Source organism: Amblyomma americanum, chromosome 1 (assembly GCF_052857255.1).
Source record: "Amblyomma americanum isolate KBUSLIRL-KWMA chromosome 1, ASM5285725v1, whole genome shotgun sequence".
In the NCBI taxonomy this organism is placed as follows: Eukaryota; Metazoa; Arthropoda; class Arachnida; order Ixodida; family Ixodidae; genus Amblyomma; species Amblyomma americanum.
The window spans coordinates 155,602,906-155,716,962 of NC_135497.1; the positions used below are offsets into that span (position 1 = coordinate 155,602,906).

Sequence of the window (114,057 nt, forward strand, 5' to 3'; positions counted from 1 at the left end):
TATTTTGGTGGCTAATTCAAAATCGGACACCAACCTAGGAAAAATTTTGAGCATTCAGAGAGGCTGAGCTGCTTAAATGAAATTTCCAGAAACCTCCTCTTCGGTGCATTGTGTATACTGTACATCAGTTCTCACAAACAATAAAATTTATATTTGGAGGACTGACATTTTAGGCACGCCCCTTGGATATTTAGCATCTAGACATTATAATGCATCTACTACACACATGTAGGCATACAACCTTTGTCCATACTGTTCAGAGTCTGAGTCCGTTAAAAAAAAAAACGTTTAACAGTGAAATCATTTGTGCAGCACCCCTTCGAAATAGTCTCCCTTGCAGTCTATACACAGCTTCCAATACTTCTTGAGGTCTTGGAAACAGTTGGAAAACGCTTCTTTTGGCAGGGTTGTCAGCTCCTTTGTCATGGCATCTTGAATGGTGTCCACGCTCCCCATCCAGCGACCATTTAGGGCTCTCTTCACACGAGGAAACAGGAAAAAATCCCATGGGGAGAGGTCAGGCGAGTATGACGGATGGGGAATTATAGTAATGCTGTGCTTGGCGAGAAATTTTGTCACGCTGAGAGCAGTGTGCGACCTTGCGTTATCGTAGAGAAGACTCCATTGTCCAGATGCCCATAAGTCAGGGCACTTGCGTCGCAGTGCATCACGCATGTGTTGGCGCACACGGATATAAAAATCCTGATATACCGTCTGCCCTTGTGGGACGAATTCGTGGTGTCTGACACCTCTGGCATCGAAAAAAACTATCAGCATAGTCTTTATTTTGGTCTTCTGTCGCCGCACCTTTCTCGAAGCTGGAGAGCTTGTGGACCGCCATTCAGTGCTCCGCCTCTTTGTTTGAGGATTGTATTGAAAACACCATGTTTCATCTTCAGCAATGGTGCTGCCAACGAATGCAGCATCCTTCTCTGCCTCGGAGGAAATCAGCACTCACTAATGCCCGCGTGTCCTTCTGGTCCTGTGTGAGGGAGTGCTGCACAAGTCTGGCATTCAGCTTTTGTTTCCCCAAGTTCTCACGCAAAATTCAGTGGCATATGTTGTCTTACCAATGTTGAGAGTATCTGGTAGCATGCAGACTGTAATGGTGCGGTCTTGCTGTACAATTTCTCTGATCCAAGCCATGTTTTCATTCCGTAAGGTTGAAGGGCGCCCCTGCCTTGTGTCATCTTCCACCGACGTTCTCCCCGAAACGAACATCTTGTGATACTGGAAAACTCGCGCCTGCAATCATGTGTCGTTGCCGTAAGCAACGAGCGCTTAATAGCGCTCCTAGCGGCGGCCAGCTGCACCAGCAAGATTTTCCTCTTCTCCCAATGCGGCCGCTTGGTCGTCGGGGTGCGGAATAGATTTATCGGTACGACCCTGTATGACTGGATGATGACCCTGGAAGGCACGGCACCGTTCAACGGCAGTCAGCTCTCTATCTCGTTTTGGAGAGGTCGCTACGAGCAAAACTGGCCGGGGAATTTCTATGCAGCCGTTGCCCTGCGTTTGCACCCTGTTGTAGCGGTCGGTCCGTCGGTGTTCAGCAATCGGTTTGACATGGATTCTGTACAGGATAGTAAAAGTGCGGCATGCGAAATGCACGTGAGCATAGAGATGCCAAAACGGGTCTGTGAGGCCCAACTGCTAGAACGATAAAAGCGCACATGAAAAAAGCTTGCCACGTTTACAGTCCCTATCCCCAGCATAAAAAAGTAAAGCGCCTCCCTAACAGTAAATATTTGCATTTAATTTCATACATTTGTGGCGTAGGTCGTGGGAGGGAGGGAGGGGGGGGTGAGAGGTGGCGGTAAGCGAACAAATTTCAATGCGAGAGCATTAGTTGGCTCATCGTACGAAAGCTCCGCCTTCATCAGAAACCCATGGCCGAAACAAGGCATGCAAATGACGTCATCACCCCTCCTGGAGTAATAGACTGCCGTCGTCCCCAGCGCGACGTACAGCTAGAAGTAATTTGACAGGGAACACGGGAGCGCGTGGCCTCCACGCTTCGCAAGCGCTGCCGCCGACAGCCGATGAGAATGGGCGGCACCAGAGGTATGTGCGGATTATAGAGGGACCTTAGTGTGGGAAGAGCAGCCAGCCATGCATACTGGGCATGCACCTTTGCTGCTGATTCTCACCGCATGGGCCAAAAGTTTGTCATTCGAAGTGTTCTTTTGGTAGGCATAGGGCAGTTTTGTATGCCATCTTAATTATTGCTTTTGCTTTTTCCTTCTCCAATTTAGTTAGGTCATAGTAGGGCAGGCTGTATGTTATATGTATGTTATGAAGAAGGATGCCCTCCTTCTGTTTGTTACTCGTGCTGTATATGGGCGATTTGCTGTGTCGTTGTTTTGAGGAGGATGACGGCATGTTGACTTATTTGATTAGACTGGAGCCACATCCGTTGAATCTGTAAAGTCATTTTCTCGGGTATGATGCCTCCATCTATTTTCACTTCTATGTGTAGATTAGGGTCTGTGGGCACCGCTCAGTTTCCTTTTACTTTCCATATTCTCAGAGTTCAGATTTGTTGGATGAGCACTGGGGTTTTTAAGCTTGTTGACGTGCATATGCTTCTATTGTAGTGGCTGCGGTTTGGAGGTGTTCCTTTTCGGCCAGGGAACACTTGGCTGACCACATCTTGATATCATCTGCCTAAAAAGCATGTCTTATATACCTTGGATGTTTTGGGGAGCAAGTGAGATTACCACTCCCTGAGGGGTTGCCTTGTTCGGGGGGTGGAAGGTTATGATTTCCAGCCCTTCAAGCTTTATCTGCTGTCCTTTGGCTTAGGATGCTTTGAAGAACTAGCCAAAGCTCAACACATCTCGCAGAAAAACTGGCTGCTCCAAACACCCACAGCCAGGAATGTGCTCGAGAGACTCGGTTTCAATTCACTCAACTACAAGCCCATAAACAACCAATATAAGAGTTATCCTGCGCCATCAGAAGCTGCTATCAGGTGACCACGAACCCCAAAAAACCTGGCCCTGAACATCCACTCCAGCAGCACCCTGGAAGACCAGGAGGCGCTAGTCGCGGTCGCCAAAGGGTCAGTGGCAGCCACTGGAGTCTTGGACTGAGGACCCCACCCACAATCCGCTCTGGTCTCCTTTTTACGAATAAATGTTTATTCTCTCTCTCTACAAAGGCAGCACCAAGGAAGCAGTAGCAGTGGTGACCGACTGCAGAGGAACAAAAACCTCCAGCGTGTCGACATAGGCGCGGAGTTTTCAATCTGACTGGAAGGGGCTGGGGCCCAGTTAGCACCCTCTCTCTCTTTCATTCGCCCTACCCCCCTCCTGCGGGCATGCTCCTTGCCAAAGAGAGATTTATTTAATTTACTCTCAGGATAGAGTACATTACAGAGGGGAATGGCAAGTCACAGCAATATAGCAGATAGCAATATAGAAAATAAAAAAAGGTAAGGGGGCCAAGTACTGATCCTTGAGGAACCCCAGAACCAACTGGTACAGTAGAGGAATCAGCGTCATTAATGCTGACAAATTCAACATGAGAAGAAGGAAATCTACGGATCCAGTTAAGAACTGCAGGGTCAATGTTCAGCACACTTGGTTTATGTAATTGCAGCGAGTTATTAACTTTATCGAATGCTTTAGCAAAGTCAAGAAATATGCAGTTAGATGAAAAACCGGAGTCCAAATCGAAGTGCAGGTCGTAAGTGAAAGAGTCGCTAGAGAAAAACTTTCTGAAGCCATGCTCTGTGAGAAGAAACTGTTAACCTCCAAAAAATTAACAAGATGTGTAAATATATGTACCATTAATTTGCATGCTATTGATTTCATAGATATGGGTCAATGGTCAGATGGATTCTGTTTATCTCCGGCTTTATGTACTGGTATGACCACAGCAGTCTTCCAGTCTTCAGTAATGCACCATGATACGATTGTGAGAATATGCATTTCATGATAGAACTATACTCTTTAGCATTCATATAAATTTGCCATTTATACAATCAATTCCGCTAGATGATGTTAGTTTCAAATCGATAATTGGTATGATGCCTTGCGAGTCGAACATGGTGGGATCCGTCACGAAATGATCACACAGTTTTTTTTTTTTTTATTCGAGAAGTGTGCCATGAGGCATAAGTTGAAAAAGGAAAGGGGGGAAGGAATGCACGGGATTGAAAGTTAAAAGAAGGAGTGAAGAACCGTTGCGCTGAGGTAGTCGCAGAGGTTGTTAATGAAACGGTTGTCCATTGTCCACTTCACGAAGTCACTTTCGCGGTTCCACCGCAGGCCCACCTCCCTGAGGAGCCGTTTTCTGATAGCAGCCGTCGCTGGGCACGTCCACAACAAGTGCCGCACATCACATATGTCCGGTGCAGCGCCACAGTGAGGGCACCTGTCAGGTAGTGGCAGATCTTTGGCACGCCACCGATGACGGACAGATGGTGTCAGAGCCGCCCCTGCCCGAATCCGGCGCACGGATACCTCCTCCTGCCGAGTAAGACTACGGGGGAGAGGGTGCGAACACGGAGGAATTAGAGCGCGTGTTCGCTGGCGCAGAACTTCGGAATCGGAAACGTGGGACAGGAACGGATCTGGAGGAAGAGGGGAAGGTGGCGGGTCGTCTAATGTATGAAGATGAGTCATAGCATCCGCTTGAATGTTATGTGGATCCTGGGCATGGCCGCGAATCCAGTGTATGCGCACAGGACATGGATACTTTGCGCAGAGCACATGAATAGATTGTGAAATCTGGAACGTTCGTCGAACAGCCTTCAGCTGTTTAAGGGCGGCGCGGGAGTCGGTGTAAATGTGAACTGTATTGAATGTTGGAACGAGCGGAAGGGAAGCAATGGCATTGTAAATGGCTTGAAGTTCCAATGCCAGGGGAGTGCACGTATCCGCAGTATACGTCGCGCGAGAGTTGAGATGCGGATGAGATGGACTATACACAGCAGTAACTCCCCTCTCTGCAGAATGAGATGCATCCGTGTATAATATGCACCCTTCAGGCAGATACGCTGCTGATACCGACGGGGAAACAGTGGGGCGATTGTCAGTGAGCTGGCAATAGGACCACGGTGGAAGTGTCTTTAAACGATGAAGTTTGAGAGACTGTTTTCGAGCTCTATTTGCCACCCGTTGGTCGATGATCTCAGTGAGTGTATTAAGTTGGGCGAACTCCTGTAGCACAGGTATGGGTGTTAAACGAGGCAGATATGTTATGACGCGCATAGCCTCACGATTGATAGCTTCAAGGGAGTCCCACTGTCTGTTGGAGACCGGGGCGTTTGGTAGCATTGGATGAAGACAAACTACGTAACGGAAGCACCATCGCACCATTTAGTACAGTAGCAGAGGTGGTCGGGGGCAAGTTCGCCGGTAGGTGCAATAACTACACTTAATTGGTGTTTCAAGGTTTTATGTTTCAGAAGCGTTTTCAGAATGTTCAGGAGGGTTACTTAAAGAAGGTGGATTTAGTAGACTTCAGTGCTCGTTAATATGCTGAAGCAGCTGTCTTGTATGCTGTCCAATGGACGGGTTTTAATGAATACTCGGCAGTTCGAAAAAGTCCTTCTATTTAAAATTGTTTTAGATATCCGTTATACCATGGACCTTTTCTAGTGGAGTACAGTTGAATTCCGCTACAACGAAATCGACGGGACGCGCGAGAAATTTCGTTGTCGAACCAAAAATGAAAGGCAGTAACTCCAGCAAAACAGTTTTATTGCCAGAAATCTGTGAGCTTAGCCTGCTTGCGTTTCACTGCCAGCAACGGCGTCACGCGACTCTCGCACTCTGTTAACAGCGACATCGCAACGTCGTCATCGTGTGTGCCAAGGAATTTTCTAATAACGTCGAAGGCACCCAGTACCTGCGATGAGGCTGCCGGGGCAGGTAAATCTTGAGCGGAGTCGTCTTCATGATCGGACGACTCTTCCGGCTCGCGAACACTTTTGATGTCTTCATCGCTTCGTTCCTCGTGGACAATCGTCAGCGTCGAGGAAATCGTCCAGCGCTATGTCTGCAGGGACGTTTTCAGCTTCCTGGAGCGGTTTCCAAGTAACGTCAATCCCCGGAGTCGATGGCGATGGTACACTTTCCGCGGCTGCAGTCGTGCTGGTCGCCTTGCTGTCGACAAACCCGGCGTGCTTGAAGCAGTTGCGGATCACGCTGCACCGTGTTGCTCTCCATGTCGCAGCTATCATTTCTAAAGCCATGAAAAGATCGACTTTCGTCTCTCTACCAGTGTCGGTGTTCAGGAGAAGCCGCTGGATCAACCTCTCCCGGTAGGAAGACTTCACGCCTTAGTTAAGCCCTAGCAAACAAACATAATTTAGGGACTTCTGCTGTACAATTTCACCGCTCAGGGGCATGTTTGATGCTTGCGTATCGACGAACCAAGCATAGACAGCCTTGTCGAGCTCTTCATACGTTGGTTGCGTCACTTTCTTGTGCTGCGCTGAAGTGCCCGATGAAAGTGCCTGCGGCAATAATTGCCTTCTTCCCGCTTTCCGCTTCGGCGATAATTCTATCCTTTCCTTCTAGCGAAATAGACTTTCGCTTCTTCGTTGGCGGCGACATGGCAGAGGCGATCGACGAGATCAGACTGCAGCGACAGATCGACGATCAACACACACCGACCATAGCCTCCTTTTTTTTTTATGTTGAATTCCAATGGCAGATCGAGAGCGCTCCGCCGGATCACAAACGGAGCGCGTAGTGCAGGCAAGGTAGATGTACACTGGTAGCGAAGGCAAGGCGAAGGCTCCATAGACGCCCATTGGTCCAAAAAATGGCGGCTTGTGGGCACTCCAGCGCCCCCTGAATTTTGGGGGGCAAACTACGCAAACGTGACGTAGAATGACGTCACGCATACGTATGCTTTTGGCGCGAATTATAAAGCGGTCTTTCTGTAGAATCCGCGTTTTCGAGCCCGTACCTCTCGAAGGTTGCTGCCTTTCAGCGCGCCCCAACCTTTGCCAGTCAAATGTGCTCGAGTTCCTGCTAGTTATGGCCTTGTTAATGTGCAATTGGGAACGCAATGAAAGTGACTGGTAAAGGAGGGGCAGCATAGAAAGGCAGCAACACTTCCAGACACTGGCGAAGCTTCTTTCTTGAAGCATGCATGATTCGTAGTGCAAATACTGGTGCTAGTACTTTTGAGAGCTTTTGAGTACAGCAAGGTATGATGCACAAAGCACTGGCTCAAGTGCACAGTTCGCAATAGAGTGTACGGCAAGTATGGTTTTCATAGTTTCATATTCATTGTTTATTGCAGCAACCAAACAAATACAGTCACAAAGCACACCCTTGGCACACAAACAAAAAATACATGTCACAGGCAGCACAAGCAGTATTGTTTAAGTTGGCTAATCTCAATAGTCAGTGCAGATAGGAAAAAGCCCTGACGTGCCACGAACGTTGTCAGTTAGGAAATTGAAAAGTATAGAAAACAATGCTACGACAGCTTCCATTGAAGCAAACATAACATGACATAAGTAGGCGCATCAACACAGACCATAGAGCACACTAGGATTATTCTTCACATTTAATTTCTTCAGCTGAAAGAATATAGCAGGTGCGTTTACATCTGCAAGGCAATGTTAAAGCCAGCTTTAGCACCCTCAAACGTGCTCAACGTAGGAGCAAATACCATACATTGAGCCGGCGTACCATCTCCAGAGTACTTCTAGTCGTTAGCCGGATCAATTTGAAGTAATTTTACGTCAACAAAAGAACACATGAAGTACAGCGTACAGTGAAGTGCAAGGACATTCGCGGGGCAGTAAAGCATGTAATCAGTGTACTGTACGCTACAATATAGCCAGATAAAAGTCCAGCGCTGTTCTGTTCGTTGCGCTGACAAAGATCCTACTAAAAACTCTGAGATGCAACTAGCCTGCTAAAAGGTGGCCTGGTAGCCAGTGGTGCCGAGTGGTAGTTATGATGACAATGGTTGATTTCATTATACCTGCCAGCACGGAACTGTAGGGGGGGCGAGCAGGTGGAAAAATTAATCCCAGCGCCACGGAAACTAGGTTAATCCATTGACTAGAAAGTCTCCTTTCAGAGGCATTCGCTTTATCGGTATGGCGTTTTATCCGACAATATTGCACAAGTACTGTCGCGATCACAGTATTGCGGGACGTCGGAAAGCGTGGCAGAACTGCGTTCCGCGCCATCTAACGGCGGACCCTCGCTCCTTCTCCCCCTTTCAGGCATGTCTGTAGCCTCACTCCTACCATACGCGCGGCGCATGAGGATCGGAACAAGCGCCAGGTGCCGCTTCGATATCCAGGTCTGCGCAAACGACTGCGATGGGTGAACATTTTCAGGGGAGTGCTTGGTATGCCAAAATTATTCTCGACAAGAAGTTGGTCATCCTGACATTCAGCCTTGAGGCCTGTTCGTTCAGCGCGCATACACTGGAAACTGATATTCTCGCCTGAACAAAAAAAAAACAGAAAACATAATTGCACGCTCCCTCTCCTTTATCAAGAGTCGCTGCACCGCGATAGCGACACCATAAATGCTTCATTCATCAGCGGCTGAGGCAGATGCTGGCTAGGTTCCGAAGCGGCACCTGGCGCTAGCGGCGATCTACGTACTGCGCGCGTGCTAGGAGTGACGATACAGAGATGCCTGAAAGGGGGTGAAGGAGCGAGGGTGCGCCGTTAGATGGCGCGGAACGCAGTTCTGTCACGCTTTCCGACGTCCCGCAATATTGTGATCGCGACAGTACATAGGTGACACTTGAACAGGCTGTACATGGCATAAAAGTACCCTAAAAGAGTGACATAGTGGAATGAACGATGAAAGATGCTACATTGTTAAACCATTGCCCCTGTGAGCAACCACGTCACATCCTAGCAAATCAAAATACACAAGTAAAAAATAAAAGAAAACCAGGCTGTGAACCAGAAAAAAACCCTTTGCAACCGTTAAACCAGACTAAGCTGATTTGTTGCACAGGCTGCATAATAGCCTGCAACTTCACAAAATATTCAGCCAACAGCTCGGGAATTGCATCCTTTTCATTTGCTTAGCCTCAGTGCTTGCTTCGTGGCTTTCCGTTTAGTAGTTTGACTGTGCAGTTCAAGATTTTTTTCTGCGTGCAAGCCAATGCAGCCTCACCCTGACGAACAGGGCAAACAAACCATCATAAACGTCACCACCACACACAGTCAGCGATTTTTCTACCTTGGCATGAAGCAACATGCACAGATCATGCCCTACTTGTTCTTTTCCCACAATATTGGAACTAGATGCGACAAAAACCTGCTCGCAAGCATTGATGAAAGCTACAAACGAGGGTGTAGGAACTGACAGGCTCCCAAAGTCACCTTCTCCAGGATTTTTGACACTTAAGTACAAGAGAACTTGGCTCTGATCGGCAAAGGCGGCATTTTCTAGCCTCACCTCGCACGTATGTGGCCCTGTAACACACCTGTGATCATTCATAAACTTGTAGGCAAGCCATCCAGCAAAATAGACAATGTTGTTCTCTAGTATTGGAGACTGATAATCATATGGCAAAACTTCTACTGCAACTGGCAAAGATGTGGCAGCTGTACAGAGAGAAGGAGCAGACTTAGATAAACAAACTGAGAGAGTGGCTAGAAGGCTAGACATGTCTTCAGCACAGTTGCTGCTTTCCGACAGTTTGAAAAGGTTGCTAACTAAAAGATGCCTAAATGCTGCTTGAAACTGCCGGCAAGACGAGTTGCTGTTCGATCCAGATTTCGACCTAACAATAGCAAAGGTGTTTTCAAGTGCATCCTGGTTCAGGTGCCTGGTAAGTAGGTATGTCAAACCATAGCGAGAGGCCAGGTGGTTCCATAACAGCAGCACAGCCCTCATAGTTTGGCAGAAGCCACGAATGCAAAGAGGCTGCCGCGCACAGCCTAGAACTTCAATGTTTTCAAAAACTGCAATACACTCGTCCAAAAACTCTTCATGCACAGATCCTGCACAAATTGCAGATGCATACGGAGACTTTCCCCGCTTCTGTGAAGTATTTAGACTGTCAAAGAGTCTATCGATCCTCTCAACAAATCTGGCTGTGTGGATAGCCTCTGATGGCAACTGTTGGAATGTTACCAATGTGCACAATGCAGCAGCGCAATGATTGCTGAATACCTGTGCTGCGAGTTTCACAGACATCTTCGAAACAAAAGTTAAATTAAAGTGCCAGGCACTCAACTTTGGGATGGACCGAATTTGCATTTCTCGATCCTTCTCATAAGCCTGTCGAATGTACGAGCTTTTAATTGTGTCACTGCCTACCCTGAAGTCATACTTGAAGAGCATATTGCGCAAGCACTTGAGCAAATGCGGTGGATCAAAAATAAAGAAAAGCGGTTCACCATTCACACTTAAGTACAGCTTTTCAGGGGTCACAAGTTTCGAAAACAGAGAAACATTTTGGTTCCCCTGATCACAAACCACAGCCACAGGCTGCAATCCAGCTCCAACCAACATTTTGTGGCATTTGAAGAGGAGGTCATACAGAACAGTTGCAGGCGCTGCCTTATCTGCAAAGAAGTAGCCAAGAGGCTGCTTCCACGGCGTACATATTCCTTTGGCCATGAACACAAGCGCCTTGTTTGCAAGATTTGGACCTTGTGCTGCACTGTACTCTTCAAGGCCTTCAAATCTGTCCGACACTGGATTGTACGACAGCTCCTTTGAAACATGCATTTCATCAAAAATTATGGTGCAAGCCCTGTCTTGCCGTGGAAAAGACGCTGCCCGTTTCTCGATCAAATCAAAAACTTCAGGATAAAATCCAACCCTCAATGGTACGCGTGCAAGCCACAGCTGCAGTGACCTAACAGATGGAAGTTTTGTTTTGGCTGCACCATCGACGGCCAAACCTGCTGACATTGTGCATCTTTAACTGAGCTTCAACAAAAGCAGCAACAGCTGGTGTTAAATGCTCACGCAGACTATCTACCAATTCGGCAGTGGTCTTCATGCGACGGCGCTGAAGCAGCAGTCCTTGCAGCCTCTTGTTGCGGTTACGCAGCTGCCTGAGCTTGGCTCGAAGTTTCTGCAGTGGCCGCCTTTCATTGATGGGGCTGGTGAAAGATCCTGCAACGTACAGAGTCGACGGAAGAGCAATAAGTTGCTACGTCGGGTTTAGTCATAGCTGCATGTAGTCCCGTAGCACCAAAAAGTGCGCAATATTGCGAAAGCGTTGTAAAATTGCTAACCTTCATAAGAAAGAGGCGAACTGCTGAACAGATCAGCCTGGTGACAGATCAGCACTCGCTGACAGTGTTGCGGCCACCCCTGCCGTGCCAGGTTCCAGAGATGAAGCGCTTGCTTCAGTGCTTGGTCCTGCATATGTGTGGTCAGCTGCGCCCACAGAATATAAAGAACAAAATATAGTGACAGCACAGTTCTGACAGGGAAGCCAGCAACCCAACAATGCACAAATAATAACTAAGCGCCACAGGCGGAATTAACACTTACACTGAACCATTATGAAGCCACTGGCGTGGGAACAAGCTTGGTTCAGCATAGAACCAGTAGGGCTGGCACCATCTGCATCTGCACAGCGCACAGACAAGGAATTGTAGCATATTTCTGAGCCATACCTCCTCAGGCTGTTCGAGCAGATACGAAATAACAATCACCTTCTTGGAAGAGTAGCAGCGACTGGGACGACCGACTCTGGACGTACCCCTTGGAAACAGGTTCACCGGAGACAGCAGCTATCATAGGAAGCAGTCCAATGAGCTTTCAGTCGTCACCATTTTCAAAAGATTTATGCCAGTTATGCATACAACCCTGCTCACCTGGTTCTCCAGCCCGGCGCACTGATGCCGAAGTTTCGCTCAGAGATTGTGAACAGTCCATGTCGCTGCTGCATTCGCTTGAGGTGTCTGAAATGGCAACATTATTGCGGAGAGAAAAGAGAATTCAGTACCTTTATAGTAAATAATTTCCAAAGAACTATAGCTTCCACAGCATGCGGTTCACATTGTCATCACTCTAGAAAGAAAAATGCTTATCCAATGAAATAAAATTCTGTTTACCACCCTTAATCGTTAGGCACATTAGTTTGATGTCATCAGCAGCTGTGGAGCACCAGTAAATCATTTGCAATTTTCATATGCTATGTTTTACTTTGAAGAGTGCGAAATTCGCCTATCACACAAACAACGATAGCTCGCAAATCAAGTAATGTGCCCCATATTGTTTACAGATTTATGCAGGTCAGCCTATGGCCTACGCAATGAGATGCAACAAGAATGAATTTGTAAGCAATTATCGCAAAAAATAAAAACCTGTACAAACATTGGCTTTCGCTAGCATGAATATTGAGGTAAAAGGCAACAACACAAATAATTATTAGTGCATTTCTATAATCGTTCAGTGCATGCTTTGATACATAACACATGAGCACACAATATCTCGGGAAGCTTTTCACCAAGCGTACCTTGCCCAAGTCGGCATAAGATTGCATCCTGATAAGACTGAAGATGAAAAAAGAAGCTCTGCATACAAGAAAGCAAAGTTCTGGAGTACTAAAATTCATCAAACATTTAGGAAGGCTCACCCTTTTTTCCCCCTCACTTCTTTTGAGCTATCAAAGGAAGGACGAGAATGCCCTCTGGACACGACAGGGACCGTTCATGAGACAAGGTTTCACGGTGAATATGAAAGATTCAACTCCCACTTGCTGCAAAGCATGTAGAGTCGCCTGGTTTCTGTTGCTGAAGTGGCTAGCGGCATCAAACAGCCTGAACCGGAAGACTGACAGACTCACGTTAGGATCCTTTGGAGCCCTTTGCCATACCAGACTACCGAATATCCCACTTCCATTATCCTTTTTTTTACCGGAAATATCAGGCAAGAGTATTCACACCGTCAGTGTACTTTTTCCGCACCCACCTTAAAAGTTTGATAACAAAAATTACCGGCAATGCTTGCTCGAGTAGGCAAAGCATCGTGTCGCAGCCTTCCTGACGGCAGATATACAGATGGTTCGAAGTGCCTCGAGCAAATCCTGAGTTCTCGTAGCTGCGACGGCGCCTTCTTCTCCAGGCTGACGTTGCGGCAGAACTGCGCCCACGCTCGGCACCTGCTGGACGTGATGCAACATGCACGTTAGATACAACTGCGCCAAAAGGAATACGCATACTCGAAACGCCAATGCGTCATTATTCCTGTCACTGCTAACTGCAGTAAATTATACTTGCATTACATCTGAAATATGGTAGTAAATGCTCGCGCCAAGCTCTCTGCGCCCCAGAGTGCGGTAACGCTCATCCTCATGCCACGCGGCTAGCTGCTTTTCTAAGCTCAACGAGTGACGAGAGTGAAGTGCGTTTAAAATTACCCTGACAGTCATGTATATGTAGGACAGCAATACCAAGGCAGGCAATAACTCCTGCTGAGCGAATCCAGTTAAAGCCTCCTCAAAGCCGCGCACATACACGAGGCTGAGTTTCGATACTCCCAGCTGCGAGGGGATCCTCAAATTGGCTTCATGGTTTTGCAAAACTAAACAATGTCGTACTCAGAGCTGTCAGGTAGCAAACTTTGTTCTAAATGGGCCTCCCGGTCAGTAGCGTGCACGTGGTTGCTCCTGAGAGCCCGGTGTGAAGTTCACGTTGGTGATAGTCAGCTGCATGAAACTCACTATAAATTAGAAAAATGTGGGCCACTTTCGCACACCTCAGCACTGAAAGTGTGTGCCCTGCAGTGTAGTACATAGATATCCCCGAAAACATGAAGCCAAGTACGCACGAACGGGTTACAGCTATGAAACACGAGCGAACAGCCCGGCGAAACCATATCGAAGCTATCGCGCATACCTAGAGCAGACGACACACCTGTGAAAGTCCAGCGGGAATCGGTGTAGCGTGACACCAATGGTACTATCCACGCTGTCGCAGTGTACCACGGAGCATCGTTTCTTCACATGCCGCAAGCTCATCTTGAAATGAAGCGCTAAGCGCTTCAAAAGAAGAGCGCGAAGCGTGCAAAGACGGAAAAAGACTTCGCACTGGCCGCACGCCGAAGGAAACGACAAAATCGAGAAAACTGCCGCAGCGGTGCAGCGGGGTGCAAATCTTACCGAACGGTGACAAAGAAGCGACGTGCAAGGACGACGAAAACTTCGCAAAAGGAGCATTTTGAGACCGACGAGCTAAATTTATACGCTTTACCAGGCGCGCCATCGCAGACAGCTGGCGATAAGTACTTTAGTGCAGGCGGAGATAACTGGTAGGTAGTGATTTATTTAAAATAACATAAAAGGAAGGTAAAAGATTTTTGCTAGCCCCGGCATCTGCCATCACGTGCGGCGGCACCTGAGCTGGGGCAGCGGAAAGAAGGATCGCAGGCAGGTGGGAGAAATGAAATAAAAGAGGTGAGGGGACAGAAGAAAGACATGGGGGGAGGTAAATAGTACACTACATAAAATAAATATGCACTGCATAAAAACATTAAAAGTGAACACTATAAATGCAAAATAAATATACTATATACATTATTTACACAAACAGTCAAAAAGTCAGTTGTCTTCGCGGCGCGCGTGTGCTGATGACGGGAAACTCGGCAGTCATTGGTCACACGCGCGCCGCACTTTGCACACAACAGCTGGTGTGGGGCGCCCAGCTGTTAGAGCGTCCGAGGTAGCACACACGAAGCGTTCAGTCACAGCACTGTACTACCTGGCGCAGAACAGGCGGGACGTCAAGCCCGCCTGTTCGAGAAATACACACAGGCTCACCAAGGTTCGCTCGCGGGTGCGCGCACTGCCTTGCGGCCACAGGAGCGTCTCGAGCGAGTCCGGGAAGATGCCCAGCGCTCTGTAGGCCGCGAGCATATCGCGACGAGCGTCAGCGAACGCGGTGCAGCGTAGGAGTAGGTGCTCCATTGTCTCCACTGCACCGCATCCATCACACACATCACTCGTCGCGATTCCGTGTCGCACCCGTCGTACCCCGGGCCACACGCAACCAACGCGCGCGCGGAGGATCATTGCGGGAGATAACTCCTCTAATAACTCCCTCCGGCAACAGCCCCCTAGTGGAGATCAGTGTCCAGCCCCCTAGTGAAGATCAGTGGCTTTTTGTATCGTAACAAAGAAATTTTAACAAAGGAGTACTTTTTATTGTAGCTTTACAGCTTTTTTTTTTCTCGTATGAATGTTTCTATCAAGTTTCGACTGCTTAAGTAGAGTACATTTGAAGATAAGACGATGGTGATAATGAAAGTGATGAGATTTTTTTCTTTTTAACGGGCGTTGGCGTCTGCAGCGACCTGACCAAGAAGGATATCCTCCTTGGACCTGACCAATAAAATTTTAGTCAGCTCATAGAGTTACTGTTAACTAGAGGGAAAACTGGTGCCCCGCCTATGGCAGTTTGCATGGAGCATGGGCGCTCTAACAAGCATCATGGAGCGGAGAGCTACCGAATGCAGAACTACAACTTCTAGCCAAAAAATAATAAAAAACAACGTTGTTCAATAATTAAGAGTTCCATCATTCAATATCCTGTCTATAAATTGTAACAAACCGCACAAAAGCATGTAAATGCAAATTTTGCTCAAAATAAGCGATGGCTTGCTCTCATTGCAGATCACAAAAGCCAATATTTCGTGCTTAACAGGCGCTTTTTAAAAAAAAAACAAATATGCTTCTAAAAAATGTTGTCGCTTCAACATTTTCACAACCTTTCGAAAAACAAAAACCTTTTATTGGCCTCGCGTGCTGTTGCGTTTTCGCTACTATGACTTTTGCACACTAGTTTTACGCCGAAGTCGTCTGCGCACGGATACGGAATGGTATTTTTAGTAATGCCACTCTATGTTCCTAAAGAAACCCTACTGTCCCACACCAAGTAGCCATCGCCCCATGATGCTTTGCGCGCTCATGGAGGTTTAGGTGCAGCGCCGCCAGCTTTCCCTCCAGTTAACACTCTATGAGTTAGGTGGTACTTGATTGGTCCGCTCAAATTTGAATCGCTCTTGCACTATGTGAAGCCAGTTTGGGCGTTACTGCATTGCTGAGCAGCGGTGCTTGCCTTGTGACTTGCGGTCACCTGCTTTCTTTTCGCCGTGCGTCTCACACGGTCTCATTTGCATCATCACATGCATTTGCCGTACCTGGCTTGGGTACGTTGTACCGAAGAGCCCTGCTAACGTGAAGTTTGTACAATGTCGTTTCCGCGTGCTCCACGCTTTACGGATGTTGTCGGTGAGCAGTCCACTGCGACTAATTTGTTTTCGCTCATATTTCTGTTTCATGTGCTGACGGAGCCTGTTTTCTTGCAGAGGACACGCCTCCAGTGGGTTCATATAACCCACTGTTGAGAGCCCGCACTCCTGCACCGAAGTTCTCGACAAACGACCGTTTCAAGCCGGGATCTGGTAACCAAGCTCATTCATTTTTTTGCACAGTTTTACTCGCTTTCGTTTCTTCGCAAATTGAGCTGTCTTTTATGAGAGTACGGTGCTAGAACGATGAAAAGACGGGATAGGATGCTCAAGGCTTGCCTGAGAACATTTCCCCGGGTATCTGTGAGATACGTGATCGCCCAGTGCAACTGGCCGAATCCTATGAATCGGCCCCTGGCTGCTGCGTGATGTATGGAGCGTAACTTTTATAGGGAGGCTCATCGTGTGCTGGATATTTACGGACCTAGCCAAACACACTAATAGGCTACTATTGCGGATGTGTTGGTTTGATCTACGCAAGGTACAGGAAATGAGACAAACACAGCACCTGCGTTTATCTCACTTTTTGTTCCTTATGTTCTTGGTTGCTGCTTGGGAACGTTATTTTGTTGATGCTGAGTATGGTCTGTTACTAGTCTTATCTTTGTGTATTTTTAGTCGGGTAAATAACGGCATTTCGCCATTTGTACTATGATTTAAAATGCATGCCAAATTGTTAAATGTACCCGGTAAACAAGACCGTACAAGCGTCGACTGGCCGAAAGACCGGCCAGCATGTCGGCGCCTTATCATGACACAGAGAAGCGAAACAATTGCGCCCTCGCATGCGGGAGGTGCGGGGTTCGATCCCCAGTGCCGCATGGTACCCGCCGGTGATACAGTGGGTACAAGCTTTCCCTTGGTCTGGTGCTCGGCTTCTGTAAGGTGAAATAAATGGGTCCTTGACCCCCACTTTGAGTAGAAGAAAAAAACCTTGTGCCATGGCGCTCTTTTGCCACTGATGCCCTTGCGCCATAAAAAATCATCAAACCATTGCAAATAAGCACATGCGGGCAAGGTTTCCTCCAGCGAGAGTTTGGTGTGCTAGGCTCCTTTCACCAGGCATGAGCAGTATTGAAGATAAATGTATCTTTGATACTATTTTTGATACATTTTGTGTATCGCTTGCCAAAAATGAAAGTATCTGTATCGAAAACACATTTTTACTGTATTGTGTATTTTACCACTTGATATTCAAAAGGAGAAAAAAGTGCCACACATTCTAAGGCCAGTAAGGCCTCGAGCCGGCAGTGCTCACTTAGGCGGCAGCATGCTGAAAAAAGAGGGATGTAGTACAATTAGAAAGGGCTGATGCCAGTGCTGTTGGCGCCGTCAGTCTTAATTCTTCCTACGTTCATTGTATGGCAGATAGCACTTCTGCACGCTCAGTGGCAGAAGGAATGACTAGGTAGGCTCACCGCTGTGATAGGAACACCCCTTCGCCCCCAGCTATTTCAAGTTGCGGTGTCGCCAAAAGAAACGGATGCCTTTCGCCCTTATGCTCAGGTGCTTACAGAACATTTATTGCTTTGTCAGCCCCATAAAGGTCACGCACTCTTCCACACACAGATCAGCGGGGTAATCAGTGCTGACAGCATCAAACTGATCAACTGACTCATTCCTTTCCTTTGGAGGACCAAGCGCTACAGCAAGTAGTATAGTTCTCACAAGGAGTTGTATAAAGGAACTTCATTAAACTTGAGAGAACACTGGCAGTTAATGGTGGCAATTCCAGTGATGTATGGAAGTATAGAAAATACAGTATCAAGTATCTGCATCGGAATTCAATTGTGGTTCTGTATCTTGTATCAGATCAGAAATAGAATTTTTAGGGTATCTCATATTGAATTGAAGATAATTTTGAGAAGTATTGTGCCCAGCCCTGCTTTTCACCAACTTTGTGTGAATGTGAATGTTCTCGCTGGTTTCACCGCTCCATGCCGTGATACAGCATTTAAATGCTGGCCTATTAGTTGAAATATTACAATGCAAGACTACTCATGTAATTAAATTCTTAGTTAAACACACTCTTTTTGAATTGAGTGATAAATGTCTATAGTTTTTCTGCACATGACAGTTGACAATGCTGAACATAACAAAGGGATTGCAGAAATGACCTTGCAAAAGTGCAAGTTGTGCACTAGTGTGTTTCTTGATGGAACTATACTTGTTACTAATGCTGCAAACTAATCTGCATTAAAATTCTTTACTGAAAAACGGGAGCCACTCCGGTGGCTCTGTGGTTGTGGCGCTCGGCTGCTGACCTGAAGGGCGTGGGCTTGATCCCGGCCGCGGCGGTTGCATTTTGATGGAGGCGAAATGCTAGAGGCCCTGTACTATGCAATGTCAGTGCACATTAAAGAACCACAGGTGGTCGAAATTATTCTTAGCCTTCCACTACGACGTCCCTCGTAGCCTGAGTCGCTTTGGGACCTTAAGCCTCATAAACCAAACCAAAAACTGTACAATACATAGAAATCAAAGCAAAGCAAGAAATAAACTCTGAACACACACATTTACATATTTTTGTTTGCCAGAGTGTTTTCAGCTGATATGGTTTTTTTTGCATGGGTAGAACAGCCAAGATCATCTGGGGAGAACAAAAAAAAAGATGTCTGTATCTTATGAGCATCCCGAACAGTGCAAAACAGATAGGGACATAGGAAGACAACACTGGTGGTGTGTTGGCTTTTTGCTGACTTTTTTTCTCGGTGCACTATGCCTGTGTAGGACACTGTGTTCAGATAAAACCGGAATATTTCCAGATTTTTGCAGCCTGAGCACGTTCTGTAGTAGTGTTAAACCTTATTCGTACTTGAAAAGCCACCTTCCTGAAGTACCATTTCGCTGGAGGCACTTATGGAAACGGCCAGGTACTGGAAGCCCTTTCATCATCATCATCATCATTTATTGATCCCTTAAGGACCCTACACAGGGTATTACATAAGGGGGGTGGGGTGGACATAGGACAATACAAGAAAGAGGTTGAAAAAAAAGAAAAATCTAGTAAAACATATATATAAACATGCAATGAGGGCAATTAGGACAACGAATACAATCAGTAACATCAAATGAGAACCTTTCTTGCACTTCCTAAAGATTTCTCCTTTTAAGGTATTCTCCTAACTTTATTGATTTAAAAATTTCTTTTGCCACCCTTTTGCCAAAATTTCAGCATTACCTCAGGGTGACTTCAAACAGTGCACAATAGGAATGATCTGGTACAGCGTAACCATGACACAATGCCCTCTGGACACCATGCTAGTCAACGCTGCTGTGCATTTCACTTAACAGTGTGGGGGCTGAAAGGATGTTTTACACGAATCTAATCTAAGCAAAATGCTGCTAGGTCTTCATCGACACAGGAATGCAATGAAGGCAAATGTTAATGAACACTATGAAAGAGTTGCAGGCAATAAAAAAAAACTTGAATCAGTATACACTTTCTTCGCTCAGGCAAGCTTTTTTTCTTCCTTTTTTGAGCAAAGTATTTCTTGGACCCTGCAACAGTATAAGTGCTCATAAATTTTTGTTTTGTTAGAATAGCTCTAAAATAGCCCTAATTGACAGAATGGTTTGTAGAATGGGTTGATTTTCATCTTGAATAACAGCACCTATTTCTAGTCCTGCTAATCTAAAAAAAATTAAACCTGAAAACAAGTCTCGCACTTATGCTTAACCAATGCAGACTCCAATTTTTTTGTGTGTGAAGTTTTATGTGCTTTTCCTGAAAAAGCTTTCTGCTCATTTATTTATGTAGAATGGTAGCTCTTTAATTTTTAAGTTTCATGAGCTTGTAATTTGCATCTGTTCTATGCTCTGTGTATGCAAGACGATGAACCATGTTTATCAAAGTTTTGCACTGCTTTAAAGTGTCTGTATGTGCCTTACTTTGATGTCTGCTAATGGTAAAGCCCTTTCAAGTATGCATGTTTATTTGAAGTGTTAGTGCTTAATGGCTTTTAAAAAAGTTTCTTCAGTTTGTGAAAAGTTGATATTTTACTAGATTTTTTTTTTACTCCGTTCTCAACTGTGAATGTGTACAAGCTGGATAGAGGGCAGGTTACTTTGAGTGAGGGATTCCAGTTTTAATCCATTACCATAAATCAGTCCATCCTCTCTAGACCTTGTGTTTTAATATATGAACCAGTGAACCAAATACAACTGCTCTACCTCCAGTGCATGCATTTAACAGTGCCTAATCCCAGTCATCCTTCCTGCTTTTTGAATGTCATTTCTTTTTCGAGTCATTGAGGGCAGATGGAAGCTAAGAGTCAATGCTGTCAGCATCTTGAAACCAATATGAGTGGAGTGGCATAGAAAGCAGACTGAGCAAACATGCAGAATTCAGTCACTGTAGTGGCAGAAGCTGGCTTATGTGCATAAAAAAAATGCGAAGTTCGTCATGTTGTGTGTTGCACGGCAGAGCATCACGAGTATCTCGCAAAGTTTCTGCAGGCTTGTGGCTTCCAGCAGGGTAGGAATGGTGATAGGAGAGGCAAAAGCCTAGGAAGCACTACGGGCGATTTTTTAAAAGGTTACGCTGTTACTAAGTGAATGGGAAGCGAGAGACTGCACAAACTTTATATCGGACAAACTTTCATAAAGGTTGTTCTGGTACCAGTTTAACCTAACAGTTAATTTTTTGAACTGGTGCTACTCATGTCCACAGTTTGACGCAAGCATTTCTACTAGGAAAGTTTATGAAAGGAAAGTTTACGAAGTTGACAGTAGTGAATATAGCCGCCGCGGTGGCTGAGTGGTTACGGCGCTCGGCTGCCGGCCCGAAAGACGCGGGTTCGATCCCGGCCGCGGCGGTCGAATTTCGATGGAGGCGAAATTCTAGAGGCCCGTGTGCTGTGCGATGTCAGTGCACGTTAAAGAACCCCAGGTGGTCGAAATTTCCGGAGCCCTTCACTACGGCGTCTCTCATAGCCTGAGTCGCTTTGGGACGTTAAACCCCCATAAACCAGTAGTGAATATAAAAGTTGAGGAAAAAAATTTACTCCAAATTTTCATCAAAAGTGCAAAGTTTGCAGCAAATGTATGGAGTTTTCTGCATTGTGAAATAAATGCTGTCGGTGGCCATCAGAACGTTTGAAATTTCCTTTGGTCCATTAATATAAGTGGCTGCGTGCTCAATTAAGTTTGGCCAATTTCAGTTAAGCAAACATTTCCTTAGATTTCCTGATTGTTTCTGTGGTATTTAACTGTCTATACCTGTAATAAAGCTAGAATTGTTTGCGTAAGACTTGCCCTGGTACACTTTCATAGATCATAAATGCCATAACCTAAAGATGTCCCAGACAAATTTTCACGTGGTGCAGGACAAGAGTGGGGAGGTGCAAAATTACCTTTTGCCATTTCAACTCAATTCTTCATTCTTTGGCTTCTGCTTTAGAGAGTGGTGCCCTAGCCAGCAAAGCCACATCCAGTTGCTGTAGCCCACGGTAGCCCTGCTATCATCACTGTCTTGCGGCATGCAGACATAGTGCATCAGTTGTTAGCCACCTGTGATAGTTGGCGAGTACCTTTGCCCAGTACAAATGCAAGTTGGAACTGGAAAGTGAAAGAGTGGATATGTAGCACATCTCTCAGTGAAGTGGTAGTCGTACCAGACCAGCGAAGGAGCATGGGCACGTTTGAGCTCTGACTTTACTGGGATTGTTTTAAAAATTGCTGGCAGGGCTATTGCCATTTCCACAGTTCTTGCTTGCTGATCTGACCAGTGTGAAAGTGCTGTGCTCTTAAGCAAATTTTTGCGAGACTTTATATACTCAAATGCAGATATTGTTCTGGCATCTGGACAGATCTATCTTTGCTTTCAGTTCCCTGTTCATCTCCTGCTGTTGAGTCATTCAAGGTGCCTCAAACGCCATCACGTGTGAGTATTGTTAGTGTATATTGTTTGCATATTGTAAATGCAGGAGTGTGTTTTGAGCATGTCACCCTTCTTACAATGGCCCTGCAACAGTTCTCGATTTCAAAACTATACCTTGTTCAGAGCTCTCAAATGCGGTGCTTGCTTTACTGCATTTTCTGGTACCAATAAATGATGCCTGAGAATTTTTGCTGTCTTAGTGTACATGGCTAGTTCAATTATAAAATTTTACGGGCTCCTAAAGTGCCATGACTACAATTAGCTCGAAACAAAGATTGAAAAAAACCCTCTTTTACTCTATATCTTGCAACAACTTCATCAGCTTGCGATATACGGGTACAGTGTACACTTCTGCTGGGTTCCAATCCATGTTGGGATTCCAGGAAATGAGCTTGCTGACTCCCTGGCAGGAAATGCAACCAGGAGCGATGACAACAAAATGAAGATTACCTTCCAGGACTATAAAAGATAAATTAAGCGAGCACTGAAATCTAAAGGGCAGGTTGAATGGAACCATGAACAAAATAATAAAATGCACCCCATAAAGCCAAACGTAAAAGAATGGAAGGATTGCCATCATGAAAACAGATTTTATGAAGTCGTACATTCAAGACTACGAATTGGACACACGTGCTTAACACATAATTGTTTACTCATGGGAGCAGAAACACCTGAATGCGATTACTGCAGTGGCCTGCTTTCTGTCATTCATATCCTTTTAACCTGCCCATTCTATGAAACTCATCATCACACTCATTTTGCAAACCTTTAGAAATATCACGTACCATTCCATCCATCTCTTTTATTAGGTGATGAACCTATGGTATCATTTGACAAAATTATGGAATATTTAAATGGCACTGGAATTTTAAAGTTTTTATAACTTTTTTTTTCTCATACCAGATCATCTAAAGGGTACCCTGTCACAGGCAAGGAGGCACCGTAGCCATGTATGGTGGGAGGCAACTCCTCGCCCTCTTGCTGTTGGCAAGGCCCTGCATTCAGCCTCCATTTCAATGTATTTTTACCACCATCATTACACCACATTTTAAGTAATGATATTTAGATCCCGTGATTTTGTTTCAGTCATTTACACTGGATTTTTGGTCTCTTTTATTTCCTTATTGTTCATAGCGTTTCATAATTACTTCATTTTCACTGTTAAACTAGATTTAGATAAACATTGCTTTGGCGCTCTTTGGCCTTGGTCGCCCTTGCGCCAATAAACTCCCAACTAACTATCATAAGATTTGACATAGATGTTTCCTGTTGCCCCCTTTTCTCATTGCAGTTGCAAAGAGACAAGCTGCAACGCCGGCTTCGAGAAATGACAGGCCACCTTGAAGAGAGAGATGCTCAGATATCGAAGCTTAGAGCCAGCAGAGAGCATCTGATCAGCCGAATCAAATATTTGGAAAAAACCCTTCAAAGCGTCACTCACAAAGTGTCTGCTAGAAGGGAATCTATCAGGTATGTTTACAGGGCAGAGGAGTTCCCTTTGTTGGCTGGCCAGCAGAGCTAAGGTATCTGCTACCTTCACCATAAATTAATATTATATTTAATGTTACCTACTTGACACCAGATTGACCAGTTATCTGGATGTTGTAACAAAGTACTGTCAAGCTCTTCTGCATGTTGCTTTAGACCAAATTGAAGTGATTCATTAGGTAAAGTTCAGAATCGTTAAGTGTTCAGTCACTCTTTTTATACAAATTAAAAATTGATGCTGGCCAGCACTGTACAGTGGATGAAATGCGAACAAAGAGTGTGGACCCCACAAGCATTACGTAGAGTGTCATGGTGCCTCCTAAACTTGGCTTAGGGACAGTTTCCTATGAAAGGTGCTCAGGTGCCTGTGCTGCTTAGAGGTATTTTTGCGCCTTTGAAGACTTGTGCCATCTTTGCCAAAAGTAACCAAACAACAGGGTTTGCTTTTCAGCCATATAGTAGAGCCCTTACAGCACCCCAAAACATAATAAGGTTTTTAAAGGTAAGGAGAAGTGTTCTCCTTATCTTAAACAGATTTAGAGAAAGGGCGCCATAGTATTCCACTGCACGGCTAAGAAACAAACCCCCATTGCATGGTTACTTTTGGCAAAGACTGTACACTCCACAATAACAGATGTACTGAAAGCCACATGCATTATTGCATTAATTTGTTGAAGACTGTCTGTGTCCCCACTTAAATGTGTTCGCAATTTCTTCTATTCTTATTCGACGTGAGATCGACCTATATGTGGTGGCACCGTTGCTGTGCTGGTGCGGGCTGGCAGCCTGCAGTGCTCACGAAAATTGCACGGCATAGGTTTGATTCCAAGTTTGCGGAGGGTTTTCTTGTGAAGTGAACATGCTCTCTATAGTGGATGAGTGATATACTGCTTAGGCAAACGATACGGGAAAAGAAGCACGGATTGTAGGAAAATGGGACTGACACACAACCACATAACCCCTGTCTTGCGATTTGCTCGCATGGTTTTGCATGTATTTGCCTTGTACTGTGCTCACAGGCCTGACATTTTTATTGCATCACATTTTCCTAATGGCAGTTTTGTCTTATGTTCGTTTTCTATCCCGTGTGTACGCTACTACCTGTCTCTGCGGACATGATATAGTTAAGCGAATGAGTACAAACTGCGCCAACAAGACGGGACGTAAGGCACAGAAAAGGACAAAGCGCAGACCGTGGCTAGTAGTTCGGAACATCCAGCTGAGGGTTCGAAGCAAAACTTCGGTCCCTTTTGCAGCGTCTCCTTGATGTTTCTTGGAAGGTCGACATTGCCCAGTACCGTGATGGAACCCTCTGTAGGTGTTGTCCGGTATGTGGCCGGAAGCGTGAGACGCGTTCTCTGCCAGAGAAACTCTGTCGTCTGCCCTGAAAGTCGCTTGTATTCTTGAAACCGTCTTGCGGCTACCCATTCGTTAGTTCCCTGGAAGATGACCTTTAGCCAGTCTGAGTAGAGCCTCTCGCATCCAAGCTTCTGATTTCATGATCTTGCGCATCCTGCGAGCATGTTCCCAGGAAGCACCCGGGACGCCAAAGAGCCCCAGATGTTGAGGTGGGACCATCTTCCTCTTGATTTAGTAGGCCAGCACGCGTGACTGGCACGTAGACAGAGCAATCAGGTTCACAAAGAAGAGTGCTGCTTGTTCGTTGTTCTTGAGAGGTAGAAAAGAGCCCAGGGGAGAAATGTACTGAAGAAGGACGTTATGGTGGGCTAGTTGGTTCATAATGAAGCGAACGAGTACAAACTGCAGTTTGTAATCATTTTTGTACTCATTCGCTTCATTATGAACCAACTAGCCCGCCAGAACGTCCTTCTTCACGATATAGTTATACAGGTGTCAGACAGGCAAATTTAGTGTCTCTTCCAGCGAGTGCATTTCACTGCGTGAAGTGTCACTGTGGTGACATGGTGCTGTACTGTAAAGAGAATTACTATTTGGAATGTACTTCTTGCCAGCAATGTACTATGCAGGCGATTTCTCTCCACCTCCTTTACTTTTATAAGGTGAAGTTGATGCGCCTGTCTTTCAAGACAGGCGTTTTCTCAGGCAAAGACATGATGAACTGGGGGACGGTATATTAGGTGCTGTGCTCCAAGTAGATGTGCTTTTACTTGCTGCATGGACCTGGTGTCTAGAAAAGGGACAAGTTCTGGTTTGCTGTATCATTGAGTCGAGGATTAAGTGGACTACATGCAGCGCTGACAGTGAACTACCCAACAGGTGCATCAGAGACTGTGAATGCACATTGTCTCTGGCTAAACAACGCTGGCATTGCTTCAAGCTGTTCCCTCAAAGTAAGGTCATGCTGGCATTGTACAGGAATCTTTTTCGCAATGAAAAGCTGACTGATGATGTGTACAGCATGAAGAGTGTTTCAGCCGAGTAGGGAGAGTTCGCCGAGCTCACTGCTAGGAGAGTGCTTTTGCAGCCAGCGTCAGTGAAGTTAATTGTGTGGCACTGCACGAATGAGTCTAAAAGCGAGTGTGAAGGTGGCCAAAGGCCAACCATGTTTTATTTTTGTGGTGTTGATCAATGGCAAATTAAGTGCAGTGATTTTTGAAAAGCACACTAAACTTGGTCGTGTGACAGGAGTATTACATGCTTGCCAATATGTAGAAGCTTCTTCTTTATTACGTTGAATAACAAGCTGTGAGTTTGTTGCTGCAAAGGTGCTGCAAATGAGTGCGGTTCAGCTTGCGCAAGGAGATTTCGGGAATGAAGATTCCTTCAGCACTGTAATTATCGGACAGCGACTTCAGTCTTATGCAAAACATAAGTTTTGGAAGTAAATAAAACATTTCATATTATTTCACAGTTCCGGAAGAAATGGATTGTCTTAATGTTCCTGCAGCTATCAAGATATATTAATCCTCATAAAGTAAACACTGCCATGCAAGGAGGGAAGCAGAATAGTCTAGTGTGTACGATATTCAGTGCTATTATTTTCTCCACAGACTGATGTGTCACATATATTGCTCTATATTTATAAATTCTCTATATTCTTGCTTCTCAGAAACAACTCAATTACGCAGGAGAGAGCAGTAGCACTTGGCCGAATAGCAGCGTTACTAGGCTGACAATGGAATACATTTATCTAGTTCGACCACTTATTATTTACCGTCACATTTCAGTGCAGGTCATGATGTGAATATCCACATGTTTTCGCAGTTCTTTTGAGGCAGATTTTTGCTCACTGCTGCACTGTGACAGATGTGCAGTGAGCCTTGGCAGAGCGCCAAGGTGTTGTGAGCCCTTAACAGATGCGCCAGTGGTGGTGTCTTGCTCAGTGTGCTGCTGCACGTCCGGCTGCGCTACTGTATGCTTAGAAAGCCAGTAAGCGCTTGAGCATCGAAGAGGAGCGTAGCAGGTTAAACCAGAATGTTATAAAACGTCCTCTACACTGAAGTGCTGTGAAGGAAGCAGGACCTTCGACCACCAAGCGATTTGCCGAGCTTGAGATCGGAAGCAAAAATGCCTAACCGCTCACCACAGCTAAGGCATTACACACTCATAACCATCCTATGAGTTTTTTTAACCTCTTGTAAAACATGTGCACCTGATCTCCAGGGCCCTCGTCATCAACTGTCACCAAATCGTAGGCTCGCGCCCTGATACAGCAAAAACATCTTTCAAAGTGGACAATGCTAAACACCAGTGACACGAACGTGTCTGATCGCATGCTTTTCTTGATGATGGACACGCGGGTTGGCGGGCATGTGATATGAAATTTCAACTCTTCCAGAAAAATTTATAACTTCTTTTCCCGCATAATGAACCTCCCCCCAAAATTGATGGCAGCTTTCCTGAAAAGAAAATGGGTTCATTATGCGAGTATGTAAGGGAATACACAATTGCCGGGTGGCTGCATTCAGTTGTACGGACGGCAACAACCTGCTCGTTTTGCTTTGGCACAGCACCTAACGCCATCCTCGCTGTGTTTGAGATGCCGCGTGAAAGAGAACCTCGAGTGCCAAAGACTGATGGAGGATGTCATGTTCCAACATGAGATACTCGATATGGACAATTATGTCTTTTTTTTTTCAGTGCAGGAAGATAATGTGTTCACACTTCTTTCATAAGAGGTGGGGAAGTAAATAGAAGCATGCTGAAACCAAGAAACAAATAAGTCGCCAAGAATGTGTGCCGTACATGCGCATATAAACACTGCTGGCTAGCAGACGCCCACACTAAGGAGGGTTCACCGCCACACTGCACAGTGGCGACTCTGCTTGATCTCGCTAGAAAAAAATTCATGGGACCTGCGAAAAATTTCGCTGAAGCAGAAACTTCGTTGTCGTGAAATCAGGCTAGAACAGTGACATGACTGGATAGCTCATTAATAACGTGTATTTCCATAAATCTGTCAGCTTTAGTCTATTGGTGTTCATAAACTGGCATCGTGGCACGATTTTTGTCGTACTCCAAACATCTCAAACAATGGACTTATTGGCTTAATATCTTAATAAACTTGCTCGCTACACTGGCTCCTGAAATGAATTTTTTTTCCACATGCATTATAAAAACGCCCATTTTCAACCTGTGAGAGTGTGTACTGAGACTATGCTGCCAGGAGGTGTTTCCACATCGAGAGGTACGCATGCATGCACATCACATGCACATTGAAATCGATGCTTTGACACAGAGTATCTAGCGACAATGAAGCAAGTGGTGTGTAACATGGTTTGGCATGTAACTTGCAACAGTCGCTGCCTGCTACGATGTGTCGACCATCCTGGTGTCTCTAGCTGCTAGATGTGGTGTCGATAGGCCTAACATGCCTTGAATCGAAGCTGCAGCAAAAGCACTTTGGAGCTAACCACTGCTTATCATTAGAGGTCTACCGTTGTTACCTGTTACTGCTGATACAATAACTTCACACAGAAATGAACATGGTACAACTGACTTCCATCACGCCTTTGTCAGCGAAGAGAGCCAAAAAGCGGGCCAGCCAAAAGCCGCCTCGCACAAATGGATAGCCTTGCCCCATTGGAATAGCTGACCTTGCTCTGCTTTTACCCCTTGAGAATTTCAGGCATCAGACATGTTCTTCATGGAGAGGACATGGTTGCATCAGCTAATGAGCTCTGCCTATGTAAACTCACGTTTTAAGTTCGTACCACTGACCTTGTGTGACATGAAAAAAAAGTTTTTCAAGGTATGAGGCTATGCTTACGGAGAACAAAGGAAGCATCAATGCAATCAATGTCACTTACTGCAGCATGCATGCACAAGTGTGAGCTACCTGAGCACGACTAATGTGACCAGCCGTGCTCGGTTATGTTGTTGTAGCAGTATAAAGTTGACACTAGCAAAATCTGGGTTAAGGCTATTATTGCATTGCACTGGTAAGGGAAAAAAGTATGCTCATATGGACAATTTTTGGCTTTAAAAGGATTATAGACACCTAATTTTGGTGGCATGTGGTGGCACTACTATGCATGAATCGCCACACGATATTCGCCTACGACCGTTAAATAATTTATAATGAAATTTTTTCTGTCGTGCTGTTTCGGTTTCAACAGCCGAACGATGGCTGTGACGTCGGAGTGCTTTTGTGTCACGTGAGGCATGGAAAAATACCCATACAATCGCTGCTTCATCGTTTTAATTTACTGCAGTGCTGAAGCCAGCCTTCCCCAAGAGCTGGACTGGCAACGAATGTGGAAGCAGCGATTATACTGCAGTTCTTTCATGTCTCACGTGACCTGTAAGCACACATTGACATCAGTCCTCATTCGGCTGTTGGAACCGAAACAGCACGAGAAAGAAATGCGATTATAAATTATTTAGCAGTCGTAGAAGAATGCCAGGTGGTAATCCATGTATTGTAATGCCTTACGCATCATTACAAAGAAGAAAGCACGCATCCAGAAGTTAAGTGTCTATACTCTTTTTAAGCTCGTTTTTTTTTAATTTTACAGCCTAAATCTTTCCGTCATGGTTTATTTTTTTTTTAGTGCTAGATTTCCAAGCTCTATTCATAATATTATGGAATTTAAAAGGTTGAAGGCAGTCTCAATTCACCAGGCAAAAAGCAAGAAATGTGTAGAAGTGACTCTTGAAAAGTTTAAGTCTGCAGAATTGGCAGTCATACACTGAAAATCTGTGTGGGAAAAGCTAAAAGAAAGTGGGGGGAGAGTACAGTGTTCACCATTCCATCCCTTTCTGGAGGCAGCCTAGAAAAAATTCTGCAAAAGACCAGGCAGACTCTTAGCTCAGCACTTACACTATGCGGCAATCTGAGCCTATTGCACCAGTTTCCAAAATACTGCAAAATGTGTTTACCATACCACTGACCAAAATCCTACACAGGTGAGCAAGTACCTTGGATTTTAACTCTCCCTACCCCATTGGTCACTGTTTTCACCAAAAAAACACGTGTTTGTTTTAAATTTGCATTGTTTTGGATCCCTCATTTAATAAAAAAAAACTTTTCCACCTAGTTTGTTATCTGCGCAGTATAAAAGCAGATAATGAATTCTTTTTTCAAGACGCGGCTGCAGAGCACCTAGAAACCTAATGTAAAGTGAATGTCCACATTAGAAAGTTTTTTTCGTGCTTCCTAGTCATGGAAGACCTATCGAGAGTACACCAGACCACTTAAAAGGGCTGTGAAAAGGGGTCTCAACAAAGATGCGATATGCCTAGGATGCTAAAGGACGCAGTGTCACAAATATCCCCCAGCAAAAATTTTTTTGATGCGTTTCGTAGAAGCTGAGTTATCTGTAGTCAAAATATGAATTTCTGTGTCTTAATGCCTTGCCCTCTCCCCTCGTCACTTTTTGCACCCTAAAATGTTGGTCCTCTGGCCGCTGAGGAGGCGGAGCCAACACCTCCTAAACTGGTTTGGCGTTGGCAGAGCTGGCACGGCGATCCAATGATAGCAGTCCGCTGCTGACTTAAAGAGCGTTACCCGACGCGTTGCGCGCGGATTCGGGCGAAACCCCGGCAACGCTGGTCGCTGCTAGGCAAGGAAGCAGGAGTTTTTAAAATTTTGTTGTAAATTATCAGCTCGCTTTTGACGTCTTGTACGCGGCATGAATGCTCAGTGGCCTGTACCCTTTAAGAAAAAATACCTCTGCAACTCACTCACGTCCACTCCCACTTGCACTTATGCCCACTTGCACTCAGTCCACTCATTTACACTCATGTCCACTTGACCTGTAAGCACATGTTGACATCAGTGAACATGAATGTGTAATTCATGTTCACTGATTGTGAAGTCTGTAGTGCATGTTTTTGTGTGTATGGCATCGTTATAAAGTTTCTTCCTCTTTTGCTGACAACAGAAGGAATGATTCAGTCTGCAAGGTCATGTGACCTAGATGGCCCACCTGCCTCCTAGGTTGCTCTCTGGGCACCACCTGCCAGGGCTATGCTTGTGATCTTTCGCTCACAATGCCGACACCGGATTTTCTGTGTAACAGTGCGTTTAACGCTATCACGCTAATAATTACGGCCGGGGAAGAGCTCTAGTGTACACACACTCAGGCACTGAAAAGCCTGAGCACCTACAGCAGTACTCGAGATCCCATGTTAAAGGGACACTGAGGAGAAATTGAAGTTGGCTTGTATCGATAGAATAGCAGCTCCTGATCACAAAAACGCCACTCTTACTGAAAACAAAGCTCTTGTAATGTAGAAAATAGCAAGAACCAAAATACACGTATCGCCGCCACAGTCCAATCTCGCAAGTACAAGCGTGATGACTTCCTAGGACAAGAGGCGCCACCTTGGAGGAATTATCCTTACTTCATGGAAACCACAAATCTCTGAGGCTGGCTAAAAAAGGTTGCGCACCACACAGCTAGCTGTCAGAAATCACGGAGTCTGCGTTTATGTCACGTTTTACGTCACTCCGTTCTGTGACGTCATAAGAGTTGCCGTGCCGTTATTCAACAAGCATTTCACCTATTCAACAAGCATTTTACAGACACCTTTACAACCGAATCAGTGCCTTTTAATTACCGTGAACCTCAACAACCGTTAGTGCTTCATCCATCAGAACCAATCATCATTAGCGCAGCTGGTATTGCCCGAGCTATTGAGCGACTTCCACTTAATTGTAGCCCTGGTCCAGACGGTATCAATACCAAACTTCTTAAACTTACCGCGCACGTGTCGGCTGCCTTACTAACTTTAATATTTCAGCAGTCTTTAGATACAGGATGCATTCCCGATGACTGGAAAACTGCAAACGTCAGCCCAGTTTTTAAATCCGGTGATAGCACGTCACCGGAAAATTATCGCCCCATATCACTAACATCGATTTGTTGCAAGTTGCTTGAACATATCCTCTATTCAAACATAATGGCCCACCTAAACGCCAATAACTTGCTTATTGCTAACCAGCATGGCTTTAGGCAAAAAAAGTCCTGTCAAACACAGCTATCTGAGCTCTTAACGGATCTTCATGAATCTGTACACGAATTAATATATACTGATGCTATATTTATAGATTTTTCAAAAGCTTTCGATCGCGTTCCCCACATAAGACTAATGAAGAAAATTAACAACCTAGAACTGCACCGCGATATCACCCGTTGGATCGGAGAATTCCTAAGTAATCGCTCCCAAAGCGTCAAAATTAGAGTATTCATCGAGCAGTTCACGAGTCATATCGGGAGTCCCACAGGGATCTGTTTTAGGGCCCTTACTATTTTTAATTTACATTAATGACATAACATCTAACATATCATCTAACGTGCGACTGTTCGCTGACGACTGCGTAATCTATAGAAGGATAGTCACCCCCCTTGATGCAGTTATTCTACAGACCGACTTAGTGCGCCTAAATGAATGGTGCCAGCTATGGCAGATGGAAATTAATATCAAAAAAACAATGTTGATGACCTTTTCCACGTGCACTAATATACCTTCTAATGTGTACACAATTAATGAGAATACAGTTGAAAGAACAGATTGTTTTAAGTACCTAGGTGTTTATCTCAGTGCTGATTCAAGCTGGAACACCCACATATAAATCACATCACAAACAAAGCATTTAAGAAACTGGGACTCGTCAAACGTCGTCTATATCTTGCCAACCCCGAGACAAAGCTTCGCGCGTATACTACACTCATAAGGTCAGCTTTAGAATATGCATCTTTAATATGGAGTCCAAGTAGCGTTTCATTAATTAACCGCCTTGAGTCTGTGCAAAATAAAGCTGTGAGGTTCATCCTTTCTTCATACTCACCGTATGAAAGTGTGTCATTGTTGAAGCAAACTATCAGTATTCCCGACCTTATCACTCGACGCAAGTTCTCTCGTTTATCGTTTTTTCATTCCTTGTACTATGATGGCTCCCCGTTCACAGCTGATCGCATCGCCCCTGCCCATCATGTTTCATCCCGGTCTGATCATTCCCACAAAGTGCAACCCATCTTCGCACGAACACTGAAATATCAAACATCACCCTTACTATTATCTATGGCAGAGTGGAACTCGTTACCGGCTGACATAGTTTCTGAAACTGAGCTATCACATTTCCAAACAAAACTTTCATCGCACCTTGGCCTACAAAATTCACCGTGATATTTTCGGTATTGTTGAAGCATTAAGTCTTATACGCTCAACCTATGTATCTTTCAGCGACTGCAGTGATGTGTACTTGTAATTTGTATATATAGTTATTCTTTGTATTTGTTAACTACTGTGTGCCAATAATCTGTATTGTGTTGTTTTCATGCCCTCCCTCCCTATGTAATGCCCACTTGGGCCTTTAGGGTATTTAAATAAATAAATAAATAAGAGTTCCCCGAGTTTGAATCAGTGCGGCGGGAAAAACTTTTTCATCTTCGAATCCAAATTTATTTGAAATAAATGCATCTTTCGCGCCCGGACAAGCGGCAACAAAGCTATGAAGTGCCGAACTATCAGATTTTGCTAACAAAAAAAAATGATAGAGTTCTCCTCAGTGTCCTTTTAAGTTAATTAGTTCTGAAAAGCGGACAGTCGTCGTTTCAGCAGCAAGAATTGGAACTCTGCGTATAGAGCTCAAGCCGTGTAGGAGACGAGACAAGACATCCATCTCTTTAGTGATGGCAATGCAAAATTCGATTAAAGAGCCCGACACAATCTGTAGTGGCTCACTGCATCTGCGAAGTGCGTGCACCCATGTCAGTGCTGAACTAGTAAGGCAAACGGGAACAAAAGGCTGCCATTCCTGCGCCAGCAGAATTCTCTGCTTTAGTTGCCCAAAGACGCCGGCATGCTGCCTCGCCCTCGCGTGTTGCTACCCTCGGCTATCAACTACATGAAAAAAGCTAAGCATATACCGTCGTTGCAAAACACGTGCGGAAAACTTCGCTGTCGAGTTTACACACTGCTCACGTCCACTCACAACCGCTCACTCACTCATTTCCACTCGCATTCATTTCTACTCACTCACTAATTCCCACTCACTCACACTCATGGCCACTCAGACTAACATCTACTCACATGCACTCACACTCACAGAAGTGACTGTGAGTGGATGTGAGAACGCTCATGAATGAGTTTGCTGACCTGAGTGTCTGACATATGACAACAGAAAAAGAAAAATTGGTTTTTAAAGTGATGCTATTTGTACTGAAATGGCATAAAAACATGTGACTGGCCTTGTCCTGCACACTAAACCACCTAGAAAGTGTCTAAGCAGAAACAATTAGTGTATCGTTATTTTTTAAATGGACCCCGCAGGGGGGCGTCTGCAGCTTGCAGGCGTTGATGAGTGGCGACACCACAGGTTCCCGAGCATCTGCAGGGACATCCCAGCAAGGGGATGATGGTGAACAGTGCATCACCACGGACCCGAGCACCCGCGCTTCGCCGTGCGTGCCATCGCCGTGTCCGGGGAAAAGGGGATCCTGATGGTTAAGCCGATGCCGAGCGTTTGGACCTTTAAGGCCCCTCGGCGGAGGCAACACACCGCTTTGGCCCCAGCTTCCTGTAGACAGCAACTCCGGCCTGACCCGACCGGGGGAAATCAGCAGTCGCCTTTTCCTATCCTCCCCTCCATCTTTCATTTTCCTATCTCTTTCTCACAACTCTCCTACTCGCTTCTTGGTTTTTCCTTTTTTCCTGGCGGCGAGGGTTCACCTTGTGTGACCAACTACACTGAGTTGTGTCGTATTTGGTTATAGTTGAGGTGTACAGCTGGCTTGGGCAGGACTTGCTGTCAAGTTCCTGTCCCGTCCCGTTGTTGGACTCCGTGGTGGGTGGCTGGCACCATGACCGAAAAACAAAATTTTTTTATGGCTCCCCTACTTTCAAAACCTGATCGCTCTCTCAAAAGAGGGCGGAACGAGGTAGACAACTTCTTTCAAAAAGGAAAAAGTAACTTTCCCCAAATATCACGTGATCCACAGCGAAGAACAAGATAAACAGGCAAGAATAATATCCCCCTTCCTTGTGTCAAAGTGCTTGACTGAAACCTTAGGCACTGGCTATAAGCTCTCAAAAATGGCCAGCGGCGACTTATTGCTCGAACTGTGTGACAACGTCCAATGCTCTAAGCTCTCCAACCTAACGTACATAGGGGAAATCCGGTCTCAGCGACTTCTCATCGCTCACTTAACATTGTCCGACACGTTATATCCGAAAATGATTTTGTTCACATAACTGAAAAAGAAATGCTCGAAGGGCTCACCGACCAAGACGTCATAGATGTCCAGCGAATCAAAATCCGGAAGGACAATAAGGAAATACACAAAACACATGATCCTCATGTTCAGCACCTTGCCCGACACAATCGATGTGGGATATTTGAAAGTCAATGTAAGACCATACATACCCAACTCTTGCAGATGTTTCAATTGTCAAATGTTCGGCCACGGCTCACAGAGCTGCCACGGTCGCAAAATTTGCGCAAAATGTGCTTCAAATGATCGCCAGTCTGATGTATGTGACGCAGCCCCGCACTGTGCAAACTGTGAAGGAGACCATGCTGCATACTCCAGGGCGTGTCCGTCCTGGAAGAAAGAAAGAGATAATCACCATAAAGACGAAGGAAAACATTTCATTTAAAGAAGCGAGAAGGCGTTTTGCGCTTACACATTCTCCTTCACAGCAAAACAAAACTTCGCTGATGTGGTGCGCAAGGGTGTAGCACCACATAGCACTACGGCAACTGCCTAGGCCGCTTTCACAGAGCCTATGGCAGGGCCAGCGAAAGCTGCCCTGTCATTGCCAAAGCAGGGAGCGCCGGTCTATGGGTCAGCATCCCGCAGGACCTCCCCCCGTCGGGAGAGGCCTGAAACTAACACAACTGTGGCTGCGCGGTCCTCCGGCACCTCTGCCGAGGAGATCGATATAACCACTAGTCCGGCTGCTTTACAGCGGGGGAACAGCTCTCTTGAGCGAAAAAAAGACAGGCCCCTCATAACGGGCCCACCACATAAGTAAATCCCCTTTCATTTCCTCTCAAAAGCATAAACATGGCTTTTTTAATTCACTGGAATTGTAGAGGGCTTATGTGGAATTACAGTGACAAAGCAAATATTTTAGGGTCAATGTTACCCATAGTTTTGTCTTCAGGAGACCAATCTTGGTCCACAACAAGTGCATATCCTGAAACATTATAAAACTTTTAGACGCGATCGCGAGCAGGCAAATAGACTCTTGGGAGGCGTTGTGATTGTCGTTCAAAGCGGCGTCCCTGCTCAAGGAATCAAGCTCAAAACAAAACTTGAGGCGGTTGCAGTCAGCATCGTCAGCTACAAAACACTAACAATCTGTTTCGTATACATTCCTCCACATTTTACATTAACAGTCCATGATCTACAAGAACTGATAGATGAACCTCCAGAGCTATATCTGGTAGTTGGGGATTTTAACGCTCACTCCCCTTTTTGGGGAAGCGAGCGCTGCGATTCTAGGGGGCAAACAATCGAAGATTTTATTCTCACAAACAATATAGGTCTTTTAAACATGGAAAAGGCCACATACTGCTCTTCAACCTCGGGCAGTATGAGCTGTTTAGATTTGTCTTTTAGTTCTCCATCTGTTTTTAACGATTTTAAATGGGACGTTATCGACAACCCATATGGCAGCGATCACCTTCCTGTATTAATAAGTTTGACATGTGCACCAGAAATCATCCCAACTAAACCGCGATGTTGGAAGCTGCATTTAGCAGATTGGGAAATTTTTAGAGCACAAGCCAACTTAGAAGATATAGTTTTAGAAAACCTCAGAAGCGATGAGATAAACGAAATGTCCATGAATTGTATAATTACTGCCGCACAATTAGCTATTCCTCAGTCTTCAGGAGTGGTGCGGCAGAAACAGTGTGGTAAACAAAGGAGTGCAAGGAAGCAAAAGAACAACTAAATAGAGCTTGGGGCAAATTTCGCAGGTACCCTACACATGAGAACCTCGTACGTTTTAAAAAGGCAAGAGCAAAAGCTCGGTACGTCCGTCGGAGTGCTGGGAAAGCTTCATGGAAGAGTTACATTTCATCTATAAGCTGTCAAATAACATCAAAGAAAATGTGGGAACAGGTTTGGAAATTAAATGGCAACTTCTCACCGTTCACGATTCTTCTTTTGACAACACCTGGCATACAAACAAGCATAGGAGAACAGGCAGACATTTTGGGGGAACATTTCGCTGCAGTTTCTAGTTCATCTCACTCTACGCAGTCGTTCCTTAAATACAAAAGTATTGCCGAAAAACAGACTTCAAACAAGTGGAGGTGCAAACCAACAATACAAAAATTTAATCACTCCAAGAAATCAATACTGTACTGTCTGCCGGCAAAAATACTGCTCCAGGACCCGACCAGATACACTATCAAATGCTTGCCCATCTTTCCCAGCCTGCCATAGAGGCACTCTTGAATTTCTTTAACAAAATACTCACAGAAGGAAAAATACCTAAAGAGTGGAAGAAAGCCATAATAGTGCCATTGCTGAAACCTGGAAAACCACCAACTTCCCCAAGTAGCTATAGGCCGATAGCCCTCACAAGCTGTCTCGCGAAGTCTTTCGAAAGTGTCCTTAATATAAGATTAACATTTGTCCTTGAATCCCGCAAACTTCTTGATGTCCATCAATGCGGTTATAAAAAGGGATGCTCAACAACAGACCACTTAGTTCGCCTCGAAAACACAATAAGAGAAGCTTTTATACACAAACAGCACTGTCTTGCCGTTTTCTTCGATATGGAGAAAGCGTATGATGCAACCTGGAGGTTTGGAATCCTCCGCGACCTGGGCGGCCTAGGTATCCGCGATAGGATGTTAAACTGCCTCACTGACTTCCTTTCCAACCGCTCATTTCAAGTACGCCTGGGATCAACCCTGTCCAGGAGCTTCGTTCAAGAGAACGGGGTTCCTCAGGGGTGTATTTTAAGCACGACATTGTTTATTGTAAAAATGAATTCCATAAGTAAAATAATCCCAAAGTCCATCCTGTATTCAGTGTACGTTGATGACCTCCAAATAGCCTGTACATCCTCAAACGTAGTAACATGCGAAAGACAAATACAGTTGACAATGAATAAACTAGTGTCATGGGCAGATCAGAACGGTTTCCAGTTTTCCACACAGAAAACAGTAGCCATCCTTTTCTCGCTGAAACGAGGCATACAAGTCGACCCATTTATACACCTGAACGGAACACCAATACCTGTCAAAAATGAGCACAAATTTCTAGGGATAACTTTTGACAAAAAGCTCAATTTCCTGCCTCGTATAAATGCACTGAAAAAGAAAGCCTCCGGATCCCTAAATATACTCAAAGTACTGTCACGTAAACGTTGGGGTGCTGACAGGGCATGTCTTTTACAAGTTTATTGCTCAGTGGTACGCTCCACCTTAGACTACGGATGTATAGTTTACGGGTCAGCGAGACTTTCGTACCTGAAACGATTAGATCCAATACATAATTTTGGTTTGCGTCTTTCCTCTGGTGCTTACAGGACGTCGCCCATAAATAGTCTTTATGTAGAAATCAACGAACCGACCCTTACAGTTAGAAGAACCATGCTCACATGCTCATACGTTTTAAAAATCCGTTTACTGCCCAAACACCTATGTTACCCAATAGTCACAAAGTGCCCATCTAGAACATTGTTTAACAATAAACCGCTCGCTATCAGGCCACTCCTCCTGCGTTTTGAAGACGTGCCAAAACCTCGGCGTACTGGATATATTACCTGACATTGCTTGGAGACGAGATCCACTACCCATGGTACACTTTTCCTGCAATCTGTGCTCTCACTCTTACTCGCTTCCATAAAAAACAAACTCCGCAACAACATATACTACAAGAATTCCTTGCACTAAAAAAAAAATACAGTAGTTTTACGCAGTTTTATACAGATGGTTCATAAACGGACGTTTACGTAGGAAACGCAGTGGTCCGAGGGAAGTCTGAGAAAACGGTACGACTTCCACAGTGCTCATCCATCTTCACTGCAGAATGTTACGCAGTCTGTGTGGCCGTAGAAAAAATAGAAAACTGAAACCTCACCAACAGTATTATTTACACAGATTCCCTCAGTATACTTGCAGCTCTGCACTCTAGAAATGCAGTCACTCCGATTCTTGGTGACATCATACACAAGATAGTAACAGCGACAGCTCGAGGACAAAAAATTCTGCTGGGTTCCCAGTCATGTTGGAATAAGTGGCAACGAGAGGGCAGATTTCTGCGCTGCTCAAGCTCGTGGCAAGGGAAAAAAATGTACATATACCTTTTAAGGATTGCATAAACTTAGTACAGCGTAAACTAAGAGAAAAATGGCAGTCCGCATGGAACGGCGAAGTGAATAATAAACTACACTTGGTAAAACCGGTTTTAGGTGAATTTAAATCATGTGTTCACCAGGAACGTTTTAAGGAAGTGATTTTATGCCGTCTTCGGATAGGCCACACGCACCTTACACACGACTTCCTGCTAACAAAACAAGACAAACCTGTTTGCGAATGCGGAGATTATCTTACTGTTAATCACATTTTATTTTCATGTATGAAACTTGAAACACTAAGGAAGAAGTATTTTACTGAATTTTATAATGAATGCATTCCCTTTCATCCAGCACTGCTCTTAGATGATAATGCCGTTGTTTACATACCCTCCGTTTTTAGCTTTTTAAAAGAAGCAGGGGTACTTGAAAAACTGTAAATTTTGAACCACTGGTTCGCTTTATTGCATGGTAAACCTCAGCCACTTTCTTATTACTGAGAAGAAGGCTGAGGTTCTTATTTGATTGGTCGGGAGCCTCGGGGTCCTTGCCCAGCCAAGGATAGCCGCAGAGGCCACCTTACCTTCTCTGGGGCTTTTACCATTAGCTATTTCCAGATTTCCTCTTCTCTGCTTTTTACCAGGCAGTTCAATATTTTTAGGCCATCTACACCATCGACGATTTTCATATTCCTAAACATTCTACGGAAAACCATTTCTATACCTTGAGCTTGGCGCATGATGGCCTTAGCTGCCTATGTGCCATAAAACCCAACACTCCCAGGCCGGGTAACCGTGGGAGGGGTAGCATCCTCCTGTAACCCAGCGGGCGGCGGCCCTCGGCGATGAAGGCCCTAGGCAAAACGCCGGGAGTAGTTGCATGCTCCTGTAACCCAGTCAACTGGGGGCGACTGTCATTGGTGAACCTGGGAAGGGCTGTGGTGACCCTCTCCCTTTAACCGAAAGCAAGTGAGTTCATACGCCATGGCAGCTTAGGGATAGGCTGCTGTGGCTAAGTCTCAAGCGAATATGCTGCAGGGAAATCCCCGCTGACTAAAGTCATCAGGGGTAGGGGCGTCCCTGTGTAACCTGAGCCCTACCATCACTCGGGAGCGCTGCTTGGGTCTGTCCTCGGTCCCCCTCCGGGAAACCAGGGCCATCTCTGGGAAACGCTGAGGCCTGCGGCCGTCTCAGTAGGCTAAGAGACCGAGGGCGAAGCGAAAGCAGGACTGGTGCTTGCATCCTTTGAGAGCCTGTGAGTAGTACCGCTGTGAGACCATAGGGGTGTGGGATGAAGCCCACACCCGCACTTCCCGGTACGTAGGCGGTAGGTCCTGACTTAGTACACCAGGGCCGGCGTCAAAGCCAAGACGCTTAATAAAACTTGGTAGAATCGGGCACTTCGGCGTCTGGCAGGGGTGCGCAGCACGGAAGCGCACCACGGGGAGTAGCGACTCCGCGTATCTGACGCTCCTGGGTTGGACCCAGACACGACCAACGGGGTGGCAGTAGTGGGTCAGCCCGCCACGCTCGATGGGAGGGCTTTCGGGCCCGAGGATGACCAAACCTAAATTGGTACAAGAGCAGTCTCTGGTGCGGGGACCCACCAGTTGTCGAGCTTGCTCCAACTTATGGGACTTGCTTCTTGGGAAGTGGTCTGGCCCCGGCCTACTCTGTGTATGGCTGGGGGGAACTCTTTGGCAGACCGAAAACTTCTTTACCGAAGCGCGGCCTTGTGGTTGAGCATCCGCTTCGCATTCGGGAGGTGCTGGGTTCGATCCCTAGTGCCACTGGGTACTCACCGGTTTTTAATGGGTACAAGATTTCCCCCGGCCCGGTGCTCGGCTCTTCTAGGGGTGAGATACTTGGGAAAAGGGTGTCAGACCAACCCGTTGCCTTGGCGGGCCAGAGATAAGTTCCGCCGTCAAGCAACCCTAAATCCGCCTCGTGCGGTAGAAGCCCAACTTGTGGACCTTTTTTAAACGAAGCTCACAACGACGGGATTTGAAGCCGCAGGCTCCTTTTCCAAGCCATGTAACCCAACTAAGCTGAGCACCAGGCCGGGTCACAGCTTGTACCCATTTTTGGGGAAACCGGTGAATACCCGGCCGGCAGCGGGAGTCGAACCCACCACTTCCCGAAGCCGAGGCGGGTGCTCTACCACGAGGCCACGGTACAGCTATAAATTTTCTGTTTGTGCTGTGATAATGAAATTTAGAATATAGTTCACTGACAAGCTGAACCATCCTTGAAATGTTTATCAAAATTGGCTCAGCAGTTCAAAAGTTTACTCTGTAGCCTAGCATGCAGTCTTAACAGAGATCATTTATGCTCTAGTCCCGGCCTGCGCTCTTCTGGGCAGAAAAAAAGTCCGTGTTTACCTTTAAAGCAGTGAGTACCCACAACTGCTGAAAAATCAAACTCCACGCTCTGCAGAGTGCACAGCCCTAGTCTGTTGTACAACAGAACTGTGCGAGCATGTTCCTGGTGAAAAGTGAGGCTCTGGCACAATTATTTTCCAAATATGATGTGCACATTGAGCACATGCTGTCCAGCGATCTCAAACAGCTGGTCTAGAACGTCCACGTTGCTCCCAGAGTTATGTATAAGGTCCACTGCAGACATGTCAGGTAATCCAGTAAAAATGTGTTAGATGTAATGGGTGTACGGATGATATGGCTAAAAGTGCTGTGCGTAGATTTTATGAAGCTCTTCAGTTATCAAGCTCTTACAATTTAAAATCGGACGGACATGGTGCAGCAGACATCTCCCCAGGGAATGCAGCTGCACAAGTATTTCAGCCGTCTCGGGGACTGAGCACTTTCTTGGCATGCACACAATGGCTTCCAGGGTAGTCTTTCTTGTTCCTTTTTTAATAACATGTAGCCTATCCACCTTCCCCCCAGCAATATTTAGTAAGCATGACTATTAAACCTTACTTGTTCCAAATATTGATGCGATGCTCCAACTCCAGGCCATCTTTAGGCATTTAGTTTTCCTGGTGCCATGGGTTCCCAAATTGATTTGTGTTTTAGAACATCAGCATTTACTTGGTAGAAAAGATGCTCAATTTTCAGAGCAGCATGCAATTGGATTTGCAATTCTTGCATACAAATTTTGACAAAAAGGGTGCTACTGCTGACATTGTTGAAATTAAGTGGCTCCATTTCTACAAAGAAGGTTCTACAGTTGGCATAAAGTTTCTATATTGTGAAGGTGTGGAGGCTGTCTAGGCTCGCAGCCACATTAGAGGGTTGCTGAAGAAGAGGGAGCAGCGGTGGCAGCGTCCGGCTGAGTCCAAGGTCCCGAGCGTTCTACCCGGTGCATGTTGGCGACACATCGTCCTGTTTGGCATTTTGCATGGCGCCGGCCATGTGGGTTGCTGCAGGGCTCCCCCCAGATGATTCGATAAAAAAAAGATGTAGCAATGTACAAGGATTTGAGCAACATCCTCAGCATTTACTTGGTGGAAGAGATGCTCAATGTGCAGAGCAGCATGCAATTGAATTTGCAATTCTTGCTTGCAGATTGTGAAAAAAGGGTGCCATTGCACCCCAATTCTTGGCACGATCCCCCTGTGTGGGCATGTGCCATTGCATGAGGATAACAAGTTGATGGTCAGTCGGTCGAAAGAGTCATGCAGAACGGCAGGCTCAGGTGGGCAACTCTGGCTGAGGCGTTGCGGCCGAGCTTGTGGTGGTCATCGAGGTACGCATAGTGGCAGGTGAGGACTGTGGGTCGGCCCGCTATGTCGACCCAGTGCCGGCGATTCTGGTGCAGCAGCTGACAGCTGGCGCGTGATGGGCAGTGTACACGAACGCCCAGAAAGCGACATAATCTGGGCTCCTGGCCACCAGGGTCTACGAGGTAATGAGGTCTCCCGAGCACTAACACACCCGGCTCCTCATCCTAGCTCTCCTGGCTCAGAAGCTCGTCAACTGCTTTTGCGGCTCCGCGAAATTTTAATTCATTATTGCGACAGCCAACACCTCTACCCAGCCCCTGCCAAGGGGTGGAGTAAGGCAGAGGAGATAAAGATAACTCTGCGACGCCTGCAGAGAGGAACACTTCTCTGTCCTGCTGTAGGGAAACACTTTGATTCCAACATAGATGGCTGTTGTCCGCACTGTGGAGAGATCTGCGATATCTTTCACATGGCGCGGGCATCTACTCGGAATCCTCACCTTCCCCTACCCCTAACCGAGAGGCATAGGAGACTGCCCTCCTCAACTGCTCCACACTGTAGTCCCAAAGGGCTCTGGTAGAGCGGGTGCGAGACAAGGCCTTATCGTGCGGTGTTCCGGACTACTAAAATACCGACTATGTACAGGGTCTTCTGACTCCTAAACTCTTTTTGGGCATTAAAAATGTTTTTTGCCACCTGTTGTGTAGGAGAGCAGTGGCAAGGGTAAAGGCGGGAAGGGCCCACATCACAGTGCCTGGACGTGGCAAGAAACAGCATTGCGTAGCGCTTGCGCTGGAAAGCTCGGCGAATGCGCGTCACTGGTAAGATGGGGCGAAGACAGCAAAGCAACATCCATTGATGCGACGAACGGTCGATGGAGCAGCAGAACTGGCCGGCTTGCTGGGTAGTTCAGAGGTCAGGTTGGCAGCCAGGAGAGTATCTGGCGATGAGTAGCATGCCTCCATGGTGTAGATGCCACGGATGCCGAAGCGTGAGTAATGCGTGTCTGGAGAGCGAGGCTCGTGGCAACGATGGTCGCAAGGTTGCCCAGTGGGTAGCGAGCGACTCCTGTGAAAGTGCGTCGCATGAGCGTGCTCATCGGTGAGCACGCCTGCTCAGAGCCGGCATCATTCAAGGCAAGTGGGAGAAAATGCAGCTCGCCGGGTCACCACGGTGTGGAGGTCGCCTAGGAGGCGACCGCGGCCGCATTTATAAAGGCTGGTTCACATGCAAGCAACTGATAGTTTGAGCAGCACGTCGCAGCGAAAATTTCCAACTTTGAACCTCGGCGCTCATCGCAGCGACGACTCGAAATAGGTTTTACCACCGTGGCGGCTGGATTCCCCAGCATTTTCGCTTGCATGTGAAACAGGCTTAAGGCGGCTGCCAAAGAAGAGAGCGGCGGGCGGCGGCAGCGTCCGGCTGAGGACAAGGTCCCGAGCGTTCTACCCAGCGCGTGCTGGCGACACATCGTCCTCTTCAGTATTTTGCTGGCGATGGCCACGCGGGTCATTACAAAGCTTTTGTTCGTGCACATAATTTTGTAGCGAGAGCTACACTACGCTATCCATCGAGCATTTCGCCGCGAGCCTGGGTGCGCGAAACCATAGAGGTGCAGCTGGTGCACGGCGCATGACGTTCGCCGCCACCACGTGAGGAGCCGCGCCGGCACCGCACGTAAATGCACATGCGCGGCAACTGCAGAAGGGCACCAGGTGCACGGAGCATGACGTCAGAGTTCGCCGTCACGCGAGGAGCCGCGTCAGCGCCGCGCGTGAATGTGCATGCGCGACATCCAGAGAAGGGCAGCAGGTGCGCGGAGCATGACGTCAGAGCTCGGCTGCCGTCGTGGCCCCGTGTAGGGTCGTGTAGATAAACTGTGTATGGGCAGGTGTGTGTGTAAAAGCTGAGGTGATACGACTCGCTGTACCACAATCTTTTCGTATGGGATACGAAAAGGAGACTCCAGCCGCCATGATGCAGTGGTATCGGCAGGAGAAGATTGATTCTTCGGACCCAGAAGTTGTCGCCTGGCACTTCGCCGCTCTGCAGAGAAAGAATGAACAGCAGAAGGCCAAACGAGCGGCGGAGACGCCTGAGCAAACAAAAGAACGTCTTGCCAAGTGGAGACGCCAAGAGGCAGAGCGTAACGAGCTGCGCATAGCCGCTCGCATGGTTCCTTCGCAAGAAAATCAAGATGAAGCAATGGCAACATCATCATCATCAACAACAACTGAAGAAGAGGATCTGAAGGCTCGTCATATAACTGACCACGCGATTAGACCCGGGAAGAACTGCAGCTCTCGCTATGTATGTCCTTACGTAGCTGAGCTAAGCCACTGCCAATTTTTTACATTTCGTACATTTGTTTTCCACAAAAACCGCTAAATTTCATTGTGGTGTTGGCACCAGATTTGTATGTTTCTTTCCTGGTCTGCCAAAGCTGTTCTTGGTGACAGATTTTCTACCTTAGGGAGCAAATTATGGATCACACCTGATGTGCAGTATGTTTGTTGTAAACCTGCACCATAGTACTTGAGCCTGATAAGCAAAAGATTTCATTGCACTAAAAAAATAGGTGGTCTAATTTGGGGCTGTGTGGGTGCCTGACCTACACTTGGTTTTTATTTTAGCAGAGGTGCCTGAAGTAAATCTGAACATGTCCCAAAGAAGTTTGCTCTAGTCTAAGTAACATTCACACTTGTTATGTGGAGTGATGGAAAAAATTGGCTGTGGCTTAGCTCTGGTTGAATTGCGAAAGCTTCGTTTCCTTGGCACGTCATCTACGCAGTGTCTCATTCTGACGCTCTCGAAAACTCAAACCGGTATCTTCCGCAGTTGAAGAGTCACTCCGGGACGTGGCACGACTTCTAGCCACATCTTTGTTACGACTTCTCGAGTCATGCGGCGCATTCTTCAGGTGTCTCTTGAGCGCGTTGTCTCTTCCTCGCTTCGTTCTGTCGTTGCGTCTCTTTCGCGCTCTCCATAACGACTGATGATGATGATACTGGCTATCCCTTTTAATTGGGAGATCAGCGGCACTAAAAACCTACAATACACTGAGGCCAGTGTTGCCAGATGGCGCGCAGTGGCATAGCCAAAATATACAAAAATTGTAGCCCAAAAATAGCCAACCATACAGTTAGGCCAAGACAGTTAAGAGCCAGAAAAAATGCCAACGTTGTGGTTACAAAATTTCCGTCGCATCAGCCATTGAAAAGTGATAAAATTTGTTTTCCAATTTAAACTGCAAACACGATAAACCAAACCAAACAAATCGCGCGACACAGCAGAAAGTGAAGCATATCACATATGCGCCAGCTGATATCCTTCAATAACATCACTACTCGTACCTGACTGCGCTTTTAAATTTTTCCAAGAAGAATGTGCTTGTCTCAAAATTTCTGCAGCATGCATCTCACGTGGTTCTAGAGTATGGGCGCTTAGTTTCTTGCGGTTATCTGCCTAGCGTTTGACACTGGCACCGACGACCAAGTGACCGACAAGTGAAGAAAGAGCGTTGGTGCAGCGTTGGTGGGGGTGCAGCCTCGTCAGGTGGCCAGAAATGTAGGACAGTTGGCGCTTCGCACCTCATGGTCTCCCCTTTTGTGCTCAGAGCAGGGGTGCGAACGCGAGGAGCAAGTCGAGGCAAGTACTGGTGAAGGGAAGGCACCAATGTCTCCTTTCGACACCTGCGCTCGGAGCGCGATCTCGAAAGCTGGTGGAAACTGCCCCGGGTTCATGTTCACGCACATTAAGGGGCATCCCCTCCTCTCCTTCCCAGAAAAGAATACAGTGGTGGGCCAATCTTCTACTATAATAAGTTTTGTGGGCAGAGCAGGAAGGGAAAACACACTCTGTGAAGGAGGGATTTTGACTCGGACTCCTGCAGTTTTTATAGTTGTCATGTACAGCAGTAAAGAGAGCAAGCAAAACAAAAAAAATAGCTGTGGTTTAAACTTTGGTTAACCCTGATGCGAGGCGAAAGCTTCCTTTGCATGGCTACGTTCACAAACGCCACACACACTGCCGAACGGATTGTGTGTAAAGCGTCGATGAAATGGCGATGGGGCAGTTGCCACCTGCCACGTGACATCTGTCACGAGACTGCACTAACGCTGCCCTCTTGAAAACGTAGCGTGGTGAAGCTATCGCTTAAAAAAAAAAACTGCATCAACAGCTAAGCAAACTTGGAGCACTCATTGAAACACGTTTCGTTTACCAATCAGATTTTCTGGGAACGTATAGCCCAATAATAGCCACAATGTCAAACCGTCTAAAAAGCAGCCAGGAAAAATTTTTAGTCGCCCAATTTGGCTACAAATAGCCCAATCTGGTAACACTGACTGAGACGGCGTGTGTATATATATATATATATATATATATATATATATATATATATATATAAATAATCAGAGCGTTAATGAAAAAGACAGCAGTGCACAGCAATGCGTCATCCCGCCAGTAATGAAAGATGAAGTAAAGAAAGCCTTAGAAGCAATGAAAACGGGGAAAGCAGCTGGGGAGGATAAGGTAACAGCAGATCTGTTGAAGGATGGAGGGGACATCATGCTAGAAAAACTAGCCACCCTGTTTACGCAATGCCTTATGACCTCGACTGTACCAGAAGCTTGGAAGAATGCAAACATTATCTTAATTCATAAGAAGGAGATGCCAAGGACTTGAAAAATTACAGGCCGATCAGCTTACTATCCGTTGCCTACAAAGTATTTACTAAGGTAATCGCTAATAGAGTCAGCGCAACGTTAGACTTTAATCAACCAAATGATCAGGCAGGCTTTCGTAAAGGATATTCGACGATAGATCATATTCACACTATCAATCAGGTGATAGAGAAATGCGCAGAATATAACCAACCTCTATATATAGCTTTCATTGATTACGAGAAAGCATTCGACTCAGTGGAAACCTCAGCAGTCATACAGGCATTGCGTAATCAGGGGGTAGAAGAGCCTTATGTCAAAATACTGGCAGATATATATAGCAACTGCACAACTACTATAGTCCTCCATAAAGTCAGCAATAAAATTCCAATAAGGAAGGGCGTCAGACAAGGAGACACGATCTCGCCAATGTTGTTCACCGCATGTTTACAGAAGGTATTTCGAGGCCTGAATTGGGAACAGTTGGGAATAAGAATAAATGGAGAATACCTAGATAATCTGCGATTCGCTGATGACATTGCCTTGCTGAGCCACTCAGGAGGTGAACTGCAAATCATGATCAATGAGTTAGACAGGCAGCGCACAACGATGGGTCTAAAAATTAACATGCAGAAAACCAAGGTAATGTTCAACAGCCTAGCAAGGGAACAACAGTTCACAATTGGCAGCGAGAGCCTAGAAGTTGTGACGAAATACGTCTACTTAGGGCAGGTAGTGACAGCTGATCTGGATCATGAGAGGGAGATAACTAGAAGGATAAGAATGGGGTGGAGCGCATATGGCAAGTTCTCGCAGATCATGAGTGGCAGTTTACCAATTTCCCTCAAGAGAAAAGTGTACAACAGCTTCATCTTACCGGTACTCACCTACGGGGCAAAAACGTGGAGACTAACAAAGAGTTCAGCTTAAGTTAAGGACAACGCAGCGAGCTATGGAAAGAAAAATGATAGGTGTAACGTTAAGAGACCGGAAGCAGGCAGAGTGGGTGAGGGAACAAACACGGGTTAATGACATCGTAGTAGAAATCAAGTGAAAGAAATGGGCTTGGGCAGGGCATGTAATGCGAAGGCAAGATAACCGCTGGTCCTTAAGGGTAACGGAGTGGATTCCAAGAGAAAGGAAGCGTAGCAGGGGCCGGCAGAAGGTTAGGTGGGCGGATGAGATTAAGAAGTTTGCAGGCAAAGGGTGGATGCAGCTGGCAAAGGACAGGATTAATTAAAGACATGGGAGAGGCCTTTGCCCCTGCAGTGGGTGTAGTAAGGCTGATGATGATGCTGATATATATATATATATACCCACTGCAAGGTGACACCTCTCCCTGTACCCCAGCGGAGCACATCTGGTGGAGCGAGCGGCGACGTGGCGCCATCTGTTGGAACGCGGCTGCGGCGTTACTAGGTAACGGGACTCAAGGTTGTTCGTCGGCCACCGCATACAGCTGACTACATACGGCATATGGCGCGACGAGCCGAAATGGCTCGCTGGCTGGCGTAGTAACACTTACGCTTTAAAATTGTCTTTAGAAGAGTTGACTCTTGGCTGCACTACCGTATGGTGTCATGAACATGCTGTGCTGCACTTCAACTTCCATAAGGCGACTTCACTACTGTATCTATTGGTCACGAGATTGAGCAGATTCGCCACCTTGTGGCGCAGCAGCAAACCCTCCGTAGTCTGGATGCCCGCTTGCATCGTCTGCTAGCCAGTAGTGTTTATGTGCACGCGTATGGCACACATTCCTTGTGATTTTTTTTTTTTGCGGGTTCACTGCGGTTTACTTGTCTGCCTATTATGAAATAAATGTGACAGTATCATCCTATGCTGTAATGGAGACAAAAACTTTGAGAGCACTGCAGTCTGCTGCATTGGAGAAATGCGAAAGCATTAGCGTTGGTTCTTCTGCTGTGTTAACTAGGTGCTTCCTTTGCATGACTAGGCACTTCTTTCTTCTACTGTTTCATTTTCATACTCTTTCTTTCTTCTGCTTGTGCCTAATTTTCACTCTTAGGAGCCACTTACCATATACCGTTACACACCAACTGCCACTCTTCAGACTTCATGCTGCCACTTGACGATCTGTAACTGATCTTGTAAGGTCCTTTGATATGAATCCTACTTTAACGCAAATCATGTGACACGTCACGGGACTTTTTGAGGGCATCAACTTTTTTTCTAGTCATCCTATGTCACCTGACACTTTTTACATCCAGTAAGTTTGTTATATCCGGTTTTTAGTTACGGCATACTACGACATTTCGTTACACTTGGTATTACAAGTCATCCTATGTCACGTTACAGCTCGTTATATCTGGTCCTAATATTACCTGTCATTACCACATACATCGGCATCAATTCTATAACCTTTGCCACACTTAAGTCACGACTGACGTCACTCGGCTTCTGGTGCCACAGTCTTGGACAACTTCCAGCGACAGATTCTGCGGACAGCTTTTCGTCTCATGAGCCATATAATGCTTTCACACTAGTAATTGTCAATATCGAGCATGTCATGATGGATCATGACATCCTCCATCGGTTTTTGGAACTTCTGGTTCTTTGCTGCGCAGTGTTTTAAACACAATGTGATGGCTTTAGGTGTCGGGTCAGAGCAAAACGAACAGGTCACTGCTCTCCATACAAATGAATGCAGCCACCCAGTGATTGTATATTCCTGTCAATTGTGCTTAGGATCCAACGGGTACTGACACACGAGTCGGCTTGAAGACTGCTGCCAGGCAGAAAGCAGTTTGAATGGGCCATTTTTTGCTCTCTGTCAGCATGATCAAATAGTTTGAGTGCTTTTTGCTATGTTAATCTATTTTGAAAAGCACATGTAAGGTGTTTATATTCCTGATTGCTGTTAAGCTTGCAATTGAAGGCTATTGAGCATCCGTCACATTACAGCAGTGAGCAAACTTTGCTTCAGAGAACTGGGAAAATGTTTGAGGGTTCACATCATGCCTAGCACTTAAATGTAACCAAATAATATTTGCAGTTCAAGAAATAAAGGTACACCATTGTCAGCCTAGTAATGTTGGTATTTAGCTAAGTGCGAGTGTTCTCCCATGTAAGCTCATTGTTCCTGACCAGTAAAAATTAGAATACGAGCAACATATGTGCTACATCAGTCTATGGAGCGGAATATAGTAGCGCCGACTACCATACATGCTTAACTATCTTCCCACCTTCCGTGGTGGTGTTTACTTGGCGAGGTGTAATAGATCTTAATAGTTGCATGAATATATACCTGCCAACCCTTCCGAATTTTCCATAAAATGTAAGAATTTGGACCCGTGTTACGATTTTATGAATAAAATTTTACGGAAAGTAAATTTTATTTGCAAAACAACTCTTGAAATCCTGTAAAAAGTAAACCCCACTGTTGCTGGTGGTACCTTGCTCCATCACAAGAGAGGAATATGTACCATCTGTGAAATCAGCAGCAGCAGTTGGAACATTGTGCAGTAAAACATCATTAATTCGACCCAACTAGATAAACATGTATTCCTGCTCCTCAATCCCCGTTAATTCGGACTGCCGCCAGAGTCCTGCAAAACGCCTGTTTAAGACTACGGCCTCGGGAGCTCGCTTATTCGGATGCCCGAGGGCTGGCATTGGTCAGTTCGGACGGGCTCCGGAAGTGGTGCTCAGTCGTGGTATGATGTGCTCGAAAAACCGGTCGCCTAAATATTCATCCCCAGGCCTGAACTGCATGTTACATTGCTTCTGGCATCCCCCTGACATACATGCAACTGCAGGTGATGTGACGATTGGCTATCGGCTGTGCATATCAGTCAGCCATCCGAGCCACACGCCGTTTAGAGTGTTTAGTTTATTTATCGATGGCACCTTAATTGCCGCTCCTATAAGGCTCTGAAACCAGTGCACGCTTTTCTAGATTTCATCTGTGTGATACTTCCGTTCTTCCAGCGGACCGCAATTCCGTGCTCGCCCATGTGCTATTCGCCGTTTGCGCATTTCCTCACGTGTGACGCCACATGTGAAGAAACGCCAGCGCTATCGCGTCTTACACTAAAAGAAGTGTCGCACAGAGACATTTTCCTTTAAAAAAAATATCCCTCTCCCCTTCCATCTTGGTTGCAAAGGTTTTGCGAGTTTGAAAGCCTTCAGGTTGGCAGGTGTAATGAATACGAAGACAATGCATCTCTTTCAGAACAGAGAATTAACACGGAAGGTTTTATTTTTGGTACCTGTTTTGCAGATATTCCGGAAATTACAATGCTAAAGGAATCTTAATTCCCTCAGAATACCTTGTACATGTGCATGTCTAACCGCACTCGAGTGCAGTGATTTGCAGTGTCTTTGCAGTGACTATAATTCATAGCTTGCACTTCAATGTAATTAAAAATGAATTGCAGAAGCTCCTACATTTTGGTGAACGTGTAATACTCCGGTCACACGGTCAAATTATCATTTTTAATGATTGACACTCTCGTTTAGTCATTCGCACAGCTTCATACGATTAACTTCACTGACATTGGCTGCCTCTGTGCGAGTTTGGCAAACTCGCTCTACTTGGACAAAACTTTCTTCACACTGTACACATGAACAGTCGGCTTTCCTGTGCAGTGAAAATTTTTGTACAATGCCGGCATTATCTTACTTTGGTCCATGGGAATAGTTCGGAGTAGTGCCGGCGTCATCTAGCCAGACCAGAGATGTGCGCTCGCCAATTGTGCACACTTGCTGGGCAACTACACTGTCAACGCTGCATTTAGTCTGCTTAATTCTCAACCCAAAGACACTAGTGAACCAGACCGTGTCTTCTTTCTTGAGGAATGTCAGCCCAGCAAGTATGTGCGCCTCTGTGTGGGCTTAGAAAATGCAAGTATAGCACCTAATGTATCGCCCCGCTGTTTGTCGTGTCTCTACTCAATGAAGCGCCCGTCGTGGAAGGCAGGCACAGCGGCTTCACCTTATAAAAATAGAGGAGGTGTGAATGTGCATGCATGGTACAATAGAACTGCACAGTTACGTTCCCGGGTGCTGCAATTTCCCGGCTGCTGAATTTGTGAGCCTGTCCCATCTAAGCTCTCGTAAAATCCTTGCAATGCAGACTCTGCTGTTGCGTCACAACTTTGGCAGCTTTCCCTCATGCTATGTTGTGAACGTCACTTCGCGATAGTGGTTTACCGTATGCTGGCATTTTCGCAGTCTACACTTAAGGCACGTGGAATGGCAACGGGGCGAAAATAGAACTTTAGGCTCCATTGGCACTTGGTTGCCACTGCGGTCGGCTTCCAGCGTGTTGCACCCACGTTGACGTTGAGCATACTTACAGCGGCACGAATCTTGTTGCAGCTCCATTGCTGTGCGGCATGGCGTGAACGACTGAAGGCGTGAAAATTAAACTATGCCGCAGCAAAATTCTATGTGGACAGAGCTGCCCGAGGTGCAGTTGCGTGGGTTGGCTCTGAGGCTTTTGTTTTTGTCATCCGCGTTTTCCCTATCATCGGAAGCTTTAAAGGGCAATTCCTAGATGTTGATAAATGTGGATTGAGTAGGATTAAAGTGGCCGCCGTGAAAATAATGGAGAAACGTACACGCGTGCCCAAACTTCTTCATTCCATGCGCCCGCCTTCTTCGCATGCTTCTTCCCTTCTACCAACAGCTGCTCAAGCAGACGGAGAGCCATTGCAGGGCGATTAGTACCTTCTTTGCATGCGAACGATCGTGAGAGCCGCAAAGCCTTAGCTTAAGAGAACCATGATCTCTTTACTAGAAATAAAACAGAAAAAACTGCAGGTAACGATCTACATTTTTTTTTTTCACTCTGTCTTCTCGGATGGTACATTCTTTTTGCGATCCCATGAAAAATGTAGTAGCGGAGTTTTACTGTATGCTGCTGGAAAAAGTACATTCCGAATTGCAGTTTTCTTCCCGGTGTAGCACCGTGAAACCATAGTGACTTTATGGGGCGAAATGCAGCCGCCACAAATGACTTCATTTGCCTGTCTGACACCCATTGACTGTAACCATTTCTGCAATGACAGGCAGCGGCGTGCACACGGGTGAAAAGGCAAAGAAAAAACAAAACTGCTGTTATGAAAGTGTGACAATAAATATATCAGGCCTGTGAACGCGTATACGTTTCAGTGGGTACCACCAGCTGCCAATCCACAGTAGCAGAGCGACGGTGCCGCCACCTGAAGGTAAATCTCGCCGTGAATAAGAGTAGAGGTGCAGCTATTCTCATTCCAAGGTGAACTGCGCAAGATTTTCTTGTGGACAACCTTATGGTGTCAAACTGTGCCAGGATGTTTTTACAAGGTTTTTGAGTCCTGAACGATTGCATTGGAGCTTACTTCCATTCATTATGTAAAAAATAGTTGTGTACTTCAGTCCTGATTGATTGATTGACTGACTGACTGACTGACTTGCTGCAGCATGCTCCTTTCTTCATATGTTCAGCGGGGTGAAATTATGAGGACATCGTCCTCGTGCAGCAGTTTTTGATTTTGTATGTAGTTCTTGTGTACCCTGACCAGCCTTTAAAGGGGCACTGCAACGTTTTGCTCACTGCCAATTCTGGTTAAATGGATTCCTCATGGGTTCCAGGCAGCAGTGCAAAAATAATTATTGAGATCGGAGCCTGCAAATAAAAGTTATTCCACTTAAAAATTTCAGCATTAAAAGGTCAGACAAAAACTCATTTCACTCGCATAATGCTGAGATTGGGCGCTCAGCATTGGGTGCTACAAAGCAGAACAGAGCTATTGTTGCTTTGTCAGAGCAGCCCACATTCATGCATTTCACACTGCAGACAAAACAGGGGCGACTAACTCAACAAATGAAGTGCTGCGATGTTTCTTTTGCGGTAAGATTGGAAGGCTACAACAAGGAAAGCTGCAACCCTCTAACTCCCCCTTCAACCGCACCTCCTGTTCAGCTTTTCTGTTCAGTTTTGGCGAATTGTCCACTGGGTTGTCTTTTTTTTTGTGTCTGCTTGGGTTTGAACAGTGTTGAACAACTGCACTCGCCTCCACAATAGTTTGAAGCAAAATTGAAAGTGTCACTCCTGGCATTAATTTGTTAGTTTTCGTTTGCTTTCACTGTTCATTTTTAGTTTTTTGTCCCATGCAAAAGCTTGCAGCACTCGGAGACATAATATTTTGGATCCATTTCCAGAGTATGAAGGAACCAAATTCAAACTGGATGCCAAACCAATCAGAGGCAGCTCCCAATCTGGCTGCTACCTCATTTTTGCTGCCAAAAATCGCGGCTGTGTTTTGGCACCATCGGCTTAAAATAAGCATTTGTGAGGAAGATTCAGATTTAAATATTAAAATTTTGGCAATCTGTTTGGGCATTCAGGTATCACAATGTCCCATACTATGCATACGAATAAAGACCACATGTTTGATTAACGTTGCAGGGCCCTTTTAACAAAAGTGCTGCTTTCTTACTGTTTACTACATAGAACTCGTGATGTTTTGCCAGTACTTGTGTATTGCATCAATGCCAGTTTTTTATTCTGTTAAAATCAGTGGCTGATCACCTTGGACCAGAACAGTTGCATTAATGGGGTCATAATTTTAGGCTGAGAAGGTTTGGCCAAGACAACTCTGAGCATAATGTTCAGTTCTAACAGTTTGGTTATCACTACTCTTGTTGCCCAGTGCTCGTAATTGCTGTAAACAGAATGTTTTACACACATGGGACCAGAAATTACTCTTACCCAATGTCTTGCATTTACAAATGAGGGGCCCATCTTGGCAAATCTGCTGGTATAATGGAACTGCAATGCTCTTGGCTGCAGTCAACAAGCGTGCAATATTCTCCAATTTTGACTTTTTTTTCCCTCTCCTAGTGTGAAGAAACTGCAGTGCCGTGAGGCTTCCTCTGGTGCATATGAAAACCTTGCTGCACATGAAGCTACTGAGATGTTGGCAGAAGTCAAGCTTTCCAAAGGCACAGCAGAGCTCAAGGAGGAAATAGAAAAGTTTATTAATGACTTCAGAGATGATGATGCCAACAACTTCTCCATTGGTTTGTGGCTAATTTATTTTTTTTTGTCATTACTTGTGAAACTTTTATACACTGTGGTGCTGACCTTATGTTAAGAGTTCTCAAAAGGCAGCATGCCTAACAATGCAAAGGGGGGATTCTTGCTTCAGCTGAATGGGCAATTAAAGTAGCACTACAGATAGAGATGCTGTGGGCTGAGCTGCAGCTAAGCAGACCTCAAATTAGACAAGGATTTAGAAATGCTGCTAGCGATTCAGCAGTAAAGCAACAATGCCACTGCAATGGAAGTACAGCCTTTGTCAAAAGTATAGACCACAAGGGGTCTGCTTCTATGCCATTTAGTGGGACTCTTGTAGCAGCCGTGCTGGTCCTAAATTTTGGAGTTAAGATGAGAGGTCCTAATTCAAGAGATTTAGAATGCTTGTGATTCATAAGCCACACAGCATGCCCCAGCTGCAAAACCCTTTGGGCTCTAAACTTCTGACAATGGGAGTACATAAACTCTTCTTGAAGCTTAATTGGATTTGCATCTTATATCATGGGGTTGTGAATTTCATCCGTAGATTTTCCATAAGGTAATTTTACCCAAGCTGTTTGGCAGTGTCATTGTTCTTATTTACTGCCATTGAGACATTTGCACTTTGGTTTACCTCTTAGCTTTGATGGCTAAGCCCATTTTATTCTTCTCCAATAACTGAAAAGCTGCCTGTGTTTAATACAAACCCAGTTGGTCAAAGTTTATATTGCTAGGACGAATGTGGTGGAATTTAGAGGTACCTACAATATGAAACGAAACAGTAAGTTTGCATAAAAGACTTGCTGCAGTGTCTCAGTATCTTTGGCATTCAGCTGTTGATCCCAAGGTCGTAGGTTTGATTGTGGCCGTGACGGCCGCAATTCACTACAGTTAAAATACAAGAACGCCTGTGTGCCGTGTGATGTTGGGGCACGTTAAAGAACCCCCAGGTGTTCTAAACGAACTCCGAGCCCTCCACTACAGAATCCCTCATAGTCCATGTGTTGCTTTAGGGTGTTAACTTCGCCTTTACACAATTAAGTTGTCACGAAGGAATGAATTCTTTAGTTGTTTCTGCACTGAAGTTAAAAATGCCTTACGGGTGTTATTTGTGCAGAGGAAAACTGCTTAGAGCAAAGTGTGCTCTTCACTCATAGTTGTGGAGTAATCATGGGTTTAATGTGGATAATGTGTTCCCTTTCATATTGGAGCTGCCTGTACATGCACAACACTTCATTAATCCCTTTGCATGAGCGCAGTTTCACTGTATGCTTGGTGAGCCTACTATGCTGGGTTTGTTCAGCATGATACATTCAACACTGAAGGCATGCGAAAACAGCTCCACCTCTGGCAGAACAGCTGTGGAGAGGAGTTGATAAAAGTTGATTCCATGCGAATCTTATGCATGGGATTCGTATCATGTCCTGCTTAAATTGTGTACTGAGTTCCACTTGTCAGTATGTATTTACGTGTTGTTGAAATTACTGATGGTACCCTACCGAAGGGCATGGCCTGCAGATTTGATTAATGAAGCCTCCATGCTGCATTTACCACAGCTGTGTGGTAAACATTTCACTTCTGTTTTCACGTGTTTAAATGTGGAGTCTCAAATTGGAAAATGTAGTGTTTAGGTGCAGCTGTGAATTTTCCAAAGGACTTTGCTTTAAAGGGACATTGAGGACAACTCTATCCAATTTTTGCTCTTAGTAGAAATAGTTTTATGGCTCTTTCTGGATGCGTTGATGTTTGTTCAGCAGCAAAAGACGCACTTATTGCCGAGAAAACTGCGTTTAAAAATTTTCCCGCCGCTCTTCAAATTTGTGATGTCTACACTAAAAAGGGCTCCATGATCACCATTTTGAATTGAATGGCATCTTAGCTTATTCTCTGGGATTCGCATCCAAAGATTTGACGACATACTGCAGTTTACTTGCGAAATTGGCCGGTCAAGGGGATAGGTGTTGTCTTTCTTTCTTTATAAAGGCTGAATGTAGTGAACATAGTTTCTTTGTTGCAAGAATGTGGTAATCTATTGATCCAGGCCATCCTCAGTTAGTCCTCTGGACAACTCTCTTCAGTATTTGTTCTAGCAAAATTTGATTCTTTGGCTTTTGTGGCTGTACAGATGTTTGGCAGCGAAAGGCGTTACTGCGGAGAAATTTGCAGTTGCAAATGGCCTATTTTTTTTCTACCACTCAACTCAAACTTGTGATACTGATGAAGTGAACGCTATTGTGGGCTTCATGATCATCGGCTGGAAGCAGATGGCTGTGTACTCTAGGCTCAAAGATGTGCAAGGTGGTTCCAGACGGTCAATCTCTCAAATTTACTGGAGCCATTGCAGTGGCTGAGTGGTTATGGTGCTCGGCTGCTGACTTGGCAGACGTCGATTCGATCCCAGCCGCGGCGGTCTCATTTTAATGGAGGTGGAATGCTAGAGGCCCGTGTGCTATGCAATGTCAGTGCATGCTAAAGAACCACACAGGTGGTCGAAATTATCCGGAGCACTCTACTACGGCGACCCTCATAGCCTGAGTCACTTTGGGACATTAAACCCCATAAAGCCATAGAACTAAACTTAAATTTACTTCAAATTTTTATGTCATTGCCTGATGACTAGACTATAAGAGTTCTTCAATTGGTTTTGTTCCCAAAATTTTTCAAAGCGCAGGAAATTTATCATAAGAGGTGGAGTGCCATGCTTGTGTTCTGCTGTTCTGGCCAACTTTGGTTTATGAGTTAAAGTATTTTATTTAGTACCTAACAATTTTGAGCTTTAGTCTGCTCTTTATTTTTGTCTCTTTCAAGAGGTCATTCATTTTACTTATGTTTGTAAAACTTGGCCCAAGTAATGTTTTTTGTTTATTTTGAAGGTCTGTATCTCAAAAAAGGAGAATGCCAGAGCTCCCATAATTATACACTGTGTTCTATACAATTATATCTGTCGAAATGAAGATCATGGTTATAGTGTTTATGGATAACTGATTATGATCGCACAAAATTTTAAAAAACAACAAAAACTTTAGACGACAAAAAAAATCTTTTGATATTTTTAAACTTTGTCTATGCAATCTTCTGTGTACCAATGTTCAAAATTGTCAAAAACACACTGAATAATGTTGACACTGTAGCAGTTTCAGCCCTCCAATGAGACCCTTGTGCAAGGCTCGTCACACTATGTAGCTCTGAGGAGACTATGGCTAGTATAGAATGCGGGCAATACTAACAGGTAGCTAAATGACCAAAATATTACAAACATTTCCCAGTTTAGATGAAGTAATTTGAAGCAGCGCCTGAAATAGTCTCTAAAAGCACGTCGTACATATGCAGACCGCTGTGCAAGACGGGTAACACACTTTCAAGGACAGGCTGGGAGCTTATGCTATGAATGTGTGGACGACACAGCATCGACCTCTTACAGCTATGCTTGTGACGGCGAGGGGTCCTTGGATCCGAATTCCAGTCCTTTCTTCTAGCGCACACGGGTGCTTCCCCTGAGTACCAGGACTGTATTACAGGATGTGCTGCTTAAAAAAAAAAAAACACCCAACTAACCTTCAGGGCTGTTTCTGTCCCCACCGCTGCGTTAGTTTCAATGGGAGATAAGGCACTGCAAGCTGTACTGACATAACAAATGGGAGTACACTTCACCCGGGACATCAAGGCCAGCCATGCCATGCGAACGTGTTCCTGGAAGGCTTGTGTGCATCCTCTCTCGGCAGCTGCCTTGTCTTTTCAAAAATTGGATATAAGAATGCGTATGTTAATAAATGCTCAGAGTCCTTGGTGCAGCGAATACAATGCTGAACATGTAGACCTTCCCTTTTCCTTTCTCACTCGGGTGAAGCCTCCCTGGCGGTTGTTGACATTCGCTTCCATCGCACATCAGCAAGACAGCCAAGATTCTGTAGTGGCATTTTGCTCTTATGCTGCTGTTCATGTGTGCCTCATGGATGTGAAGCATAGCTCTGAGTGAGTATTTTGTGCAGGTCGGTGCTTTGTGTCACCTATACATCCAAAGCACGAGAGCCTCCCAGCCTATCCTTGAGTCATCAGTCTTACACGGCGCCCTGCATACATATGGCACACATTTAGCTGCTTTTTTTTGCAAGCATTGCTTCAAAATATTGCTTCTGTATTTGGAATTGTTCGGAATATTTCGCTCATTCAGCAGCCTATTTACTGTCCTAGTATTGCCCACATTCTACAGCAGCCGCACAAAAGGAGTCTCCTCAGAGCTACATGGTTTGTCAAGCCTTGCGCAAGGGTCTCATTGGAGGGCTGAAACTGCTACAGTGCCAACATTATGCAACTTATTTTTGGCAATTTTGAACATCGGTGCACAGGAGAATACGTGGACAAAGCTTATAAATATCAAGCTTTTTTTTTTCATCAGAAGTTTTTGTTGTTCTGGGTTTTTCGAATTTCACACAACCATATCTCGTTATTCATAAACCCTATAAACATGACAGTCTTCACTTCAATAGGCATGATTGTGTAAAACACAATGTATCACTGTGGCAGCTCTGGCACATTCCTTTCTTAGGATACAAACTTTCAAAGGAGACAAAAAATGTTACTTGGGCAAAGTTCGACAAATCTTAGTAGAATGACCGAGCTCGTGAAACAGACAAAAATAACGCGCAGAGTAAGCATCTAGAGTTTCTCTAAAAATTTTCAGGCACCTATTGTTACATTTCAATTTATTCAGAACCAAAGTTGGCAAAAACAGCAGTGTGTGTAAGAGTGGCACTCCATCTCTTTGTGATAAAAAAACTTTCTGTGCTTTGGAGAAAATTTTGTGGACAAAACCAATTCCAGAACTTTTTAGTCTAGTCATCAGGCAATGACATATAAAAATAGAGTAAATTTAAGAGGTCAACCAACCACCCTTTGGGTGATCTTATCTGGAACCACCCTGTACAAAAAAATAACATTGGTATCATCACAGTCTGTGCATGGTAATTTCCTGTGGCAGTGATACTGTACTTAATTTTCTAGCCATTTCTAGATTTTAAATGCTCCGTTTTCTGTGAAAGTAGGCTCTTTGTTACTAGAACGTCGTAATCAACCACAACTTAACTCAAGATCATTCGTAAAGGCCTTTGACCTACCATGGACAGTGTTTGGCTGGTGATGATGATTATGAATCACGTGGTGTAGGCTAGCTTCAGTGTACAATACAATATTTATTTCCCATAAATGACTTATAGTAAAGTATGGGCGGGTTTGAGAAAAAAAGCTGCGGAGAGCAGCACCAAGGCAATCCATCTGCAATCCACCGCTCAATCCATCTGTGACATGTGCAGCCTAGACAAGGCATTTGATCATGTGTCAGTACTAAAGCTTTGTTTGCTTACGTATAGTAAAGCTTTCGATAAACATGTTAATGTCTCTCCGTATCTTTTTTACAGGGTCAGATTCGGATGATTTAGCACGTGAAAAGGATCTTGAACATGCTTTTGAGAAGCTATATTCAGAGAACGAGAAGTTAGTCATCACTGTTGGCGAGCTCCAGTGCGAAGTAAAAGCTCTGAAAAACCACCACGAAGACCTTGAGGGCAAGCATGCGAAGCTCATTGAACAAGCTGTGAATCATGAGAATGAGAAGTCGAAATTGCAGAAGAAATTTAATGAAATTATGACTGAAAAGGAAGCACTGATGGAAAACGTGAAGCGTCTTCAGGCTGAGAACTGTCGGCTGGAATGTGCCTACTCAAGTATTGCACTACGTTGTGAAGAGATAGAATCACAACTGGATGAAGTGAGCTGTGAAGATGCTTGCCTTAGGTCTTTACTTCATGACCGAGGCAATGAAATCCTTGTGCTTGAACAACACAAGCAAGACTTGCTTGAGAAACTTGGAGAGTTTGAAAGCGTCATTTCAACAATGGTGGATGCAGAACAAGAGCTGTCCTCTAGACTGTCAGATTTGGAGAGCCTTCATTCAAGAAACAAGGAACTCAGCAGCATGAAAATGAATTTGGAACAAGAGCTGAAGATGGTGAAAGATGCTTTGCATGCATTGGAAGATGAGAAAAGAATGACTGAAAGAGACTTAACCAAACTGTTGGAAGACAAAAGTGTGCTTCAAGAGAGCAATCAGTCGTATCTCGCAAAGCATGCACAACTTGAAAAGGAATTGTTCAAGACTAAGCACGAACTTGAGGTTTGTCAGTCTGAGGCAAAACATTTGTCTGGTGAAAATTGTCGTTTAACTAAAGAACTGAGTGCAGTCATAAGCTCGCATGAGGCGACTGTACTTAAAAACAGGGAACTTGAAAAATCACTTGATGGTGTGTCAAAAGAGAAGAATACAATGGAAGAACATCTGGAGTCAGTGACAGACGCATTGAAGACTGTTGAGGCAAGCCTTAATCAAGTGAATGCTGAACACTTAAAGCTGAGGCATGAAAAGGCATGTCTGGAGGAAGAGGTGTGTGTAATTAGAGGGAGGAATGAAGAACTAAATGCCTCAAAAACTTCCTTGCAGATGCAGCTCTCGGGGGCTCTTGCACAGCTTTCAGCTGCAGAAAGGTGCAAGCAGCAGCTTCAAGAAGAATTGGCATTGACTGAAGAAGCTAAGCATGAGGCTATCAAAGATGCATTGCACAAAGATAAGGCTCTCAAGAGCCTTGAAAGCCAGAATAACAACCTTGCAAAAGCCTTGCTCGAGCAGCAGAAGCTCTGCTCCAAACTTGAAATGGAGCTGGTATCGTTGCAAGACGCAGCAGATTTGTTGCAGGCTCGGAATGAAGAGCTTCAGTTCAGCACTGATGCATCCAAGCTGCAGTTTTCAGTTGCTGAGCGCCGTGCCAACAAGTACAAGCTCGTCTGCAGTGAACTGGACCTGCAGAAAAGGGACCTGTGTGACCAAATTAAGCAGCTCTCGGAAGAACTAACGGAGCTAAGGGATGGGTGAGTTTTTTTTAATTCTTTGTCCCCTTCTTTCTTTTTCTTTGCCTCACTTTTTAATCATTTACTCATACATGTGCATTGAGTAGTACCAGGGCACAAACAGCAGAGCGATCAGTTAATATGTAATTTACTTTAATGAGGCGGGACTGTTGCTGCTTGTTTCATTCTTTACTTCATTACTTTCTTTACTTATTTTTGTGCTCACAGTTGCCTGGAGGTCATACTTAAGAGTGTGGGAGAAGCATATCGCCATCAGTTCTAAAGTGGTTTGTTTAGTTCCTTGGTATGACGTCTGAAATTTCAGTGCTGCATGTCTTGCACCTAATCAATCCATTTACAGTCACCGGCCAGTTTTTCAAACACGAGGAACTGCGAAGACGTCCTAAAAATCGGATTTCACTGTGTAAAAATCACTTTACGTCAACTTCTGTTTGCCAGTTTGGTGGTGGAAGGAGTCACCAGTTTAGTGCACATTCTGATGTTTCACATGACTGTGTCGCCGTTTATTGCGTGCATTTACAAGCATGGCCACTTTAGAGAACTGAGCGTTAGATGGCTGTACTGCCGTCAACATGTCGCGGACGAAGTCCAGACACGAAAGCGAGCCCGCTGCTGTGGGAGCTGTGCTGCACCCGCTGTACGGAGGGCACAAAACGAAAAGGCAAAGATGGCATGACAATTCACAAACGGCATCGGTATTGTAAATAGTTACTTCTGGCTGGTAGTGGTAGCTATGTATATGTTTTTAGCACAAAATCTTGTATTAGTCAATAAGAACTCGGGATTTGAATCCAAATAGCCTACTGAAGCATGCTTTCTCGGTTCCTGGAGCAAGAAAACATGCTGCAGATCGGCGATTGGAATTCGCTGCTAATTTCGAAATAGCTTTATGCTCGACGCTGTGGCGTAATGAATTATGGGTATGCCATGCGCACTGCACCAGTGTGTGGTTTTGGTTTGATACACTGGCATGGCCATAATTTGTTGCCACAGCAGGACGGTTACGGCTGTGTAACGCGAGATTCAGCGGTAGCTGTTTAGGCGTTTCGTTTTGGGGATATTTTGAGGTAGAAAAGATCCTCATATCGCACTGGTGTAGTGGTCAAAAAATGCACCCTTGCACTGGCAGGCGGCTGTTCCAAACAGAGCCACCTGTAGGCTTATGCAACCCACGTTTACCTTGATATAATGTGAAAGTGTTAATGATCGGTGGGTGCGTTAATAACATCCACCCGTCAGCGACTCCGCCAGACGATTACGAAGCGCAAGACAGGGACAGGAGCTGAACAGCTATCGCTGTACAAAATTGTACAGCTATCACAAACAGCCAGCAATAACTCTACAACCAGGGGCCTAATGTATAATAGTTAAGAAAAGTATTGGCAGTTCTCACGACCTAGAGGAAGCGCCTCAGTTGATCCAATATCACCGTGCTACGGAGGACTCCTTAAGGCTCAGCCTAGGTAGTGTCACACTTTTTTTAAAGTTTCACAACAAAGTAGCGCTGGTTTGTCGCTGGTGGCAACCTCATGTGACCCAGTCTTTTCTCGAGGGTGCAAAGGAATAGACGAGATAAAAGAAGAAATGGCTGTCTGGTGTTTGAAAGCTGCCGGACTTCAACTGGAGCAGTAGATGATCGACGCGTACTTTGGAGAGAATTTTAAATTAATGACATTGATGATAAGGCTCTTAGTGGTCAGTGTAAAAACTAGAAGCTGAGACAAGCAACACACAGCGATTGCCAACTTGTCGTGCAGCTTCGCAGACAAGCTGGAAAAATTTGGCAATCACACCTTTTTGTGTTTTGCCCTGCTTATGAGTTTTATTGACTGTGTGCTACTCTAAATATGAATACAGATTAATTGTGTGTACGTGTGGAAAGCGAGAACAGTGAGGTCACCTATTTTTTTTCATACTATTTTCTCTGAGCAATTAACTGCATCCTGTGCTCTCTTTGTTAGTAAGCAATGGATGGAAGGCATGTCTACCATGTTCGTTAGGCTGTCCATGCTTCAGAGGCATGCTACTGGCACCTGATTCAACTTATTTAGCGTTGCGACAAGTTTTACACCAAGGAGAGGGCACATCTCATATACGACATTTTCTAATTAACACATCATAGCCTGGAGTAATGAGGCAGATGTCTCATATAGAAAGGCTGTTCTCAGAAATTTTCCCCAATATTCTAGAGTTTAGACAAGTGATTTTTACTTTTGGCCCCTTTTTCTGAGACCATCAGTGCTCGTGACACAGGGCATAATTGGGCGCACATGCTTTGCAACATCAGTGAGAGCCATATAGAAAACTACCATAGGGCTGTTGGGAGCCTCTTCTGTTCAAGACCTAATAAATGATAGACAGCACTAAAATTACGCCGTAGTTCGTGACAGCTCTTCTTAAGAGCTGTGATCCAGTATACTCTGCACCGATATGGCTAATGCTTTCGCCCATGAAACTCTGCTGAATTCAAGTTTTCTTTGTCATACATAAAAATAAATATTGGCATGCACCAACCAAACAAATTTGCTACTAATGACAAAAAAATTTGCCAGCACTGAGTCGGATGTCTCCACTTAGGTGCTCGGTCGTGCCCACAGTGAGACTCTTGCCGATATGAATTTAAAATATAAGCAATACTGTTCCGAGTCCCTCCTTAGTATTTCCATGCTAAAAGAAAAGGTGTAGGAAAGTTTCTTGGCAAAAACGGTTGTCGGCTAGCCTCAACATGCCCAGAAACCAGTGCTTTACGATTTTAACCAATTCCGATATAATTTCACCGGCAGATGCTTATTGGTGCTTTTGGTTAAAACTGGAAAGTACACAGCTTAAGTATACTGTAGCAGATATCCAGTTTCTATCGTTTGTTTTCTTCCTGCTTTCTTCTCATGATGCCAGAGAGGGGTCTGCCGCAGTGGCTCAGTGGTAATGATGCTCGGCTGCTGACCTGAAAGACGCGGGTTTGATCCTGGCCGCAGTGGTCGAGTTTCGATGGAGGCGAAATTCTAGAGGCCCGTGTACTGTGCAATGTCAGTGCATGCTAAAGAACCCTAGGTGGCCAAAATTTCCGGAGCCCTTCGCTATGGCGTCCCTCATAACCTGAGTTGCTTTGGGACGTTAAACACCCATAAACCAAGATGCCAAAGAGACTCCTGAACACTTGAATTACATCTCATTACTTTCATGTGGCTCTGAATCTTAGCATGAATGTGAAAATAGCACTATCATTAGAGACCGTCAACACAAATACATCTCGTTCAACATGTGTAGTGCAAAATTGCATCGACAGGATATTTCTGCTTTGAATTCATGCTTCCTTTTTCCCCCAAATTTTTTTAGTACACTCCACCTTGCAGGCCACGTGCCTTATTTTTTTAAAGGAAAGGCCTTCTAAAGTCACATTCCGATTTTATCAAAACGAATGAAATCTGATGTATGAACAGGATGGCAGAAAACACGCAATGCTTGTTGCCTATGAGACCACTAATTTGTGCTCCCGGTGAAGGGCATAATGAGCAGTGGGTATGCATGGCAAGCAGTTTTGGTGAACATACACGCATCTACTTGTAATGCTTTTTTTACCTTCTTGCTGGTTCGGTTCACCAACTAGTGCCTACATTATCACGCACTGACAGCTTATTCCAGCTGCATGCAGGAGGCACCGTTTCTGCAGAGCTGCCCAAGCTTGTCCAAAATGCTCAGTGGACATCAGCCTGTATAGAAATAGGACTTCTAGGATTCAGTATAAAACAGGCTATGCATTGGCTGATATAGAATTTTTCTACGCTCTTGCTTAGGACGCAGGTGGCAGCAGGAGAATTTAACATGGTGATGGTGTCCGGGCTATCATGGTGCCTGTCTTTGGAGAACTTTCTCTTTTCCAGTTTGGCCATTTACTGCAGGTATTCGCGTGTGTTGTGTGGTGTAACAGTGGCAGTGGCATTGCGCCTTTAGCAGATGCGCTTTCCTCACCTCCCAACCTCTGTTTCCTCTGTTTTGTGGGTTTGATATAGTGCTGTTCTTTATTTCTTGATGTTTACTTGAGTTGAATTTAGGTGTGAAGTGTACTGTCAATTTTTTTTACTGCTCTCAAGTGCAGTGTATGTGACTAAAGAAAAATCTTGTGTTCCTTTCAACAGACAAGTTGCCGGCTTGACTGAGCAGCTTAAGGATAAGACAGTAGAAGCTGAAAAGTGAGTTTTTGCTTATTGATATTTGTGCTCACTGAATTACACTAGTGACAGCATCTCAAACATAAGTTGTGAGAGATGACTGGCACCTATAAAATTGCCTGTTATGCTGTGCTGATGTTGCCTTCAGATATAAGGCTATTTATTAGGCTGATTTTGTGTCTCAGAGATTGTAACTCATGGTCATGTCCTAAGCGCACTAAGTCCTAAGCCAGTATCTCCCACATGTGAGGCAGCTGTTCTACCACTAAGCCACCACTACAGCCATGTTAATGAAATAGTGAAAACCAGATGCTGTAAGAAAACACTCACTGCTGTCACGTAAGCTGCAGACTTCAAATGGCAGTAAAAGATGGGGACAGACTGATCAGATAAGTTTATTCTCTGGCAAGGGGTTCTCTTTGGTGCAGGTTGTTCCAAAAGATACTAATAAGCTTCGTTTAATGTAGTTTAATGCATCTTTGCTTTCACTCAGTTTTAATAAAATATCAGCTCTGCTCTGATATAGAACTGTTCTTATCCCCTCTAAGAAAATTTTGCAATTAAAACTGTTTAAATGCTGATCACAAATGCTAAACACAGCCATGGTAATGCACAGAATGTGAAGCGATTACTGAATCTTGTTTTAAACTAGCAAAAGCGGTGGGCCTGCTATACATAATGGAGTGTTTCCTCGGACACCGCACTGATTGCAGCTGATTCTAGTGACACACCCGCCCTAGCGGCTTAGTGATTGGGGCCCTCGGCTACTGAGCTGGAGCATCCAGGTTCAAACCCGGCTGCAGTGGCTAAGTTTCGATGGCGGCGAAACACAAAAGGGACCTATGTGCTGTGCAATGTCCGTGCATGTTAAAGATCCCCAGGTGGTCGAAATTATTCCAGAGCCCTCCACTATGGCACCTCTTTCTTCTTTCTCCCCCACCTTCCTCCCTTCCCTTGGGGCACAGTTGAGGTGTCCACCAAGAAGTGAGACAGTTGCTGAACATTTTCTTTCCTCAAAAATCACTAAAAAAAAGCAACCTGCTGACGCCCGCTGACTGGCATGCCACAGTGTGCAGCTGCATAATGCCGCATAGCTTATGCAGCTGCATGTGCCTATGCTATGGAGCATTCTTTCATATTTACACACACTTTACCATACATTTGGCTTTCTAGAGTTGCTATGTTTCAGCTTTTGCCAGTAGTCATTTGAGAACTTACTGCAGGACTGGGTGGTTGCAAAGTTAGAATGTGTGGTATCTGGGGGAGTTTCGCATTTAATGCCTAAAACATTGGTGGCCTATTGGCTCCTGCAAAAACATTCTTGGCTGTTGTAAATGCAGCAGAATATAACACATTTGAAAACTTGGAATACTTTTGACACAAATGGACCATTCCTTTTAATTTATCGCAGGAAATGAAACCTATTCACTACCGTGTTTACGTGCATTGTGTGTTTGATTACCCTTTGTCATGGGGCCCAGCTAGGTTAGATATATGCAGTATCTAGTGTTGGCCAGCGTTGTGCTAAAAGTGGTACCTTGGATGATACAGTAAAGGGTCCCTGACCCGGTTTGACCATTTCAAATAAACAAGCCCAGTGCATATATTGGATGTTATGATTGTAGCTGTAAAATATTAAAGCCATGCGTGCCCTGTAAGGCGGAAAAAATTCAAATCATAGCCCGTTTGCACTCTTTCAACAAAGCCAACCTCCTCATCCTCTATGCTGGCAGCCAAGGCTTCGCTGTGATGGCATAGCTAACTGCATTTCATTGGTCTATCTGTGCGGTTCACAGATGAGTAACTCAGACGTCTTGTCGTCAGCTAGTTGCTCTCACTCTTTTTCGTTGTTCATTATGCCGCAAAAAGAAAGCATATTTTAGATCCATGCTCTGGTCCACTTGTCTCCGTGTGGTGCTGATACTACTTTGCCTTTTGTTTGTCATTCACTCTCATTTCGTCCTATTTCACTGTGAATGCGAGCACACTGTCTCGTTGGAAAACTTCACGCGTTTCTGTGCCCCCACCCTCCAGTATTGGTAATAGTGTTTCACACTTAGTGACGCCGGGAAGCGAAAAGCAAGAAAAAATATCTGGCAAAGAGGGCCTTGACGTAGGCATCAAGTGTGCTCCATGCTTCCTTCTAAAAATGCGAGAAAGGGAAATTTCGCTTGCCCAGACAGGTGAGCGAAACTGACTCAGAGAGGGCACAGCAAAAGGAAGCATGGCAAAATCACTTGATTGCAAAAGCTGCAATTCAGTTATTAATGAGTCTTTAAAAAAAATTTCATCTGTGCATTCTCAAGGTGAGGCATGGCAACCACCAGAGTTGACAAATTTTCGACCGTAGGGCAGTCAGGGGCTCTTCAAGCACAATGCATGTCAGCTCAAACAGTCAGTGAAAATGCCTGAAGTTCAGCTGTCACAGAGTGAGTAACAGATAAGAATGAAACCAGTTCTGATCAAGAATTACTAATTCCTTACTGTGTGGACAGAACTTTCAGGCATGAAGAGTCTGTGCAGGGCAAGCGATGAACGACATTTATGTACTGTAAAATAATGTGTTCTAATAGCCTCAAAGCACAGGCAAGACTTTGCATAGCAAGGACTAAAGTCGGGACTAAAGTCTGCCAACAATATCGAGCCGCCGCGGTGGCTCAGTGGTTATGGTGCCCGGCTGCTGACCTGAAAGACGCAGCTTCGATTCCAGCTGCGGCGGTTGAATTTTGATGGAGGCGAAATTCTAGAGGCCAGTGTACTGTGCGATCTCAGTGCACATTAAAGAACCTCAGGTGGCCGAAATTTTCGGAGCCCTTCACTACAGCGTCCCTCATAGCCTGAGTCGGTTCGGGACATTAAACCCCCCATAAACCAACAATGTTGTTTTGCTACCACTAAATACAGCATACAAGCCAGACTTTCATCTGCACTTGTGTGGTCTTGTGCCACCCGTATGACAGAGCTGCCACCTTCAGCTGCCGCTACTGCGTCCATGGGAACGTCTGTCCCCAGTAATACTTAAGGGGGGACACTGGTCTTTGGGACCAAAAAATGACCCAAAAATCAATTTATTAAAAATGACATTTTTGGAGCCTATGGCTATTATTCTTCAACACTACCAGTTTTCTCCTACAGGAAATCTGTATTCTGACCATAATATTAAATTTAGATCACTGTGTGGGCTCAATTTGCGCACGAGCTGGTGATTTAACACCATGAAAATTTTTGACACCTGGCTGTCTTAGTGCGTCAATATCTCAACGTCTAGGACAAATAGACATGTCATATTGTTCGCTAAGGGAAGCTGAAGGCACAATGTATGCAATAACTGAAGCACAATTGTTCAGTCACTCTTCAAAAATTTATAATTGTGCAAAGTTTATCTGTGCATGGTATTCACACTTTGAATGCTGCTATTCTAAGTACTGTAAAATTACTAATGAGGGTAAAATGAAAAAATTGGTTTGATTATTACACTCTTTACTCACCATACTATGTAGCCATAGGTTAAAAATTATTTCTTATTGAGCCATTTTTTTATACCAAGGTACTAATAAATGACTAATTAAAATTAATTATCTTGGGAACTGACAAAGTAATTAAAGCAATTTTATATTTGAAATCAGTGTAAAAAACTGAGTAAGGTGATAGTTTCATTAGGATTGGACTAAAAATAAGGAAAATAGGTCTAAGACTTAAGCTGGAAAATGAAACCAATCAGTGTTTGACTGAAATCTTAATGACAGGCTTAGCATTTGGTCTGTCAGTGGTAAATTTCAGGTAATAGCATAAGGCTGCACTTGGTTTCATACTAAGATTGCTGAAGGGAAATCTGATGCGAAGGCCGCCGCAGTGGCTGAGTGGTTATGGCGCTCGACTGCTGGCCCGGAAGACGCGGGTTCGATCCTGGCCGCGGCGGTCGAATATCGATGGAGGCGAAATTCTAGAGGCCCATGTACTGTGCGATGTCAGTGCACGTTAAAGAACCCCAGGTGGTCGAAATTTCCGGAGTCCTTCACTATGGCGTCCCTCATAGCCTGAGTCGCTTTGGGACGTTAAACCCCCATAAACCAAACCGAACCAAATCTGATGCGGTGATTTGCAAGAGCTGCCATTATGGCACTTCATCCACCTTGGGATTGTTAAGTAGGATTCTTAACACTTCACTTTAAACTCCAGCGATTTTTTTTTTTTTTTACGGCACTCAGCTAATGGTCGCTTTATATTGCTCAGGGCTTTAATTTGTGTACACTACATCATTTTTTTAAGTACTCAAACTAATTTTTAATAAAGAAATAACTTTGAACCGAAACTGCAGCGTGCGGCCCAGAGGGCTGCCTTGCGTGACAGCAGTGATGGCACCACTCTTTGCAGGCGAGCGACATTTGTGCGCTACGCTAAGAGCAATAGGTGACAGAATAGCACGTACGAAGACAGACTTCGAATCCACAGTTCTTTCTCCGACAGTACAAATGGAAAGTGCATAGACAACTGTAGTATAAATGACTTGCTGTTTACAGGTGACCTACCTACCGCCTGAGACAGGCCTTGATTGATCAGGGCAACGCCGCGTGAGCGCAGCACGTCGCTCTTTCTTCTAAACCTTGAAGGCTACCTTTGGGGTTTAAGAAATGAATGATTGAGTGTTGTTAGCAAGGGGTGCAGGAAGGGCCAAAAGCAGAAAGCAAACTCATGGCTAAAAACTACCCCATAAATGCTATTGCTGGTCACAAAAAGGTATGAGGTAAATTGCTTGGTGTGGCTGTTTCGGAAAGATTACAGTGGTAACCTGCATGCATACCTAACATGGCGAGGAAAGGTGAGCAAACTTAGTACAGCTAAAACATTAGTGCTACAAGCTTTTCAAAGCCTTCGCTAGATTCTTTGATGCTATTTAGGCATGCTGACATCCTGGTGCAACCAGTGTATTTTGTTAAACAGCAGTATTGAGAGTACGAAGGTGACTCTTACTGAGAGTCCTCACTAGATTTAATAACTATAATAACAGCAACAATAGCATTGAGTCAGGTGCAGTTTCCTTTGCGCCGCCGTGGTGGCTGAGTGGTTATGGAGCACGGCTACTGGCCCGAAAGACGCAGGTTCGATCCCGGCCGCGGTGGTCGAATTTCGATGGAGGCGAAATTCTAGAGGCCCGTGTGCTGTGCGATGTCAGTGCACATTAAAGAACCCCAGGTTGTTGAAATTTCCGAAGCCCTTCACTACGGCGTCTCTCATAGCCTGAGTCGCTTTGGGACGTTAAACCCCCATAAACCAAACCAAACCAGCAGTTTCCTTTGCATGTGTAAGGTCCCCGATACCCGCCTCAGCACAAGTGAACTTTCTGTAGTTTAGCCACAAGTATTGTTGCTCCTGTTCATTAATTGGAGTAATTTACGCAGTCGGTGTTAATAACTAAAATAAGACACCTATGTGGTAAAATTGCCACTGCTTGACTCCTTTTCATAGCTGTCCCCTCGAGAAATAGGCGGCTTTCCAGGAGAAAAAAGAGCTCACATTTTCAGCCAGATTATTGAACTGGAAATCATACCTTTCCAGCCGGTGGCACATTGTCCAACGTGAACAACCTCTTGCAATAGTGTTGCGAAACCGAACACTTCCTTTATATAAATACGTTGTCTTTGTAGCACTCCCGCGTGAAATTTTTCGAGCAAACATGCACCCTTGGAGTAGAGTACCAGTTAAGGTGCTGAATAGCATAAATCCACTTGTTGCAAAGCGCATTGTCGCTTTGCCAAGGCACTCCCATAGTCTTTCCAGAGCGATTTGCATGCATTCCAAAAACCCACAACACACCACTCACCACAATCTCCTCACGAAGCGCAACTTGCAAACTGGGAGCCAAAAACTGCAGCCAAGCCCACGAAACCTGTTCGCTGCCATTAACCAGACCACTATCCATCTGCTCCTTGCCAGGCCGTGCCAAGTGAGGCGTCATTATGCACAGGGTTGACCATAAAAATCGCCTGTCTGACAGCACCCATTGTGAAGATGGGGGCTTATGCTTTAAATAATTTTGCACGGAAGCTAAACGGTTCTGAGCTGTGTCAACTGACACACATGATCTTGACCTCGAGAAGAACTTTAAGTACAAATTTCACTGACATCTGTGAACAACAAAAAATCACCGAGTTGCCCTTTAATGCCCAGCGTCACGAATTTGCCATATGCTGCCATGGGCTTGTGTACAAAAGCTTAGTACATATCCTCAGTAGCCAGCACTTTCTGGTTAATATGTTTGGCCTCGCTGTGAGCAAGCTGTGTGAACAAAAGGGGGGCCACGAATGTGTTGCCTCCAGCCAGTGGCCAACATTTCCTTGCTCATTTTCTGAAAAATGCTGCGGGGAAGTAGGGAAGCATTTAGAGGATAAATGATTCTTTACTAGCCACCACGGTGGCTCAGTGGTTATGGTGCTCGGCTGCTGACCTGGAAGATGCGGGTTTGATCCCAACAGCTTTGGTCTCATTTCAATGGAGGCAACATGATTGCGGCCTGTGTACTGTTCGATGTCAGTGGACGTTAAAGAACCCCAAGTAGACAAAATTAATTGGAGCTAGAGTCTAATACAATGTCCCTCATAGCCAAAGTCTCTTTTGGAAAAAAAATTCTTTACTGTCGCTTGTCCTTCGATTTGGTCTTTCACACAACTGCACAAAATGGACCAAATGCTAATTGTTGCTGACATACAGATTTCTTAAATTTTAGCAGTGCTAATAAAACTGATATTGGCTTTTGAATGTGAGAACTGTGGGTACCATGATGTGGAAATATAATTTTTTTTATTACTTTATAATTTGGGCAATAAAGGGTTGAGGGAACCTGAAACAGTGCTCACTGAAGTTAAGAAAAGTTGGACGTCCCTTTGGCTGCTTAAATAAAGCTTTTCAGGGCCAAGTTGTCAGCACATACATTCACCAAGAAGTCATTCTCAATGTTCTTTTGAACACTACTGTTCACTTCCTGGCAAAACTTGAAAGAGGACTTTTGGCTTCAAGTAACAAACAGCATCTATTGTTACTCATACAGTTAATGTACTGTCTAAACAAAAAAGTGTGTGTAGATTAGCCATTCACAGCCATTTAGGTAAAGCCGTTGAAAAAGTTGAGTTGCTTGTTTATATAGTTTGTGATGACACCTTGCACCACGAGAAGTCTTATGTACACGGATGCTGTGGCACGGAAAATGAACAGACTGGAAACAAGCCACAAGGGCTTGTCACGTGAATCATTAAAATTCATGTGCTTCCCTTGACTCTCTCAAGTGTAGTACCAGACTGTCCTCTGGTATTCTTAGTAAAAAATTCTGTGACTATACTGCAGCAGTGCTGGTGCTGCATTGCAACCAACAATGTATACCATCATATTTTGCAGGTGGAAGTTTAATTTTGAAGCTTTGCAACTACGAGTCGCACCATTTCAAGTAAGTGATAACGAGACAATTTTACATTTAACTTAACATTCAGAATTTGAATGTTAGGTTAACTGCAAAGCTAATGTTCTTGTAGCATTTAAAGGGCCTCAGAAAGGGGCTCTCAATAATGTTGTGCTATCCCTGGGATGTTAAAGGGTGCTGCTTCACAAATATCCTTCAGCAAGAATTCTTTAAATGTGTTTTGTGGAAGCTGAGTTATATGCAGCCAAAATTTTAACTTCGCATCTTCGCGCCTTTCCCTTTCCTCTCGTCAATTTTCGCACGCCAAAACACCGGTGCTCCGCTGGTGCCATCGCACGCGGAGTGGCTGCAGCCTTGGTAGCTGCGTGATGTGTGAAGAGTTGGCGCAGCGAACCAATGATAACCCCCGGCTGCTGACGTGACTTGCACGACATGACGTAGTATGCCGGGTTTTGCGCAAAAGCCCGGCATTGCTGGTCACCGTGAGGTGCGAAAGCGGGAATATTTAAAAATGTATTGTAAATTTCCCGCTTGGTTTTGAGGTCTCGTACGCAGCTTGAACTCTCGGTGGCCTGTACTCTACATATTGCAAGCATTTTAAAGTCAGGCTCGTACACTCTTTTCTGGGGCCCTTTAAACAGCAAATTTACACTTTGCCTTGAACATGCATATGCTTGGTTAGTTATTTCTATGTTTCACATGTAGCAAATGCTCACTTTGGAGAGCACACTTCCTTGATGAATGACCGGAGCACTGGTGATCAAAAGGTAGCAAGTTGAAGCAGCTTTCACAACTGGCTTTTTGTTTATTGCAAACTGGTTTGGCAGTGTTCACACTTGAGAACAGCGAAAGCGAAGCACTTCACTGCTAAGATACAGGAATGAGCTTAAGAAACTCATTGTCTTAAAATAAGCTGCATTTGCACACATCGAACAGGCTTCTGACCTGCAAATTTACAAATCTCGCATCATGAAGCATGTACAAGTATGAATACTAATTTTGGTTTGTAAGTTTTTTTTATTAACCAGCGACTTAGCACATGGTTTTGCACACTTTTTCCCTGTCCTGTTGGTCTGCGTCTAAATGCATGCTTTTTGTCGAATATAGGGTCAGCTGGAACTTTATGAAATGGAGAAAGAACTTCTTGAAAGGCGGAATGAGGCCACAGAGAGTGAGCTGACCAAACTACACCGGAAGGTGTCCGAAATGATGGGCCACCAGAACCACAGACAGAAGATTCACTACTTGTCCAACCTGCTAAAGGAACGCAATGAGTACAAAAAGGTTTGTGCATGACAGCCTCCTGCATTCGCAGCATGTGGATCATTATCCTGAATAATGCAATATTCTACTTTCCCCAAATCCCAAGACAGAGACCTTTTCCATACCTAATCACTTTTTATGGACACACACAGATCTGTGATGTAAGCAGGATCCGGTGGCGCCACTGTCGCCGAGTGCGGGTAACAACTGGAAGTGCAGCCCAAAAGAACGCATGTAAACAAAAGCTCTCAATGTAATTTTCTGGCTGCACAGTGCACTTAAGAGATTGTCTTTCATTAAAAAAAGCAGACTACATCCTAGAAAGGAATGGGAAAGTGTACAAGGTCACATCAAAGCCAATGTTTTTTTAAAACATCACAATATGTGCTTGCCAGAGACATTTTACAAATCCACATTCCTTACTATAGGCTCTTATTGTATTTCATTAATGAAAGCAGATCTCATTAGGAAAAACCTTAAAGAAAATTGCACACAAGTAGGTAACGTCTACTCCAGCACATCTATAAGCAAACCAGCATATAACCAGCGCAACCAATCAAAATAAATGAACAGTGGCTAAAATAGAAACCAAAATGTATTCTGGTTTCTAAAAAAATAGAAACCAGAATGTACACAAATTAGAAAAGAAAATTAGCCACGGTATGCCTGGAGTGGAATGACAAAGCAAGGGCCTGGGCGCATGCACGGCTTCATAGTTGCACTGTGCAGTAAGAAAATTATATTAAAAACTTTTCTTTACATGCACTCGTAAGAGCCGCACCCCCAGTTGTTACCCGCACTTGCTGATAGCGACACCACTGGATCCTGTTTACGTCACAGATGAGTGTTTGTCCACAAAAATGTAATTAGGTATGTACTCTTCTGACGGAAAATGTCTCGGTCTTGGGATTTGAGAAGTTAGAGCAGCGGAGGGCATGTTTGCTGCTTTTGCCTCTTCATTTAGGCACTCCAGCAATGCTCAAGAAGCTACAAGTTTGAGTTTTGATAACATTGTTGGAAACAAAAATAATGCAACATGTTCTTTCATATTCTTTTTGCCTCCTTCTAGAGACTTGTTTCAGGAGTTTTAAGAAAAATTGAGGATGGGGTTTTTTCTCTTGGATTTTTGAAAAACACTATACTATATTCATAAATGCCAGATTTAGGGCAATACCGCTTGTACTTCCCTTTATTGTATGACAATGAAAGTCCGTATGCTCATTTAGCACCTCGGTGTTTATCTTTTGTGCAAATTTGAAAGAGATGTGCTTTATACTTGCGGCTAAAAAAATTCATAAAAAAAGCCTCATTAGAGACTTGTGTTGTTTTGAAATTTTTCAAGTCGCAACTTCTTCACAATGGCGGAAATAAACCTGACATGTTTTTCACGTGGACTTTTAGCGTGCAAAATATATCCATCATGGCTTTCATATCTCGATTCTTGCGTCATTGCAAATTTGCGAAATTGAGAAGTTTGCGAAATTGAGAAGTGTGTGCAAGCGCTGCCTCTGCCACGTCATTTGCAATTTTTTCTCCTGAAATATTAGCATTTTCACAAAACAAAACTCACTGCTGTTGCCATACTGAATTATGTGTGCACAATATATATAATAGTTAAAAATATTACAAATTTGAAATATTTGGGCAGTTTGATCTCTATGGAATCATCCCCCCAATAACTTTCTTATAATGTAGCCTTTGCTTTCTGAATTGCCTTAAAGGAGTATAGGCACCTAATTTTAGTGACTTTTCCTTTCCACGATGATGCAGAAGACACTACTATGTCTTGGTTATGACCGCTAAATAATTTACAATCAAATTTTTCTGCCGTGCTGTTTCGATGACTGCGAGGTCAGTGTGCTTATAGGTCACATGAAGCATAAAAAAACAAATATAATCGCTGCTTCTACATTCGTTTTCATTCCGGCTCTTGAGGCTGGCTGGCTTTAGCAAAATAGTGAATTGAAAAGATAAAGGGCGATTATATCGCAGTTTTTCATGCCTCACTTGACCTATAAGCACACTGACGTGGCAGTCATTGTTCAACTGTTGAACAGCAACAGCATGAGAAAGAAATTTGATTATATATGATATAGCGGTCGTAGGAGAATACCATGTGATATTCCATGTATAATAATACCTTACGCATCATTACAAAGAAAACATGCACCCTAATTTTAGGTGTCTATCTATACTCATTTAATGCTTAGTGCAGCAACGGAGCATATGTGTCCCACTTTCTTCAAGGGCCGGCAAACTGAGAATGATGCACCTGCGTACCATATTTTTGTGTGCAGAATACTACCGAACTATCACAAGCCATTCAGTGCATTTTATACGTTACTGTTAGGCTTCCTTCTTGGTGGGAAAAAGTTATAAAAATGAAGCTTTTGAGACTCTTCTATAAAAACTTTATTTTTCTATTCGTTCTATTTTAGAAAACAGTATTTTTTCTAAAATACTGTCAATACTTCTTGAAGCAATTTCCAGTTCTAATAAATTTCTCTATGCAGTAAAAGCTCGTTAATTTGGACTTCAAGGGAGTGGAAAAAATATCTGAATGTCGAATGGCCCCTCAAGAGCCAAAAACCATTTACATGAAAGCGAAATTTATTTAGTGGGAACCTGGGCAGGCTTTATCTCCTTTTAAGAGGGTTCACCAGTGACAGTGTTCATAGGAAATACATGGGAACTTTCAGAAGCTGTAGCGTGTCTAAAAATGGCTCGATTTTCATAAGGTCTGTGGAAGCGTTTTCTTCTTTAGTGAATGCAGGAAATGTTGCGGGCAGATATTATTTTTTGTTTCATTTTTTTACAAATCAGAGGTAAATATCCAGAAAAATGGCACGTTTAGATACGTCGGTCTTTCATGTCATCTCGTAAAAAAACTAAGCCAAGTATCAGAATTTCGTCTGCAACATTTCCTCCCTTTTTCTTTCTTGATTGTCAAGCCGTAATTTTCAACCATATCGAGCTTAGTATTTGCGTTTTACAGGCTCTGAAAATTGTGCATTTTCTGCGGGGATTTGAAATTCGCATCAAATTTAACTAGCGCGAAGTGGCTCCATTTGGCATCAGAATATTTTGTCGCTACTACACTCTACCACCAACCTCTTGGTTGTCTGTGTTCGTGCATGCAGGTTTTTACTCAGAACTTGGAAGGACTTGAGCTCTTTCTTTCCTTTTTTCTTGCTTGGGCTGTATTCGGAAAGGATTTCTGCTTTTCTTTTTTGCTCGAGCTCTTGGTGCAGAAAGGTGTGTTGTCTTCATTACGACACAGTTTTTTCAGTCATGCACCCTCTCTCCCCACAGACCGTCATTCTAAAGTGACAGCGCAGCTCTGCGTGACGCACTCTGTGCAGCTCGCAGACGTCAAGCTGAACAAAACAATTCCCAGCACTGTTTGAAGGGCGTGTTTGTTTTACTCATCTGCTGAAAGCACAGATAGGAGCTTGGAGAGTAACGTCGGCTGTGCTCTAAATGCGCATTAAAAATTGGTGCTGCGTGGCACGGAGATCCGGCCGTTATATTTTGACAAGGTGAAATCGACGGCAGCAGCAAGGTGGCGCTGCACAAACTTCAGTTTCGGTTGGCTTGTTTTAGCTACCACGGCTTGTTTGCACTAAAACAAACTGTGATTTAAAATAATAAATAAAAAAAAAACAAGTTCTTCATTCAGTGGGAATCGAACCCTAGTCTTCCGCGTGTGAAGCGAGTTCACTAACCACTACGCTTCGCAGCGCGCGGGTTCTGCCGCCTCTAAAAAGGCACCTAGGGAAGGATAACGTTCGCAGCGATCCTAGCGGAAATTACCCTTTTTTGCCTCAATTTTGATACATAGGCGGCATAGGCGTTTGACACACTCTATCTTCTAGTTCACTGTACTAAACCATACCAACACCAAAACACTAAGGACTGAATGGGAGAGTGAAAAAACTGGGGAGGGAGCGGCTTCATGAGCGCTTGGCTTGCGAAGGCTGGCTGCTTGGCATCGCGCTCCCTCCTAAGTTTTTTTTTTCCTCCATGACCGTGGCTGTCAAAGGCACGAGAGTTGTGGTTCACCGTAGTTGTGGCTTTCGCGTGCTGCCGCCGAGCGCTGTAGTTTTAGCAGTTTTAGCACGATGGGCAAGCACCTGAATATCTACAGCTACAAGGCTGGGAGTTTGCTGTCGAACACGGCAAGCGCGCGGCAGGCATGAAATTCGACATGGCCGGTAAGTGCGTCCGACGATGGTGCAACCAAAAGGATGCATTGAGAAACACAAGCTGCAAAAAGCACGCTTATCCGAGGCAAGTCATGCAAGTTTCCCGAACTGGAAGAAGAGCTGCTCTGCTAAGTGACGGAAGCGCGGAATGCATAAACGGCTACGCGTTGACAGCGGGTGTGCTGCGCGACTTCTTATGGGATGAGGGTGCACCGGAGCACAGCATCAGCTCGGAGACGGAATACACCGCGAGTGGCGATTGAACATAGAATAAATGCCGCTGACTTCCTGGCTGGTGTGCTTCTACTTTAAAAAAAAATTTTTTTTTGCAAATCTCGTGTATGGGCCGGGCCGCACCCAGAAAATTGGCCCTCAAATCGAGAAAAGAAAGTGCGGCCCTTACATGCGTTTATACTGTATATGAATATCTGTACGATCGCCTGTCAAGCACGTCATATCTCGACACGATGCCCCGAATGAATTAACGATGAGAGACCTGCAGCGTCTAAATAAATGAGCTTCCAATGCCAGACTTGCATGGGCATTTGGCGGGACTCCAATGGCAGTCCGAATTATCCAAATTGACGGTTTTACTGCGTCCAAAAGACTACGCACCACATTTGAGGTCTTTTTATGAAGTCAATGCTACAACTGTGTACCCCTTGGTCTAATGGCATATTGGAGGGCAATTTTAACATTTGTATGCATGTTAGAAATGCACACAGCTTGTGCCTCATAAGGGCTAATACAGCTCTAAAATGCCAGTATTTGACTGAAGCTGGAATAAGAGGTTAGTGCCGAAATAATGATATATATTCTCTGCAGTGAGTTTTCACTAGTAGTACAGAACCCTTTTTTTTTCTTACAGGAGGTGTACACACTTCACGAAAAAATGTTGAAACAAATGAAAGAAATCAAGAAGCTTGAAGTGCTGCTGCAGCAACGGGGCCGCAAGTCGGTGCTGGAGCTTTCAACAAAAGAGAATTTGGATCCACCAGCTTGATTTTGCATTTCCGGATACTGTCTCAGTGCTGGAGCTTTCAAGGAAAGAGAATTTGGATTCACCAGCTTGATTTTGCATGTCAGGATACTGTCTCGCACAGCATGCCTTTGGATAGGAGGAGGGGGGCATTCCTGTGCAAGACAATTGTGCAAGGCAAATTGTGATGCCTTCAGAGCAAACTGTATATTTCAGTTTTAACCTATAAACTTACACCAATCAGCCATCTCAGTCTTTGACATTGTTTGAAACACTACTTTTACACCACAAACCCTAAAGCAAACACACTTGCCTGGAAATTAGCGACGAGAATCTCCAAGAGCATTTAGGAGGTGGCTTTGTTGCAGGTGAAAATTTGTTTGCAACAACACCGTTCTCATGTTTTGCAGTAGAACTCAGATGCTGAGAAATAAGGTGGACATGGGAATTTGAACTGTTCAGTATAAAAGTGCCCAGTAGCTAGCACAAGCAAAAATAAAAACAATTATAGAATTGTGCAAATAGTTGCATTTCGAGCCCCACCGCAGTGGCTTGGCCGTTGTGGAGCTGGGCTTCTCAGCCAGAGGATGCAGGTTTGATGCCGGCTGCAGCAGCCGTTTCTTGATGCAGACAAAACGAGTCACCAGTGTACTGTATGTTGTCAGTGCACGGTTAACTCCATGTAGTCGTAATTAATTTTGTCTCCTCCACTCTGGCATCCCTTGCAGGCCATGTGTCGCTTTGGGACACTGAACCGCACAATATACAATTTACTTTCCATCAATTACCCAAGCTTTCATACTGCAGACTTCATAAGCTGCAGCACATTTCTGTGCTGACACGCAGAGAAATAAACACAATGATTCCAGTCTTTTATTTCACTCTGGGTTAAATAACGGTACAAGCACATTAAAATTGAATGCCTTCAAAGTGCAGACATCCTGCTGCCCACACTCTATTAAATAAAGAAAATAAGCAGCGGCAAATGCTGCCTTTTTGCTATATGAAGTCAAAGAAGGGCACTGAACAAATGGCGGCTTGGCTACTACTGTTTGTACTGCCTATGTGTAAAGCATAGAACGTCTGACACTGGGCTACATGGAAAAAATGAACCACGTACTTGACAAACACTCAAATCCTTTTGGAGGATAATTCCAGCCATATGCGTACACATAAAAGACATAATTCACATGCAGTCATGATGCAGCCGGCTCAAAACATGTCTAAAAATATATCGTACATCGGGAAGTGAAAAACAAAAAAGCCAGAGCAAAATGTGCTCTTTAGCCAACAAATTATTGCTCAGGTATTAAGAATATTAATGAACTCAAAATACCAAATGCAGCGAAATAAAGCAGTTTTTTATTCTTCCGCTCAAGCAGCCCTCACACAATAGGATGAAATTTCAAAGCACTTGCTCCAGCCATGTATAAACTGTACAAGCACCCAAAGGCAAAACGTAGGGAAAAGCAAGAATTGCAACACTAAGGTACAGTTGGCTTCATAAGATGCAGGTACTATGTGTGACATCGGACATAAAAGTTTTTTTGGCTAAAATATTAGACTGTACAGTTTAAAATTTGTGCGTGTGATGAGGTACATAATATATTTTTATGTACAAATTTTTAAAAGTACCATGTGACTGGCCAATTATGACTTGTGCGCACAAGTGGAAAATGCAGTGAATGAACATGTGCAAGAACGGACGGGAGATTCTGACGATGTGCGTGGTCTGAGTTGCATGCGTGCTGCTGCTGTGGTTTACGAAGCTTGAGGGGCCTTCTCAAAATGCTTCTTGTATGGCTCTGTGGGAAGTAACAAAGAAGCATTTGTTCATGACACGCAAAATTGGAGAATATGTTCATGCATGTGTGAAATGAAAACGTTTCCAATGCACAGTTTATTTACTGCAAGTATTTAATACCTGACTCGTTCATTTGCGTACACTCTTGTAAGTGTATAACCGGGTGTTCCAGCGAACACTTTTAAAAAATTTTAAAAATAGGCTTTTTGGGGTAAAAATATGGCTTTTGTGGCATAGTGCTGGCAGACAGCAGAAAACCGGTGAACCGTCTTTAATAGTAAGCTGGTTAACTAATTTTTAATAATTGAGTTTGTAACTAGTAGAGTTAGGCACCTGTTGCAATCGGAGATTTGTAGCCAGCCGTTACCAATAGCCATATCAGTTTTTAGAATTTCGAAAACTCTTATTACCCTTGGCGCTGTGGCTCGAGACAAAATTTGGGTTTTTCGACTAGTTATGTGCACTGGAGGGGTTGCTTAGCCTGCATGCATGATGTAGGCAAATCTTGTCCAGCCACAACGGCGAGGCTAGCCGAGTTTTCAAAATTATAAAAACTGACTTGGCTATTACCAACGACCGGCTACAAATCTCTATATGCGACCAGTTTCCTATCTGTGATAGTTAAAAAAATTAATCAAATTAGTTAACCAAACCAGCTTACTACTAAAGAAAATTCACTGCTTTGTGTTGTGTGTTGTCCGCAAACACTGGTAATACTATGCCACAAAAGCCATATTTTTACACCAAAAAGCCAAATTTTTGAAAATTTTCGACTCTTCCCTGAAACACCTGGTATGTATGCTCTGCCCTGTTGCCACTGAACTGGGGTTGAAGGCTTTCAACCTCAACTTCCCCCATTTTTCTGAACGGACAGAAATATACGTGCTAGACCAAGTTTAATTTTAATTAAAACTATTGTATGAAGACTAAATACTACACACCAACAATGTGCTGCTGTACTGTAATATGTCCTCTTGCTTCTTTTACACAGAATGAGGCACACAACACGTCTGTCAACTGCTACCTACAAGTGCTGTAGCCACAAACCATCTCGCCTATGTGGGCAATGCAATGCATTGTTGCATACCACTTTGTCTATTGTCATGCAACTGTGCTCTTAGCATGATCTGATTTGCAGTTCTGCTGTGCTTCAAAGTATGCATGCATGTGTTAGCTAGCCACTTTGTATGCAACCAGTCGCTACAAATCTTCACTGCAGAAAGCACTATGTGCAGCACTGCACACTAACTGGGTACATACACAGGGCTTCCATATACTAATTCCCTGCTTACCAACTGTATGTCTGTTCAATTTGGCTGTACTCGCTGCACTAGTTCGAGTAGTGCAGCACACTTCTGTATTAGGTTTTTTTAGTGCCACACACACCCCCTGCACTTCCGTGTTCACTTTGCAAAAGTGCATGAAAAAGTTCTTGGCTGGCCTGCGCTCGTCAAAGTGAAAGTACGTCTGTTGCACAGCAATACAGTGACAGCCATGCATAGGTTGGAGAAGATATTACTGCCACCTCAGTTAACCAGTGGCATTTTTTATTTAATAAAAAAAAGGCGCGGATAGCTGTTCATGGCATTGGGACTGTTGAGCAGTAAAGTCGAGCCTTAGTTCATATTCATAATTCATATATGTGTAATCTATTTAAGCGTATATAACCCACCTGTGAATATAATGCCAGGTGGGTGAGTGGGAGTCATGGAAAATAATAAAATGTGACCTCCACCTACCCAAGCCAATTACAGCTGAGGCAACACTTCCGAAATGTGCGCGACACCATCAAGTGCAGCAAAACCTCCAAAGCATTAATGCATGCTGTCTCCAACACAGCAGCAGCCCCCATCACTGCTGTGCCATCGCTGCTTCATGTTTTGTGCTGCCCTGTTCTGTGCCCGTTCGCCCTTTTGCTTTCCTTTCCCTACTCCACTCAATTCTTTTAGTGCCTTCTCTTTCTCAACGGTCTGCACTGCTTTCCTTCCATGTTCATGGCCACCCACTCCTTTCCTCATGCGTGCTCCCCTTGCCACAACCCAAGTTCAATAAGTTGGCTTCTCCTAGTAGCTCATTGAGTCCGGCGGTGAAGGTCACTGTTGCTATCTTCAGCAGCGAAAAAAGAAAACTGGAGGAGTCATTTAATCTCCGCTATAAGGGTATGACGCGATAGCGTCAATGCCCATATTTGTGGAATTGGTCATTCTCTACTATACATTCACAGATTGCTGGCAGTCTTGGTGCAGTGGTGCTGCAGTTAAGCAATGCGCCACTGCCCTGCGATGGCAGGTGCTGCCACTGGTGGGACTTGTAAGACCCAGGTTGCTGTTCTCTCGCAACCAATTATTAATTGAACTACACCTGCCACAATGGCTGGTTCGCTCATAATCCGGTGGGCAGGTTGTGACGACATCGCCAGGTCACGTGACCTAGGGTGCTTCTCTGGGAATTTTTCGCTCATGCTGTCGTCCCCGCCAATGCCTGGTTTTCCGCTGAACGGGACCCTTAACACTATTGCGTAAAAAATCGCATTATATTTGCACCTTGGATCTAAATTAACACAATGCTTTCTGAAACCGATAAACTGAGAGAAACTTGCATCACATTCACATAAATACAGCAATATCAAAACATGCATTGGCATTGTTCGGAAAAACAATTTCCTGGGGGCTGGACACTTTGTTACAATGCACCGAGTACAATTTCTCTGCGCGGTCGGCTGCTGGTGGCCACTGATGAAGGTGGCACATTGCTGGCAGCAATTTAGCAGCAACGCCATGGCAGACAACCAGGCCTGTACTCGTTCATTTTGGAAGCAGCAGCTTCATAGCCAGTAACCTGCCACCACTGCCTTTCTGATAATAGTAAGCTGAGATGGCAAACTCATGGCCGCTACACATACTTTGCATCATGCTATAGCTTCTGTCTGTCTGCATGAATCATACAACCTAACATATCCTTCATTACAGTAACCCTGTCCAAGGCAATTCTTCACTCATACCTAAACCAAAGAGGGCAATAAACCTAACCTGTTGGGGTTGGCCACAGACTCTTCTTCGAGCTCCATGTTCATCTGCTCCAACTCGTCACAACCATACTCAGAGCTGTTGGCGCTGCAGAAAAAGACCAAGAAATGATGCAGGTCTAAAGAAATTTCTGGTTATGTCCAAATGGCCAAAGCACAAATCGTGAGGGGAAATAATGCTGGGGCAGAAGTACACTGGCAGAATAACTAAACAAACAAGTTTCCAAGTTTTTGCTACATAACTTGCAACTAGAGGTGTTTGCAATGAGCTGTTATTTTTTTTTCCCCAATTAATTTAAAGGAAACGCAAGCACTCTCTTCCACACACATTCTGTAAATCTACAGTACATCTTGCAAACAGTAAAAGTCAAGCAATTCCTTGTACCCCAGCATGAGCATGTTAAATGCACTTAAAGATGCATGTTACATAAATTCTTTTAACCCTTGGTGCAGAGTTTAATCTTCTTAATTTCATACCATCATCTTTACAAGGAACCTCTCATTCCCAAGTGTCAGCCAAGGTTGTTTATAAAAATAATACATGGCATTTTTGCCAGCACACATCATTTTTGGCCCAAACTAGTTCTGGCTATGGGCCCATCAAATTTTGATGTATGATTTGCGTGTTCAATAAAGCAAATATCAAATCATTCAATCAAAACCTTGTGTTAACGAAAGTACACCCCATCAAGGTCAGCTTTCACAGATGCGCAAGCTGACAGTAATACAACTATTGTCCTTTACGGAAAAGTGGTAGAGATGCAATCATTTCGGTCAGTTACTCAGGTGCAGCGATTGCCAATAAGCCACTGTAAGGCTAATCCCACCTGTACATTTACACCACCACCTCCCTCCTTCACTCCTGAGGAGGATGTATAGTGGGTGAGCATAAAAATGGGTCAGGAACTTTTCAGACAGTTCTGCATGTCAGCAGAAAGCAACTGCTAGCTCATGCTGACCTTGTGTGATTACTGCAAGCAGCATTCCAGACTATGGCATAAAATAAGACAGGAGAACTGATGGCCGATAAGAGCAGGCGACTAGTCCGGTTCTAGCTTCTTTGTGGTGTCACCACTTAATCAGTAACAAAAATAGAGGCCGCTGATTAATCAGTGGCCCTCACCTGCCTTACTGGCTGTGTTTTGGCAATTCTTAGCACTGCTCACTCCCTTCTCACCGTTGATCAATTTCTGCCCCAACCCCAACAGACTAATCAACATCCCCACCCTGCTCCTCACATTGCCACTTCATTTTGCGACAATGTCAATAAGGGGTGCATTGACTTCACAATGACTGCGAGAAGGTGAAAGGGGAAAAGCATACACAAAGTACATGTCAGCAAGAGAAGGGGAGCAGATGAGAGCACAGAAAAACAGTAGTGCCTGTTGAATGCATGGCAGCACACTCGAGTCGGTGTTCCTATCATAGCCTATGATCGAGGCTAAGGACTGGTGAAGAAGGTGCAGTGAGCCACATGTGAATCGAGTAAACTTCTCTTTCTGATGTCCTTTTGTTTTGACCTCTTCTAGCTTATAAAAGCTCCATTTTCAGTGAAAGTAACCCTTGGTGCACAGTTTAATCTTCTTAATTTTGTACCATCATCTTTACAAGGAACCTCTCGTTCCCATGTGCCAGCTAGGGTTGTTGTTTATAAAAGCAATAAATGGCCTTTCTGTCAGCACACATCATAACCTTGTGCTCCCATAAGCACACCCCGTCAAGGTCAGCTCGCACAGTGATGCGCAAGCTGATAGCAATACAACTACTGTCCCTTATGGAAAAGTGGTAGAGACAGAATCATTTAAATCAGTTCATCACTGCAATGTGACAACTGAAAAAACAATACACCTTCAATTTGTTGGTTTGGTTTTGTTTATGGGAGTTTAATGTCCCAAAGCGACTCAGGCTATGAGAGACGCCGTAGTGAAGGGCTCCGGGAATTTCGACCACCTGGGGTTCTTTAACGTGCACTGACATCGCACAGTACATGAGCCTCTAGAATTTCGCCTCCATCGAAATTCGACCACCGTGGCCAGGATCGAACCCGCGTCTTTCAGGCTAGCAGCCGAGCACCATAACCACTCAGCCACCGCAGCGGCTTCAATTTGCTCCCTTTAAGCTTTAAATCATTCATTTCCGGAAGTGAGCACATACTGAAGTGCTAGCTTACACTGAATACAACCTTGAAACACACATACAACCGTGAAACACACATGATGAATGACCAGTGTTCATCCTGGTTTTCAGCACTGAAATACAAGGGTTTTTGAGGTCAATGAACTAAGTAGCTTATCAAGGGTACATTTTCTATACAATTTTTTTCACACAACAGAAATGCAACTTTCACTGCAGGATGAACTTCAACCAACAAAGACATACAACCTAAGTTGCTTTTAGTCTCAACTTACATGCCAAGTTTCTTTCGTTTCGAGCTCAACACTGATGATGGCAATACGAAGTGCCTTTTCATTAAGTAGACTGTAGGACTTATTACTTATTATCCAATCAGGCCACATTACCTGCTGCTTTCTCAGCATAAGCATCTGCTGAAGCACTCAACTCGGCAAAATTTGTTTCCAATTTCCCTTCAGACCATCAATTTCTCCACCACAACGAAAAGCTTTTATGTATCTGCTGCTTTGCACTCGGAGCCTCCTGCTTCTTTTAAGTTTCCGAAAAAAAGTAGTCATACTGCCTTGCAGAAGCTATGGATATCTGCAATTCCCTTTTGATCTGCAGATTAAAGGGACACCGAGAACAATTCTATCCAGTTATTTTACTCAGAAAGAATTGGTTCTCTGGGTCTTTCTGGGTAGGTACGCATTTGACTTGCAGCAAAAAGCCCATTTATGGCTGAGAAAATGAAATTGAAAGATATTCCCGCCACTCAATTTGAATTTGCGATGTTCACACCAAGAAGGACTGGTTCCCACCGTTTTGAAGAGAATGCCAGAGTATCAAAACCTCTGGGATCCACGCTGAAATTCGGTGTTGAAGCATGCAGTTTACTTGCAGAACTGGCCTGTGATGGCAACACCTGGGTCGGCATAATAAAACGATCCTTCCCGAATCAACTGTATGTTTGAATGTCATGCCCTTCGCCACTTGAGGAGTGTCTGGACATTTAAAAGTGGCATGGAATCTGTTTGGAAATCGTTATATTATACCACCCGTGTATTCCGTTTCTTGTCTTTTCTATGTTATAAAAGCTCCGTTTTTGATGAGAGTGGTCTGTTTGTCTACAGAATGCCGCAGTCTATGGATACAGGCCAACTTCAATTTCTCCTATAACCTGAAGTGTCCCTTTAACCCTGTAATGCTTGGTGTAAGGAAGACGACGAGCATACGCGCGAGCCGCATGGCCATCGCCTGGTGCACGTTCCTGGCTGGACTAGCTGACCTCTGACTGCTGTTGGCTCTGCTCCAGTTAAGAAGCTTCTCGGAATAAACCCCACCTTACATTTGGTGCAGGTGCCGGGTAATATCCTCTCGCCCTGGAACTCCGCAACCGAACGCTACCCCCTACCGCGATGCCTAACCACCAGGCCGTACAAGTGAGCCCGGCCGCCGTCATCTGTGCTGGTTCTCTCCGCCAGCGAGACCCCGCTATCTTCAGTGGCACGGACAACCATGATGTTGAGGATTGGCTCACATCGTATGAGCGGGTAAGTGCATACAATAAGCGGGACACGGAAACCAAACTGAACAATGTGATTTTTGGCGAATCTGTGGTATCGGAACCACGAGGCGGACATTACATCATAGTCTGCTTTCAAAGCAAACTTCTCAGAGGTATTCGGCCGCCCGGCAGTCAGAAAACTCCGTGCCGAACAGCGCTTGCGTGCGCGGTCGCAGCAGGTAGGCGAGAACTTCACGAGTTACATAGAGGATGTCGTCGATCTGTGCAAGAGGGTGAACGCTCAGATGTCCGAAGCCGACAAGATCAGGCCTATTCTCAAGGGCATTGATGAGGACGCCTTTCAGATGTTGTTGGCGCGAGACCTGCGCACCGTTGTGGAAGTCGTCACCCTATGTCAGAGCTTCGACGAACTACGCAAGCAGAGGGCTCTGACACGCGAACACACCAGGAACGTCGACTCGCTTGCTGGCCTGAACGATGCAAGAGACCAGTCATCGCTCCTGCCGCACATCAAGAAATTTCATCCGTGAAGTTGCTCGCCAGCTCTCGCTTATTTCACGCCACCAAGAGCCATCATCACACATAACTCCGAATTTGCGGCACATCATTCAAGAACAGGTCGCTGAGGCTCTCCCGCAAGCCCCTCAGCCCACACCTCCCACGGCCCCGCTGACATATGCGGACGTTGTTGCGCGACCTCGTCCACCTACCTATGCTCCGCTTCCTGGTCCCGTTCAAGAGCCCGCTGCTTTTATTCCGCCGCCTGCTCATCTGCGAACCTCCTGGGGCATGCCTGATAATAAGCGACCGCCTGCTCAACTGGGAAACTCCTGGCGCACGCCTGACAACCACCCGATCTGCTACTTCTGCGGCTTGCCAGGTCATGTGGCGCGGCTTTGCCGTCAACGCATGAACGTCTCACGAACACCTCCTGAAGTTTCCGGTTACTGGTCCCAGCGTCAGTACTCAGCTCCTGCTGAGCCGCCCCTGAGCTGTTCTCTGTCTCCTGAGAGCACCTCCTTCTCTGGACGCCGTTCGCCTTCTCCACGTCGGCACTCCACTCTCCGATGCGACGGCGTCCCTCAACCACTCAAGAGGAAAACTAGGTGCCGCAGTTCCAGAGCCAAGAACTGCGCAGTCGTCGAAATTTGAAAGGCCTCGTTTGTCTGCCGCTACTTTAATTGAAGTTTTTGTAGAGGGCGTGTCTGTGATGGTGCTTGTCAACACCGGTGCTGCGGTTTCAGTCATGGATGCAGCACTTTGCCGATCTTTGAGGAAAGTGAAGACGCCCCTTTCTGGCCTGTCATTACGAACTGCAAGTGCGCACCTCATCCAGCCGTTAGCAGCGTGTACTGCTCGAGTAGTCATAGAAGACATTTTATATTTGGTTGAGTTCATCGTTCTGCCGTCATGTTCGCATTCGATCATCTTGGGCTGGGACTTCCTATCGCTTCACGACGCGGTCATTGACTGTGCTCGGGCTCAAGTAGCGCTCTCAACGTTGCCGAATCCCTTGCCAGAGACTGAAATTTGTGGTGCCCCTGTTTCTGCCAAAGCTTTTGTCGCCGACAGTACCGATATTCCTGCGCGCTCTTCCGTGATTGTGCCTCTCTCCTGTGCTTGTGTTCGTGATGCCAGTGTCCTCTTCACGCCGTCTCCTACTTTTCTGCGTCGCCATTGCCTGCCGCTGCCTTACGCCCTGTTCACTTTCTCCAAAGGCCTCACCGCACTGTGGGTCTTCAATCCGTTTTCAAGCCCCTTCACTTTGCGTCGTGGACAATGTGTCGGCACCGTGCAGCTCTTTGATTCTGCCTTCGACCACACCAACGATGTCGCAGAATCACCGCCGGTCGCCATGGATGCCCTCAGCTCACCTACTCCTGCGCCCGCCCCGTTGTTGACCGACCGACCTATTCCTTTGATCTATTGACGCCACTCTACCTCCAACTCAGCGAACCCAGCTTCTTGCGCTTCTTGAGGAGTTTCGGTCCTCCTTCGATTGCCACCAACGCGTTTTGGGGCGCACGTCGACTGCTGAGCATCGCATTGACACCGGCGTCCATGCCCCTCTGCGACAGCACCCATATCATGTTTCCGCCACTGAACGACGAGTTATTGAAGAACAGGTAGACACCACGCTTCAGAGCGGCGTTATTCAGCCTTCCACCAGCCCCCGGGCCTCTCCGGTTGTCCTCGTCGAGAAGAATGATGGGTCCGTTCAATTTTGCATCGATTACCGCCGCATTAATAAGATCACACGCAAAGACGTCTACCCTCTGCCCCGTATTGATGACACTCTGGGCTGTCTACAAGGCGCGGAGCTCTTTTCTTCCCTTGATTTGCGCTCTGGTTATTGGCAGGTCCCAATGGCAGCTGCAGATCGTGCTAAAACCGCGTTTGTGACCTCTGACGGCCTCACTGAATGCTTTAACCGCACTCTGAGGGACATGCTGGCTATGTACGTCGGTTCGAACCACACGACCTGGGACCTTATTCTCCCGTAGATTACATTCGCGAACAATACTGCTACGCAGTCTATGACAGGATTTTCTCCTTTCTTCCTCCTTTATGGCCGCCATCCCTCCGTTCCCATTGATACTCTTCTTCCTTACCACCCTGATGCATCTGAGTGCACCACCGTTTCCGAAGCCGCCAGGCTCACCGAAGACTGCCGCCAGATCGCCCGGTCGCTCACAACAGCTACCCAGTCCCTTCAAAAAACACGCCATGATGAAGATCAACGTCCCCAGCATTTCTCGCCCGGCTCTCTTGTCTGGCTGTGGATACCTCCCAGTACTCCGGGCCTCTCCTGGAAACTGCTCGCTAAATATCAAGGGCCATATCGCACCTTGGAGCAAACATCTCCAGTCAACTATATTGTTAAGCCCCTCAACCCGTCACCCGATCTCAGACGCCGCGGCCATGAGACTGTCCATATCCAGCGCCTCAAGAGATGCTACGACCCCGCTGTCTTGTCTGCCCCTAAAGTCGCCAGGATTGCTCCTCTTCTGTTCGGGGGCCATTGCAAGGAAGACGACGAGCATACGCGCGAGCCGCAAGGGCATCGCCTCGTGCACGTTCCTGGCTGGACTAGCTGACCTCCGACTGCTGTTGGCTCTGCTCCCGTTAAGAAGCTTCTCGGAATAAACCCCACCTTACACTTGGGAATTTTTGCGAAAACATCATATGAAAGTTACAACTTCTAGGATTTCACTGCTGATGGCCCCTTGAAGCAGAAATATATTAAAAGTGGGAGAATCATTACGAAAAAAATGATTACAGCATAAATGAATTGAGCTTATTCTGATAATATCTGAACGTCTATGAACCTCAAAACCGTGTGCAAATTAGCAGGCACGTACAGTAAATCAAGTGTAAAACTCAAAACTGCTCCATCATCTATGAATGCAGCATTACGACCACAGAAATTTTAGGCTGTTCTGCAACTAGTGCTAGCTTTTGCGCGAATTTATCTTTCAGCAGGCCTCCTATATGTCTGGGAGCTTACACTTTGGCCTTGCGTTAATAAATATGTTGAAGAAGACCGTCCAAGTAGCAATTCACGTACATTCGAGGCCACTTATAATGAACCCGATGGTCGTGCGGATTGTGTTCATTGTATGCGAGGTTTGCAGCAAGTGGACTTATCATTTTAGTCAGAAATATGAAGTCCAACGAAATTAAAATTTATTTTTTATAAAGTTATGCACATTGGCTTCTTGAAAGCAGACTATATCACAGCGCTTTCCAAGCTTTCAAGAAAGTCTCATGTTCCTCGCAGAGGTGCTAAGAGCTAACAATTAAGGTTTTCTGACAACTAATTATTGTTAAATGCATTCGCTGCAACTAGTGGCAGGTCAGCCCCCTTGTCATCATCATCACATTTCCAGCTGTTGGGTAGTGCTTGTACTTCACGTACAATGGCTTCGTCAGTGTATGAATTTTCGATGCCCACGTCATGGTCCGCACCACCGATGTCATCTCAGGCGAAATCATGTCCAGCCATCTGTGCATCAACAACGCGTTGCTACAAATCCACATATGTCTAATCAAACGGACGTTGAGCAGTCTTCTCAGTTATTCCTAGGCCATAAAGCATGCTTTATGGAAGCAATTCCTGACGCAATCTGCAGTCGTTCCCATCCATACGGCCCTCATCATTCCAACAGCAGCGAACAAGGATATCCAAATGGAAACATCACCAATCTGGTATGTGAACTACTATCAGCATGAGCTGAATGATAAGACATCTTGAGCGTCTAAATGACGCCCATGTCCAGTAGCTGGATCTTGCACTTGGCACTTGGTGGCGGGAAGAACGTTGTCACCACAGCCAGAGACGGGAACAGGTAGCGCATTGCAAAGTTGTATTTTTTTTTTTTTTTTGCTATGTCGTGCTCGAACTCAACAGGCCACTCGGTGAGGAAATCATGCTCAATATCCACTGCACCACTGGAACTGATGCCTGGTCGCACACTCATTGCATGAAAACAAAAAGTCACGCATTATCCAGGCCTTTGTTTTCAGCCTGTAGCACATGAAAACGTAGCTACCAAAGCATCGCAGTGTGCGAGACTAGCCGATGGCAAAGGGCCTGCTGGTCACTGCCATTCCTCCTTATGCACATTAGGTGCACGAGGACACCAGTGCAGGTGTCACCTTTCAAGGCATGCGTTTTCGATGGCAGCATATGGTTAAGCTGTGATGTTTTGTTGGCTACGTCTCGCCTTTTTTAATCGCATTTTTGGGTTCCCATGTTCTTTTTCGGGAAAGGTGTTACGGGTTCCCAGAGACGCTCTTCCATCTCCAAGGTTACAGGAAGTGCGAGTTTTTCGACAGTGCAGCCGAGTTTACAAACACTCCTCATTCATTCTAACCGAGCTACGCCGCCACAGTTGTTTGTTCTGAGATGCAGTCTCATTGCCCTAATGTATTTTTTGACAGTACCACTACTCTTGTTCATAATAAGCGAGCGTTTGTTATAACTGATGCCATTACAAGTAGGCTGGACTGTATTTATGAGAGCAGAAGTGAAAATGAACCACATTTTTACACTGTATCACATTTGATACACTAGGCATTACAAAGTTAAGGATGCCACCTGCTCTGTCCACAACATTCAACACAATCCGCTCTGATATGTAAGAAATTTCTGTACATTTTCCACGACAACTTGCCGATTTGTGCTAAATCCCTGCTTCACACTTGCCTGGCCCCATTGTTCAGAATGAGCAACAGGTTAAGAACTGTCTAGAGTCCTCTATACGATGAACTTCTGCTCCACAATCCATAATCATTCAACGTGCGGAGGTGGAATTTGCCTAACTCCAAAGATGCAGCGCCACCACTTCCGGAGGGCCAGGCCAAGTTTGGCGGTTTTATCACTGTTTCAGACATTGTTAGTTAACCATAGGAATTTGTTCACATTACTACTGATAAGAGTGTCATCAGACCGAATAGTTTCACTCTTGCCCTGATCAATTCTGATAGCAGTTGATGCCAAGAAGCATACATAAGGTATTTATTAGAATCTAGGCCAATAGTTTTTAAAAACACTAGATATGAAACTGTTAGGTCGGTTTAGATTCGAAGATTTTGTCAATGTAATCACAAAATACGACGACAATGCATAAAAATGAAAGAAAGTAGCATGCAGATGGCACGGCACGCCCATTTAACGCCAACAGAAGATGGCACAGTAGCCGTTAAATATCCGTAGCCGATGCTGATAAAAAGCACACACAAGCATTGGCTGCCATTTTGACCTCGTTTTCTCTTCATGTGGAGGCGCAGACACGTGCGGTAGTGCAAGTTTTTTCACCGACATCATGGCACCAAGCAGACAGTGTCAATATTGCCACACTACTAACTCCTATAGAGGCGCCGTATCACGGCTAAACAGTGTTACCTGGCAGTTGGCAAGCCTTGAGCCATCTCGGGGCTAGATGTTTCCTCGGCTTCATCTCTCGAGCTGCCTGCTGCCTTGTGTTCCAACAGCATCTTGCGCGTACAAGTAAACCAGCCCTGTGTACGTCAACTGTTCCTCGGTGACATATTTGGTGGAGGTGCTGGGTAACTGTCTATGTACGCTGACCTCGAGGACACTCTTGACGTCAGTTCTCAACGCACGGCTACAACACCCGTCCACAAGGTGAGCCGCCGCCTGCGAGGCCTACAACCAGAGTTCGGCCAGCTCACAAGATCAGTAAGGGCCACGACGGCCGCTACGGCTAGCCAGACAAGTCAGCATTCCGGGAATGCCCCGCCGTTCGTCCTTCACACGTCTCGGTCGCCCCCATCATTCCACAGTGAGAGGCTTGACGTCGAAGACTGGTTGGTCAGCTTTGACCATGTGGCGGGCTTCAACGAGTGGGACGGCGAGCGCAAATTACGGAATGTGTACTTTGCACTACAGGACTCAGCCAAGATGTGGTATGAGAACCACGAAGCTTCCTTCACTAACTGGGAGATCTTTCGGCGAGAGCTTTTGGCCACGTTCAACACCAGCAAACGAAAGGAGAAGGCTGAAATCGCCTTGCAATCGAGGTCGCAGCAGCTGAACGAGAGCATCGCCATGTTCATCGAGGACATGACGTCACTCTTCAATTGCGCCGACCCTGCTATGCCCGAGGCCAAAAAGGTACGCCACTTAATGCGCGGCGTAAAAGAGCAATTGTTTGCCGGACTGGTACGTGACCCGCCAAGAACGGTGGCCGACTTTGCCAAGGAGGCAACAACCATGGAGCGTTCTCTGCAAGAATGGGGCGCACACTACAGCCGTCAGGCTAGTGTAGCAGCCGCTCACCATTGTACGCCCACGTCGCTACACACTGAGGAGCTTCGAGAGCTTGTGAGGAGCCTGGTACGCGAAGAACACGAGAAACTTCGCTTCGAAGCTCCACAGGCCAGCGTCGCTGCCATACCGGATGTGGTCCGAGATGAAGTCCGGCAGGCTGTTCAGTCACCACCAGCTCTGCAGCCGGCGCCCTATGTGATGACATACAGTCAAGCGCTACAAAGCGGTCCTGGGCCAGTGAGACAACCCTTTTCCCCCACCACTCCTGTGCCTTCACTGCGGTACTCAACTGCAGCTGTACCCGTCATACCGCAGGAGCCCCGGTCAACCATGAGCAAAGAGCACGTTTGGCGTACGCCAAACAATATTTGGCGTACGCCAAACAATAGGCCGCTCTGTTGCCACTGCGGGGAGCCCGGTCACATCGTCCGCCACTGCCCCTACCGCAGAATGGGCTTAAGGGGGTTTTCACCTGACGCACCTCAACCACGCTACGGAGAACGGCCGCGGGACATCGAGCAGTACCTGTCCGATAACGTGCAGCCAACGACCTCGCAGCGACGCCAGTCCCGGTCGCCATCCCCAAGGCGGTTTTCTTCGCCAAGCCGCCCGTCTTCTTCTAGCCAGTTCAGAGGTGCGTCCCCACATAAACTGAAGACGGCGTCCCCCTGGGGTAGGGCCGCCGCTATTGGACCAAGTCAATGTAATCATAAAATACGACTCGCTCGAGAGCGCATCCGGCACCAGCAAGTTTTCGACGCTCGCTATAACCTCCGCCACCAAAATGTGCGTTACCAGCCCGGCGAAGAAGTCTGGGTGTGGAGCCCAATCCGCATGCGAGGGCGCTCTGAGAAGCTTCTACGCCGATACTTTGGCCCCTACAAGGTGCTCCGCCAGCTCAGTGAAGTCACCTACGAAGTTCTTCCCCAGGGAACCGTTCGCTCTTCTAGACGGCCGACCTCCGAAGTTGTCCACGTCGTCCAGATGAAGCCGTACCACGCCCGCTAGCCCCTCGAGCGCCTACACCGTACGCCAGACACATGCGACTACCCTTGTTGTCCTGACTCCCATTGCTGCCGCACCGAGGCGGTGTCTTTCAGAGAAGGGGAGTAATGCCACACTACTAACTCCTATAGTGGCGCCGTAATGCAGCTAAACTGTGTTACCTGGCAGTTGGCAAGCCTGGAGTCATCTCGGGGCTAGATGTTTCCTCGTTTTCATCTCTCGAGCTGCCTGCTGCCTTGCGCGTTCCAACAGCATCTTGCGCGTACAAGTAAATGAATATTCTTACTTATTTATCAGCACATAATACAAGTAAAAGCTTTGGCTAAAGCAGGAAATATGTGTTACAATTTTACAGGCAAGACAATTTAAAAGTAACCACAGCTGCTGAATGCTTGGCCTGTTGATGCATTTACACTAACCAAGAAACAAACAGTAGGACAATCGAATAACCTTAAAAGGGACAGTGAGGACAACTCTATCTAATATTTTTTTTTTTGTTAGTAAAATCCGATAGTTTGATATTTCGTGGCTTTGCTGCCGCTTGTCCGGCAGCAAAATATGCATTTATTGCTACGATATTTGGTTTTGAAGATGAAAAAAATTTTCCTGCCACTCTGATTCAAGCTTAGGACACTCTGATGATGAAATAGCCGAAAAGTGACGTAAACTGACATAAGCATGGACCCTACGATTACTAACAGTGAGCGGTACAGCCTAGCAGCAGCAGCCGAAATGAAAACTACAATCAGCCGTTGAAAGCCTCACCAGCCGTCGTTTCGTTCATGTTTGCACCACCATTATGATGGATACTGTTCCCGATCCCGACAATGAAATTCTCGCAAAAAAACTGTTGCCTGCACTTCAGTGACCTCAACCCCAAACAGCATGCGATGCTTTTGAGGGCTGAGGTGGCAGGTCTGAAGGAATCGGCAATGATGGCAGCAAACCAAGCTACTATAGTATGACAGGTGTCAGCGCTGAGCCACCATCACGAGTCATGAGTAGAGACCGGTAAATACAGACATATATAAATTCTGTAATAATAGTCTTTGTAGCGCTGGCTTTGCAGCCCAGCGTCTTGGTATGGTGACAAAGCAAACATGCCGAGCGGTGCGTTTGCTAACATGGCGACTCGTGCAACATCAGCTAGCCACAGATGTTCTCCTCATCGCAGGTGTGTGGCACTTTGTCCGGGGAGCACTTACAGGGGCACCTTGAGTTCCTCTGCTGCTCCATACTTGTAAATTGAGGCACGTCAACAACGAAACCACGCAGGCACGCAAAGTGAATAGCTGTGAAGCACCAACATACAGAACAGCTGGCTGCCTGTTGTGCCGCAAAGCATAGGTTTTCTTTGGCTTCCAACATTCAAGTTGTCTTTTTTCTGTTTTCCTTGTGTAATAAAAGTGCACTAGTGGTTTAAAAACAAAAGTTACATACTTCAATATCTAAAACGCGCAACCTTCATACACCTTCATGCGTTTATGCGTGTTTGTCAGCCTCAAAGATCCGTAGCTTTTTCGGGTATTTCATCATCGGGATTTTACTTGTGAGATTGGCCTGTGACGGCGATATCTTAGCTCTTTTCTACCTTACGAGAGCCTTGTTTTCAGTAAGAGTGGTGTTTTTGTGATTAGGAGCTGGTATTCTATTGATACAAGCCAACTTAAGTACATCAAGGCTTAAGGACATCAAGGAGCTGCTTACCTGACTGCATGGCAGGTGAAAAAGACTATGCGTTTCAGTCTCCGATTGTAGAAGAAGAAGTTGAAAGACCACAGGCATCCATCTTCCCCATAAGGATCTGAGGCAAGGTCTGGATTATAACTGAAGATGTCGCAGTCAGCCAATGAGATTTCGCTGTCCACAGCTGCCCAAAGGCGGCCTCGAAGTGCACTATATGCCTGGTTAGCTGTGGCAAACAGGTTGCTGTCCACCGTGTTCATCACCCACTGCAGGTCAGAGTAAGAAAAGTTGTCAGTACTAGAGGTATCATGAGTAAATAGAACCCACTTAAAATGAATACAATGAGACCACTGAAAGTTACATAAAACAACTGTTTCAGACCACACTGGTATTAAATGGTATTAATAAGCCCTGGTGTGCTTACTAATACCACACCTAGAAGATAAGTCCTAAAAAATGAACAAGCCCTGCCTTACCAAACTAATCCCTTCACACACGTGTCATCCCTTCTAAACCGGCGCATTTCCGCAAAATGATGTTGCCTGCTTAAAGTTGCTCACAAATCACTGACTACAGTGACGCTACAAGAAAAACTGCACCAAGGAAAGAGCAGCGCCACATGGCACTGATTCTTCCTCACGGACAGCCTCCTTGCTATTACTGTTGGCAGCAAATAATGAGCATTTCCCAAAAGTTACTTTGAACTTTTTCTTCAAATGATTTTTTTTTACTATCCACTCTTCTTAAAAGTTAGCTGCATTTTCTCAGGGGCCCATGTAGGTACCCTTGCAACTGTCACTGGCTCATGTCCATACTGAATGAAATGATCAGGTTTGTTGGTGGCAGCAGTTACTCAGAGGCAATGTACTGTTGAGACCCCACGTAAAAATATTAAGCCTAATAATGGTTTGGTTTGGTTTAAGGAGGTTTAACATCCCAAAGCGACTCAGGCTATGAGAGAGTGGAGGGCTCCGGAAATTTCGACCACCTGGGGTTCTTTAACGTGCACTGACATCGCACAGTACACAGGCCTCTAGAATTTCGCCTCCATCGAAATTCGACCGCCGCGGCCGGGTTCGAACCCGCGTCTTTCGGGCCAGCAGCCGAGCGCCATAACCACTCAGCCACCGCGGCGGCCTAAACCAAATAATGGATCATTTTTAGGCTATCTACAATTTGGGATAAATCAAGGCCAGTGCAACAAAAGCTTGTAATAAACAAAACATCTCTGAAAATGTAACAACACACAAGCAAAAGACCATGACTTGTCTCTTTGCCTTCTTCTCCTTCATATCACTCCCGTTTTCATTCACTAAAGCATCTAGCAAGACGGCAGCAGCTATGTGTCTGCAATACAGGAAACCTGCATTAGTTGTGGCAGTAGTCAAAAGTAAATAAAATGTAAATGGAAAGAAACTTGGTCAATGATCACAGCAAGGAGCCAGAGCAAAACTTATTGCCTATAGCATGCGCAGCTACTGAAACAATATACCAGGCATTTCAGGGAAGGTGACCACTAATTTTTACTAATAGGGATTTTCGAGGTAAACAAACTTTTTGCAGCATGGTCATATCAGTGTTGACGGACATCAAAAAACAGGCGAATCATGTTAACTAGTAAAGTGGTTAACTAAATTTTAATAGTAAACCTTTTAATATTATCTACTGATAGGCACCTGATTGCAATTAGCGATTTGTAGCTGGCCGTTAGCATTAGCCACATCAGTTTTTAGAATTTCGAAAACACGATTACTGTTACCGCTGTGGCTCAACTAATTTCGGCTATGTCGTGCCAAAATACATGTTCTATTGGGAAGCATGCCGGTAAAGCAACCCCTTCAGGACAAGTAACTAGTCAAAATAGCCTATTTTTGTCGAGCCATAGCGCCAACGGTAATTCTAAAAACTAATATAGATGCTACTAACGGCTGGCTACAAATCTCTAATTGCAATCAGGTGCCTATCGGTAATAGTTACAAAGGGAACTGTTAGCATTCAGTTCATCACTTTACTAGTTAACATCATTCACCCATTTTTTTTAGACGTCCGCCAACACTGAGATTACTATGCCGCAAGAAGTTTCTCTTTACCTCAAAAACCCTATTATATTTAAAAAATAGTGATAACCTTCCCTGATACACCTTGTATAATGAAAACTTCAAGTATTATATTTAAGAAATAGTGATAACCTTCCCTGATACACCTTGTATAATGAAAACTTCAAGTATATTTTTTTCAGCACAGTGATCTCAGTGGCTATGGCCTTTTTCTAGTGAGCACAAGGTCACTGGCTCAAACCCAGCCGTGGCGGTCACATTTGATGCAAAAATTTTCATGCGCCAAGAGTTAAATGCATGTTCAAAACCTCTAGGAGGTTGTAATTGCATGCTTCATACTCCAAAACACAGAGAAGCTTTAGCAGATAAAATCTGAATAATAAATTTGACTAAAATACTTGAAAAACGTGACATTACTCAAGGCAACCGAAGTCCTCACCAGCCCACAAAACAAAGCTGTGATAACAGCTTATTTGTAAGCAACCATTAATGAGTGAAGAGCAGGAAAAATCTTTCCCCTAGACTGCGTATATTCCACAAGATAGCCAAGTGTATGTTCAATACAGAATCAAATCTGAGGTGGTATACTACCAATAGCCTGGATGTCATCCTCAGAGATTACGATTTCAACAAGTAGACACCAAATTTTGAGGGCACATAAAAATAGCTGAAGGCTGTCTGCAGGCACAAGGATGCATACACGCAAGTGTCAAAAGTAAGCAAGATATAATACCCCTATCACACGGCCAGTTTCAGTGGCCATCGAGTCGAGAGCCTTTGAGATTCTCAATCGCTATCGAATTCAAAGGAGTTGTGTCGCTGCCACATGGCAAATCTCAATTGCCATTGAAATGGTTCTTAAGTCTTTAGCGAAGCTTGTGTGGCGCCACAATCACTACGCTCGGTTTTGCACAAATAACAAAAATATTTTTATAAACCTTAACTAAATGTTGAAATACAAGTTTTTTGGGGCAAAGGAGGCTTTTAGTTATTAAAGACCAACTGCGTTGTCTTGAAAGACACTGTCTTTTGTACGATTGGCTGTCGCAGTTTTGTAACACTCCGGCAACACTGATACCACTGATGTTTCTGTTGTCTGCAATTGAGAGTATAAAATTGTCTGGCTGCTATATAACCTGGCTGCCATCGACGCCGCAGGTCATTCACTGGGGAGCGATCTGCGACTACGGTTCGGCTACCTTCCAGAGCTAGCCAGCAACCCATCTTTTGTCCAAGTAAAAGGCACATCTTTGTACCCCCTTTTCCACAAATACTGATTGTGGGCTGCTAGTCTCAGATCGCTCCTTGGGTTATGGCTCCCACTGTTGCTGTTGTCGCTAAAGAACTCGAGGAACTTAAATTATCCTTCGAAGCAAAGCTGAAAAATCTCGCTGATGTACTTGACACTGTCAAAAGCACCGTTGCCTTGCGCAGTGATGATACTGTCAAGGAACTTCAAACTGAGGTTGATGAGCTGAAAAACTCTCTTGAATTCTTGAGCAACGAGTTTGAAACCATAAAGAATAGGAACGCCGGTCTTGCTGCCGAGAACAAGAAACTACAGGAGAGCAATGAGGCCCTCGTGCGCAGGGTTGCCCACCTGTAACAATATTCGCGTCTGAATAATCTTGAAATCAGAGGTGTCCCTGTTACTCAGGGCGAAGACTGCATCCAGATCGTTGAGGATCTCGGCAGCGAGATTGACTGCCCCGTAAATTCAGAAGATCTAGATACCGTGCACAGGGTTCCAACTTGCAACAAGAATGAAAAAAACAATTGTTCGTTTCCTCTCACGAAACAAGAAGGCGGAATTCCTTGCAAAAGCTAGGAAAACTCATCCTACAACGACATGCCTGGGTTTCCCTCAAACGCAGGAGGCTCCTGTTTATGTCAATGAGCATCTTTCACTTGATAATAAGGACCTTTTTTCGAAGGCGCACAAGCTAAAGAAGGAAAACAAATGGGCCATCTTGTGGACATCGAACTGTGTTATTCTGGCTAGGAAGGAGCAGAACAGCACAGTCTTTCGGATAAATAATGTAGGCGACCTTGACATTTTCCGTGAATAGACATACTGGTTCTGACGTTCTACATATTTCTAACCACCATCATGGCATCATTTTCCCGGAAGATGCTCATTCTATCTTATCCGAATCTAAAGGTCTGTCTGCCATCCACTTCAATGCCCGTAGCCTACAGAAGAATTACGATAACATAACCGCTATGCTTACTTCCCTTCAGCATCAATTTTCCATCATTTCATTTTCTGAACCCTGGCTATCATCCCTTGATAAAGAGTGGTATGCTTTTCCTGGCTATTCATGCGAATACACCCACCGTGTTGATAACCCCTATGGCGGTTCGGCTATCTACATTTCAAAGAACATTGCCTACAAAAGACGCCTTGATTTGTGCTTGAATGTGAACAAATGCAAAACGGTTTGGATAGAAAATGACTGCCGATCTACTGGTGACACACAGAAGGTTATACGCGGCGCTATTTATAGGTCCCCTTCAAATGATGCGTCTGAATTCTGCTGGGCTTCTGAACTAGCACTCCATAAATTATCACTCGAAAATAAAAATGTCTTCATTATGGGCGACTTTAATATCAATATGCTTGACATAACTAATCCCCTCTGCGTCGACTACACTACCTGTTTCTACAGCTACGGTTATGCAAACTTAATTAGCACCCCTACGCAATGTACTGACCATGGTTCGCATTCATTACTTGATCATATTCTCTCCAATTTTCCCATTGCTCCTCCGGTTGGTGTGATAAGAGTGTGATGTCACTGATCATTTCCCGGTATTTCTTTACGCGCTATCATCTCGTTGCAGTAACTACAAGTCTACTAAGAAGTCAGTTTTTGATACTGAAAAATATATTGAAAGCATGTCTAATACTGATCTTTCATACATTTTGGGTCTCTTGGACCCAGAAGTGGCTGTACATGAGCTGTCGAAAATAATTACATCAGCAATCAATAAATGCACTTCGCTCCAATCTTCCACGAGAAAATATAATACCTCCGTTTCCCCGTGGATAACTACTGCTTTGTTAAACTCTCTGAAGAAAAAAGAAAACATGTATAAGAAAACTAAATACCAGCCGTTCAATCTTCGTCTTAAATTGAGATATAAAAGGTATTCCAGTATACAAGCATCGCTTCTAAGGAAAGCTAAACGACGCTTCTATGAAAACCAGTTATCTAGACATACTAACAATTCTAAGCGAAAATGGCAGCTTCTTGATGAATTTCTGAACATTCATCAGTCGCCTAATGCTGTTAAATCTATTTTATGCGGTGGTGTTATTTTATCGGACCCTAAAGAAGTGGCGAATGCATTTAGCAACTATTTTTTCAATTCATCTAATTATCCTCTCTCCTCGTTGTGCACACCTTCTCTTGAGCGCTGCCCTCATTCATTCTTTCTTATCCCCACATGTCCAGACGAAGTTCTATCCGTAATTCCTAATTTAAACACGACCGGCCCCGGCGTCGACAATATCCATGGAAAGCATGTGAAAAGTATCCGATCACTGCTTGCACCAGTCCTCAGCCACATCTGCAACCTCGTTTTTAAATGTGCCAGTTATCCCAAGCAGCTAAAGATAGCGAAAATAATACCGGTCTTCAAAAAAGGTGATCCAGCTCTGCCGAATAATTATCGACTAATTGCAATTCTTCCCTTTTTTGACAAGATTTTAGAAAAATTAATTGAATTGAACACGGCTTTCACCGCAGACTATCTACAGATACTGCCATAGCGTCTCTCATAGATTACGTTAGGTTGGCTATTGATAAAGGAATGTTCTCAGGAGCAGTATACATATATTTTAGTAAAGCATTTGATTCCATTTAGTTGAGCATTTGATTTCACAAACTGGAATCATACAGTATCACTGGACCTCCACTAATGATCCTGAAGGGCTTTCTATGCGACCGAGAGCACATAGTCACTATTAACGATCACGCATCTAACATAGCTGTAATTAACAAGGGTGTTCCACAAGGTTCTATTCTAGGCCCTGTATTGTTTTTACTTTACATTAATGATTTACCGTCCTCTTTAAAGAATTGCAATAGTATACTGTACGCAGATGACTCTACCATGATATCATCGCACCAGGACATTAACCAGCTCATACATAACCTACAATATGACCTTAATTCTCTTGAGAGCTGGTGCCACATTAACCGCCTGTCCGTAAACGTCACAAAGACATGTATTCAGATTTTCCATCCCCCTCAAAAGCCATTGCCTATTACACCACTACTATACCTCAATTCTGCCGCTATTTCGTCACAAGATCGAGTTTCATTTCTGGGTGTTATCATTGACCCTCACTTAAAATTCCATCATCATGTAGCTGAAACGTGCAAGAAAATTTCGTATGGGTTACGCGCAATAATTAAAGCCCGAAGCTATTTCCCAATCCAAACTTTATTATCCCTTTACTACGCATTCATCCACAGCCACTTAAACTACGGTATCTCATCTTGGGGAATACATATCATATTCATCTCTGGCCTTTAATAAAACTGCAAAAGCAAGCCATGCGCATCATAACCTATACCGCTCGAATGTCACCCTCACGCATTTTATTCATAGATTTAAACGTTCTACCTACGTCGGCCCTTTATTTTTACAACATTGGTATCCTATTCTTTAAGATTCTGCATCATCAGATCCCGCTAAGCATATTTTCACACGGGACGCTCATAAGCAACATCGTCACACGTTTTGCGCCGTTTTGCGCTGCGTAATAACTTTTTACTACCTAAGATCAGAACTAACAACAGGAAGCAATGCCTTAATTTTTCATCCATATCATTTTGGAATTCTTTGAACTTGGACATCAAACAAACTAATACGCTTTCATTGTTCAAACTCAAATTAAAGCTTTTCCTTCTTAATATGTGATTTTCTTCTTTTTTGCTATTGATCCTATGTATCGCGACATCTGTGAGTGTTTTATTGTACATTCTCCTGCATTATATTCTTTATATTTAAATATTTCAGTAACTCATATTTCACTACGTATTCATTCTCTGCATCGCTAATTAATGTGTTGTGTATTTCTTATCTTGTTGCTTATTGAAATTTATTGTCATAGGAGGTCCCGCCCGCGGTCTTGTACCATGGGACCTCTCGCTGTATACGTTTGTAACCTTTTTTTTTTTAATGCATTAATAAACTTTCAAACTTCAACTTCAATGAGTTTTGTACCAGACCGACACAATTTTTTGAATTACAGTACAGACTAATGTTTTACTCCTTAAATTAAAGTTTGAGAGGTTATTGTTTATACATGCTTTTGTACCATGAACATATCGTGCATGAAAGTGTGCGTTGGCGCTGCTCGAAGCAATGCTAGCAACCTTTGGTAACACTAAAAGGCCCTTCAAATTTCAATAGACTGCCGTGCTGCTCCGTTGACTTGACAGACTATTGACTCGAGCCATTGAAACCGCCCGTGTAGCAGCGCTCAACAGCCTTTGATTCGACAGACTTATCGGTTCGAGGGCCTTCGAAATGCCTGTGTGACGGGTATAACATTGTATATGGGCCATTCCATGCGAAACATCCCAGGCCCCAAAAGCAATCATCACCGATTTTGTTGAAAAAAATTCAGGTAATTGTTGATTATGTGAATACCGTTTTTCTAAAGTATTTTCGCAGGAAAAAAATTCTTTATCACGTAGGCGCCTTTCGAAGTTTTCACGAACACGTGAAAGTTGCTTGCAGGTAAATCATTTAAAATCAGGTGTGAAAGCAGATTAAACAACAAATTCAATTTTATAATTGCGTATGCATCATTCTTTGATGCAACGTCATTAGTGCCCCCATATAAGACTTTGCTGCTTTTTCTCGGTACAATAAGGAAGCAAAAAATTGTGCGTTTTCCGAATTTTTTTTTTACAAACGTCGTTCATGTTTCAGTCACAATAGATTTTTTCACCGTTCAATTGGCGGTAGAGTTGCTGCCAAAAATATTTTGAACTTTCTTTAAAGAGTATTTTTTAAGAAAATCAATCCAAAGTTGGCAAAAAGTGATGCTATGGCGGGCCATATTAAGATATGCCAACGTTAGGAAAGCAGCAAAACACTCTGCAGCAAAAAACTTAAGTTTAGGGCCTTTTAGAAAACATTCCAATCACTTATCACCAGGTGCCTGTAATTATTGGAAAAACATCTCAAAAGTCTCATTTTTACAGTGAACAGTTCTATGTCACTTTTACAGGTGAGCATTCCCTCTGATAACCCAAAATGCCAGTGGTGTCTTGGAGAAAAATGCAGCAGCAAATCACCCAAGAGCAATAAACACCAAAGTGGTCCTCACTTCCAAACTGGTCTCACGACTGAACTCGTCACTCTTGGCCTGACTGAAGTCATAGTCTGGATGAAAGGATGCATTAAGAGTGCCAATCAGGTGAAACAGAGTTTTGCGGCTGATGGTGTCGCACAAGTGACACTCTCCATCATCACTCTGACTCCGGCTGCAAAATAAGAAGGCAAAAGGGTAACAAGGCAATGTCACATGAAGCGCACACAACATAGCTAAACAAATGGAAGACGCCAACTAGCCTGTAAAGCTTGCTTGGGCTTTGCGACATGAGCGCACTTTGCGGTGGTGAAAGTGCCTGCAGATCATTTGGGCCACCACCTGCTTCAGCATTCATGGTCTTGAACAACCGCTTGTCACTCCCCACCATCTTACAGGAGTAGCTCTCAATCCTGGATGAGGGAATACCACAACAACTTAAATGCCATCAATATTTTGCAACACAAAGTGAACCATGCCTGCAAGTATGGCTGCATTACTGCAGGTCCACTACAGTAAAGCAGCCACACTTCAACACAACTGTACACAACTGCAGGAGGAGAAATTTGCTTTTGAACTAGGCAACAGCCAGTGGCAGATAAAACCTATTATCTAACTATCAATGCAGAAAAAGAATAGCCATGGTTTTCTTGCTCTTAAAGTCACATGCTTATGAACACGAATGCAATCATGCACTTCACCTCACTAGATGTCATCTAGTCAACCAGACCAATATCAAGTGTCATAATACTCACAGTAAAAATGTTTCTGAATGGCACCACCACTGCAATTAAGACCCAGGTACAGTCGAGCCAACTTATAATGGCAGCAGTTATAATGAACACTCGTTCATTAAGAATGAGGGTGGTGCTACCATCAAGATATGTATTAAAGCAATGGCACTGCATCTGAGGTGCAATGAACGACAGTGACAGCTCAACTCGGTTACACTAAATGAGAAGGCACAGTAAATTCAGCATCGCAGTCCAAAAACGTGTGCTCCACGCCAGCAAGGAGAAAAAAAGTATCTCCTAGCTTCCGTGACACACCCTCCTCCTTCTAAAACAATGTGGCAACCCCCAAAAAGCAATAAAAAGTTGGCACTGAAACCATCGGCCAAGCACGCACCAATGGGCTGCAGTGTCAGTCACTGCATGCACATGTACCAGTTCGTTTCTAAAGTGGATGCAGAACCATGGTGCACGCGATTGAGGAGACAGTGCTGGAATGTGTACACAGTCGGTGATCAACCAATTTCACCTATCCGAGTTTTTACTGCCAGTCACATGGTACGGCTTGCCGGTCCAGCCAGTCAAGCAATGAATGTGCTCCAATCTTCTCCAATTTCTGTGCTGCTGCTGGGCAGAAGCAGATAACAGGCAGTACAATTGATATGTTCTGCGCACAAGTGTGCTGCACTAGCTTCGTCACTGCATCCATACAACTTTGACGAAAGTCAGAGAAGCACAGGCTGGCCTAGCACCAAGTGCTATTCACGCTCATGTTGTAATCAGTAATATATTGTGTCCCTAAAGCAGCTAGTTGACAAATTATTTTGGCAAGAAGCACATGACCACACTGGACAGCTTGTAAAGACTGCTCAGGGCCTGCATGATGGAACAGACGTGAATAACACACCTTTTAAAGACATATACACCATGTTTGCCAGACATTGCATTATTTTCACTAAAAAGGAGTAGGCCACTCACTACGAACCTTGGACAAAATGAAAGCAATCCCTGCGACCATCAGGTTCATTATGAGTGGGCTCGACTGTATACCATGGCAACCATTTAATGAAACCTGAGCAGTTTGGTAAGCTGAGTTTTATACAACGGTGTTACTGTAAAACTTAGCTCAAGGACAGTACAGAAAGGGTGATTAAGCACATAATGATGCTTGCAACGAAACACGCACCAGAACATGTATACTTCATTCAAAGCCGTCTCTATGCAATATGCAATGTGGTAGGATATACTGAGCGCAGTTCCCACAACAGTGAGTCTGTGATGTTTGATTATGTATGGCCCGCTGTTTACCTGTGGCGGAAAACTAATACTCATGGGCATTTGCAGACAGCAAGGACCAATTAAATGAGTGAAAAGCACATATGCGGCTGCAACAGAGCAACAGTTGGCAATCCCTTTCGTTGAGGATAGCAAAATTTTAAGCGCGATTTGTTCACAGAAGGTAAGACGCGCGAGATTTGAGAGGAGTAGCTATCTACGAAGCACGTGCATTTCCAGACACGAACGCGTGTTCACCATCCGCAGGAACTATTACGCCAACCATTCCGGAACTAAAGGTGCCATTGAAAATATCGAATGCAGATTATTTAGCTGATATCGGTATGTACTGCATGAATCAATTTTAATAAAGCTGTACACATTCTTGCACAGTCACTGTAAATGTATAAATAACACTCTGCCACTTGCAGAGGTGTACTTGCACTGTGCACTGCAACCATGCGCAAGTTCCCGGGCAAACAATTTATTATAAAAACAGCACACGATAATGAACAGTCGAAACCGCCAAACAGATAGGCAATTTAGAACAGAAGCATCTGCATGAACATTCCAAATTGTGGGTTCTGGAAAATAAGTTTCCCTCGACACAGTCAACCCTTCGATTACTGCAGACCCCCGACTTCAGCTACCTTTCCTTACAGTGGGCCTAGTTCCTTTCACTGCTATTATAGTTTCTCCTTATAAGCAACCGCTCCCGTGGAAAGTGCGAGCTCCGCATGCGCAGCGTTTGCTGCACTGCTATCTTCCAAGAACCCTTCATACGCTGTTCCACGCATAGCACTAATCTATTGTCTAAAGCTTAACTACTAAGACTCCTAAACAAAGTTCCAGACTGAGCTGGACGTTCAGCATGCACCTACCTGCCAACGATCTTGCAATCGCCGGTCTCGAAGCACAACGAAGAATTGATGGCTTCGAAACGGCTGCTCTCCAGAAGCTTCATAATTAACTAAAACAGTGGGTGCACGTAATGAAAGCAACCTGAACAGCAATTCGTCGCGTCGCAGTCCGAATACAAAAAGAAGCCTAGGCAAGAGAGTTTTTCACAAAACTTCGCGGGGGTGCTGCTATCTTTCTACTTTTCTTCAGACTCTTCGAGCTTCCAGAACTTGTAGTAAGGCCAAAACTCTGAAATTTGGATCTAAGGCCAGCAATCATCACTTCTGGACGACAGGTGATCACTGTTTTCATCTGGGCAACAATGGCGTCTTGTTTCGGGTCAACTGCGCTGTCGTCTGATGCTGTGTCACCGAGTAGTCCCGAGAAATGGCCCTGCTCCGACAACGCAGAGAGGCAAACAAACTTGCGCTCCAACAAGAAGAAAGCACCTAGGGTACCCTTAAATAAAGCAAAGAGCTGCTGTTTACGTCTTTCTCTTGGCAGCCGCAATGCGCCGACGACCGAAACTTAAAATATTTCCCTACTCTCGTCACCAGCGGTGCCAGCGCCAATGCTTCGCCAGCGGCTTCGCCATCAGTTGCTAGGTTGTTTCCAGCAGAGATCTCTGCCAGTAGGAGGCAGTCTCAGCGGACTAAGAGGACAGAGCATGAAAAATATGTAACGAATATAGCTAGTAGGAATGCAGCTGTCATGAAAAATAGGGCACTGTGGAATTACAATAGATATGAGGTGGTAAGCGGGATCTGGAAAGGGGTGATGGTCCCTAGCCTGACCTTCGGTAATGCGGTCCTGTGTATGAGGTCAGATGTTCAAGCAAGGCTGGAAATTAGGCAACGGGGAGTAGGGAGGTTAGCCTTGGGAGCACATGGCAATACACCAAATCAGGGGGTACAGGGTGATATGGGATGGGCGTCTTTCGAGAGCAGAGAGGCTAGCAGTAAGATAGCATTTGAGGAACGATTGAGAAAGATGGAGGAAAAGCGGTGGGCTAGGAAAGTTTTCAGATACCTGTATATAAAGAATGTTGACACGAAATGGAGAAAGCGAACTAGAAAATTGACAAGCAAATATCTGGACAGCAGTAAGGGGGCAAATCAACAATTATCGGTTAAGAAAAAGGTTAAAGGAACAGAGAGAGCTTTGTGGAAAACAGGGATGCTGACGAAATCGGCACTGGAAACATACCGGACCTTTAAACAGGAAATTGTCAAAGAAAATATCTACGATAATTGTAGGGGAACTTCTTTGTTGTTTGAGGCCAGGACTGGAGTTTTGCGGACTAGGACGTATAGAGTCAGGTACCAGGAGATAGACACTTTGTGCATTGCGTGCGGACAGGAGGAGGAAACGGCTGAACACTTGATACTTTTCTGTAAAGGACTTCACCCTACAGTGGAAGGCAGCGGGGCTGACTTACCCAAGGCATTGGGGTTTAGGGATAGTGAAGGGAAAGTGGATTTTAAGAGGTTAGAAGTAACCAAGCGAAGGTTATCTGATTGGTGGCTAAAAGCAAGACAGGAGTAAAATTTCACAAGACATGGCTAGGTGGCTTGAGCCACCGCCCGATGTAAAGGGTTCAGCCGTATCCATCCATCCATCGACGTATAGAGTCAGGTACCAGGAGATAGACACTTTGGCTGCGTTCCAATACTCTAGACGTCTAACAAGACGTCTAGTGTGACGTCTAGGAAGCAGTCTACATGTCCATGTATTGGAACTTGTCTACTGCTCACGCCGCCTCGCGGCATAATAATGCAACTAAAGCTTATGAACAGTTGTACTACTATTTTTCACAAACTGAGCAATAACGATAATTAAAAACGTGTTTTCAACAAGTTTACACATTTCTTCTGCAATGACTTTGCGCGTAAACCGGACTGGTGGATGTGCCTATCGGTTAGTCTACTTGTAGCAGACGGGACCGCTCTCCAAAGACGACGCTAAAGAGATATGCGATTATTCTTTTATTATTGATGCTAAACTGTACATGCTCCTCGAACGTGCTCGTCCAAACGGCCCTGTAAACATAAGAAAGAATACGAAAGACTGTAATCAATATGCGCGAAATGCGATACGGCTAATATACACTGCAACAGGAAAACACATACGTGACATTAAACCTGCTGTCTGCCGTACGTGGCACTCGGAGACAGCGAGATACCTAAATACAGCAGCGATCTTTAATCCTGCAAAGACTAAAATCAATTCGCAACATGCCGGTGTATTTGTTCTGAGAGTGTAGAGATAAAAAATAATGCACGCGAAAGAGTTGATGCCACTAACACAGCAAGAGAAGAACACATTTGTTAACCATCACGCCAGCCGTCTTAACGCCCGTCGAGGAAACCAACGACAGCGACGAGTATTCTCTAAAATCAAGGTATTAAGATCCGGCATCTGACGATGCCGGATCACGTAAACAGACCTACAGCGTCCGCTGCTGTAGCAAAGCTCTCAAGTGCACGATTTTCTCCTGCGTGATTCACTGCTAGGAATCGCACGTCCACGAAGATTAATTAGCCACAAGTTTGCGTACCAAATAACATAATGGAATGACTCACATTTTTCCTTTCCTATACTCCGTGTACAGTCCGACGCCCGCAAGAGCACGACTCGCTCATCCGCGTACATCAGCTCCGCCATCTTTAGACAGCAAGTTAGCCTGCATCTATGTGGACTTCGGCGAAGCAGTCTTATGAGACTGCTTCGCCGAGAAATGGAACGCGTCCCAAGATGGCGGCTGTCCGGCTAGACGTCTAAGTAGCCGTCTACTTGGGAGTATTGGAACGCAGCCTTTGTGCATTGCGTGCGGAGAGGAGGAGGAAACGGCTGAACACTTGATACTTTCCTGTAAAGGGCTTCACCCTACAGTGGAAAGCAGCGGGGCTGACTTACCCAACGCATTGGGGTTTAGGGATAGTGAAGGGAAAGTGGATTTTAAGAGGTTAGAAGAAACCAAGCGAAGGTTATCTGATTGGTGGCTAAAAGCAAGACAGGAGTAAAATATCAGCCCCGCCGCGGTGGCTCAGTGGCTAGGGCGCTCGACTACTGATCCGGAGTTCCCGGGTTCGAACCCGACCGCGGCGGCTGCGTTTTTATGGAGTTAAAACGCTACGGCGCCCGTGTGCTGTGCGATGTCAGTGCACGTTAAAGATCCCCAGGTGGTCGAAAATATTCCGAAGCCCTCCACTACGGCACCTCTTCTTCCTTACTTCTTTCACTCCCTCCTTTATCCCTTCCCTTACGGCGCGGTTCAGGTGTCCAACGATATATGAGACAGATACTGCGCCATTTCCTTTCCCCCAAAACCAATTATTATTACTAATAAAATTTCACAAGACATGGCTAGGTGGCTTGAGCCACCGCCCGATATAAAGGGTTCAGCCGTATCCATCCATCCATCCATCCATCCATCCACAGTTTAAACAAGTGACGAATTCCAGTAGCCACATTCCGGGTGCTTACGGATGGCGGCGCCATTTAGAGAGTGCACGAAAGCCGGCGGCGCTATGCATTCTGGGTAGTCCGCCATTTTGTCGTCCTTGTTAGCAGCCGACGCACCCAGGCCAGGCAGCAGTGTTTTTGTCCAAGTGCCGTATCGTCTTCTACAGTCATCAAAACTAACAAGGGGTTGCATATTCGCCGCCCCGGCGTGCTTTGAAGACGTCGGCAGTTTCGTCAGAGACCTACGTGTCGACTCTGTGCCCGAAAGACCGGGTGCACTACGAGGAGAAAACAAAACAGTGCGGCGTGGACCCATTCACGCTACGCGCGGATGACTGCACTGTCGATTTCAACTTGTGGCCGTCCGTCGACATCGCCGATATTCACGAATTTCTAGTTCTGAGAACTAGTTTTGTTACTCGGCAGCAGCTTAAGGCCATAAAAGCTTTGGAAGGGCACAACTTCCTCACAAGCGGATGGGTACGCGAGCCATGCATGAAAACGGTCGTAGCCGACACAGTGATACTCAAAACACAGGTAAGGACATAAAACCTTTTTTTTTTTCGTGAAGTACTAATTCCTTTCGTCGCCGTTGTCATTTGCGCCCAGGTGAACCACTCGCAAAGTTTGAATAAGCAACCCGTGGACGTGTGGGTCCTCGCAGAAAGCGACGGTCACATTGTGTCGGCTCACTGTACCTGCATGGCCGGCAACGGAGAGGCCTGCTCGCATGTT

At 45.0% G+C, this 114,057-nt stretch overlaps 3 protein-coding genes across 6 annotated transcripts; 1 reads left to right on the forward strand and 2 right to left on the reverse strand.

Annotated features, from left to right (window-relative positions):
- Window positions 1-7,228: 7,228 nt before the first annotated feature.
- Window positions 7,229-14,992, reverse strand: LOC144113995 (uncharacterized). 2 transcript variants are annotated; one of them, XM_077647416.1, is made up of 7 exons: window positions 14,080-14,992; window positions 12,917-13,083; window positions 11,792-11,878; window positions 11,630-11,707; window positions 11,466-11,543; window positions 11,204-11,348; window positions 7,229-11,081 (listed from the first exon to the last, which is right to left on the reverse strand). In XM_077647416.1, the coding sequence occupies exons 3-6, from the start codon at window positions 11,850-11,852 to the stop codon at window positions 11,236-11,238; spliced, it is 330 nt and encodes a 109-aa protein (XP_077503542.1). In that variant the 5' UTR covers window positions 11,853-11,878; window positions 12,917-13,083; window positions 14,080-14,992; the 3' UTR covers window positions 7,229-11,081; window positions 11,204-11,235. The 2 variants fall into 2 exon arrangements, with proteins under 2 accessions (XP_077503542.1, XP_077503541.1); XM_077647415.1 differs by having other exon boundaries at window positions 12,917-13,080; window positions 13,835-14,992.
- An 886-nt stretch (window positions 14,993-15,878) lies between these two features.
- LOC144113996 (uncharacterized) lies at window positions 15,879-80,851 on the forward strand. 2 transcript variants are annotated; one of them, XM_077647417.1, is made up of 10 exons: window positions 15,879-16,206; window positions 16,284-16,379; window positions 22,037-22,110; window positions 23,399-23,577; window positions 55,486-55,664; window positions 61,074-62,577; window positions 66,714-66,767; window positions 74,136-74,184; window positions 75,265-75,441; window positions 80,494-80,851. In XM_077647417.1, the coding sequence occupies exons 1-10, from the start codon at window positions 16,167-16,169 to the stop codon at window positions 80,626-80,628; spliced, it is 2,487 nt and encodes an 828-aa protein (XP_077503543.1). In that variant the 5' UTR covers window positions 15,879-16,166; the 3' UTR covers window positions 80,629-80,851. The 2 variants fall into 2 exon arrangements, with proteins under 2 accessions (XP_077503543.1, XP_077503544.1); XM_077647418.1 differs by having other exon boundaries at window positions 15,969-16,206; window positions 22,055-22,110.
- A 1,093-nt stretch (window positions 80,852-81,944) lies between these two features.
- Window positions 81,945-110,681, reverse strand: Maf1 (repressor of RNA polymerase III transcription Maf1). 2 transcript variants are annotated; one of them, XR_013310931.1, is made up of 7 exons: window positions 109,839-110,409; window positions 107,215-107,364; window positions 106,970-107,126; window positions 98,582-98,826; window positions 97,036-97,129; window positions 85,438-85,521; window positions 81,945-82,409 (listed from the first exon to the last, which is right to left on the reverse strand). XR_013310931.1 is itself a non-coding variant. In XM_077647419.1 (6 exons), the coding sequence occupies exons 1-6, from the start codon at window positions 109,919-109,921 to the stop codon at window positions 82,388-82,390; spliced, it is 741 nt and encodes a 246-aa protein (XP_077503545.1). In that variant the 5' UTR covers window positions 109,922-110,681; the 3' UTR covers window positions 81,945-82,387. The 2 variants fall into 2 exon arrangements, 1 of the variants encoding a protein (XP_077503545.1); XM_077647419.1 differs by lacking the exon at window positions 97,036-97,129 and having other exon boundaries at window positions 109,839-110,681.
- Between the last annotated feature and the right edge of the window lie 3,376 nt (window positions 110,682-114,057).

Excerpts from the sequence above, each read along its gene's own strand:
- LOC144113996 (XM_077647417.1), top strand. The coding sequence starts at position 16,167 with ATGTCGTTTCCGCGTGCTCCACGCTTTACGGATGTTGTCG. Across the intron at positions 22,111-23,398 it reads TGCCTCAAACGCCATCACGT|TTGCAAAGAGACAAGCTGCA; the intron begins GTGAGTATTGTT and ends TTCTCATTGCAG. Across the intron at positions 23,578-55,485 it reads GCTAGAAGGGAATCTATCAG|TGTGAAGAAACTGCAGTGCC; the intron begins GTATGTTTACAG and ends TCCCTCTCCTAG.
- LOC144113995 (XM_077647415.1), bottom strand. The coding sequence starts at position 14,136 with ATGCTCCTTTTGCGAAGTTTTCGTCGTCCTTGCACGTCGCTTCTTTGT. Across the intron at positions 11,879-12,916 it reads TACTCGAGCAAGCATTGCCG|ACACCTCAAGCGAATGCAGC; the intron begins GTAATTTTTGTT and ends TTGCCATTTCAG. Across the intron at positions 11,349-11,465 it reads TGGCTTCATAATGGTTCAGT|CTGACCACACATATGCAGGA; the intron begins GTAAGTGTTAAT and ends CTGTGGGCGCAG.
- Maf1 (XM_077647419.1), bottom strand. The coding sequence starts at position 109,921 with ATGAAGCTTCTGGAGAGCAGCCGTTTCGAAGCCATCAATTCTTCGTTG. Across the intron at positions 85,522-98,581 it reads TTCACCTGCCATGCAGTCAG|CGCCAACAGCTCTGAGTATG; the intron begins GTAAGCAGCTCC and ends CTTTTTCTGCAG. Across the intron at positions 82,410-85,437 it reads TCTGTGGCCAACCCCAACAG|AGCCATACAAGAAGCATTTT; the intron begins GTTAGGTTTATT and ends TACTTCCCACAG.